The 144,179-nt window shown below is 43.2% G+C and overlaps 1 protein-coding gene across 1 annotated transcript; it reads left to right on the top strand.

Moving 5' to 3' along the window:
* Window positions 1-61,784: 61,784 nt before the first annotated feature.
* Window positions 61,785-122,097, top strand: STK38L (serine/threonine kinase 38 like). Its single transcript, XM_077826129.1, has 14 exons — window positions 61,785-61,916; window positions 96,403-96,547; window positions 98,616-98,667; window positions 101,002-101,124; window positions 101,571-101,654; window positions 108,016-108,139; window positions 108,713-108,867; window positions 109,825-109,927; window positions 110,782-110,843; window positions 112,746-112,863; window positions 113,323-113,446; window positions 116,640-116,735; window positions 117,681-117,772; window positions 119,348-122,097. Exons 2-14 carry the CDS (start codon window positions 96,414-96,416, stop codon window positions 119,473-119,475), a joined length of 1,395 nt encoding a protein of 464 aa, XP_077682255.1. The 5' UTR covers window positions 61,785-61,916; window positions 96,403-96,413; the 3' UTR covers window positions 119,476-122,097.
* Window positions 122,098-144,179: the final 22,082 nt, after the last annotated feature.

The following is a 144,179-nucleotide window of genomic DNA, read 5'->3' as shown; positions in this document are numbered from 1 at the left end:
CCTTTTACTTTTTACCTCCCATTTGTCCCCTCACAGGATATGAGTAAATCCCCCTGAAGTCAAGGAGAGTTACTCATATCCTGTGTAGGGAGACTCAGACCTCTGAAGTATAAACTTTGAGGAATAATACAAATGATCCAAATGTTAACGGATTTTTGGATGCATGTGTGAGATCAGGATGGAAATCTTGGAAGAACAGTCTTTCTTGTAAGATTTCTAGTATCGCTTGGTTTCAGTCAAGTTGGAAACACCAAGAATTGTCCTGTCTTGCACTATTTTTGTGTTTCTGATTCTGGATCTAGCCAAAATGACTGTAGGAAGAGCAGAGTTGTGCAAAAGTTAAAAAAAAGAGAGAGAGAGAGAGAGAGAGATTGTCAATAAGTAGTTTGGGTTTGGTTCAAGAGAAGGGTTTTGTCAGTTCTTATTTTACCTGAGTTAGTTTGCCCATCCCTAATGTTAAGCATTTTGTGCCTGACTAAACTTCAAGATAATTTGGTGACTCTTTAAGCTATGTCAAATGAAAATCTGTTTATAACATGTTGGGTATCGGATTTAGAGATGGGCCCAAACCAAAACCCATATCCAAATAATGCCAAAGTTTGGTGATGTTTGAAGCCAGATTTGAACCTCTTCAAACATAGACAGAGATCTACATTTCCTGTCTGATCCTGGTGTCTTGAATTGAGAGGAACCAAAACTCTAGATCTGAAGAACCTTGGACTTAAGGGGAAGTTAATTGTATTTTATGTATTATTCATACTTCTGTATTAACTTATGAGCCATTCTGATGCCTTTTCTATAATACTTGTATCTGAATAAACTACACTGAGTGTGAAGGGCAGTAATAATTGCTGCTTACTGCTAGTCTTGGAACTTCTGCTGGGTGTATCCCACTAAACTACATGTTAACAAAAGCTGATCTCAAACATGTGAACTGGAAATCTATAAGCCCGGTGAATTGATAATAATTTAATGGTAAGGGGAGGCAGTTCAAGAGAATTTTGTCTAATATCAATGCATGCTTGTGATAGGAATTCAACTGAAGCAAACAAGACTAGTGTTCAAAGAGACACGTCTTTTCTGTTATTAATAAGTGGACGCGTCACAACCAGAATTCTCATCTTGGTCTGGTTCAGTGGGTGATGTAATGTCAAATGCTAGTTGAGACTTGAGACTTAAATTTCCAAAGCTAAGACAGACTATAAAGAGAAGTCTCGCTGATTACAAAAACATACACCCTTGGTATTGGTTGATCATACACTGAACAGAAAGGCAGAAACAGACAGCTGTCAGCTGCATAGGACAACAAGGATTTTTCAGCCATGCTACATGTAATCTAGAGTGTAACTAAGTTTATTGCCAATCCAGAGATGCTTTCTGCAGTATTAGTCTCCGTATGTTTATTTTTATACCTGCCTCTTTTTTTCCTTTCTTTCTTCGTTTTTGTGCAATTGCCCAGGAAATATTCATTCATTATATATGAAAATTTGAATTTTCAGAACTTGGGCCCCCAAGAGAGAACTTGAACTCTGACCTCAGTACAGGCAGTGCCAGGATCACATAATACCTTTGGTAACAGGTCTTAGTTACAAAGAAGGATACAAACTCTTGCCCCAAACAGGGCATGAGAAAACTGATCAAGGTCTTCATTGGCACAGAGAGAGTGAAACCACATGAAAGTTACAACAGTTAGAGAAACATATAACTCTGACAAAATCATAATTAGGGTTGTGTTCCTTTAAAGAAATAAATATGATTATCCTTATTGTTGATGATGGTGCCTAGGCCCATCTGTCCCCCTTTTTTCGGCCTTTGTTTGATGATATTTAGTTTGAAAAGGCTTGAAATGAAAATAAAAAAAACCCAGAGCAAATGCCAAGTAAGATAATCAACAGGGCCTAAGAGGAGACATTATACAGTATCAGGATTCAAGTAATCCTGTGTTCTAATTCTGGGTCTGCCACAGATGAATTAACCTGATTACTTAAGAGGTGAAGTAAAGTTTTATTCAGGATGTTTAATACTCTTTGCTTTATCTTTAACTTTAACTTAAACTTTTGATAAACATGTGGAAGAAAATATGTCTTTGTTAAAGATTCAGTTTCCTGACTTCATCATTTAGGAGCTAGGAAAAGCCATGCCCATATCTGCACAGCACCAAAATGTCAGATTTAACATTCCTGTTATTTTTGAAGTAAAAGCAGACAGAAAATAATAGATTTTAAATATTTACCCCACCAGGCCTGCCTTCTTCAGAAAGATGTTAAAATATATTGTGCACAAATCCAATCTGTTTTTTCTTTTGCAGATCACCTTTAAGTACAAGGTGTGGTCATGGCATTGTGTTATATTTAAGAACAAAAACAACAACAAAAGAACAGGATAGTCTGTATTTTGTCAACACCTGTGACACTTTTATTGCAGATTTGTTATTCCTGGGTTGTGGGAAAGTCACTAGAGCGTACAGTATTATTCTGTGCATAGTCTTCATCTCACATGCTTCTTAACCGGTTGAAAGTATTCTTTTAAAGTAATTGTGAAAATGTCTGCATAAGTCTGGAATGACTTTGTTCCGAGTCCATGCTTTGTCACTGTCTATGACAGGGGTGGGCAAACTACGGCCTGTCAGCCGTTTTAATCTGGCCCTCGAGCTCCGCCTGGGGAGCGGGGTCTGGGACTTGCCCCGCTCTGGTGCTCCGGCACTCCAGCCAGGGAGCAGGGTTGGGGGCCACTCCACGCGGCTCCCAGAAGCAGCGGCACGGCCCCGCTCTGGCTCCTACATGTAAGGGCGGCCAGGAGGCTCCACTCTGCACGCTGCCTCCGCCCCAAGTGCCACCCCGCAGCTCCCATTGGCTGGGAACTGCAGCCAATGGGAGCTGCAGGGGGGTGCTTGTGGACGGGGCAATGTGCAGAGCCACCTGGCCGCGCCTCCGCGTAGGAGCCGGAGAAGGGATATGCCACTGCTTCTGGAGCTGCTTGAGGTAAGGGATGCCTGGAGCCTGCATCCCTGAGCCTCTCTCCACACCCCAACCCCCTGACCCAGCCCTGATCCCCCTCCCACCCTCCGAACCCCTCAGTCCCAGCTGGAGCACCCTTCTGCACCCCAAGCCCCTCATCCCCAGCCCCACCCAGAGCCCGCACCGTCAACTGGAGCCTGCACCCCTTCCCACACCCCAACCCCCTGCCCCAGCCCTGATCCCCCTCCTGCCCTCCAAACCCCTTGGTCCCAGCCCGAAGCACCCTTCTATACCCCAAACTCCTCATCCCCAGCCCCACCCCTGCTCCACCCTAGAGCCCCCTCCCGCACCCGGAACGCCTCATTTCTGGCCCTACCCAGGAGCCCACACCCCCAACCAGAGCCCTCACCCCTCTCCCATGCCTCAACTCCAATTTTGTGAGCATTCATGGCCCACCATACAATTTCTATTCCCAGATGTGGCCCTTGGGCCAAAAAGTTTGCCCACCCCGGTCTATGAGATAAAGTAGGATTGAGCTATTATTTGACCTCATGCTCTTCCTGTTTAGGAATCTTGTCTAAGCTCAGTGATAAAACTGATAAAACAGGATAAAACCCTCTTCATGTCTTTAAATACTTTCTCTACTTCTTAGAAGCTTTACAGTTCATTTCTGTTTTCTCTTTTAAAGTCAGAAAATAAAATACCAAGAGTTCTTGGCATTCGTTAAAGGAGAATTTCTAAATTAATCATCCCCAAGCTTCAAATACTAACAAAGCTTGTTCTACTCGTGGTTTGGATGTTCTGGGACTAGGAAGAATTATTATTAATTATTAAAGCACCTAAGAAATTGCCCAAAGTTATTACCTATTAGAAAAATTAGATATTTTTTATAAGTAATGCTTACATTGCCAAAAGCCATAAGAAGCTTTGTACTGGGGGTTCATTTCCATCCCCACAATCTCACCACAATTAGTTGCGAGTTCTTCTCTGATCTTGCCAGAGGGGACAGTCTTCCTGTATCCCTATGCCTGGCCACCTTTCCATCTTATTTCAATATTCAGCTGTGTGCATCTTGCCAGCCTACTTACTTTCCTTTCCTCTCCTCTCCTCTCCTTCTCTCTACTTTAAAGGACTGATGGAGAAGATAGTTTGGCTGTGGTTAAATAAGGGGAAGGAACTTCCTGAGCCAGGTGCTGTCTCTCTGTGTCCTAAGCCTGTCCTGATAAATAGTGATCTGCTGCAATCCTATTTGTTTTTCCTTTAATTAATTTTCTTTAGTTAAACATGTTTATCCAAAGGGCTAACCAACAAATCTTTCCCAGACAGTAAAATGGTTGGGATGGACCCTTCATAGTTCTGAGTGAAAATTATATGTTTCTAAAGAACTCTTCAATGTGATTAGGGATTTATTCAAAGCCCATTGACATTAATGACTGAGTCTTTCCTTAAATGCTCTTTGGATCAGGCCTTAGCTGTGGAACCCCTTAGCAAACAAAAGAACCTATGCGTATTTTCCATATCTTCTAAGAAGGTGCACACGTGTCTTTCCTATAGTCAGCAATGCTAGATCCCTATGGGTGAAGGATAGCAGAATGTTGGAGCTGACATTGCCCCATGTGGATTTCAGAACAGTAAAAACTTGGCTATTTTGTTGATAAAGCATATGTTTAACAAGTGATATCTGAGCTCTTGATTTACATTTATGTGTGCAGTTTAATCAGCGGGTTCTTTAGCAGTTTGTATGGGTACATTTCACCTTGTTGTCAGTCTAATCAAGTAGATATTGTATTGGACTTTACGGTTTTGCCCCACCCGGATTTGTAATTTTAGGCCTGATTCCTCAGCCATTGCTTAGGCAAAACTTCCATTGGGTTCCCTGGGAGTTTTGCCTCAGTAATGGTCATAGCAGATTTATATAGAATAGGGTTTCTGGGGTGGGAAAAATTGGGCACTTCTAAAACATGTAAAGAAAGATGGCTTCATGTGCAAAAGTTTCAAAACACAGTGCAGGGGCACCATTTTGGGGGGGTAATGCCCCCCCCCCAAGTTTTGTACAGGAGCTTTGCTGGCTACACATGTCCTAGCCCCAGACAGAGGTCAGAGGACAGGGGTTGCTCCCAGCTTGTGCCTCTGGAGCAGGGAGTCAGCGTTTTGTTTACAAACAGAGGCAGGGTGATTAAGATAAGAAAGGGCTGGTAATTGGATTTAAAAAAGAAAAGGAGTACTTGTGGCACCTTAGCGACTAACCAATTTATTTGAGCATAAGCTTTCGTGAGCTACAGCTCACTGCATCCGATGAAGCTTATGCTCAAATAAATTGGTTAGTCTCTAAGGTGCCTCAAGTACTCCTTTTCTTTTTGTGAATATAGACTAACACGGCTGTTACTCTGAAACCTGTAATTCGATTTAGGATCTGGAAGTTGTTAGATAAGCCTGTGAAACTGAAATCCCGCTGCAGGAGCCAGGGGGTTGAAAACAGAACGCAGGGGACTCAGAAGAAATACAGCCAAGCCCTCTGAGCCAAGGTTACATTCTGAAAAGAAGGAGATGTGAGGGGGATGGGTAAAAAGAAGGGGCCAAAATCAGGCAAAGGGATAGCAGTGGTTCAGAGAAGTTCCCCCTCTACCCGGGGTACTTGTGCGGCCCCATCACCATAGTATCTGAGCGCCTCACACTGTCTAACCTATGTCTCCACACAGCCCCTCGGTGAGATAGAGTAGTGCTGTTATCCCCATTGCATAGATGGGGCACTGAGGCACAGAGAGACTAAAGGCCAGATTTTCAAAGGTATTTAGGCACCTAGTGGGATTTTCAAAAGCGCCTAAAAGGTTAGGTGTTTTGTAAACCCCACTAGATGCCTAACTGCATCTTTGGGTGCCTAAAAACCTTTGAAACTCTGTCCGTAAGGCACTGGCCTGAGGTCATACAGGAAGTCCATGGGGGAAGCAGAACCCAGGTGTCTCCGGGCTAGCTCCCTATCCACTGGACCAGCCTTTCTCTCTGCATGCTGCAGAAAAAAAGCTCTGATAGATGGGAGCAAAACCAAGAAGGCCAGTTCTCTGAGACTCCAGCAAATGGTTCCAGGCATTTGGGAAGGATGTCATGGTTAACAGCATGAAAAGCAGCCTAGGGATCAGGAAGGATGTAGAAAGAGAGAGAATGAGAGTCAGATGAGAGATCACTTAATCCCTAAGCAGTGGCAGGTTCTGCCCTATGCTGGGTTGTAGAGCAATGGCTGCTGTGACGCTCTGTACCTCAGGGGAACACCAAGCACCAGTGGTGAGCTGGAGCCGGTTCACACCGGTTCGCTAGAACCAGTTGTTAAATTTAGAAGCCCTTTTAGAACCGGTTGTTCCACGAGGGACAACCGGTTTTAAAAGGGCTTCTTAATTTAACCAGCCAAAAGTGGCGCCTTAGGTGCCGACTCCATGGGTGCTCCAGCCCTGGAGCACCCAAGGGAATAATTTGGTGGGTGCAGAGCCCTCACCAGCAGCTCCCCGCCCCACCCCACCCCCGGTCCCCACTCACCTCCACTCTGCCTCCACCTCCTCCCCCGAACGCGCCTCCCCGCCCTGCTTCTCCACCCCCCCAGGCTTCCCATGAATCAGCTGTTTGCGCGGGAAGCCGGGGCAGGCTGAGAAGCAGGCGGCGGCTTCGCACTCAGCCCCAGGGAGGTGGAGGTGAGCTCGGGCGGGGGGGCGCGAGGAGGGCCGCCCGCGCCGCAGCAGGTAACCTGGGGGGGGGTGGAGCGCCCAGGGGAACCGCTCCCCGCCCCAGCTCACCTCAGCCACCCTCGGCCTGAGTGTAAAGCCGCCACCTGCTTCTCAGCCCTCCCAGGCTTCCCGCCAAACAGCTGATTCACGGGAAGCTGGGGGGAGGGGGCGGAGAAGCAGAGTGGGGCGGCGTGTTCAGGGGAGGAGGTGGAGGTGGAGGTGGAGCAGAGGTGAGCTGGGGCTGGGCGCGGGGCGGGGAGCTGTCGCCCGGCCCCAGCTTACCTCCGCTCCACCTCCAAATTTTCCCCGTGGGTGCTTCAGCCCCAGAGCACCCAGGGAGTCGGCGCCTAAAGCGCCACTTTTGATGTGATCAGTGGGGGGACTGGCCGCTCCCCCTACTCCCCCCCCAAATACGCTACTCCCCCCCTAGGAGCCAGAGGGACCTGCCAGATGCTTCCTGGGAGCTGCCCCAGGTAAGCACCACCGGGACTCCCCACCTCACCCCCAGCAGGACCCTCTGGCTCTTAGGGGTGGGGTGGGACTACGGTGGCCCACGAGACCCTTCTGCCCGGTTCTGGGGGCAGTCGGGACAGGGGAGGGGGGTGGATGGGGCAGGGGTCCTGGTGGGGGGTGTCAAGGAACGCGGGGGGTTGGATGGGGCAGGAGTCCCAGGGGGTGGGGGTGGGCCACGACCCCCTCATGGGGTGAGGAGAGAACCAGTTGTTAAGATTTTGGCAGCTCATCACTGCCCAGCACCCCCTTGTTCATCCTTGTAAAATGAATTTGTGGTATCCAATGCAAAGTTTGTCATGTCGGGTGTCTTCGGAAGGCTCATGATGCACTGAGCATTGTTGTTACAGTAATGTTATTAAGCATCAGAGGGGTAGCCATGTTAGTCTGGATCTGTAAAAGCGGCAAAGAGTCCTGTGGCACCTTATAGACTAACAGACGTATTGGAGCATAAGCTTTCGTGGGTGCATCCCAAAGTGCATCCGACGAAGTGGGTATTCACCCACGAAAGCTCATGCTCCAATATGTCTGTTAGTCTATAAGGTGCCACAGGACTCTTTGCCAGTAATGTTATTGTAATTGTTACAGTAATGTTATAGGTTATAATTTCATGTATGTAGTTATGAGGCTGAAAATGTGTCCTCATGGCTTAAAATAAGCCCAGGCAAAAACTTTCCAAGAGCAGAGAGGCAGTTCACACCTTGTCAGGGCATGGATGGGACAAACCCAGCCCAGCCTCACAGGAGCAAAGGACGCTGGCCTAGGCAGCAACAAAAGGATCTGTTGGACTCTCAAGTGAGTCACACCCTCTCCTTTGGTCAGGTTGGGACTGCGATGAGGTAATGCTCACCTGACTTTGAAGGGGGTGGGGCAAAGCAAAGAGGGAAGAAAGGACATGATAAAAGGGAGGGATGTTTGCCATACTCTTCCTCTCTCTTCCACCTACATCTACTTTCACCTACATTCCACCTACACCACACCAAGCGACTGAAGCGCTGATCAAAGTGGGGAGCCTGGCTGAAGGGCAAATAGCCAGCCTGTGGTGAGAAGCATCTAAGTTTGTAAGGGCCCTGGAAGTGTTAAGATCTGCTTAGAATGCGTTTTGCTTTTATTTCATTTGACCAAATCTGACTTGTTATGCTTTGACTTAAAATCACTTAAAATTTATCTTTCTAGTTAATAAACCTGTTTGTTTATTCTATCTGAAGTAATGCGTTTGGTTTGAAGCGTGTCAGAGACTCCCCTTGGGATAACAAGCCTGGTACATATCAATTTCTTTGTTAAATTGACAAACTCATATAAGCTTGCAGTGTCCAGCAGGCATAACTGGACACTGCAAGATGGAGGTTCCTAGGGTTGTGTCTGGGACCGGAGATATTGGCTAGTGTCATTCAGTTGCAAGTAGCTGGGAGCAGCTTACATGCCAGAGGTTGTGTGTGAACAACCCAGGAGTGGGGGTTCTCACAGCAAGAGCAGGGTAAGGCTGGCTCCCAGAGTCAAGGATTGGAGTGACCTAGCAGATCACTGGTCCAGATAACACCAGAGGGGAATGTCACAGCTGCTGTGAAATTTTACATTTTAACTGAAGACCATTTTGTTTTGTCATTTTTTGTTCTGAGTTTGAGAAAGGGAAGGAATAAGAAAGTGTCATATGAGTATCAGATGTGTTTGTGCTTCATTCTTAGGGTTTCAGCTGTATTCAGGCCAATTCCAGAACAAAGAACAGAAATTGCATCCATAGAGTCCATAAAGTTGACAATTCTTGACAGCAGTTGACAAGAACGTCTGAGGAACAGTGGGGGGGGGGGGGGAGACATAAACATGGGGAAATAGTTTTACTTTGTGTAATGTGGCAATACTTCAACAAAAAAACTTCAAAAACAGACTCCAATGAGAGACTGCTGAATTGGAATTAATTTGCAAACTGGATACAATTAACTTAGGCTTGAACAGAGACTGGGAATGGATGGGTCATTACACAAAGTAAAACTATTTCCCCATGTTTATCCCCGCCCCCCAACTGTTCCTCAGATGTTCTTGTCAACTGCTGGAAATGGCCCACCTTGATTATCACTACAAAAGGTGTCGTGTCGTGTCGCCCTCCCCCCCCCCCCCGGCTCTCCTGTTGGTAATAGCTCACCTTAAGTGATCATTCTGGTTACAGTGTGTATGGTAACACCCATTGTTTCATGTTCTCTATGTATATAAATCTCCCCACTGTATTTTCCACTGAATGCATCTGATGAAGTGAGCTGTAGATCACGAAAGCTTATGCTCAAATAAATTGGTTAGTCTCTAAGGTGCCACAAGTACTCCTTTTCTTTTTGCGAATACAGACTAACATGGCTGCTACTCTGAAACCTGGATAAGATGGCTCAGATATTTAAGTATGAAGTGTATAATTATTGAGTACATGTTAATATCTATGAGTGGAGCATGAGATGGGGGGTACCAGCCCCGCACTGGTGCAGCAGGGGTTAATCCTTCTCTTTGGGCCAAGGAGGCCATGCCCCCTCAGCTCCGCTGGGCATGTTCCAGCTGTAACCAGGCTATAAAAGGAAACAGAGCAGCTCAGTCTGGGCTGACTGCTGGAAAGGAAAAGAGGTGTGCTGACGGCTCCTGCAGAAAGATCGCCCACACTCCAGGACGCGGAGGCCAACCAGACGGAGACTGCCCACAACCCCCAAACTTGGGACGCCACAGAGGGAGAAGAGACTGTGGGGACCCCGAGACAGCAAGCTGCAGAGAATTGGGTAGGAAGTGACCCAGGGAAACTTTGCAGGGAGTCGGTTGTAGGACCGGAGACTAGCTCAGTGTGTTTCATCAGGATCCCCGCTGAGCTGGTGGAGGGCAACCCTGCCACCAACAGGGGCCTGGGTTGGGACCCGGTGGAGAGGGAGAACCCATGTCCCCCTACCCTGGCCGCCAACCACCCTGGGATGGCATCCCAGCTCACCAACCCTACTGACTGGCTACTAGGCCACACAGCCCTGAGCGAAAGGGCAGTTCTATTGACTCAGGCCACTGGGCCACGCAGCCCTGACCAAAAGGGCAGTTTTATGGACTCTGGCTGCTAGGCCACCCAGCCCTGACCGAAGGCTAGTTCTATTGGCTCTGTCCTATTGATCCTTACCGCTAGGCCACCCAGTCCTAAATGAAAGGACAACCCTATTGACTCTGACCATTAGGCCACACTGTCCCGAGGCCAGGGGTGGACATCCAAACTCAGCCGTGGGGCCAAAACACCCCTCCACCAAAGAGGATGGGGTGTGCCAGCCCCAAAACAAGGCACTAACACCAACAGACGTTTTACCTGATTGAGGACTGGAAGATTTGACCGTCCAACTTTTTTTTCAAGAGGAAGAGCTGCCCAGAGCTCCTGTGCCTGTTTATTTCCCTTTCCTGCTTGCAGTGGCCCTGATATACCTTAGAAGACTCAATTTTTTCTCAACTTTAAAATGTCGACTTTTCTTGGTGTTTGGTTTTAAATATTTTCCTGTGAGAAATGCCGGTCAGTCACTGTATTATTGTTCTTAAGAGCCTTCCAGAAAGTAACAAGCCTTTAAACAGAAGTGAAACTTGTTGCTAACTCTCATGATTTTGTCATGAGTCTCATGATAATTATTGTTTTCCTTAAAGCCCCAGCTCCTGGAGTCAAGTGGCTAGGTGATGATTTTAGCCTTCATTCTTAAAGGGAAAGTATGTTTCTAGCCCTTGTGGCTGTGGAGAAAGCTTCTATATGTGACCCCAGTGCACCCTAAAGGCTCAAAAATCAGAAGGCCATTAAAAAGAACCCTAAATATGTTATTTTTACATAATCTCATGGTTTTTGGTGAGCCTGACTCATGATTTTTGAACATTTGGGGTTGGCAATACTGTGACAGTAACTTGAAAGGGTCAGTTTCGCTCCCGTTTAAAGTCCGTTTCTAGTCTATTATTTGTAGTATGGTAACACCCCTAGAGCAGTGTAGGTGCAGTGTAAACTCATGCCCTAATAGGATGTTTCCAAAAGTTAAATGATCTATTCTAAGCTTGACGAACTGCAAAAAGTAAGTAGCCTACATGATAGAAAGTAATCTAGATTTTTCCACAATTGTTTTAATTGTTGTATTCAAGAGTAAGACTATACTTTAAAATTTTAAACCTAACCAGTGGCCCTTAAGTGACATGACACAAGATGTCAGAGCATGTTAGTATTAGAGCTGAATGGGTCTAATCTTTATTTTATTTTCTTTCTTTATATAGGAATTAGATCCAGGCCTCCTGTGAGTTAGTGTCTAAGTTACTGTCTGCAAAAAAACCTAGAGTTTTCAGGTGCCTAAGTACCCCTGGAATCACAGTTAAAGTTGCCCCCCCTACCAAAATCTGAAATGGTGCCCCTGCAAAGAAGGGTCCTTAGCTTTGGAATTTGTTCCTTCTTACAGTTCATCAGTGCCTGAATTTTTAGGGGGAAAGGGTGAGATTTGTACACTCTGGCTTTCTGTTTTCTTAACATGGGCCTGCAGATGGGCATGTGTATGTGTGCTTGTGTCAATCATTGGAGGAAAGCAGTATAAAAAGAAGTGGGTTGGTTTGTGCCAGTTGTTGGCTACACATATTTGTAACAAACCCAGATACCATGATGATGAGCACAGTAGTCCTTCATAGCAGAGACATATCTTTTCCATTGTTCCATCTTCTGCCCCGTACACTTTTGTTTCATAATAATGTCATTCTGGCTGAGCTCACTGCTGAGATTCCAAAACTAAATTTGCCTAATTAATACATTGATTACTCTTTTTCCTGGGTGAGTTTTAGTTATACATTTTAGAAGGGTCAGTCCCTATTTTTCAGCAAAATATTGACCACTTACCCACTCTCTCTCTCTCAAAGAAATTTTCCCAGTCCAATGTATTTCAGTATTGTTAAAAGATGTGTCTCTACTTCTCTGCCAAATGTCCCTGTTCGTAGCTGCCAAACATTGGCAGGCATGTACAACTTGATGTATGCAGGTAAAACGACACCTGTATCACCTTACCTGCAACCTTCTGAGACACTCGATCAATAGCATTTTTCTGAATGCAATCTAGTTGTTTCTCTGCTTTAAAATAAAAGTTCCATTGTCTTCACCCTTTAACCTAAATTCCCCTCCAAAATGAACAATATGGAGAACTTTGTTTCCATAGGAAAATTACTAACTGAATACTCTGTTTTCTGTTGGAAGTTCTGATGTGCACACTCAGGTCACTGACAGCCCATTGGGGACAATTTATATACATGTAAAGTTTTGTCCACAAAAGACTTTACATGTTGTCACCCTGTGCTCAGTGATAGTAACATGTCTGGTGACTTGTGTACTCCCAATAAGTCACATGACACCTGTGCTGTGAGAAGTTTTGAGAATGTAGTCTGTACTCTTTATCATTCTGAGAGCTGTCCTTTGATTACATTAGTGCAGTGTTATCTTCTGTAAAGTGACTTTCCTATTTCAAAGCTCATGCCAAAACCCAATCAAAACTACAACTGCACTGTTTACAAAAGATAACAGTTTATTTTTTTAAACAGACTTGATGAGCACTGTGATAATGTAGGGGAAGCATCAATCACTGTTATACTCTATGAACTTATCACTAGTAACAGTTCTGGCTTCTGTTGTACAAAAGTGCATGCCAGCAAACCCACTGCCAGTATCGGAAGCATAGGGCACGAATTAGCCACACCTGATTCTGCCTCCCCCTTTAAATAATACGAATGTGCAATTTTTATAAGACTCTGCAAGAAGAGGATCCTAAGAGGCCATGGGGAAGGCTCAGAGGTCAGGGTCCTCATGTAATGCATGTAAGCTCCCTGACCCAGAAATGGTTGATATATGCAGATTATTCTTTCTCTTAATAGTAATAGATTGTGCAAGGAGCTGCTCACAGATTGGATACAGGCACATGTTGATATTGGTTATACAATGTTTATTCACACTTTTTGGGGGTTGTGGGAAAGCTATTTTCCCCACACTTAGTCCAGGATACACTGTCAGTAAGGTGAGCAGAGATTTTGCCATGTGTCTGCTACTAATATTTGGTGAAATACCGGGTCCATCTAGGCTTCCCAGATTTTGAGAGACATCACACTTACTGACACTCCCAGAGTTTCCTGCCCCAGCATGCATTAGGTTTCATGTTAAATCTCTGCTTAGTTGTTCCAAAGTCCCGATTATGAATTGGGAAAGGCTCTTTCCGGGATATTATTGATATATCTCTGCTGGTGTCAAACTTTCGTGCATAAGCTTTTCATTTTTCACTTCCTCACTAAGGTATAAAATTAGATTGTCTAGTTCCTTTTCTGAGGGGTAAATTTTTTTCTACCAACATTTGGAGGAAATATGCAGATGCCAAGTACTAAGTGTCTATCCTTAAGTCCTACATTTAGAAAATACTGCACATTTTACAAAGCTATGTTAGGTTTCTTGAAAATACCTTAAAGGAGCCAGGCACAATGAATACTGTGCCATACATAAAGCTGCAAAAGACTTTTCAAGTAGTGCAATTATTTCACTTGTTTTAAGAAGTCTGCAGATGATTGATGGTTAGAAAACTTCTAATTTCCAGCCTGAATTTGTTCATGGCCAGTTTATATCCATTTGTCCAGCCCATCCCGGTTCTGTCAGTGAATTCCAGCTCCTTGTTTCACAGTGTGCCCCACTAGTTCTTGGTCCCACTCTTCTTGTGCATTCAGTTCCAATCTCCCTCTCTGTCTCCTGCCAGGGGGAGAGGGACTGGTTGCAAGTGCTTTGGAAGATAAGATTAAAGTTCAAAATAATCTGGACAAACTGGAGAAATGGTCTCAAGTAAATGGGATGAAAGTCAATAAGGACTAATGCAAAGTATTCCACTTAGGAAGGAACAATCAGTTGCACACATACAAATGGGAAATAACTGCCTAGGAAGGAGTACTACGGAAAGAGATCTTGGGGTGATAGTGGATCACAAGCTAAATATGAGTGAACAATGTAACACTGCTGCAAAAAAAGCAAACGTCATTCTGGGATGTATTAGCAGGAATGTTGTAAGCAAGACATGAGAAGTAATTCTTCCGCTTTACTCCGTGCTGATTAGGCCTCAATTGGAGTATTGTGTCCAGTTCTGGGAGCCACATTTCAGGTAAGATGTGGACAAATTTGAGAAAGTCCAGAAAAGAGCAACAAAAATGATTAAAGGTCTAGAAAACACGACCTGTGAGGCCACCAGAAAATTTGTTGTGAGAACCCCTAAAATGCTGCCTTTGACAGGTGAGAAACCCAAGGGAGGAGTAGAAGATGGCTGTTAAGCATCAGAACAAGTCACAGAGATTTACCAACTGTACAAGTCTGGTGAACACAAAAACAACAGGAAACAATCTGAGAGGCTGCAAGACTGTTTTCACTTCCATATAATTGTACGTTGCAAGAGTCTCTCAGTCTAAAGGTCACAGTTGTATTTAAAACAGGAAAACCAGGAAAACCAGTTCCGAACAGAATACCGTTTTTTGTCAGTCATGCTTCATGCAGGTTTGAAAATTAACACATGACAGTTCAGGCAGAATCATTGTGCATGGTGGGGATCCAAGGTCTCAGATTGGCTCTCCTGAAATGGAAGTGGGAGAAGTGAGCCTCTTTAGAGACCTCCTTACACTATGCTCAGTTTATTCATATAGTTTGCCAGAAACTTCCTGAGGTCCAGAGCACTGTGCAATACTGGTGCAGTGATCTCTTGCATCTGGCAAAATCAAGTTATAAAATTTGGCAGAGAACTTCTGAACAGGAATCGGATGGGTTGTACAAATTCCATATTGGGCCAGGAGAGGAAGGGGCTAATAGTCTGTCCTGGAGACAGAGCATGAAAGGAAAGACATTCCAATGATTAGGTCACTAGTTTAGGGCTTAGGAGGCTGGGTTCAATCCTCTAATTCTCACAGCTGCAAGCCTTGCATCTTCCCATCTGTAAAATAGGAATAATAGCAGTGCCCCACCTACAGAGGTATTGTGAGAATAAATACATTAAAGATTGTGAGGGATACTATGGTGATGCCATATAAGTACACAAAATAGCTGGAAACAGGCTCCAACTCGCAACACCGTCTGGAAATGTCAGCCCTGGAGGAAGGCAGCTGCAGTTAATAATCCAGAGAGTGCAGGATATAAATGGGAGGCAGTAGGCCTCAGCGATAGCTAGTCTGATCTGTGGAATACATAATTCTAAACGGTAGTGGGGGTCCTGAGGCTAGGGAGGTAAGTGTTCTCTTGGGGAAATGGAAAACTGTTGGGTTTTTTCCCAGTTAGTTAAAGAAACTTTCCTTGTTTCCCTGATGAAAGGGCAGGCCTTGATTTGGACTAGACTGTTGTCCCTCTGGAATGGACCCCTACTCAGGCAAGGGAACTCCAATTGTTTTGACAATCCCATCTAGAGGTGTGTCCTATGTGACTCCGTCTGTGGCCAGCTAGCATCCTACTGGTGTGACACAGGCATTGGGGGTCGGGGAGATAGTCTTGTGGCTACATTACATGACTGAGGGTGTGTCCCCACTGCCCTGCAGTTCAAACCGTGGGGGTGTGAATAGCCTGGTGTACCAAAGTGCTACACTGTAACTCCCCTGGATGCTGCAGGTGCAAACGAATATGCTGCTACTTGGTATGAATGCAATCCTGTTTTAAGAGGACTACATTAATGCAAACTAGGAACCCTTTAGTTTGTGCCAACAGCATCCATACGGGGGAGTTACAGTGCAGCACTTTGGTCAGGTGTGCACGCTGCTATTCACACCCCCATAGTCCAAACTGTGGGGCAATGTAGATATGGCCTAAGAGTAAGGAAAAACTGGGTCTTGGTCATATTTCTGCTATGGTCTTTCTGTGTGAGCTTGGACAAACTGCTTAACTGCTCTGTATCAGTTTTCCCATCTCTAAAATAGAATATGTTATTTACCCCCCTTGCAAGGTGGCTGTGAGGCTGAATTCAACCAAAGTTGTAAAACGCTTTGAGAAGGAAAGATGACCTGGATAGAAAGCAATATAAAAGTGACAGACTATTATTGTAAACTATTCTCTTCTGCCTTGCTTTCAATGCAATGGAAGACTGCAGTCAGTCCTCAAAAGAGAAGATATGGCATAGAAGAAGTCAGACATATTGTTTTGCTCGGTTGAGCATTCCCTGAAGAATTAAAAGTGCCTGCTTGAGTCTGATGACTAAAGAAGAGCTTTTGTAAAATGTTAAGGTGCATAAGTCTCTGGTGCTGTGGTAACTCTTCTAGAAGACTCTCATGGGTTCAGAAAAGAGAGAAAATGCTTCTGATTGATGGTCTGATCTGACCCTACTAAAGATGTTACTTATACAAGTCCTTCAATTGTTTTTCTACTGACTAAGGTTCCTGGTAAGCTGCGTAGATTGTCCCTCCAGCATTGACCCACGGGGTCATCCTTTTGAAAAGCTGGCATTTCAGTGGTATGTCAGCACATCAAAGAGCAGCCCTGTACTCCACAGAACCACAGAGGCTTCAGAGAGCCAGCAGTGAAACGGTTAACCAAAAAAAAATAAGGCAAGAAAATGTTCCTCTAAAAATTACACCTCTTCCTGCCTAGCACTTTGCATGTCTGCAGTGGCTTTTATCTGAGAATATCAAGTTACTATACAAACATTGATTAATACACTGTGCCGCTCAACTGAGTGATCCTGTCTGAATTGCTGCCATTCTACTAACGTACAGAAAGTCTTTCTTCTTGGTCAGGTGCAGTGTAAAACCACAAGCGGCTTGCACAACATTACCAGGGACAAGATCTTCCCCCAGATAGGCGCCAACAGTTTCCATTAAAATCAGTGGGAATTGTTCGTAAATTTTTGAGCACAAAATCTGGCTCATGCTTGTCTTTTTTAGTCTGTTTGTACAGTACCTAGTGCAGCAGGTTCCTGGTCCATGACGGAGGCTTCCAGGAGCTATTGCAATAGACAATTACTAAAGTCCTAAAATATGCCTCTTTTAATCTATTACAACCCCTCTTCCACATTGCAATCCGTCTCCTGGTATGTACTAAGTAAGAACACAAGCAAACTAGCCACCTATCAGAGTGGCTATGTAACTAGCAACACATATTCTGATCTGTTAATACAAAGGGGAAAAAACAGCATTCAAATATAATTATCTGTCTTTTTATATTGTTTCTATCACTGTTGAATCTAAAACACTCTCTCCATGTTAACAATCTCACTAACTTTTCTCCTGTTTTAAAACCAGCCTGATTATTTTATACAGTTACAGAGGCATCTCCCAAAAGGGAGTGGAACAAACAGGGGGTGGTGTATGCCAGTCGTTTAGCGATATTAATACCAATTGATATTGCTATTGTTTAAGGAACAAAAGAAATAAGGAGGAGAAAGAAGAGAGTGGAGGAGAGGAGGAAGGATACGTCTTCCTTGTTCCATGAAATTCTCTGCTTTTTGGCAACCTGATACAATCTAATTCAGGGTCTCAGATTTCGTGGACTGTTCATGTTATCCTGGACTCTTCAAAGAATTTTTTCCTTCTCAAGCCTTGTTTATTTCATAGTCAGAACTCAGCAAAAGCAGAACCATCTCTTATACAATGCACAATAATATCATCACTGATTGATGACTGAACCTTTTGCTGACAGGCTCTAAATGCATAGGTGCCAGTGAGGAAGAAACATGAGAATGGCCTGCAGAAAAGAATTTCCTCCTCATCTCTCTTCCAAGCTATCTGTCTGCCCCAATATCGTTTGTTATCTTTACTTTAGGAGGTGAAGGTTGATGCATCTTGTTCTAGCACAGGGGTGGGCAAATTCCTGCCCGTGGGCCACATCCGGCCTGTGGGACCGTCCTGCCTGATCCTTGAGCTCCCAGCTGGGGAGGCTAGTCCCCGGCCCCTCCCCCACAGCCTCAGCTTGCCGTGCTGCCAGCGCTCTGGCCCGCCGCTCCTGCCGGGCAGTGCGGTGGCATGGCTGGCTCCGGCCAGGCGGCGTGGCTGTGAGCTTCTGCTGCTCTGAGCGACATGGTAAGAAGGCAGGGAGCGGGGTGGGTGGGGTGGATAAGGGGCAGGGGGTCAGTCAGGGGACAGGGAACAGGGGAAGGTTGGATGGGGTGGAGGTTCTGGGGGGGGCGCGGTCAGGGGAAGGGGAATGGGTGGGGTTTGGATAGGCGTGGGAGTCCCAGGGGGCCTGTCAGGGGGCAGGGGTGTGGATAGGGGTTGGGGCAGTCAGGGAACAGGGAGCAGGGGGGATTGGATAGGGCGTGGGATCCCGGGAGGGGGCAGTCAGGGGACAAGGAGCAGGGGGGTTGGATGGGTGGGAGGTTCTGAGGGGGGCAGTCAGGCAGCAGGAAGTGGGAGGGATGGAGAGGGGATTGGGGCCAGGCTGTTTGGGGAGGCACAGCCTTCCCTACCTGGCCCTCCATAATGTTTCACAACCCCAATGTGGCCCTCGGGCCAAAAAGTTTGCCCACCCCTGGTCTAGCAGAAGGGGATGAATATGATCCAAAGGCTATTTAGGTCAATGCAAAGGGTCTTCATTTAGTTCAATGGACTGGGGATCAGGCACACAGGAAATACTCATTTTGTTTCATGAAGCTCGTAGGTTGTGCAATAGAAAGCAAATCAATAGCAAAACAAAGTCTTTTCCAACCCAACAAATGATTTGCCAAGAAGCAAAAGGAAGCAGCCACTGTGACTCTGTGACTTCTTGATTAAGCTAAATTAAACAGACTATGAGATTTGTGATGAGGTCATAATGCTTATTTTGTATGGGTTTTAAAAGTGAGCATCCTGGCACTAGCATGTTACCTGGAATCTAATTAAATTGATTCAATCCTAACTCTATTCTTTCTCAGCTGGCTGCCTGTTTCGCACAGGGCCTCCCTTGCCAATGCATTAAACTGGTGCCATTATCAGTGTCCTGATGTCCTCATGACTTATTAAAGCAATACCACTGCATGAGTAAGTTGCAATGAGAAATCATTACTCAGAGGATAGCTTTCTAAGGAAAAGGGTCCAGCAGCTGATTCATTTATATTGATCTGTTCCAGAAGGGCAATTCCAATGGTCCACCTACCTGCTACCCTGTTTTGGATTGTGGCCAATGATGGATGCATAAAAAGAGAATGTAAAATGCCTTAAATGTGCCTAACTGTGCAATACCATGCACTGGGGAAAAGCTTCTTCACGTTACCTTGAGGTATGAGAAGATCCCAATGGTTTGGACACGAAAAGCAGGGCTGGTCTGTGTGTGTGTGTGTGTGTGTGTGTGTGTGTGTGTGTGTGCGCGTGTGTGTGTGTGTGTGTGAAAGGGCTTCGTTGGTTGGTTGGTGGGGCAGGGGGAAGGGTTGGATGGGAGACTGGCAGGAATTACCTCTGTGCTACAAGAAGTGGGGTGGGTGACTCAGCAGCTGGCATTCTTAACGTCTCAGTCTGGATAAAAAGAAAAGGAGGACTTGTGGCACCTTAGAGACTAACCAATTTATTTGAGCATAAGCTTTCGTGAGCTACAGCTCTCTTCATCGGATGCTCACGAAAGCTTATGCTCAAATAAATTGGTTAGTCTCTAAGGTGCCACAAGTCCTCCTTTTCTTTTTGCGAATACAGACTAACACGGCTGTTACTCTGAAACCTGTCAGTCTGGATAGACTCAATACCCCGGTATGGCGCTCTAGAGTTCTGTGCTACTGCAGGGCCCATCCTTTGGATGAGACTTTGAATGGGGGTACTGGCTGCTTGCAACCATTACAAATCCCCTGGTAATGTATATAAGGAAAAGGGTGTTCATTATGCTGTCTTGGCTAAATTCCAGATCAGGTCATTTTTTTTTTTTTTCATTGTCCATGCAAATCCCCACTCCCCAGTTTCAAATTAATAGAGTATTCTTCACTTCCTGTCCTAAATGCTTGTAAAGCACTGCTGTTCACTGTTAAACTTCGACTGTATTCCACACTGAACATTACTACATTTCAGTGGCCTGTGACAGAAATCTATAGATTTCCCACTTACTTCACCAAGGTGTTATTAAACTTAATCGTTAAACAGAGCATCCATTGCCTCTTCCATATGAGGATCTTGAAGTTCAGAGCCCTAGTCTGATTGATAGCCCTGAAGTTTTAATCCTAACTAGCATAGCAGCAAATAAATCCTTTGTTTCATACACTGATGCTTGGTATAGGCCAGATCCTAAACTGGACCACCTTTACATACAGCAGCCCAGAAATTCCCAGAGTGAAGCAGCGCTCCAGCTACATCCAGTCTTATCCCCTACAGCGGGGTTTAGGAAAGGGTGGCTGGATCTGTCCCACCCAGGGATTCCCCCAGTCGCTGCTTTTAAATATGTCTGGGATCACCAGCACAGTGCAAAGCAGCCCAAACCATAAAGGCTCCCTTCATACAGAGCTAAGCCCCACAGGAGTAGTATTCTTCTGACAAATGTTGGGTAGGGAAATTTTAAAAACTCCACAATACATGAAGTCAGTCAGCTCCATAGGATGAGCTGCCCTGCATTTATTATCCGGTTTTGATGTGTTAATGACTGTTGCTCTCATTCATTGTTCTCTAGATTTGTACACTTGTCTTCTTGCATTTAAGCAATGGAGCCTGCTGTGTATAAACAAGTTAATGGTCACTGATGGGTCAACTAGAGCACCAGGCACTGTTCCCTCTAAGCTGTGTGCGTGTGTGTGTGCAAAGAGATCCTAAACCCAGCGCACATGGCGAAACACCGCATGCACAAAAATTTGCACAGAAGCACAACAATTTGAACAGAAGAATTTTTTTGCGCACACAGCCTGTCAAAAATTAGAGGGAACATTGGCACCAGGTGTCATTTCCTGTTGTCTAGAAATAGATGCCTGGAAATAGATGACATCTTTCTAGCATTAGTAACATTATGGCAGTGCCAAGAGGCCCCAGCTTGGAACAGGGCCCCATTGTACTAGGCAATGTGAAAATCAATAGTAGTTCCTGTCCCAAAGAGCCTATCCAGAGACAAAGGGTGGGAGGGGAAGCAGGGGCACAGGGGGGAAGTCAGTTGCCCATATTGTTGCTAATAATGTTCTAGCCTGCACCTATGGTTAAGTCTGGAGACAGAGGTTTGCATAACTGCCTGGGAGAAGAATGCTAGCTTCTGAATGGTTTTGACCGGCTGTCATGATCTCTACCCCTCCCTGTGATAGTCACCTCGTGTGTGTTAAATAAACAGTGCCCATTTTGTGAAGAAAGAAAAGGAGTCCTTATGGCACCTTAGAGACTAACCAATTTATTTGAGCATGAGCTTTCGTGAGCTACAGCTCACTTCATCTGATGAAGTGAGCTGTAGCTCACGAAAGCTCATGCTCAAATAAATTGGTTAGTCTCTAAGGTGCCACAAGGACTCCTTTTCTTTTTGCGAATACAGACTAACACGGCTGTTACTCTGAAACCTGTCATTTTGTGAAGGAATCTGAGTATGATTCTTCATTGCACAATGGAACCAATAAAAGGTCAACCAAAGCAAAGTTGTGGAAAACAAGGCAAGCAGTTAAAGCAGAGCAACCCTACTCACAGCAGGCATGATTTTTAAAATCATAGACATTATTTTTAGATCAAAGGGCACGTGAAAAGTAATGTGTCATAAGATGCTTTGCTGACTATAAGAAGAATATTTGACTTCCTTTTAACACTGTGTGAACTCAGAGTTTTCATTTTTGTTCCTTTTCTTTATTGGGAATGAAAGGCTGAAGGTAGGAAGCTGAAAGCATTAGCCAGCCAGTTCCTGTGTTTTAGCGCAGGCAGGAGGCTCCCTCTAGGAGTTGGAAGAGAGAGGGTTAACAGTCTTCCTCTCTGAGTAGAACAAAGGCCACTCACTTCAGTGCAAGAAATCAGGAAACTTGTCCAGGTGGGATGTATGATTGCATCACCCCAGCTGAGGTGAATTAGATCATTTTACCAGACATAAAAATCAGTGACACTCCAGCAGGTGGATTAGCTAGGACCAGGCTCAATTTGTTCTTGTAGAAATGAGGACATATAAACTAGGGTGGGGGAAGAAAGCTTATTGCTCTCTGGACAGAGTCTTTGGATGTACGTATTTGTCCTCGTGGTTAATTTCATCTGGAAAACAGGCTGAGGGAAATAATCCTTTTGAAGTGGAGCCATGACCAACAATGGCAACACACAGGCAAAGCAGCATCAGCAACAGGAAATCCATCTCCTAGAGATGTTACAGGTGGGCCTAAATCTCAACAATGAAAAAGCTGTGGAGTGCAGGTTGATGTCGTATAGAGCCTTGTGTATGAACCAACCCAGGTAAAAGGACCTATAATGGGTTTGCAGAGACAGGGGGAAAGTGTAACAGGATTTTGGGTTTGGATTTGCGTGTGCACACAGGTAATAGTGTGGTGGTAACTCATTGTGATTGAGGTTGATTTCTATGAATAGAACTTCATTTTAAGAGCCTCTGGGAGAGAAGAGGAAGTGCTACCTTGCAGCTAATGCTGATCTCCTTCAAGAAGCATGGCTGATGGATACAAACCCATGGGATGTCCTGAGTGGCATGGCTATAAGTCTAAAAAACTATTGTAATGTATGGCCAAAGATGACTTACACAAAGAACATGGTGCATTTGGGGGCAAGAAGAGGAACACAGTGACTCAAGCTGGGTGCTTCAGTGGAGCCTAAGGCAGGTAGGTGCCCCGATACCATTGACTTTGTGCAGGTAATTTCCACCTAAGGTGCTCAGAGCTATTTGACCTACCTGCCTAAGGCTCCTTTGAAGATCCCAGCTCCACTCTCGAACTAGCTGTATCTGGATTGAAGCACACCATAGAAGTTGTAGGGAGCCAACTTTACAGTTAAAAGTGTAGAGACTGGACAGCGGATGGCCTCTCCTTTCAGTTAAAGTACATGGCTGTATCTACAATATTGCACGTTGCTTAACTGACAAGCTGGCCTACTGTAAATAGAGATCTACAGGTAAGCACTGATAAGAATACAAGAGCCAGGATGGGTGGCTCCAGACAATCGCACTTGGAGCAGGCCCTATGCAATACATCTGTCAAAGGCATATGCAGGAGCCTGTACTGCTATCATCCTGCGCCCTCTCTGTGGGGTCACGTGTTACATTACCACTCTTGTCCCTTCATGTGGACACATGCTATCACCTCAAACTGCCAAATATACAATTAAACACAATTGTTACAAGAGTGCCCTTTGTCCTGAAGCTATACATGCAGCGATAGTGTCAATATGATCACACCCTGCATGAGGCAAGCCCTATTTACTCATTCATAACAGATTATGGTAGCCATTTATTGAACATCACAGCTCCAAAGCCCAACCCCTATAAACACTCGCTACGCAAACCTACTGTGTAACAGTGTGTCAATCTGCATCACGTATGTCCTGGTAAAGCACCTAGAGGCTCATTGAAGGGGACGATGGTGCCCAAGGAAGAGTGGTATGTATTTAGAGGAGTAGATTATTCAGGATCTTAAATGTGTTCGCAAAAAGAAAAGGAGGACTTGTGGCACCTTAGAGACTAACCAATTTATTTGAGCATAAGCTTTCGTGAGCTACAGCTCACTTCATCGGATCCATACCGATGGGGACAATTTCCTGGTGCAAGTGCTAGAGGAGCCAACTGGGGAGGAGCTTTTCTTGACCTGCTGCTCACAAACTGGGAAGAATTAGCAGGGGAAGCAAAAGTGGATGGGAATCTGGGAGGCAGTGACCATGAGTTGGTTCAGTTCAGGATCCTGACACAGGGAAGAAAGGTAAGCAGCAGGATATGGACCCTGGACTTCAGGAAAGCAGACTTCGACTCCCTCAGGGAACGGATGGGTAGGATCCCCTGGGGGACTAACATGAAGGGGAAAGGAGTCCAGGAGAGCTGGCTGTATTTCAAGGAATCCCTGTTGAGGTTACAGGGACAAACCATCCCGATGTGTTGAAAGAATAGTAAATATGGCAGGCGACCAGCTTGGCTTAACGGTGAAATCCTAGCGGATCTTAAACATAAAAAAGAAGCTCACAAGAAGTGGAAGGTTGGACATATGACCAGGGAAGAGTATAAAAATATTGCTCGGGCATGTAGGAATGAAATCAGGAGGGCCAAATCGCACCTGGAGCTGCAGCTAGCGAGAGATGTCAAGAGTAACAAGAAGGGTTTCTTCAGGTATGTTGGCAACAAGAAGAAAGCCAAGGAAAGTGTGGGTCCCTTAATGAATGAGGGAGGCAACCTAGTGACAGAGGATGTGGAAAAAGCTAATGTAAGCAATGCTTTTTTTGCCTCTGTCTTCACTAACAAGGTCAGCTCCCAGACTGCTGCGCTGGGCATCACAACATGGGGAAGAGATGGCCAGCCCTCTGTGGAGAAAGAGGTGGTTAGGGACTATTTAGAAAAGTTGGACGTGCACAAGTCCATGGGGCCGGACGAGTTGCATCCGAGAGTGCTAAAGGAATTGGCAGCTGTGATTGCAGAGCCATTGGCCATTATCTTTGAAAACTTGTGGCGAATGGGGGAAGTCCCGGATGACTGGAAAAAGGCTAATGTAGTGCCAATCTTTAAAAAAGGGAAGAAGGAGGATCCTGGGAACTACAGGCCAGTCAGCCTCACCTCAGTCCCCGGAAAAATCATGGAGTAGGTCCTCAAAGAATCAATCCTGAAGCACTTACATGAGAGGAAAGTGATCAGGAACAGTCAGCATGGATTCACCAAGGGAAGGTCATGCCTGACTAATCTAATCACCTTCTATGATGAGATTACTGGTTCTGTGGATGAAGGGAAAGCAGTGGATGTATTGTTTCTTGACTTTAGCAAAGCTTTTGACATGGTCTCCCACAGTATTCTTGTCAGCAAGTTAAAGAAGTACGGGCTGGATGAATGCACTATAAGGTGGGTAGAAAGTTGGCTAGCTTGTCAGGCTCAACGGGTAGTGATCAATGGCTCCATGTCTAGTTGGCAGCCGGTGTCAAGTGGAGTGCCCCAGGGGTCGGTCCTGGGGCCAGTTTTGTTCAATATCTTCATAAATGATCTGGAGGATGGTGTGGATTGCACTCTCAGCAAATTTGTGGATGATACTAAACTGGGAGGAGTGGTAGATACGCTGGAGGGCAGGGATAGGATACAGAGGCACCTGGACAAATTGGAGGATTGGGCCAAAAGAAATCTGAGGTTCAATAAGGATAAGTGCAGGGTCCTGCACTTAGGATGGAAGAACCCAATGCACAGCTACAGACTAGGGATCGAATGGCTAGGCAGCAGTTCTGCGGAAAATAACTTAGGGGTGACAGTGGACGAGAAGCTGGATATGAGTCAACAGTGTGCCCTTGTTGCCAAGAAGGCCAATGGCATTTTGGGATGTATAAGTAGGGGCATAGAGAGCAGATTGAGGGACGTGATCGTCCCGCTCTATTTGACATTGGTGAGGCCTCATCTGGAGTACTGTGTCCAGTTTTGGGCCCCACACTACAAGAAGGATGTGGATAAATTGGAAAGAGTCCAGCGAAGGGCAACAAAAATGATTAGGGGTCTGGAACACATGACTTATGAGGAGAGGCTGAGGGAACTGGGATTGTTTAGTCTGCAGAAGAGAAGAATGAGGGGGGATTTGATAGTTGCTTTCAACTACCTGAGTGGTGGTTCCAGAGAGGATGGTTCTAGACTATTCTCAGTGGTAGAAGAGGACAGGACAAGGAGTAATGGTCTCAAGTTGCAGTGGGGGAGGTTTAGGTTGGATATGAGGAAAAACTTTTTCACTAGGAGGGTGGTGAAACACTGGAATGCATTACCTAGGGAGGTGGTAGAATCTCCTTCCTTAGAAGTTTTTAAGGTCAGGCTTGACAAAGCCCTGGCTGGGATGATTTAATTGGGGATTGGTCCTGCTTTGAGCAGGGGGTTGGACTAGATGACCTCCTGAGGTCCCTTCCAACCCTGATATTCTATGATTCTAAGTACTCCTTTTCTTTTTGCGAATACAGACTAACACGGCTGTTACTCTGAAACCTGTTAAATGTGTTCATGACCTTTCAGTACTACAGCTGATCAGCAGAGACCTCCACTACCGTTGCTTTGGGACAAAGGAACACTGTTCATTCGCCCTGGGGTCTGGCCTGGGAGCCACTGAGATGTATTGGGTGCAGTCTGATTTGTAATTGTTTTTAATTTCTCTCATATGCCCAAATGTCACAAGGGTGGATGCAGTAGAGAGAGAGAGAGCAAACAGTGGATGTCAGCTCTGTGTGCTATGTGGCTCTGTGCTAGTAGTGACCGTTGGTGACGTGTACTTCTAACAAATGATACATGGCACTTTCATATTGTCAAAGCACTGTGCAAACTGACCCAGGCAGGAGGAGTGGGGAAAATGAGGAAGTGCCTTCACCTCCATTTTGTACCTAGACACTAAATGTAGTTTTCACCAATGAGAGGAAGGACCCAGCAACTTAATTTCTGTTCCCAGCTTTGAGATGGACTAAGTAGGGAAACTATATAAGTGATGCCAAAATTGAGGCAAGCAGTAGCAACCCTACTCAAACATTAAAATACAACCACAACATGGTGATGGCACTGATATCTTCAAGGGGTGTACATCATAATAGATCCAGGATGAGAGAAGTGTCCTCAGTGGAGAGGACAGCAGGGGCAAGGATGCTGCTAAAACAGTGCGGCATTCATGGCTCCAAACTGTTTGTGTTGCAATATGACATAATCAGTGTTATGTGACAGGTAGTTCAATGAAGGGTGGCTGGAGGATCATGTTGCATAAATGTCATGGTATATACATGTGAGTGGATTTATCCTTACAGGAATAATCTCACACATGATTGATTTCTGTCTATCAGCCTACAGACTGACACAGAGCTCAGTAGTGTGTCCGCTGAGATTACGTCACACTGGTAGGTATAAATTGTCGGCTGTAGGCAGTTCAATTGTGACAGCATCTTAATTAAACCAAGTGGCATAGTCATGGCATGCAGTGACACAGATTCAGTCAGCCTCAGAACAGCTTGATCAGGGCAACAGAACAGCAAGTCACAAGCTGCTCTCAGCTGTGTCTTTGTAGACAACAGCTGTAGGTGGTGGGTATTGCCTGGCTGCTGGCCATCAGGCAGACAGCGTAGGCTGAGAACCGTTAATGTAGGCCCCACAATGAGCTGCTTTAAACGAAGCTAATAAGGTATATCTGCATGTCTTATATTTCGCTTTCCTTGTTTATATGAAATAGAATAAATCCTGCTGCTTCTGTATTTATGGTACCTTTAAGGTTCTGGCAAGGTGAGAGTTTGTGGGGAAATAACGTAATAATGCCATGGGCCTGACTGGACAAGTGTGATTCATCCATAGGGAAAATGCCTCCTTTGAGATGTCTGCAGCAATAAATCTTGAGTCAACAATTGCTATTCATATTTGTCCTAGACACCTATACCATACCTGGCTATTTCATGACAGCTGTCTTTTAGAGGTGGGCTGGGGACAGTGTGTTTGGATCCAGATTAGGTTTAGGCTGGGGATGTGCTCAGTTCAAAGATGAATCAAGGCTTAAGTTCAGGGCTGAGTTTGAATTCAACACCAAAAACTTCTGTGGTGCTCTTGTGAGATGTCAGCCCCGTTGTGGTTGAAAATTCATGTGATCAGTTGTGGTCACCAGATTGCTGCTGCCTTGGGCTAGATCCAGATGGTAGAACTTGATCCTCCTTGTTTTGGATCTGACCCTAAACAAAAATAACTGAGATAGGTCTGGCTGCAGAGTTCAAATTCAAAACACCGCCTGCTGAATCTTGAAATTTGAAGGAGTTTAGATTCAGATCCTGGCCTTCGACTCATATTGTAGTATTTATTATTTTATTAATAATAATACTGCATTATGCTATACCTAAAATATGAACCTTCCTTTTCCCTATTATCCACTCTAACAATGGGAAAATATAGAACAGTGCCTTAGCTTAAGCACATCTGGTAAAGAGATCCCTGGAAAAAACTAGCCTTGCAGCATTCTTTGAGACTAACAAAAGCCAGGGTCTGACAGACTTCCAGAAGGGACAAGTTCCACAGTTTCTCCCACAAGAACACACCAATTCTGTATTGGGGGGGAAATAGTGATGTAGCTACTGGATGTTGATGAAATTTCAGCTGTACTTTTCTGCCAGTTCCCTTTGATTAGAGCAACAGTGAATACCTACCTGACACACAAAACAGCATGTGGTTTCATAACAGGACCATTGTGCATGATGACAGAAGCAGACATCCAAGCTCATTAAGTATAATGTGATAAAATAAGCAATGAATCCTCTTCTTGGAAGGTTGTGTTAATCACCTGTATCGCATTACCGTGGATACGTTGATGCATCTGAAGTTTGTCTTCTGCTTTCACACATTTCTCAGGTAATCAGTGAGATCACTAATGTAAGCAACGTAAACTGATGTCAAGCTTCTTTTGATCTATTAAGGATGTTGCGCATCCTAGGATTATTACTTAATCGTAAGATTATTACTTACCATGTGGCTCTAGCTATGTCTCATAAATACTATGTAACACGCAGCACGTACCTAGTTCAGATGTATAGACCATAACCATACATCAGTATGCAACCTCGGCTCACATGCTCTCTGATGTGTCCTCTAAACATGCATATAACTGAAACAGAGGGCTCCTTTGACATATCAGTGGAATGCAACCACAGTATTGTCGTCTCACTTGCTATTGTCACATAGACTGGCAAGGATTGCATGTGCACAAGAGACAGATGGTTAATATACAGCCCTTGAGATGGCCCACTTTGCTTCTATGGGGCCTGAGCTGGAGAGGTGCTCAGTAGCTGTAACTCCAGTGTCCAATTGAAGTCTATGGGCCAAATTCTCAGCTGATTGATTTTGATAGCGCTATGTTGATTTGCAGCAGCTGAGAATCTGGCCCACAGTCTTAAAGAGGTCTCCTCAGGATCAAACTGCTAGTGGGGGCAAGGTGTCACCATTAAATATCTACTGATCTCATTGTGGCATCTTATCTGTGCCACTCTTGTTTTATCCTATTTATTCCTGCTGCCAAGCCAGATTTATCTAATGTCACTTATGTAGCATGAACTATATATTGGTCTGTGGCATCCACTAGGTGCTGCCTGCTACTGAGAAGCCCTATGTGGCATTTATCTGTTGATTACTTGTTACAGTCACTAACTATACCCTTCCCTGTGCTTCACTGTGACTTGATAGCACTGATTCTTTCAGCAACACAGACCAGCTATTCTAGCGAAGTCTGAAATTGCCTAGGTATTTCTTACTCACTATCTGTTGTGTCTGGAGTTGGTGTGTGCCTTCGTTTCTCACAGTCTCTGTGGTTTATCACCCATTCAGATTGCATTACATTACTGCAAAAGGCAGTCTCTTGTTCCTTGGTAGAACATGATCTTTATTTCATTGTCCACATTTATTTGTCAGCTTTGCAGAAATAGATTCTGATTTACTGTAGCAATAGATAGCTTTGTCTATAGCAGGCCAAAACCAACAATTAGTCTGGCCATTAATTGTCAAGAAAATAAACAAAATAGATCAATGTTAGCATTCTCAAATCTGAACTGCTGAACTCTTCCCACTAACTTCCACCTTCTATTGTCTGTGCAGCTGCTTGCTCCGTGATGTTAAACAGTTGATTAGAGATGTTACTGGCCACTATAACTGAAAACATTGGACATCTGTGAGCAACTACTGCTTTTGAACCTCAGTGACTTTCTGATCATCTGGCCCTCTCTTGTTCTCAGAACTGTTCCTTCTACACTAGCCTGTCTACCCACTTAGCTGGATCCACCATCTGGCTCTGCATTTGCTGCTTTTGATTTGTTAGATGGTCAGTGACTGGGTGGGTTTTACTTTTGTCAGCAGCATTCTCGATGTCCTCAAGAAACAATGAGCTGGTGTCCTCATCCTTTTGGTTTTATTTAGAAGTCTTCTGTTTCCCATGTAGACAACCTCTTCTCTTATCTCTGTGCTCAGGTCCTCACTCTGACCACAATTGGGGGGGGGGGGGAGAAGAGGAGAGAGAAATATACCTTGAAGCAGGACAGAATCTCTTTGCTTGGTAGAGGGTAGAAGAGAGAGCTAGTGTGTTAGCAAGACCTTAGAGGAGGCTGGTGGAGAAATGAGGCTCTGGAACCCAGCTCTACTGGCTCCAGAACAGTTGTTGTGTCCACATTATCACCTGACCACTCTGTCAAAGGAGGGAACAGCATCATATGAGCCCTATAGGTTCAAGAACCACTGGATTGCCTGCTTGCATTGGTCCTGATGGGCAGAGTCTACCATGTTTCCTGATTGGCCCAGGAACACTGTTTAAGACCTAGAGGGAACATTTGGAGGCTGTCTGCATCTAGGTGGATCTCAGCTTGGTGCTGCAAACAGATCTTGCTGTGTGCTCCTGGTTCATGGCCCTGCTCCTGATACCAGGCCTTGCTTGTGGTCCACTCCTGACTTCTCACCCTGCCTCTGTTCCACTGATCCTACTTCAGCTGATTCACTTGACTCTGACCTGATGTGGCTCATTGACCTCAACTCCAGCCTGATTCTGCTGTGTGACACTTTGTGTACAGACTGCTGCTCCTGGCTTTGGTTCTCTAGACTGAACTTGAACTGCATTGTTGAGACCCTTGAAACCCATACCACCACATCGACCCATGCCCCCAGAGCCCCGACAGAAATGTTCTAAGTAGGCAAGACATGCCCATTTCAGATGGGCAGGTCTGGACTAAATCTGTACAACCTGAGCTTCCATTTTAGGTTCTGTTAGTTCTTATGGCTGTGAATAAACAGGGCCAGATTTTCCACAGTGCCCAGGGACAGATATTCACGTGCTCAGCACCACAGCTGAGGCCAGATTTTCGAAAATACTCACCCTGCTGTTCCCATAGTGATGCTTATGACCATATCTTCAAAAGAGCTCAGCTCCCAATGCACACTCAACATGCTGAGCTCTTTTGAATACCTGGCCACAGTTACGGGTGCTGAGCCATTCTGAAAATTTTGGCCATCTAAGTATGCCCAGTGATTGTTGTCTTCAATAATGGCACATAGACCTCACTTTTGATCGATGCTGGCAGATACTTTGAGTCTGCAGTGTCATCATGGTGATCAAGGAGGTGGAATTCTTTGGAGCAGGCAGCATCTGCAAGTGAAAGTACTGATGAGACATCCTTGAATGTCCTACGGTAGAACCTCAGGATTATGAACACCTTGGGAATGGAGGTTGTTCATAACACTGAACAAAATGTTATGGTGGTTCTTTCAAAAATTTCCAACTGAATATTGATTTAATACAGCTTTGAAACGTTACTATGCGGAAGAAAAATTAAATTAAACAAGCACAGAAACGTTTCCTTACCTTGTAAAATCTTTTTAAACTTTCCCTTTTTTAGTAGTTTGTTTACACTGTACTGTATTTGCACAGTGTGGTGTGGTTTTTTTGGTCTCTGCTGCTGCCTGATTGTGTACTTCTGGTTACAAATGAGGTGTGTGGTTGACTGGTCAGTTAGTAACTTTGGTGTTCATAACTCTGAAGTTCTGCTGTACTTTGTCTCGAATGCAGCCATTTAGGCTCTTTTCTACTTGTATATTTGCTGGATTTTGTTATCATATGACATGTCACCCTGTATTACACTACAGTGATTTCAGGGGTGAAGGCTGACTCCTCTTTATCTCACCCTTTGTGCACACAGATGCTTGAACTACAGAGGATGAAAAGTGGAGAAAGGATGGGGGCCCCAGGACCATTAGTAATCCACAACTGTTGACAAACCATAAAGCAGAAAAAATGGTGGCTTTCAGCTGGCAGCCATGTCCCCTTGGAGAGAATGTTGGCTTGCAAAGGCTGCTGTAGCATGGTAACCCTGGCTGTTTCCTCTCACCCAGGGTAGCATTGCTGCCCCAAAAGCAGGCCATGAAAAATAGATTCCCTAGAGGCAATAGACATTCATATTTTTTTGTTTGTTTTTTGTTTTTAAGGCCAGAAGGGTCCAAAAGACTATCTAATCTGATTTCCTGTATTTCCCTTGGTGAGGAAATATTTGAGAACCAGCCATCAAATGGTGTGGAAGCTTAGTTCTTCAGCTGGCTGATCCTTTTCTCACTATCCATTAGCTGTGTATACCCTTCTTTTATGGCAGACAAGAGGCTAACAAATTCTGTTCACAGGCCTTCAAGTTGGAAAAGTGTAGGGTTCTAACTAACCTTATTTTCCTGTAACTGAGCCTCTTTGTTAAGCCACAGTGGTCTACCTGGCATCTGCTGACTGGCTAGAACCAGAGAGGGTATTAATGTCTATATATTAAACATTTCTCATCAAATGTTATTTGAACTATAAATGTACCTTGATTTGCAGCTTTCAGTTATTCAACTAGAGCGAAGCACCATCAATACAATACACATGGGCAAAGGCTACTCACTTAGTAATGGTTTGCAGAATCAATCCCTGACCCACCTTTATTTTCTTGTGTTGAACGGCACATTTGCTCCAAGGTATTTTGCAAGACAAAACTAACTTTGGCTTGTTCAGTCCTGTTACTGAAAGACAAAGACTAAATTCCAAACAGCCCAGAAGGTGCTAAAAGATGTATCAAAGGAAAGGAAAGCACATATTTAATTGCCAAAAATCTGTTATGCAAGAATTTGGACACAAACTTCTGACCCTTAGTATGCCTGTCTTCTCTCCTTCCAGCTGATGACTTCCCCACCACCAATGAGAGAGCCCAATCTCCTTCCTCCCCACCTTACTGGTGTGATCCATTTCATTCCTGAACTGCAATATAATCCATTCACCTGCCCTGCACACTCTGAACAGCCTTATTGGGTCAGGCAAGGAGGTGCTCCACAGATGGAGTATAGACAGGGAAACTGAGGTGGAATCTGGAAATAGGGCACCATTAGACTTTTCTCTAGCCAAAAGTGCTCCCTGCTGCCAGGTAAGGAATAGATCCACTTAAGGGCATTTTCCTTAGTTTCTACTGTGTTGAGCCAAACTCACTGTTGATGTAAAGGAGAACAACTCCATTGACTGCAATGAATTTGACCCATTTTCTAAAGGATGGGTTCATGACATGCATTTTTTTTCTGTTTAAAATGCTTGTAAAGACAAAGCATCTAGTAAACAAGCCCTCCAGTTGCTCCCTGTATAGTCTTTTAAAAAAATGTCTGAAGACACCATGCCCTGGAATACATTATGTTAACTCTGTCTCATATGTCTGACCTTCCAGGAGGGTCATTTGTACATGCCTCTCCCTGCTACACTTTCCCTGCCATGTTAATGAGATTGCAAGAGTGTGATAGATACACATCTATGGCCAAACTTTCAAATAGTCATTTAAGTTGCACCTGGAAACATCCACAAAAAATGGACACAAACATGCAAATATTTGTGTGTGCAAGTCCTTGTTTACGCAAGCCAAAGTTTTTTACTTGGTTTTGAGACTTTTTTCATTCTTTTCATGTGAAACCATAACTGGTGAAGGTTCACTTGAAAATGGACTCAGATTGGCTTGAAAGGTGAACATTTGGCACACCAAGTCTTCATACCAAATTTGGAAACTCTCAGGGCAACAGCCTAGATATCACAAACCTGGGACTCTTACTTCCCTAGGTGAGAAGAAGTAGCTGAGATGCAAAAACATATCCAGAAGAGCAGACTTCCTCTTCTCCCCCTCCCCCCTGCAACAATGCATTGCACCTCCTATAGCTCTATCCATCCAAGAATCTCTATGCACTTTACAGACTTTAGTTCTCACTCCTTGAAAATGGGAAAAGATCATTATCCCCATTTTGGAGATTGGAAAACTGAGGCCCAGAGATGTTGAGTGATTTGCCCGTGGTCATGCAGACCCAATATCGTAGCTAGGAATAGTATCCAGATCCCCTGATTCAGGGGGTGGAACACAGCACTAATTCATGTGTCCACATCTGAGAACCAATGTATAAAGTGCTATGGACTTTAACTATGGCCGTATCTATGTGAGCAAGTTACACCTATTTAGCTTAAGTCAATTTTCCAACTGACTTAAACGGGTACAAATGCCTTTGTAGACACTCTGCATTCAATTTAAGAGTGGCTTAATTCAGTTTAATTTAAACTGATTCATAATCTATTTAAAATTGAAAAAAACCTGGCTAAAAGTGAAATAAGTGTCCAGTCAGCGTATTGCACCAGTTTTAAACCAATGTAGTTAAAACTCATCTTTAGTTAAACCAGTGAAAGTTTTTCATGTAGACAAGCAATCGTTCAAAAGTTAAAACTTATGTTAAAGAAGAATTCTTAATTTCATCTTTTAGTATCTAAATTTACTAACTTGTGGAAAGAGATCAAGATCTTATAGGAGCTCGTGAAAGCATAAATAAGGATGCAGTGATATGAACTGAAAAAGTTTTAAAGCTTAATCTGTGTTTTTGTCAGTTCCCAAATACAATAACAAATAAAGTAGCTCCATTGTATCTATAATACTTACAATGTTCCCAGCACCACAACTTTTTATTTAGTTATTTTCACATCACCCCTGTGAGATAGGGGAGTACTATCATCCCATTTTACAGATGGGGGGCAGGGAATGGAGGCCCAGATCTTCAAAGTTACTTAGACACCCAAATCCCACTGAAGTCAATGAGAATTAGGTACCTAATAGCTTTGAAGATCTCTGCCTAAGCAAGTTGCCCAAGATGACACATGATGTGAGTTGTGGAACAGGAATTCAGCCCAGGTCTGCCCTGGCCCAGGCTTGTGCACTAACCACTGGACTATCCTTGCTCTCCAGCTATTCTCTGAACAGAGACTGGAACCCTGCCTGAACCCTCAATTAAAAGTCTGATGTTCAGTTAGTGTTTAATAAAAAAGCACAGGTTCTCAAAGACCACTGGGTGTGTTTGGGGCTTGGTTTTGTGTTGTGTTTTTGTTTGACATATGGAGCCTCTCCTTGCTTTTTCATTTCTAGCCTACAGCAGTAAAGAGCTGTTACCTTCCTCACCACCTGACTTCTGCAGAGTTTTTTATGAAGCTCAGACTGCCAGAGTTTCTGCTGATTAGGTTATGAGGTGGTGGAAAACACTGACTGAAACCTTGTTTGGGTTTTGCACAGAGCATTTTTGACTTGCAGATCAGCAATTGATAACTTACACCACTGGATGAACTGTCACTATATAAATGTTTAAGCTTTTAAAATTATAGTTCATTCTCTCTCTCTCTCTAGTCTGGAATGTGCATGATTTACTTATTCTTACTGTGTGATCCAATAAGAGAAGTGTTTTTTTTCTGAGTAGTAGAATTGCTGGGAAATTCTCTTTACCTAGAAAATAGCTTTCCCAAGCCAAGACCACATTAAATATATAGCTCCCACTATTGTTAATCTTCTACTTGTTATTCTGAAATTGGGATCTACTGCACTAAACTTATTTACTAAAATGTAAATAAGTTAAGCACTACCAGTCCTGAATCTCTGTACAAGAAACAGAAGAAGAAGACCTGGTCCCTGTCCCATGGAGTATACAATATAGATAATAAAACACTCTCTAAATCTAAAGTTCATGACTTCATCCTTTCTAATTCTGGGAAGGCTAAGGGAGACAGGCTGAGGATTTGTGACTATGAATAAGCAATGTAAATTCCTTCCGTATAATTACCTAGTCATGCACCTTCCACCCCTCAGCACTGATATGGCAGAAAACACAGTGGACTAACAGTTTATTATTATATGATCTCTGTATTGATACTGACTCTAAGATGTAACTACTATTGTTCTCTTGTCTGTCTTCCTCTGGAAATTCCCACTGGGTTGCATTAGAAACAGAGTATCTCACTTGAATATATTTAACTATATATAGATCTGTAGTTTGCAGCAGCCTAGATGATATTACTAAATACATAAATCTCACTTAGAGGTAACCTTCAAGGGGGGGGGGGGAAACTGGGTTTATTTCTCCCCTTTCCCTCCCCTACCCCTGCTTATGATGTAAAAAGTAGGCCAGAAATATCTTGATTGTACCTTAGGAATACCAATTTTTTTTTCCTGGGGATTTTCTTTGGAGTGGAATCTTTCTCAACCCTTTATTGAATGGGGGTGAGGGAGCAGTGAAGAATCTGTAACAAAGACCGCATTCCTGCAGCCACTGCTTTTAGAAGGGGACTTCCAGAGTTCCTGGAATGCAACTAAGGGGAATTTGACAACTGTCTTTGAGTATCGGAAGGGGCTAAACATTAGGAGGGAGCTGAATTGTTTACAGTAATCCCAGGGGAAATAAGCAGTTATGGACTAAATTAAGCAAAGGAAAATGTAGACTGAAAAGCAGGAAACCTTTTTAATAGGCAGTTGAGTTATATTAGACAGTAGATGCATTTCTAAAGGGAAGACAAAAGCCACATAGTGTGATATTTTATCCTAGACTGTATAAAGCAATAGAAAATAATCACTGACCAGGGAGTGCACAAGATGATCTAAGATGTATTTGCCATCTCTGACTTCTGTGCTATGGGTGGGTTACTATAACCTTGGAACAGTTACGGTGGTTTGGTGTTTATGCTGGTATGGTAGCCTTGACATATGTGGCCTGGGGTTCTTCACCAGGTGACTGCATTAGCTATAAAATATTTACACAATGTTGAGAAAGCAATAAAAGTATTTAAAATTAGTTTCAGTAAAGTTTGGTTACAGTAGAAAATTTGGCTGATCATGCAGGCAAATACCTAGAATCCATTTAGAAAAGAATAATACTTACTTAGTGCTTTTTATCTTCAAAATGCTTTACAAATATTAACTAATCCTCTCCACAGCCCCGGGAAGTGGCAGATAAATGTTATCGCTAATAGGCTTTTCCCATATCTAACATCTCTAATTCTTCTACAGGCCTTCTTTTGGAGCACCGTTCTGACTAGAAAATGGGCCTGATCCTTCTCTCGTTAAAGTCAATGACAAGGTGACATGAGAATTTATTGGTGTGCCTTCCTGCAGCACAAACTTTTGGCAGTCACCAATGCCTGTCCTGGGCTGATAAGAGAGACAAGGTGGGTGAGGTGATATATAAAAGCGATTACCTCACCCACCTTGTCTCTCTAATACTTTGGGACCAACAGGGCTACCACAACCCAGGCTGCTGATGTCATGTTTGGGGTTTTTGACAAACAGGATGTTTCCTCTAGTGTTAGCACAGGTCACACATTCCTATTAGGTGGGACTATAGGGATTATTTCCTGCTTACCAAGAGTCCACTTCAGAAAGATATTGTTTTCTCTTGTTTCACCTATGACTGTAACCATAGTTCTAGTCCTTTGGTTATAAAAATGTATGGGAAATTTCTCAACCTTTTCCTGACATGGATGTATGTTTAGGTACCTTTGTGATAAGTTCATGAAAGTGATTAGATGACAAGGTTGCCTCTGACAGAAAGAGATGGGATTTGATGTCCGAAGAGGTGCCTTCCAGTCCTATGACTAGTGCAAAAACTATCAAAAGGAGAGAGACTTCAATCGACAGCTCAGATCAACACAATCCACCCTAAAATTCTCTCCAGGAGATTTTGATGAGTTTCATTTTCACTAATAATGGAGGCATTTTCTGTTTTGGAGACATTTGTGATAGAGTATGATATATGTACGTTGGTATCCTATTTTGTTGTTTAATGCTCCTGAAGGAAGGTAATCTGGTGATTTTGCTAATGCGCTACATCTGCCAAGGAATTCACTGCCTTCTGACTGACAGGAAACATTTCCTGGAAAGGAGTGACCCTGTGAGGTATTATAAGGTTAAGATATTGTTACAGATACTTTTGGCCCTGTTGCATGCAATAAACAAAAATTCACAGAAACCCGAGACCTGTCTGACTTTTACTAAAAATAAGGGGAGGGGAATGGCTGACCACCAAGGGTGGGAAACATGACTGAAGCCCAAGCCCTGCAGGATGGGACAACTGACAGCTCCAGCTGCCCACCGCAGCGGCTGACAGCTCTAACCTCCACCACTGCAATGGGGGGCTAAAGCTGAAGAAGTCATGGAGGTTCTTTGAAGTCATGGAATCTGTGACCTCCATGACTAAAGCTTATCCTTAATTATGAGTATTATATGTACTCTCATGTAGGCATATTGAGGCAGAGATAGGGCTAAGCAACTTGCCCAAGGTCACATAATGAGTCAGGGATAGAATCAAATAGTCTTGACGTACAGTCCCCTGCAGTAACCACTTTACTGCGCTGCCTCTTCAAACGGTAATGATAGCCTTGCCATTTTTGAAGTCCTCTCCTTTTTTTCCCCCTCTGTCTTATTTAGAATGTACTAATCAGTTCTTACACCAACTTCTCTTCCCTGAGTCTCATTGCCTTCTCATTTCAAATGGAGATGAACTTGACCAAGAACAATGGGTCTGAACACATCTGAGCTTTAGGGATATTTAGATCCAAATCTGTAACTGCAGTTTGTGATTCAGGCCTGTTTTGAGAACAAGTAGCAGATAATCTATATTTCACACAGAGACAACAGCAGAGAGAGCTGAGTGATGCTGTTTTCATGTAAGTCCCTCACTGCAGAATGTCTGGGAAAACCCCTTACTGGGCAGGGTGCTACATTGCATCTCTTAGAGAAAATATCTGTAGTGGAGAATGCATATTTCATTTCAAACCATTTCACCTCCCATCTCCCCTCCCCCCATTTTCTAGAGAACATAATTGAGCAAATTACACAAATACACTGGCTAAATTAAGGCACCACAAAATATTCTGTCATGAATTGCTATGTGAAGTTTAGAGTTCAACCAAAAAATCTCTAGTCCCTGTGCAAAACAAACTTACAGGAGTCTTGCATTTCTTAGTTGCTGATGTATGCAACCGATAGGGTTAGCCAAAAATCCATAACCACTATATGTGTTTCCCAAAATATGCTCAGTACTGTTCCCACAGGGGATCAAGTCACTCGGAGCTTGACAGAACACACATGACGGCTTCTAAATTTTAGCAAAAAGCCCCTGAACAAGATCAAATATTTAACTCTGTATTCATTTGGAGTGTCGTGTAAGACGGGATCATGGTATGGAAAAGACTGAGCACCACTGATTGCGTGTAAATTAGTAGTCAGGACGTCTGGATTCTTTTCCCAGGCCTGCCCCTGCCGCAGTCAGCATGGGTACAGCTACACTGGAGCTGAGGACTGAGGAGACATACCTGCGCTAGCTCTGAATAAGCTAACATGCTAAAAATAACAGCCTGTAGTCATGATGGCATGATCAGCAAGAGGGGCTAGCCACCTCAAGTACACACCAAGGGTCTTGGATGGGACTGTGCCTGGGCAGCTAGCTCATCCTTCTGCTCACACCACCACCACTGCACCAAATTTTTAGTGAGCTAGCTCTGATCAAACTAGTACAAGTATGTCTACTTGAACTGGAAATCACACCTTTCAGCTCCAGTGTAGATGTAGCCTGCCTGACTGCTAGGTAAGTCACTTGTTAGGACCTGATCCTGAGATTTGCTAAGCCACTTTTCATTGACTGTGTAACTTTTCATCAACCTCAGTGGGAGGTTCTGGCTGCTCTGCACTTCTCAGCTCAGGCCCCAAACCTGTGGTTGTATCTTTATAAAATAATTCCCACCAACGAGGACAATGGTCAGTATGGTGTGGGGGAAAGGAGAATCCAATGTATACCGTGAAAGGGTAGCAGAGTGTCTTGTTCCAGCTTGAGGTGGCCAGAGCTCTGAGAAGAATCTGTATTGGTTATTCACAGCAGTGTGAGATGTCCCTGTGGATTAAAGCCACTACCTGGCCCAATGTCAGGAAATCCCATCTCCCCATCAGTAAGACCAAATGTGGGATGTGGTCTTTGTACCACCTGAATGTTTCAATAATAAACCTGCACTTAATGTTAGGGTAAATATCCTTTACTAGGTTCATCATTCAACTTGCATGAGTTCCCAGATTAAAGTGACCCCTTCCCTCAACTAACTTTTTTCAAGCCGTGAACAAATCTCCTTAATCAGTTTTTCTCCAAATGTGTCTAGTACCTTTGTGGCTTCCTGGGGCTTTTGTTACCTCCTGTACATTTTTAATCAGAAATCACCCTGGCTAGAATAACTATGAGAAGGTGAAATAATCTTCTTGCAATCCAGTCTGTTACTTGATTTTTGGAGCAGCATCTGGTGACATAGAACCAAATAAGAAGGCTTTAGAACTTTGGGAAATCCTGCCAATGAGGAAGTATGATTTATATAATTCCTATGCTAAGAGAAAGGAATCTCCTTCCATTAACATCCATCAAAGATACTGCTAGGCATTGTACCTTCTAAACGTTTGTGCATATTTCCCAGGCTCTAGTCACATGTCTTTCCACAGTTAAGTATGTTTTAAAGAGCCCCTTTTGCTGGGCTATGAATATGATTAGAGTTGACTTGCATATAAATTACATATAGTTGTTTTCCTTCCCCTAACTTGTCCTCTGAGTAAGGATCATCTATCCTAAATATTTGCAAAGTGTTCAATGAGTAATACAGTGCCATAAACAAAAAATAATTGAAACCAATGCATCTTTTGCATCCTCTTTAAATGTGGGGGACAAAAAGAGGGGAGTAGGTTATAATTATTGATTAGGGAGTCACGGTATTGACTCTGTAGTTACCATTGCAGGAGGCACTCCATTCTAAGCCTGGTTTTATTTCCTGCCCTCGCACTCCTCATTCACTTTGCTGTCACAAAAATTTGCATTGGGGCTGAAAATTCTCCTGTCTGTCCTCAGCCAAGAGATGAATGATGTAAGGGAAGTTTGAAGAAAATATTTTTTTTGAATTGATATATTCTTCTACAGTGGTCCCTTCTTTTCACACAGTAACTCTGCACTGATGATCCAGGCTGATGACCCCCACTGAAAAATAAAATAAAATCCATTGATTCAAGCCAAAGTATTCACACTGCCGTCTTTGATGCTGTATGTAGGGCATGGAGTTCTGAGAGGATGTTGTAAATTTGTTTCTTAGCCTTGGAGCCTGCTCTGTGTGCAATGTGACATTTTTTTATTTTTTTCATTTATTTATTTATTTGCTGTGAGCTGCGTAATTTGGCAAGAACAGCTGACTTAGTCTGTATGTCAAGAGTGGGTTCTGCACTCACAGCCTGGAGGCCTGTGCTAGGGAGAAAGTTCCATGAGCAAGGCTAATTAGGTCAGAGAGTATCTCATTTCTTCATTTAATTGTTCTCATTAACATTTTACGTAAAGTAACCAGGTTTTGTAAATGATTCAAACATCATTAATTTTTTGCTCCACATTTAGGACACAATACCGAAAAGAAATTTTGTTAACATTAAATAAATCTTGGCCCAAGGACAGGCACATGCTAGCATAACCAGCTTTGGTGTAAGTTTTAGTTATGCAATTTTAAGTTAAAAGAACACTGCCAGCTATTTCTATTTTTTTAAACTCTTGGCTGTTTGTAATACCCTATTAGAACAAAAGACATTTAGGTGGTTCTTTCTTCCAACTTTATCTTTTTGGCAAAAGTGCCAATTATCTTTTCCTTATAACATTCATTATGAATATTTTAAATTAAAAACATTGCCATTAAAACATAAACTGACCAACCAATATGACAGATGCCCAAAGAATCCTCTCTCTTTCCCCCCCGCCCCATGAATAGTAAGATAAAATTTCATGGAAGAGGCACAACATATTGTGGTGGGAAACCATATTTACTCAAAGGATATAGCCAAACTTGTCTTGTTTTAGTCTACAGTAAATGACACAGAATCTGACTTCAATATTACTTCCCTGCAGTTGTAAAACACACAATCAGAAAGCTTCACTGTCTAGTTGTCATACATTTCATTGCACAAAACAGAAACATAATGGTCTTAAGGGTCTGTCTGATCCTTTGTGAAGGAAATCAGTTAGAAAAAACTTCCACTGACTTCAGTAGTGTGGGATTGAGTCTGAGCTGCAAACGGACAAATGGGATAATCCTTGTTGAATTGCTTCATTCAGACAGAACCACTTCTCTTAACATATGTCCCAAAAATGTATTATTTTGGTAGTAATGCACTTCATCACCCAAGTCTCTTGATGCTTCCTTAACCACACCTTTACGGAAGGGTTTCCCTTTAGATTCCAGAAGCATTGGTGTTGGGGGGCAGGGGGTTGGTTTTTTTTTTATTTACCTTTTTATGGCTGGCTTGTTCAGATGGACTGTCTCTAGAACGTTAAAGAGGAATCTTATGAAATTGGATTTAGAGGATTTTGTGGCTTTGATTCTAAAAGAGCCTTAACTCTTGACAACTCCTGTAACCTAAAGGTGACTTGCTATTTAACTGCAACCTCTCCCAAGAGAAATCAGACTAGTTTAGAGATGTCTTTAAAATGACCTGTGTGGAAGAAACTTGCACAAGGAAATAGAGGCTGTAATCACGTGCAATTTGTAATATTTCTAATATGCCAACTTTTGTTGCTTTTATTTCTGTTTTGTGCCTTGGCCTCATTGACATCTGCACACACCTAGGAATATTTAATAGTGGTAATAATAAGTTAACTACTGTGTCAAGACATGGCATCCATGCTGCTAGCTAGTCCCCAGGCATATAGCTTATTTAAAGCTTGGGAGATGAACATGGCTGCTTTTAAAATATACAACTCTCAGGGTATATCTACACTACGAAATTAGGTCAAATTTATAGAAGTCATTTTTTTAGAAATCATTTTTATATAGACAATTTTGTGTGTCCCCACACAAAATGCTCTAAGTGCATTGTGCATTAAGTCGGCAGAGTGCTTCCACAGTACCGAGGCTAGCATCGACTTCCAGAGCGTTGCACTGTGGGTAGCTATCCCACAGTTCCCGCAGTCTCTGCCGCCCATTGGAATTCTGGGTTGAGATCCTAATGGGGCAAAAACATTGTCACGGGTGGTTCTGGGTACATGTCATCAGGCCCTCCCTCTGTGAAAGCAACGGCAGACAATCGTTTCTCGCCTTTTTTCCTGAGTTACCTGTGCAGACACCATACCACGGCCAGCATGGAGCTCGCTCAGCTCACTGTCACCGTACTCTCGTGGGTGCTGGCAGACGCAGTACTGCATTGCTACACAGCAGCAGCCCATTGCCTTGTGGCAGCAGATGGTGCAATAGGCCTGATAACCATCATCATCATGTCTGAGGTGCTCCTGGCTGCCTCAGTAAGGTCAGTCAGGAGCGCCTGGGCAGACATGGGTGCAGGAACTAAAATAGGAGTGATTCGACCAGGTCATTCTCCTTAGTCCTGCCGGCAGTCCTACTGTACAGTCTTCTGCCGAGCAGACAGGAGATGAGGATGGCTAGCAGGCCTATTGCACCGTCGGCTGCCAGCCAAAGATGTAAAAGATAGATGGAATGGATCAAAACAAGAAATACACCAGATTTGTTTTGTATTCATTTGCTCCCCCCTCCCTCCCTCCATGAAATCAACAGCTGACAATCGTTTCAGTGAGGTCTGTCAGGGGCACCTTGAAAAGTTTAATGGAGATTCAGTCCTGCCTGAAATACCAGGAGGAGAGACAGCTCAGTGGGTTGGGCATTGGCCTGCTAAACCTAGGGTTTTGAGTTCAATCCTTGAGGGGGCCATTCTGTGTGACAGTTCTTTTTGTTTCTCCTTGATAGATTTTAATTCCCTGTAAGCCAACCCTATAAGCCATGTCGTCAGTTGCCCCCTCCCTCTGTCAGAGCAACGGCAGACAATCGTTCCGCGCCTTTTTTCTGTGCAGACACCATACCACGGCAAGCATGGAGCCCGCTCAGATCACTTTGGCAATTAGGAGCACATTAAACACCACACGCATTATCCAGCAGTATATGCAGCACCAGAACCTGGCAAAGCAAAACCAGGCGAGTAGGCAACATCAGCACCGTGACGAGTGATGAGGACATGGACACAGACTTCTCTCAAAGCACAGGCCCTGGCAATATGGGCATCATGGTGCTCATGGTTCATGCGGTGGAACGCCTATTCTGGGCCCGAAAAACAAGCACAGACTGATGGGACCACATAGTGTTGCAGGTCTGAGACGATTCCCAATGGCTGCAAAACTTTTGCATGCATAAGGGCACTTGCATGGAACTTTGACTTGCTTTCCCCTGCCCTGAGGTGCAAGAATACCAAGATGAGAGCAGCCCTCACAGTTGAGAAGCGAGTGGTGATAGCCCTGTGGAAGCTTGCAACGCCAGCTACTGGTCAGTTGGGAATCAGTTTGGAGTGGGCAAATCTACAGTGCGGGCTGCTGTGATGCAAGTAGCCAATGCAATCAAAGATCTGCTGATATCAAGGGTAGTGACCCTGGGAAATGTGCAGGTCATAGTGGATGGCTTTGCTGCAATGGGATTCCCTAACTGTGGTGGGGCCATAGACGGAACCCATATCCCTATCTTGGCACCGGAGCACCAAGCCGGCGAGTACATAAACCACAAGGGGTACTTTTCAATAGTGCTGCAAGCACTGGTGGATCACAAGGGATGTTTCACCAACATCAACGTGGGATGGCCGGGAAAGGTACATGACACTCGCGTCTTCAGGAACTCTGGTCTGTTTCAAAAGCTGCAGGAAGGGACTTTATTCCCAGACCAGAAAATAACCGTTGGGGATGTTGAAATGCCTATAGTTATCCTTGTGGACCCAGCCTACTCCTTAATGCCATGGCTCATGAAGCCATACACAGGCACCCTGGACAGTAGTCAGGAGCTATTCAACTACAGGCTGAGCAAGTGCAGAATGGTGGTAGAATGTGCATTTGGATGTTTAAAAGCATGCTGGCGCAGTTTACTGACTCGGTTAGACCTCAGCAAAACCAATATTCCCACTGTTATTACTGCTTGCTGTGCGCTCCACAATATCTGTGAGAGTTAGGAGGAGACTTTACGGCAGGGTGGTAGGTTGAGGCAAATCGCCTGGCTGCTGGTTATGCACAGCCAGACACCAGGGTGGTTAGAGCACAGGAGGGCGCAGTGCACATCAGACAAGCTTTGAAAACCAGTTTCATGACTGGCCAGGCTATGGTGTGAAAGTTCTGTTTGTTTCTCATTGATGGAAACCCCACCCGCTTGGTTCACTCTACTTTCCTATAAGCTAACCACCCTCCCCTCCTCCCTTCGATCACCGCTTGCAGAGGCAATAAAGTCATTGTTGCTTCACATTCATACATTCTTTATTAATTCATCACACAAATAGGGGGATAACTGCCAAGGTAGCCCAGGAGGGGTGGTGGAGGAGGGAAGCACCGGGAGGGATGGTGGAGGAGGGAAGGACAAGGCCACACAGCACTTTAAAACTTCTTGAATGCCAGCCTTCTGTTGCTTGGGCAATCCTCTGGAGTGGAGTGGCTGGGTGGCCAGAGGCCCCACCACCGCATTCTTGGGCATCTGGGTGAGGAGACTATGGAACTTGGGGAGGAGGGTGGTTGGTTACACAGGGGCTGTAGTGGCAGTCTGTGTTCCTGCTGCCTTTCCTGCACTCAACCATATGCTGGAGCATATCAGTTTGATCCTCCAGCAGCCTCAGCATTGACTCCTGCCTCCTCTCAACATGCTGCTGTCACCTATCAGCTTCAGCCCTCTCTTCAGCCTGCCACCTCTCCTCTTGGTCATTTTGTGCTTTCCTGCACTCTGACATTGTCTGCCTCCACACATTCGTCTGTGCTCTGTCAGTGTGGGAGGACAGCATGAGCTCAGAGAACATTTCATCGCAAGTGCGTTTTTTTCGTCTTCTAATCTTAGCTAGCCTCTGGGAAGGAGATGATCCTGTGATCCTTGAAACACATGCAGCTGGTGGAGGAAAAAAAAAGGGACAGTGGTATTTAAAAAGACACATTTTATGGAACAATGGGTATACTCTCTTTCACAGTAAACCTTGCTGTTAACATTACATACATAGCACATGTACTTTCGTTACAAGGTCGCATTTTGCCTCCCCCTTCCTGTTGCTAACAGCGGGGAACATTTATGTTCAGCCACAGGAAAACAGCCCAGCAGGAATGGGCACCTCTGAATGTCCCCTTAAGAAAAGCACCCTATTTCAACCAGGTGACCATGAATGAGATCACTCTCCTGAGGATAACACAGAGAGATAAAGAACAGATGTTGTTTGAACGCCAGCAAACATCCACTACAATGCTTTGTTCTACAGTGATTCCCGAGTAAATGCTACTGGCCTGGAGTGGTAAAGTGTCCTACCATGGTGGACGGAATAAGGCTGTCCTCCCCAGAAACCTTTTGCAAAGGCTTTGGGAGTAGATCCAGGAGAGCTTTACGGAGATGTCCCTGGAGGATTTCTGCTCCAACTTCAGACAGGTTAACAGACTTTTCTAGTAGCTGTACTGGCCGCGAATGCCAGGGCAAATTAATCACTAAACACACTTGCTTTTAAACCATGTATACTATTTTAAAAGGTACACTCACCAGAGGTCCCTTCTCTGCCTGGAGGGTCCAGGAGGCAGCCTTGGGTGGGTTCGGGGGGTACTGGCTCCAGGTCCAGGGTGAGAAACAGTTCCTGGCTGTCAGGAAAACTGGTTTCTCCGCTTGATTGCTGTGAGCTATCTACAACCTCATCATCATCATCTTCCTCGTCCCCAAAACCTGCTTCCGTGTTGCCTCTATCTCCATTGAAGGAGTCAAACAACATGGTTGGGGTAGTGGTGGCTGAACCCCCTAAAATGGCATGCAGCTCATCATAGAAGCAGCATGTTTGGGGCTCTGACCCGGAGCGGCCATTTGCCTCTCTGGTTTTCTGGTAGACTTGCCTCAGCTCCTTAAGTTTCACGTGACACTGCTTCGGGTCCCTGTTATGGCCTCTGTCCTTCATGCCCTGGGAGATTTTGACAAATGTTTTGGCATTTCAAAAACTGGAACGGAGTTCTGATAGCACGGATTCTTCTCCCCATACAGCAATCAGATCCCATACCTCCCATTCGGGCCATGCTAGAGATCTTTTGCGATTCTGAGACTCCATCATGGTCACCTCTGCTGATGAGCTCTGCACTCACTTGCAGCTTGCCACGCTGGCCAAACAGGAAATGAGATTCAAAAGTTCACAGGCCTTATCCTGTATACCTGGCCAGTGCATCTGAGTTGAGAATGCTGTCCAAAGCAGACACAATGGAGCATTCTGGGCTAGCTCCTGGAGGCCAATACCGTCTAATTGTGTCCACAGTACCCCAAATTCAAGCTGGCAAGGCCGATTTCAGCACTAATCCCCTTGTTGGGGGTGGAGTAGAGAAATCGATTTTAAGAGCTCTTTAAGTAAAAAAAAAAAAAAGGGGGGGGGAAGGCTTCGTCATGTGGATGTGTGCAGGGTTAAATCGATTTTAACGCTGCTAAATTCGACCTCAACTCCTAGTGTAGACCAGGGCTCAGACTGCATTTGACGATTTCTAGCTCTGCAGGTGTCTATCTGGTTGGGTCAAAATAAGTTTATATGGGACTGAGCATAATGGGGGTGGGGGGAGGGAGATGGCAATTTAAAAACAAGACCACGAAGTCACAGTTACGTTACCCCCTAACAAATTTTATTAAGTCTGTTTCATGTACCCACTAGGTGGGTGGAAACCTCTAGAGCTGATGTGGTAGCTTGAAGCATGAAGTTGCTTCAGTAATGGTTACTATTCACCTATTATTTAATAAACTGATACATCCACTTGAACTGTAGAGACTGAATGACATAGCCTTATCCTCTTGGATTTATTAGTACCACATCATAGTACTTTTGGCTGTCCGGTTAATGGTATGTGATTTGCGTTGGCTCATCTACTTTTCTCCTATTCAGTTCTGTACTAATGGAAGATGGCTGTTTGAGGTAGCGTGAGCTTACCCTGTCAAAGAAAGAACTAAGTTCCTGTGACCAGTAGCCTGTGAATCTCATGGCTTAGAATTCAGTATAGGAAGTGGAGGCCAAGCAGGGAATACACTTATAAAGACTGTTTTTAAAAGAGAACAAAATTTAGTGTTCACTTTGACTCCGATGAACGATGTGTCCCAGCCAACTAGCCAGAGTGGTGACAGAACAGTAATCCTACTTGGCATTGATTCTTCTAGAGCAGTGGTTCTCAACCTGCGGCCCAATCAGCACATAGCTGCGGCCCATGTGACCTTCTCAGGTCCATACAGGTAGTATATCTATTGTGCGGCTGCAGCCCACATAACACAATGAGCTGCATGTGCGGCCCACAATGGTAAATAGATTGAGAACCATTGTTCTAGGGTGAGGAACTGGAGATGGCTAATGCTGGCTGGTATTCCTCAACAAGCCTTTGTGGAGAAGCTGGAGGCATTCTTCTCTCCTTTTTAAATATATTGTGGTAACACAGACAGGCAGAGAGAAGCTTTCAGAGAGTACCCAGGGGATTTCTCTGAGAGCATCGCTTTGACATCTATTTATTTTAAAATGTGCTCTATGTCCTTTGGTGAAGCTTCTAGGTGCCTAGCAGTAGTCAAATTTAAACAAATACGTTGATACTGAAGATACCAAAGCGACCGTCTTAGGCAGGCTAACAAACCATATACAGCAGCTCAATAGCTGCATCCAGCAGCAAGAAAACCCCGTATTACTGCCTTCTGATAGTTTGTAAAGGGCCTGGCTAAATCAGTGTACCTTACAACATACCCTGAAGAGCACCAGACTCCAGCTCTGGTGTATCTCAGAGGGAATAAGTTCCATTAGTGAGAGTCCCCAATGGAGAATGCCTTGCCACTAGTCCTAAAAAGATTTATTCTAGTCATCAACAGTAGATTGACTCAGCTGATCTCAGCTGTCATGACAGCTGTATGGGGAGAAGTGGTTTTTCAGGATGACAGGTTCAAGGCGTTAAAGGTTGCAGTCAACACCTTGCATAAGGGCAGGTAGGGAAGAAAGCCTCTCTTGCTGTAGATTATAGAAGAGAATCTTACTCTCCCATATCTAGATGATCAGATGCTGAAGCCATCTGTTGGTCATGAATGACCCAATTTGGGGGTTTTAAATGTTTTCTGTTGGTCAGTGGGTTACATAGGTGCTGGAACTAGGGATGCTGGGGGTGCTACCGTACTCCCTGGCTTGAAGTGGTTTCGATTATATACAGGGTTTACAGTTTGGGTCAATGATTCTCAGCAACCCTGCTATACAAATTGTTCCAGCGCCCCTGGTGGGTTATGAGCATGTGGCACTGGGAAATTAATAACAAACCTCCATAGTTGCTATTGCAGGTGCTGCTTCCCCACACAAACAATCAGAAATCCTTTGGATCATGGAACCACAAATACCTTTTATTTGGAAGTGAGGGGTGGGGAGAGAAAACATAACCAGATGCATAATTACATACACTGATTGGGTTTTGCTCCTTTTGTCATATCAGGAGTACAGCCCATAGTACAGTTCCAGTATATTAATTGTCTGGCTTGCTGAGGTCCAGAACTCTATCAAAAAGCAATCCCTACCCCCTTAAGCCACCACTCATGGATCCACTTAGGCTCAGTGGTAGTCAGTTGGGATGGCTCTCCTGCCTGTCTGCAGCAGTGCAAAGAGGTCCACACTGCCAGGAGCCACTTGGATGTGCAGGTACCTGACCTATTTCTGTACACGCAGCTCTGCATCACTGGTCAGGTCAGGACTCACTGTGAAATCAGCTCTGCACAAGCTCTGATCCTGTTGTTCAAAAATCATACCACACAGAGTACAGGATCTCTATCTGGGGAACCTAGATCAAAACCGTATCCTTAGACTGAGTCTCTGTGTGATGTTGCACTCTACATGATTTTATGAAAATGTGCTAATGAGTGTGAATATAATGTAACTGGAATATGCTTCATGCAAAAGGTCTCTTGTAAGGTAACATTACAAATCTTATAATCTGAGTGTGGTCATCCTATTTGTGTGTATGTATCATTCTTGTATTTGAAACTAGAAATAAGAAGTATAACTCTGAGGTCCTATTGTAATTATGCAATGTGGGGGCCATTAATGGTGGTTTTGAATCTTCATGGCTCCCATTAACCAGGACAATTGACTGTAGATGGCTCTGTTTACTTGTAAGTCTTCCAGTATATCTGTGTGCTGGCAAGTGGGTAATGAAGTCTTACAGTGACATGTGATCATGTCACCTGACTGGAATCCATCTTTAACCTGGTGCTTTTCCATTTAGCAGGAGGGGTGGGAACCCAGAGAGGGACAAAGGATTCCCACCTTGTGCAAAAGATGTATAAGGGGGTGTGTCATAAATATAAAGGGAAGGGTAAACCCCTTTGAAATCCCTCCTGGCCAGGGGAAAGCTCCTCTCACCTGTAAAGGGTTAAGAAGCTAAAGGTAACCTCGCTGGCACCTGACCAAAATGACCAATGAGGAGACAAGATACTTTCAAAAGCTGGGAGGAGGGAGAGAAACAAAGGGTCTGTGTCTGTCTATATGCTGGTCTTTACCGGGGATAGACCAGGAATGGAGTCTTAGAACTTTTAGTAAGTAATCTAGCTAGGTATGTGTTAGATTATGATTTCTTTAAATGGCTGAGAAAAGAATTGTGCTGAATAGAATAACTATTTCTGTCTGTGTATCTTTTTTGTAACTTAAGGTTTTGCCTAGAGGGGTTCTCTATGTTTTTGAATCTAATTACCCTGTAAGATATCTACCATCCTGATTTTACAGGGGGGATTTCTTTATTTCTATTTACTTCTATTTTTATTAAAAGTCTTCTTGTAAGAAAACTGAATGCTTTTTCATTGTTCTCAGATCCAAGGGTTTGGGTCTGTGGTCACCTATGCAAATTGGTGAGGCTTTTTATCCAACATTTCCCAGGAGAGGGGGGGTGCAAGTGTTGGGAGGATTGTTCATTGTTCTTAAGATCCAAGGGTCTGGGTCTGTAGTCACCTAGGCAAATTGGTGAGGCTTTTTACCAAACCTTGTCCAGGAAGTGGGGTGCAAGGTTTTGGGAAGTATTTTGGGGGGAAGGACGCGTCCAAACAGCTCTTCCCCAGTAACCAGTATTAGTTTGGTGGTGGTAGCGGCCAGTCCAAGGACAACGGGTGGAATATTTTGTACCTTGGGGAAGTTTTGACCTAAGTTGGTAAAGATAAGCTTAGGAGGTTTTTCATGCAGGTCCCCACATCTGTACCCTAAAGTTCAGAGTGGGGGAGGAACCTTGACATGGTGGCATAGTGGTGTGATTAACCTGAAATCATTTTGAGATCCAGTTGAGATTTTTTGAACTAGAAATACAGATTTTAAAAAGGAAATTTTTTTTTTCCTTTGGAAAGGAAGTCCAGAAAGCAGCTGAAACTGAAAGCTGAAACTGTGGCCAAGCAGAGACAAAAGGGGATTATCTTTGTGAATTGCAGGTTTTCTTTGCCTGGAGGCAGGGTACTTAACTCCTGCAGGGAAATTCACAGTCTTCCAACCCAGAGTTTTTTTTTCTTTTCTTCCTAAAAGTAAATAGGGGGTGTGTGTTCTACCCATTTGCTTTTTCTTTGAGCTGGGTAAGCAGGTTTCCAAGTAGTTGGAGGTTTTTTGCTTTAATTTGGGCCCAGAGCAGAGACAAGGGAATTGTCTTTTTCTGTAGGCTGACAATCACTATCAGAGAATAGGTATTCTATTCCAGCACAGCAAAATTTTACAGCCAAGTTTTGTTTGTTTATTTCTAAACCTCGGGTGTAAAGTTAGTTAAAAACAGAGAGGTTAGAATGGCAAAATCCGCAGCTCGACTACAGCTCGAATTAGCCAAATTTCAGGCTGAGGAAAGACAAAGGGAACATGAAAGACAGATAGAACTCATGCGGCTGAAGAAGGAACAAGAAAGGGAGGCAGCGAGAGAAGCAGAACAACACCAAGCGGCTGCTCACAGGAGAGCTATGGAAGCAAGGGACAAAGAACTGGAGGAGAAGGAAAAAGAGAGGAAGTATGTGGAGGAGATGGAGAGGATAAAGGCCCAGCAGAATATACCAACAAACCCTAGCAATCCTTCTCCAGGTACCACTTCCTTTTATTTTTTTTTTAAACCTGCTGCCTAAAACCCCTTGTCCCTGTGTTAAGGAAGTGTTGTTTACTACTTACTTTTCTTTACACCAGTCATGATTTTATAGACTTTAATCATATCTCCTCTTAGCCATCTCTTTTCCAAGCTGAAAAGTCTCAGTCTTATTAATCTCTCCTCATTCAGAAGCCGTTTCATACCCCTAATAATTTTTGTTGCCCTTTTCTGAACCTTTTCCAATTCCAATATATCTTTTTTGAGTTGGGGTGACCACATCTGCACACAGTATTCAAGATGTGGGCGTACCATGGATTTATATAGAGGCAACATTATATTTTCTGTCCTATTATCTATCCCTTTCTTAATTATTCCCAGCATTCTGTTAGCTTTTTTGACTGCTGATGCACATTGAATGGATGTTTTCAGAGAACTATTTACGACTCCAAGATCTTTCTTGAGAGGTAACAGCTAATTTAGACCCCATCATTTTATATGTACAGTTGGGATTCTGCTTTCCAATGTGCATTACTCTGCATTTCTCAACATTAAATTTCATCTACCATTTTATTGCCCCGTCACTCAGTTTTGAGAGATCCTTTTGTAGCTCTTCGCAGTTTGTCTGGGTCTTAACTATCTTTAGTAATTTTGTATCATCTGCAAATTTTGCCACCTCACTGTTTACCCCTTTTTCCCTGGACAAATTCCAGGGAAAGCAAGAAAACACCTGATGTGGAAATATCCATCTTGTACTGCTGCCCATCACCATAATAGCAGAGTGCCTTCTATATAAAATCAACAACAATGTGGGGAAGCAACATTATAATTTATGTAAATGAGGCTGGCCTGCAGTGGCTCCCCTTTTCCCTGATAGTGGGATCAGCGATTTCCATCCCTCTAAGTCTGCTGATATACGCCCTTTAAGTCTGGGGCTTACACATTAAAACAAAAATTTACATATCCTGTTTCAGGTCTGGTGACTGCTCCATGAAACCATGTGACCCAGAAACAAGGACTGTCACCCATCACACCTACTTTCAGCTCTGCTTTTACATGGAAGAAATTCTGGGAATTTGGGCACAGATTAGCAAGTGCCTCCAGCTAACCCTGCCTTGCCAAGAATCTTCTCTCTATCCCTGTTTGGGGATTGGGGGGAAAAGAAAACTTTGCAAAATTCCAAACATTTTTACATAGAAGCTTTCACTTCACTTCCTTAACCCATTCATTTATCAGCACTGTCAAGGTGCCAGCTAAACTAACCTTCTTCCAAACAATGTATTGAGCAGTAGCAAATAACGTGAAAAACCTCTGTCAATTGTTATGTTACCTTTTTTGGTTTTGTTCCAATTTTAAAGAGAAAAGCCATATGTCCAAATATCAACATGAAAGCCCAGACCCACAAAGGTATTTAGGCTCATTACTTACATTGATTTCAAATTGCAGTGTTGTAGCCATGTCAGTCCCAGGATATTGGTGAGGTAATATCTTTTATTGGACCACCTTCTGTTGGTGAAAGGGTCAAGCTTACACTCAATTTTTCTTCAGATACTGATTTCAATGGAAGTTAGGAGCCTAAATACCTTTCTGGATCAGGGCCAAACTGCCTCCAGTCTAGTACTTTCCTTTTAGCTCTTCTCCTTTTCAAAGGTTTGCTTGTATTGCCATGGCCTGAGCAGGGCTGCTGTTCTCTTTGCGCGCACGTGTGTGTGAGAGAGAGAGAGAGCACGGCCTATTAAGATTATCCAGCATTTCCCATTATAAGACCATATACTTTGCCATACTTTAACAGTTTGGTCTGAAATTTTAGATGCTTGGTGTTTGCCTTAGGCTGATTACTTCTGGAAAATTTCAGTCAAAACAATTCAGCCATTTCCAGGAATGAGGTTAGGGAAAAATACTTTATTTTACCTATGTTGAAAAATTCCGGTGACTTTTCTTTAAGAAGCTCGATTGTCCCTGTGATTTGGAACAGGGTCTTGAAATTTAGCGAAGGGGTGACTTTTGTGTCAGGATGTGCCTTTTGCTAGTTCTGTGAAAATCCACCCAGATTTGGCCAAGTTATAAGCCTTTGAAAAGTTACAGTTCGAGCTAAATTCCCTGAAGCTTCTGTCCTCTCACAGCTCCTACTACCAACCAGACTGCAAGTGCAGCTGCCCTTCTCAGGTCTTGTGAGTGACCAAACTGCACATGCACCATCCCCACAGAGCAAGTGAGCATGCTCCAGCCCAGGGATACAAGGACAAAGTCAGATTTTCACTATAATGGCTGCCCAGGGTGGGCACTGGAGCTGAGAGCAGGGGGCCTGTCTCTAATGTGTTCTCAGTGACTCTCCTGCTGCACCCAGGTGGCATGAAGGAGGAAGCCATCTGATTCTAATGCAGTGGGGACACAAGCCATCCAGAGGGAGGGAATTGGGACCCAGAGGAGATTGGGAAAAGGAGTCTTGTGGCACTGGAGTGCAGGGGAGAAACTGGGACTAGGTAGACAAGGAGACTGGGTCTAGGTGGCAGGAGGGAGGCTGGGACGGATTGGGCAAGGAGACGGGGATTGGGAGCAGTAAGAGAGAGAGTGGGCTGGGAAGCCAGGAAGCCTGTTGGCTTGGGGTGGGTTGGGGACGCCTGAGATCAGATGAGGAGCTGGCAGGATAGACTGGGACTAGCTGAACAAGGAGATTGAAACAAGCAACCAGTGTGGGGAGCAAAGGGGCAGGTGGGAGGAGAGACAGATCTCAGAGGAGCTGGGGTCTAGGTGGAAGAACTGGGACCAGCTGGACAAATAAACTAGGACAAAGCATCAGGCGGGGCCGTCCTTAGGCATACACAGCTGCCTAGGGCATTTCATGGTGCCCTAGGCAGCTACGTGCTGCATACGTGGCAGCACCAGCCCCGGCAACCAGCCCCATCCCCCGGCCGGCCCGCCGAGGGCTGAGCCCACTGCAAGGGGTAGGGTCGTCCCTAGAGGGGTGTGGGGCCCTGGACAACCCCCTCCGCCCCACCTCTTACCCTTCCCGCCGACTCTGCCCCGGCCTGCCTCCATTCCACCTCTTTCCCCCAGTGACCCCACACTCGCTGGCAGTGGCAGGAAGCGGAGCAACCTGGGCCCAGCCTGCTCTACTCCGCTTCCCGCTGCCGGTAAGTGCGGGGAGATTTGGGAAAGGATCACCCCCGCACTCACCGGCGGCGGGAAGGGGAGCGGCTCCGCTTCCCTTGCCCCAGCCCCCCCTGCCCCCGGATTCACCGGTGGTGGGAAGCGGAGCACTGTGGCTGGGAGCTGTCGAAGTAGAGAGGGTTAGGGCCAGGCTGCTCCACTTCCCGCCGCTGCTGGTGAGTGCAGGGTCGCTGGGGGAAGGGTAAGAGGTGCTATTTACAAGGTAATATGTAGGATATTTAGAGAAATTCTGTGATTCTCCCATCCCCACTTTATAAAGTCCCATTTATGCTTTAATTTTGAAATGTTTTATTTAAAAAGTCCTACAACAGTTTATGGGGTGTTCATGGAGACTAACCAACTTGCTAAGGACCCAGTTCCTCTAAGCCCTAAGAACAAGCTTTGTTAAATCAGGATTTATGATTTCTACAGCACCACAGAAATGCATGGAATTTTATGCATCTGATGAAGTGAGCTGTAGCTCACGAAAGCTCATGCTCAAATAAATTGGTTAGTCTCTAAGGTGCCACAAGTACTCCTTTTCTTTTTGCGAATACAGACTAACACGGCTGTTACTCTGAAACCTGGAATTTTATTGACATCCAAGACTAGGATCCTGCTTCCAAGAGCTTACAGTCTAAGGCCTGGTCTACGCTGGGGGAGATCGATCTAAATTATGCAACTTCAGCTACGTGAATAGCATAGCTGAAGTCGATGTACACCTCTACCCCAATATAACGCTGTCCTCGGGAGCCAAAAAATCTTACCCGGATATAGGTGAAACTGCATTATATCAAACTTGCTTTGATCTACTGGAGCGCGCAGCCCTGCCCTCCCTGGAGCACTGCTTTACCACGTTATATCCGAATTCGTGTTATATCCGGTCGTGTTCTATCGGGGTAGAGGTGTACTTAGGTCTACTTACAGTGTCTTCACTGCGGTGAGTCGACTGCTGACGCTCCCCCCCCCCCCGTCGACTCCGCCTGCACCTCTTGGTCCGGTGGAGTACCGGAGTTGACGGGAGAGCGCTTGGGGGTCTATTTATCGCATCTAGTCTAGACACAGTAAATGGACCCCCCACTGGATTGATTGCTGCCCACCGATCCAGCATATAGTATAGACATACCCTAAGATACTATCATGCACTGAAGTCAAAGGGACTGTGAGCTGGTTTAAGGCTCCATGTGGGTAGATTGCTTTGCAGGATTAGGACCTAAAAGTTTATAGGACTAATACCACTGGCATTAGTGTCAACACTTACAGCACTGTCTCAAGTGTCATGATTTCAGAGTGGTTTTGGGGGGGTCTTGCAAGAAAACACCAGCAGCTCAGGAATTTCCTGCCTGCAGTTTGCCCCTTCATACACATGACTAGAGGATGCTGTCGTTGTCGGTGGGCAGTATTGAAACTGGCACCCCTGGAGCTTAGTGCACAAGCTTTTACTGCATGAGCTAAAAGCCATATTGCTGTTAGCTAAGACTGTAGAGCAGACTCATTAATCTCTAAGTGGCCTCAGTGCCACTACAGGGGACAGAACACCGCACCCAGGAGGTTGTGGGTTACACAACCTATACTGCAGGTACTGGGGTTCCCCATGTGCTCTGTGTGGAACCAATCCTGAAGCAGCATGGTACAGCAGTGACTGTTTCCCTCCCCACTCCCATCACAGTGCAGTGAGGGGGTGTTAATGAAGGTAGGAGCCCAGGAGAAGCACCATCCACACAAGCTGGAGATAGGAGGGTAGATATCATGCTGGAGCCTATCAGGGTACTTGGAGCTGGTGGGAGCAAGATAGAAAGGAGGGCTCTGGGGAGCTGGGTGGAAGAAAGTGTGTGTGTGTGTGTGGTGGGAGAGGGGAGATTGTGGAGCAAGCGTACAGGAAAGCCAAGACCTGTTTGTTTGTGTATACATTTTGTCTGAATCTACGGTTGAATTTTCAACCTGTAATTGTCGCTCCCACATTATGGATGGGCAGCGGAAGTTTAAACTAAGTACGTTATTCACGTAGCTGACATTGCATAACTTACATCGATCCCCACTGACCAGAAACCATGATTTCTTTTTCTACTCTTTTTTTTTTTTTTTTTTTTAATGGGGATTCTGACTCATGGTGTTTGAACTCTTGGGGTTGGCACTGCTGCATTAGGATGAATCCCCCAGTGCAGGAAATAGCCACTGCGGTGATCCCTCCCCACCCCCACATAGTTGTGTTGTCTGTTTCATTATGGAAATGGGCATGGGCCTGCCCCTAGAACTGTCGGCTCCCTGGGATTCATGGCATGCTAGGGCTCTCTGCATGGATGACCCATCCATTGGCACTAATTCTAGTCTCCTCACACCAGCTCCCTTGCAGCGCAGCTCCATTGAAGCCATCCCAGCTGTCTCTGGGATATCCGTGTGTGTGGGGAAGTGGTAAGTCTCCTCAGTAAAGGTGTCACACCCTGAGGCTGTATTATCTTTTTTTGACTAATTTTCCATGCCCCAGGAGTGGGATAATGTATATTCTCTCCTTGGCCATGGATACTTGTCCCCACTGGCCAGCCTCATCTCCATTCCTCCTTCAAGTGGCTCATGGACCTTTGGGAGAGGCTTCTGTAGGTTTTGGAGTGGGAGATGTGGTGCTGTGGAGACCCCTTTCAAGCAACAACATAGGGGCCACTGTCTTCAGTGGGATAACTCATGTGAGTCAGGGTTTCAGGAACTAAAATAGACATATTAGAGGAGCAGGGAACAGGATATAACAGAAAGTTGCATCATTTGGTTTATTTACTCTTTGCATAGATCTTGTTCCCTTTTTAAAATTTATTTTATTTTGGGAGCATGAAGTCATGTAGATGGCTGCAGGTGGAAGGCAAGCTAAAAGCAGTGATTTTTTTTTTTTTTTTTAGTAAGGGAAAGAGTGAGGTTCCTTGCGGTTTATGGATGCTGTTCCATTTGCAGAGGGTGACGTGGAAAAAACATGGAGCTAATAAGATGTAGAGTGTGCTAAGGAAGGAGAAGTTGGCAGAGGTGAAGAAAGAGGCAACAAGTGCGGACATGTGAATAGGGGCAGTGCTGCATAGAGCCCTGAAAGAATAACGGTATTCATTACAAATAATATTTCTTATCTAAAGAATGTTGTTTTTTTTAATTAAAGAAATTCTTTCTGAATACAGATTTTCATCATTCCACCAATGTCTACTTGAGAGTCCAAATCAAGTCTCTCTTCCCCCAACTCCAGTATTTTAAGAGAGACATGCTGACTGTATTTCCTGAGGAACTGTGAGCTTCTTAAGATTACATTACAATAATGTAGTTGTTTTTGTAACATGTTCTGTACCATAATCCATATGTATCTTAGTGTAAGGACAAGATCATGCACTAAATAAATCATCAAAAAGGATCTTATCCAAAGAGAACTCAGGAAGAATAATATTCTAAGAGAAGATGTTTAAGTAAACTTCAGTATATAAAAGTTGTAATCACTTATAAAAAGAAACACATTTGTCACATCTTAAACTCCAGCATGAGGAATGTGATGTACCTGTGCCAGGAACAACAATGTCATGTTCCCTTGAATCCTATTGCAGAAGTGGAAGCCAAGTCAGCAATCATCTAATGAGGCATTTCCCTCCACTTACAAAGGAAAAATGTCATTTTTGGATTGCTTCTAAAACTGGCAAAACATTGATCTTATTTTATTATATTTTTTAGAAGGTTTGTTGTGAATTGCTAAGACATCCAGGACAGGATATGCGGTGACACTTTTAAAGGTGACTAAAGTAATTTCCTTGATATTTTGTTTAGATGAATGATTTAATTTTGTTCCCTAGGCTATGTGTATATGAACAAGAATGGTTTTCTTGTATCTATATTTAATTAATATAACAAAAAAAATTTTGTGCTCTCAGGAAAGTACAAACTGTGGGACATAAGAGGTCAGAACTGTGCATTTATAATACAATTTTTGTTGTGGGTTACTTGCTGATCTCAGTTGGACTGTCTTTCAAATGTCTGCTAAAGGCATCTAGAGAAATAGAATGATAACAAAAATATACAATATATTTTAAAGGTGATAATCTAAAGTTATACATTAAATAATATATTCAGGTTCAGATCAGAAGGTGGGACAAGAAGTACATCTTCCTAAAAGCTTGTGGTTTATTTGGCTAAATAAGGGGAGTGATCCTGCAAACAATTGCGTGAATAAATTTACTCACATGAGTAGTAATGTCAAAGTTATTGGGACTACTCATGTGAGTAAACTTACCCATTTTCTTAAGAGTTTGCAAGAACAGGCCCAAGATATGTATTAACATTCAATTGTGAGACACTGGGTATGAGGCATAACCACATATGCTCCTTTGTAAATTTGCCCACTGTCTATTTATGTGAGTAGGACCTACTGTCATTAAGATTTTGCAGGACAGACTCCTATATGGTTCATTGTGGTGCATTTGTGAGTTTTAACATACTTTTTCTTGCTTGCTGTATGGCTTGGATCCTGCAGATACCCACATGCTTAATTTTACTTGTGTTAGAAGTTAATTGGAGTTGAGTCAATCCCAGTGCAGGATCAGGTCCTAGGACTTCTAGGGGTGCACTTATGCAAATGTGAAATTCCAAAGTAAAAACAAAGCATGCCAGAGTTGCAATGGAAAATTGTGTAACATAACTGTTTTGAAAGGCTGGTAAAAGTAGGAAAATTGAAAAAAGTAATTTCTTTGTCTAAGTCAGGCTGATGTTGGATTCAGAAGTTTGTTTAAAATACATTTCTTTTTTAATGAGAACTAAAATTCATCAAAGCTTGTTCATTATGTATTTTAAGAAACAAATAGTGCATCACTTTTGCTTTTCTAAAATGAGAAAGGGACCACTTAGACGTTACTCACTTTTGTGAGTGTGGACATGTGATGCAAGGGACTAGCAGCTTTTTTAATTTTTTTTTCCCCTCCTCCTAATTAAAAAAGGCCTCACCACCCTCCTCCTAAAACTCAGTAATTTTCCACTGGTAAAACAACTGTTCAGTGTTTGCCATCTGCTGTGCTCGCAGGACCCAATGGAACAGCAGTAGCAGCAAGTCAGGAACTGTAACATCATGCTGTGAATATTCCTCCAACTTTCATTGTCTCAGCTGGTGCTCATCTTTTATGCTAACCCCAACTTTGTTTAGGTGATGACATTAAAGGGGTTTAGCAGCTAAAGAACAAGGGAGTGAAATCCAAACTTCCAGACAAGCAGAGGAAGTTGATCACAATAGATAGCCATATCCACTATTTTTTTTTCTAAAAGGGGTGTTTTCTAGTCTCTCCTGTTTCTTGTCATCATTTGTAGAGATGTAAAAAGACTTTTGCCCCCAGCGGACTGCTCTGGGAAAGTACTGCTACTCCAGATCTACTAGCCTTCTATTTTGTATTTGCTTATTTTTGAAGAGAGAGCATTTTTCTCCCTTGCTAATTCTGAAATTTTATATCTACTCATCTACCACAACTAGATAGAGTGGTGTCATTCTCTGCTGAAAATCAGAAAGCGCAGCTTCTCCATTTCCAGTCCTCTCCAGAAACATATCCAGATCAAAAAGCAATGATTTTTTTTTTTCAGGCTTTTATCATGTCAGATGGACCAAATACAACATTTCTGAATGTTGATTCACACAGATGGACCCTGTGTCTAGGCAGAGACCGCCTGATGATTGAATACATGGCTCTGTCCATGCACATCAGCTTGAACTGTAGAATCTATGGGGCAGGAAAAATACCTTGTAGTATGCCTAGCACATTGCTCTGGCTACATTAATAACAATGAGATAAAAATAAACGAACACAGTTGACACTTTCAGTGGGCCACTTAAATACATCCTCATCCATGAGCACTAATGTGTACAGGACCCCAATGAACTTAAAGGGCTTGTACGCCCCCACACAATTTGGTCCACTAAAAAAATGTACAATTGTGTAATGTGTGCATAATGTTAATTAAAGAACCCCACTATTGACACCTCCCTCCCAAGGTTGAGATCTCTCTACCTTTGCCAGCCCGTGATGCCCCCCTAATTGCCCCACGGAGAAGAGCGGCTACTACAAGGCTGGGGGGGGGTGAGTTTAAAAGGAGTGGGGGGTGGGGGACGCTGCTCAGCGCGTGTAAACCGGCGTGGCCCCGTGGAGGGCAAGGGAGCGCCAGGCTGAATGACCCCAGCGGAGGCGCTGGCTGGCGCACAGTGACTTTCAGCGGGGCTGCCGCGGGGCGCTACTTTGTCCGACCGGAGACCCGCGACCCGCCCCCGGGCACTGTCCTGCGGACGCTGCGTGGCCGAGCGCTGGGGGCGCTTTGTAGCCGGCCCCCGCTTCCAGGCGCGGGGCCGGGGCGGTGGCGGGGAGGAGCGCCGTGGAGGCGGGCAGCAGCTGGCCCCGCTGCCTGCGGAGGGGCGCTGGGGGCACACGGGGGCCTCCAGCCTGAAAGGAGCTGTCACAGCCCCCCCCCCCCCACACACACACACACGCCTCCCCCCCAGCCCATCGCTCCCCTCCCGGCTGGTGCCCTGAGCTCTCGCGAGAGCGGGCTAGTAAACAGCCCTCCGATTAGGTCCCTCCTGCCGCTGCCGCTGCCGCCCTCCCCCTGCTCGCACGAGCGGCCCAGGCGGGGGAAGGGATCGCGCAGAGCGAGGCTGCAGCCGGCAGTGGGGGGACGCAGGAGCCGGCAGCCCGGCGCAGGGAGGTGAGTGCTGCAGGCAGCCCCGGCTGCGGGCAGAGCTGTGCCCGTCCGCCGACTGCCTCTGCTGCTGCTGCTGCAGGTGGGAGGCGGGGAAGGAGCCTCTGTCTTTGGTGCAGAGAGAGAGAGAGATCCTGTCATTGGCAACTGGGGATCTCCCCCCCACACACACACACCTTCCCCACCACCGTGAGGCAGCAATCGCAGCCATAGCCCTTCAGGCTCAGGGAGGGTAGTATTAGCTGTGTGGGGCTGCTGGAGAGAGACGCTAAGGAAGGGCGAGAGTAATAGAGGAATCCGTACTTGTTCCGAGAGATAAGGACAATGGCCTGGCTCCGCTCCTTTCTCCCCCTTGGACACAGTGTGTGTGTGTGTGTGTGTGTGTATCAGGCTGTGTTGTGAGTGAGGGATAAATTGAATGAGCTGAGATTTCTAAAAAGGTGGCAAGGGAGATTTCAAATCTCTTACCAAATCTGCCACCTCAAAATTCATCACCACCAGGGGGAGAGTGAGAGATGGTTACAATTCCCAATAAGGGGTTCTCCCATGTCACGTTTTCAGTTTCTAACTTGGCAGGTTTATTCTTCACGTTCTCTTCCCCCCCCCCCCACCCCCCCCCGCAGCTTCAAAGCCTGGACTAGGTAGAGACCCCAGGGCTGCAACTGAGGTGCAGTTTTTAAATGAGTGCGACTCACATACACAGCAGAACCCCCTTTTTCATCGGTGTGAAAGGCTTTAAAAACCTGCCTTTCAAATTCATCCAGATGGTTGAGATATGCTCCCCAAAAGGCTGAGGGGTAGTGTGTGTCTTAGACTTTAGGAGACGGGGAAGATCTGTGTTTCATGGGTGCCTATCACTGGGCAGGCTCTTTGGAGTGAGCATAGTGAGAGATGAACACAGATCTGTACAGTAGTTTTGCAGGTATGACCTCTTTGGGATGGGAGATGAACACAGTCAGATCTGTGACTAGATAAAGTACTATAAACAGTAAAAGTCAATAAATAGGCTCAGGTGTGTCTGGCAGGTATGAGATCCTGTGGGGTGTGGAGGCAGTCGATTACACAGTCTGGTTTAGGAGTGTTCTGTCCTGTTTTAAATATGTGCCAGTTTAATCTCTACACGTATACACCGTTCGAAAAAAGAAAACCTGGCTCATATGGCCTGATCCAAAACCCACTGAAGTCAGTGGGAACATTTCTGTGGCCTTCAGTGGGTTTTGGATCAGGCCCGTAGCTTGCCAGCTCAGCCTTTTGCTTGGTTTATATTTTTAACTGAACTACAGTGGCAGTGATTGGGATAAAAGTGAAAATGCAGACAGGAGTAGGAGAGTCTTGTGTATGCTGTACATCTGATGTTTTAAAAAAACCCCAAAACAAATCAACCTTTGGGTTAGAACAGTATATTTCAGATACTCACCAAGAAGTCACTTTCCATTGGCATTACATGCCGATATCTCTGTGATAAAATCTCCAGTGGGAATAAATAAGTCTTTAAACAGGTTTAGCCTCTGGGTGTATTACTATTTAGGTCTGTCTGTCTGTCTGTCTTTCTTTCACCAGAGATACAATTTCTTCATTCTCAGATTGTTGGTGGGATGTACTGAGCTTTGATTATTTTCTTCCTTTGTTCCTTACTAATGAGTGGGTCATCTTGTTTGTAAAGTATTGATGTGGTTGGTTTGTTTGTTTGTCTTTTGTTTTAAATACCCTGTTTCAGTGTTGACTGCAGTTTTGCAAATTCCCAGGCTGTGGATAAATCTTGTTTGGGAGTGTATATAACACTAAAAACATCTCTATGTTTTGCTGTGCATACTCTATGATGTGTGCCTCAGAACAGGCAGAAATCTTAAACTATTTCATTCTCTCCACCCCAGAAGTACAATAGGTGAAACAGTATCCGTTTTGTTTTTATTTAGAGTAGTAACTGAAATACTTAAACATCTTACATTTCATTATCTTTCTTAGTGGTGAATGTTGGCCAAAATATTTAACCCTGGGAAACATGTTATTGTAGCATATATAATGGATATAGTTTTATCTTGTGTTTTGTGCTATATGTGGGTTCATTTTAAATATTATTACTTGTTAGATTTAAAAACAAAAATCACTAAAAGCAAACCTTCAATGACATTTTTATTTCAAGGAAAAGTAGTTAATGTGAATTTAGTTGATATGGGAAGCAAATATTTATGGCACATAGGTATTCTCATATTTCTCACTTTGAGGCCTGTTGCAAAGAAAACGGAGGTCAATGGGAAAACTCCTATTGACTTTGAATACTTTTGGATCATGCCCCTGTGTTTAAGTATACAATAGGGATAGCGTGATCTAAGCAGGGTATGCAGTCTGGACCTTGATAACATCATCCATCTTGGCCTTGTGCTACCCTTACACTGATGATCACTGAAGGTCTGATCCTGTGCCCACTGGAGTTAAGGGTGAACTGCAGGGGTGTGACTTCTCACACACATGAATTGGGTATGAACCGTCTAACCCAATGGGTTTTATCCAGCAAGGTGGATTGGGCCCATTTGATTGGTTGTTTGTTTTTTTTTTAAATTGTCCCTAACTTTTTATTCTGTCCATATTTATTTTGTTAATGACCATGCTTTATTCCCTCTCAAATTTAGGGAGATTATTTAAATGTGAAGCTGGTTGATAAACTTCTGAAATTGTATGATGACAGATGTCTGATAAGCCTGTTAAATACAGTATTCATCAACATAAAGAGTAAGCTGTAATGATATGGTAAATTGTTCGGTTTTATTCCCCCAGAAGAGGCTTTGTGTATCGTAGGGTAATGATAGTTGACATAATCAAACATACTATTATTGTACACAAAATCACTTAATCGTCTCTCATTCCTTACTCATTTAATGTACAGCTACATTTAGAAAAACCTGCCATCAAAAGTAATTGTGTTACAGTAGTATAAAATATGGAGTTGGTAAATAACAAATAACTGAAGTTTAATTCTTTAAGATGCACTGTGGCAGGATTTTTAAAAGGGCTGGATAACTGCATCATCATCAGTAACCATCTTAGCTATGCAACTTAAAATAACAGTGACCGTAATCAAATCTCATGGTTCAGGGCATCAGTTGAAGTTCTGGGAAGAATCAGTTCCTACTGCTGTATATAGCGCAGTACACTTGACAAGGTGTATATTTGAGGAGGGGGGTGTTTGTCTTCCATTGAAGCACTGAATTCTGGATATTGCTTAAGATTAGATGCTTTGATCTGATGTGACAAATATGATGTCTCTGTAGCTTGAAAGAGTAACTTTTGGCAGTCCCAGTGCTCCTGCATACTTCTCTCCAAAAGAACACTTTTCTCCAAGAATAACAGAAAAACAAAGGATAGAGAAGTAAACTGAGCTGTTAGTGTACCTCTTACAAATATTTTGATCAATTCAGGAAGCATTAAAATTAGTGACTGTGGTATTTAATGTTGTATTTTATGCATGAACTTGGATCGTTTCCTATCGTGCCATATCAAACCTTGTTTTAAAATATCTGAAACTGCCCATTAGAGAGATGTGGTCAGACAATAAAATGTTTGCTTGACAACTTTTTCTGAGCCTTTGCAGTGGAATGATGCTTAAGCTAATACAGGTACTGCTTAATTTGTGGGGAAATATATCCTTCTTGTAAATTCAAACCACAGAGTTTCAAATCTAATAAATAAGCTATTATAGAAAAAAATAGATTTTTTTTAAAAATGTTGAACTCCATGTTTCAAATGATTACAATGAAACTGCTTTAAGTGAGATTTCAAGGGACCAGCAAATATCAGTTGCTTAAAGAAGAAGGCCTGCTAACAAAGGTGGAGGAGAAGTGTACTTAAATGGGCCAGATTCACTCCCATAATTGCAAATTGCAGCACCTACCCACATCCCCTTTAGAGGCAGCTGCAACAGAGGGTGAGGGAGGACGTTTCACCCAATGGGATGCTCAGGCTTTAAATTCCATCTGGGATTCTGTAGTAACCCAGCAGATGGCAGCTGTCCAGGAGATGTGCTGAATCGCTGGTAGACACCCAGCCAATTCAGGAACTATGTGAGCTAATTCTGGGCCCCTACCAGAGGAGAAGAGGTTACAGATGGAAGCCTTTGCTGTTACATCTGAGTGGACTTTCTGTTGCCAGGAGTGCAAAGCTTGGGTTCTGCTGATGCAACTCATGGAGGTAATTGAGCCCAGTGATTTTGAAGGATTGCTTAATGAGGCTGATCTTTCCCGCAGGTTTCACTCTTTAGTTCGTGTTATCTGGCAGCTCTGCGTCTGAATTAACATCTGATTTTTAGAAAATTAATGGAGCTCAACTTAATGTTGTTGCTAAGGGTCTGAGTCAATCAGCAGGTAACACTACTATAATACTACTGCTACCTCGCACTTTCATCCTCGAAGCACGTTAGCATCACTAACTCACTCAGCCTTACCACACCACCCTGTGGTGGGCAAGTGCTTACACGGCTGTGAAAGGGCCCCCTTATTACCACAGTTACTTCTGCATATCTGAGCCTGCAGAAAGGTTACAGGAGGGATGGGCTTTCCACAGGCTGGCCACATACTGCTTACCTGGCCACACAGCTCCCCTATAATTTTCCCAGGGTGACTCTGGGACTCCACCTGCCCTGGTTGCCATGTATGGCATTTAGGCGCTTGGAGATGATGTCAGGGGAAGGCACAAGTGTGCCTATTGACTCCTAGCAAGTCTGGTTCTTGCCTGAGTCAACCAGGGACATTCCTTAAAGGGAATCGCGCAACCAGCACTGAACTTTCCCCCAAAGGAGAGAAGACAGGAGGAACCATCAGATTTAAGAATTCTACCCACTAGACTCTCTCGCCAAGGCAAGGCAGGAGGGTATTGGAAGGAGGAAATGCCCCAGCCACACTAGCCAGGTAGAAGTGGTGGATCCCAAGTCGAAACCTCCCTCTTGAGATTTATATGATTGGGGTGGGAGAAAGAGGCCCACCTCACAAAGTAATGTTTTCTTAAACATGAACAGTTGTGAAACCTAGTCCCAGCCTGTTCCGCTCACTGGAGCGTGATCAGGGCGTTACTGCAACCTGAGCCAAACATCAGTGTAATAGTGAAAGGATTGTCTGTTCCACCTAAAAATGTAATTAGTTTTAGCATGTAGTGTGGTAGTAACATAGACTGCTTTCATTCATAGCTCTTTGGATAAAATCAAACCAACGGTGCATTTGGAGGCGGTCGCCATTTCTTGAGGTTAAAGGCCAGCATGATGCACTGCTCGGCTCTACAACTTGTGCTTGGTGTTACTTAGAGCTTTGGCAAAGCAGGAGTGGAGAATAAGCGAACACAATCAGAAGGTGGTGATTTAGTATAACGTACGAACATTTTTACCAGCCATAGTTGCAGACGAGTCAGAACAAAGTCTGTGGGTGAGTGGTAGTTCTGTGCTGAAAATGTAATTTACGCAGCACAGGAAACTTTCACTGAAAAGTCAGGGATTTTTAAAAGATGACAATGAGCTTTTCTAGTGGATACCGAGCAATCGGACACCAATGAAAGAGTTTGCTGTTACTAAGACATGTAATGGCCAACTGTTAACCCAAGTTACTATTTAGTGCAGTTGTGACTCTTAGTTTGCAGATGTTTGTGTAGCAAATACACTCTGAATGAATTATTTCCTAGGGCTGGTGTTTTTTATCTCAGGACTTACAGCAGCTACATGTCCTAGAAAGCAGTGTGTGTTTAGCTGTGTTCACACTGTTAAGAGAAGTTAACAGGGGAAGGAAGAAGGAATTTTCATCACTAGCGTCACCCTTTTGCAACATCCTGCACATACACTTTTATCACTAGGTTTTCTTTGCACTGTCTTGGTTGCCCAGCTGTGGTGGTAAAACATTCTGATTGAACAGCTGGCACAGCGTTCCTCATGACTGACCTGTTGTATTTCACTTCTGTAAATCGAAAGTTTTCTTGTGTCTAAAGAAACTTGCTAAATTAAGCTTCGCCTTTGCTATTTAAAATAATTTGTTCCTTTCACCACTTGAAATTCTTCACAGTATGGCTCTTGGTTTCTACTACATCTTTATAAAAAAAGCCAGAGCAAGCCTGCTTTAAAATGTGTGCTGTGGGAAGGGGAGGGAATCTCTCATACATTCAGGTGTGTGTGTGTGTGTGTGTGTGTGTATATATATATATAAAAGGCAAACAGTTGTCGTTTAGAACTCGTTTTAAGTGTCATTTAAGGTAAAGTCTTGTGGTCTTTTATGTTCTAACCATTAGGCATGGTTGCCTCCCAGCAATGAAGAACCATTGTAAATTCCTTATTTGTACAATGATCAGTAAGTCTTAATAGTATGTGATCTCACTAAGACTTCTGCTCTCAAATCTTTCTTGAGCAATGGGATAGACTAATTTTCTATGCAAACTTGTTATAAAGTATTTGGCTTAATGAAGGTCTGCTGTATACCATTAATTTTGTGTGGTATTCTCCCTCTCCTGCCTCAGAAGATATTCAGGTGCTTCAGCTGATGGGAAAGGAGACTTCCTTTAGAATATAAGAATAGTAATATGAATTTCTGCAACACTTCCTATGTGAGCATGTCAACTCAACAGATATGGCTGTATAGAAAGTTTGGATGTTGTGAGACTGTTTCTCAGTTACAGGGTAATTTGGAAAACAACCCAACATGTGTCTTCCCCCATTACAAACAGTTCAAAACACCACCAGCAGTTTCTTCGTAGATTATTATATTCTGGATCATTAAGAATAGTAATTGGGCAAACTTGAAGTAAAATAGTGATACTAAGATTAATAAAATTTGTGATCTCCTTGGACGGAGACCATCCTGATGTGTCTGTACAGTTCCTAGTGGACACTACTGCAAATATATTTGAATTAATAATGAAAAGTTAGGGAGACCTTGTTAGGAAGAAGTAAAACATGAATTTACAGTAGTTCTGACATTAGAGTGGTCCCTGCTTAGAAGAAATGGACAGTATTGCAGTTAAATGTAACCCATTTCTTGTATTCTCCATCTGAACTGCAATATTACAACTATCATTAAGTTAATACTCCTGTGGGAATTCTGCGCCAAATAATTAAAAATTCTGTGGAAAAAAGAATTCTGCGCACAATATTTTAAAATTCTGCAAATTTTATTTGTCAATAAATGAAAGTGGGGGCTTAAACATGGCAGTGGGGAGCACAGGCCGCTGGCTGCACAGAGATGGGAGATCACCCTGGAGCCGCCCTCCTGCCCCCCCCCCCCAAACAGATTCGGCAATAGGGCTGCACCCAACCTTGGCACAGCACAATGGCCAGGCCTGCTCCAGAAGTACCCTGGGACTCTGCCCCCCCATGCCAGGTGCACCAAGTCAGTAAGCAAGAGAGGCGGAATCTCTTGTCCAATCCAGGTAGGGGACAAGTAGGCTCAGCCCGGCAAGATCCAAGTGTGGAGGGGCTTAGAGTGGGGGGGGATCCAGGTGTGGGATGAGAGGTCTCTGTGTAGGGCAGTCTGGGTCAGGGGGGATCTGGATGCACAGAGGCTATTTGGGGGTTTCTCGGTGCAGGGGAATCCAGGTGAAGGTGGCTAGGGCTCAGCAGAGGCAGGTCTGGGTGTAGGGAGTTCAGTGGGGGATGTCTGGGTGTTGGGGGAGTGGGGCTTGGTGAGGGAGGTACATATGCAGCTGATTAGAGTTCAGTGGGGTGGGGGTCTGTATTCGGGGGGCTCATCAGTGTGGTCCAGGTGTGTGGGGGGGTAGGATTTGTTGGGGGGGTGAGTGCAGGGGGTTCAGCAGGGGGTGGACTGGGCATAGGGTCTGGATGCAGTGGGGAGGGGCTCGGAGGGGGGTCTGGGTGCAGGAGGCTCCATATATAGGGGGTGTGGCTTGGTGGAGTGGGGTTTAAGGTGCAGAGGGCTCTGGATACGGGGCGCTCTGGATGCAGGGGAGTTGGGTGGCTTGGGGAGCATCTCCTCGTAAAGTGATCCCCTCCCTTGTGACTAAAGAGCAATGGGTGCAGGAAAGGGTGGGGGGTGCGGAGCTTCCTGCAGCCAGGGAGTTTTCTGAGGGTGGGTCTGACCTGGCCACAACGACTACTTGCAGGGGAAGAGGAAGTCCTGTTGTTCTCCTCCCCAGCTGGGACTAGCAGCTGAGCCCGGTGCAGGGTAAGAGCCACCAGCTGCAGCATCTCCAGCCCCTCCACACACACACACACACCCCCGTCTCTTTTTTCTTTATATAAACTTTAAACCTGGACGATATCTCTTCTACATTATGCTGGTAGGAGAGCAAGGATTTAAAAAGACAAAACATGTGCCTTAATAGAAATGTTTGATGCCAAAAAAAAGAAAAAAAGCATTGTAGTGGAAACATCTGATTTCTTTTTTGTTTAAAACTTTTTAAAATGACAACTGTTTTTAAAAATGAAACCTTTTGCAGTTTTTTGACTGGGGTGCAGAGAGGAACCTCCCCCACCTCACCCCACAAAATAGTCAGGATTTTTTAAAATTGTTTTCAGAGGTGCAGGAAATAGGATCTTGGCTTCTCCAGTTTTTCTCCCCGTTCCCCCCTTTTTCTTATTTCCCTTTTGTTACTGAAAAAAGACAGAGGAAAAGAATTGAACATTTTTGATTTTTCGGGAGGTCTTTTTTTATTGACAGATCAATGAAGTTGAAAAAATTTTCCACAAATTCTTTAAAAAAATTAAAGCTTTTTGTTGCACCTACTGACTACTTTACAGTCAGCTCTAATTACAGCTAATTATGCACAATAAGGGGCCTGATCGTGCATTCCTTGCACAGGAAGGAACACTCGGACATCATTTGGAGCTCCAGGTGTGCAAGGAATGCAGGACTGGGCAAAGATTTGAAGTGATGTGGCTTATTCAGTGATAAGTGCAAAGTAATGCACATTAGGGAATAAAAAAATCCGAACTATACATACAAAATGATAGTGTCTAAATTAGCTGTTACTGTTCAAGAGTGGGATCTTGGAATCATCATGGATCGCTTTCTGAAAATATTCATTTACCAAAAAAAAAAAAAAAGCTAACGGGATGTTAAGACCCATTAGGAAAGGGATAGATAATAAAACAGAAAATATCATCATGCTGCTATATAAATCCATGGTACACCCACACCTTGAATACGGCATGTAGTTCTGGTCACCCCATCTCAAAAAGTATAGATTAGAATTGGAAAAGGCACAGAGAAGGGCAACAAAAATGATGAGGGGTATGGAACAGCTTCCCTACGAGGAGAGATTAAAAAGACTGGGACTGTTCAGCTTATACAAATGATGATTAAGGAGGGATATGACAGAGGTCTCAAGACTGGTATGGAGAAGGTGAACAGGGAAGTGTCGCTTGTTCGTTTACATAACACAAGAACTAGGGGTCCCCCAAGGCACAGGTTTAAAACAAACATAAGGAAGTGCTTCTTCACACAACTCAGCCAACCTGCGGAGCTCATTGCCAGAGGAAGTTGTGAAGGCCAAAAGTATAAACTGCGTCAAAAAAAATTAGATAAATTCAGGGAGCATAGATCCATCAATGGCTGTTAGTGAGTTCGGTGAAGGATGCAGTACTATTCTTCAGGTGTCCGTAAACCTCCAACTGTGAGAAACTGGGACTGGATGATGGGGTAGATCACTCAAAACTGCCCCGTTCTCTTCGTTCCATCTGAAGGTTCTGGCATTGGCCGCTGTCAGAAGACCGAATATTGGGCTAGATTGGACATTGGTCTGACCCTCTATGGATGTTCTTATGTAATAACCACTGTATAGGAAAACAAAATTAATGGGATTAAAATTTTTACTTAAATTTTGCAAAAACTTGTGTGAATATATACAGAAGGATGGAGCTGTCCAATTTAGGATTATAATATCTTCATAGAATATTAGGATTGGAAGATACCTCAGGAGGTCATCTAGTCCAATCCCCTGCTCAAAGCAGGACCAGTACCGACTAAATCATCGCAGCCAAGGCTTTGTCAAGCCGGGCCTTAAAAACCTCTAAAAGAGGAGATTCCACCACCTCCCTAGGTAACCCATTCCAGTGCTTCACCACCCTCCTAGTGAAATAGTGTTTCCTAATATCCGACCTAGACCTCCCCCACTGCAACTTGAGACCATTGCTTCTTGTTCTGTCATCTGCCACCACTGAGAACATCTGAGCTCCATCATCTTTGGAACCCCGCTTCAGATAATTGAAGGCTGCTATCAACCCCCCCTCACTCTTCTCTTCTGCAGACTAAATAACCCGAGTTCCCTCAGCCTCTCCTCATAAGTCATGTGCCCCAGCTCCCTAATAATTTTTGTTGTCCTCCATTGGAATCTCTCCAATTTGTCCACATCCCTTCTGTAGTGGGGGACCCAAAACTGGACGCAATACTCCAGGTGTGGCCTCACCAGTGCCAAATAGAGGGGGAATAATCACTTCTCTCAATCTGCTGGCAACGCTTCTACTAATACAGCCCAATATGCCGTTGGCCTTCTTGGCAACAAGGGCACACTGCTGACTCGTATCCAGCTTCTCGTCCACTATAATCCCCAAGTCCTTTTTTGCAGAACTGCTGCTTAACCAGTCGATCCCCAGCCTGTAGCAGTGCATGGGATTCTTCCTTCCTAAGTGCAGAACTCTGCACTTGTCCTTGTTGAACCTCATTAGATTTCTTTTGGTCCAATCTTCCAATTTATCTAGGTCACTCTGGACCCTATCCCTACCCTCCATCATATCTACTTCTCCCCTCATCTTAGTGTCATCTGTGAACTTGCTGAGGGTGCAATTAATCCCATCATCCACAGGGCCGTCTTTACCCATACGCAAACTACGCAGCTGCATAGGGCACCAGGAAATGTGGGGCACCAAATTTCCTGGTGCCGTATGCAGCTGTGTGCTGCTCCAGTGGCCAGCCTGGTCCCCCGGCTGGCTGACCCAGCCAGGAAAGCTGCCCCCACCCCTGCTCCGCCTCTTCCTCAAAGCCCCTGCCCTTGCTCTGCCCTGCCGTGCCCTGCCTCTTCTCACCCCCGCTCCAGCCCCACGCCCTCTCCACACCTTCCCCAAAGCCCCTGCTCCTTTCCCGAGCTACATCCCAGGGGACTGCAGCAGGGATCAGGCGGCCTGAGCTCACTGGGTGGCAGGAAGTGGAGCGACCCGGCTCCAACCCACTCCGCACTGCCAGTGAGTGCTGGGGGGGTGGTTTCCCTCTGTCCCCACCTCTCCAGCCTGCTCCTGCCCCCTCACGGAGGCCTGGGGTCAGTCCCCCACACACACGGGGGGGGGAGGGGGCTGCGTAGGGCACCAAAATGTCTAGGGATGGCCCTGATCATCCAGATCATTAATAAAGATTTTGAACAAAACCGGCCCCAAGACCGACCCCTGGGGCACTCTGCTTGATACCAGCTGCCAACTAGACATTGAGCCCAACAATCTAGCCAGCTTTCTATCCACCTTATAGTCCATTCATCCAATCCATACTTTTTAAACTTGCTGGCAAGAATACCGTGGGAGTCTGTATCAAAAGCTTCAACTACTAATCAATTCGATCCTTTAAACCCTTTGCATATGAATCTCCCATAACTTCAGTGGGAGCGCTACACACGGGGTGAAATTCTAGACCTAATTAAGTTAATGGCAAAACTCCCACTAACTTCAGATAGGGGCAGGATTTCACCCAAGACCTGTTACTGCTCCTATTAAGATGCTCAGATATCACAGTGAGGAGTGTGGTATAAATACTATGCCTTGATTTATTATTTTATACTATGGGATCAAGCCCCATTGTGTTAGGTGCTGTTAAAACACATTCAGAGACACTGCCCCTACCCTGAGAGCTTACTGTCTAAGACCCCTGTCTTTCAAACACTCGTTTCACTTTAACCATGTGACTTAGTCTCATTGGGTATGAATAATATAAAATGGACTTGGCTTGTTTTATATAAATTTTTTTATTTTAATACATTTCCTCTTTACTTCAGGTTGACTTTCTATTACTTTTTAGTTTTGGTAAACATGGAGGAAAGTGATCAGGAACAGTCAGCATGGATTCACCAAGGGAAGGTCATGCCTGACTAATCTAATCGCCTTCGATGATGAGATTACTGGTTCTGTGGATGAAGGGAAAGCAGTGGATGTATTGTTTCTTGACTTTAGCAAAGCTTTTGACACGGTCTCCCACAGTATTCTTGTCAGCAAGTTAAAGAAGTATGGGCTGGATGAATGCACTATAAGGTGGGTAGAAAGTTGGCTAGATTGTCGGGCTCAACGGGTAGTGATCAATGGCTCCATGTCTAGTTGGCAGCCGGTGTCAAGTGGAGTGCCCCAAGGGTCGGTCCTGGGGCCGGTTTTGTTCAATATCTTCATAAATGATCTGGAGGATGGTGTGGATTGCACTCTCAGCAAATTTGCGGATGATACTAAACTGGGAGGAGTGGTAGATACGCTAGAGGGCAGGGATAGGATACAGAGGGACCTAGACAAATTGGAGGACTGGGCCAAAAGAAATCTGATGAGGTTCAATAAGGATAAGTGCAGGGTCCTGCACTTAAGACGGAAGAACCCAATGCACAGCTACAGACTAGGGACTGAATGGCTAGGCAGCAGTTCTGTGGAAAAGGACCTAGGGGTGACAGTGGACGAGAAGCTGGATATAAGTCAGCAGTGTGCCCTTGTTGCCAAGAAGGCCAATGGCATTTTGGGATGTATAAGTAAGGGCATAGCGAGCAGATCGAGGGACGTGATCGTCCCCCTCTATTCGACATTGGTGAGGCCTCATCTGGAGTACTGTGTCCAGTTTTGGGCCCCACACTACAAGAAGGATGTGGATAAATTGGAAAGAGTCCAGCGAAGGGCAACAAAAATGATTAGGGGTCTGGAACACATGACTTATGAGGAGAGGCTGAGGGAACTGGGATTGTTTAGTCTGCAGAAGAGAAGAACGAGGGGGGATTTGATAGCTGCTTTCAACTACCTGAGAGGTGGTTCCAGAGAGGATGGTTCTAGACTATTCTCAGTGGTAGAAGCGGACAGGACAAGGAGTAATGGTCTCAAGTTGTAGTGGGGGAGGTTTAGGTTGGATATTAGGAAAAACTTTTTCACTAGGAGGGTGGTGAAACACTGGAATGCGTTACCTAGGGAGGTGGTAGAATCTCCTTCCTTAGAAGTTTTTAAGGTCAGGCTTGACAAAGCCCTGGCTGGAATGATTTAATTGGGGATTGGTCCTGCTTTGAGCAGGGGGTTGGACTAGATGATCTCCTGAGGTCCCTTCCAACCCTAATATTCTATGATTCTATGACGTTTGTTCCAGTGGCCCTATTTAGATGGTTTAAAGTTAATGTGTATTTGCATAAGTCTTTGCAGAGTGTGGGCATCAAAAAAAGTATATCAGTGATTGCCAAGGAAGAGAGTGGGATACAATCAATTTTAAAAATAATGAAATGCCATTTAGCCTCAAATGACACTATAACCATTGTCCACTAGCTGGCTGAAAGGATTTTATAAATTTTGGAGAGTCAGAAATGGAAAAGGAAAAAAAAGTAGGGTGCATAATTAACCAGATACAATAATTTTATAATAATTTTTAAAAATGTTTTGAATTAAAAATTAAATTTATTTTTCATGATTTATACTGTTTACTTTTATCAGATCTGGCAATGAAAGTAAAATAGCCAGTTTCACTTTTGTTTACAATCCAGTTCTAGTCAGTTTCACTTTCTGTTTTTTAAGCATTGGAATAATGCTGCAGCTCTTGGGTAGCAGACATTGCAAGGAAAGAGCTTTTGCTTTTTAAAGGTTTCAGAATAACAGCCGTGTTAGTCTGTATTCGCAAAAAGAAAAGGAGTACTTGTGGCACCTTAGAGACTAACCAATTTATTTGAGCATGAGAGCTCACGAAGCTCATGCTCAAATAAATTGGTTAGTCTCTAAGGTGCCACAAGTACTCCTTTTCTTTTTGCTTTTTAAAAAAATTGTTGGAACTCGCTCTCTTTTTGAAGTTTCAGAGTAGCAGCCGTGTTAGTTTGTTTCAGCAAAAAGAACGAGGAGTACTTTTGGCACCTTATAGATAAATTTGTTAGTCTCTAAAGTGCCACAAGTACTCCTCGTTCTTTTTTCTCTTTTTCAAAAATTTCATTGAAGCTTTTCTATGAAATTTTGGGTCAAAGTTGATGGTGTCAGGGTCATGCTGGCCGCTGCTTCCCGCAGCTCCCAATGGCAGGGAACGGCAAACCGCAGCCACTGGGAGTTGCGGGCGGCCGTGCAAATGTAAACAAATTATATCGCAGCCAACCAGCAGATTACCTTGACAGGCCGCAGGTTGTCCACCGATGACTTCAAACATCTGGGAGTACTCAACAATAAATCATTCAGTGCAGGTGATCGTTATTTCCTTAATCGTTTCCACCTATTTGGGAGGGCTGCCGTCAGCCTTCACCCTTCTCAACCTGGTCCCAGCCAGCCTCACTGGCTTCCCCTAATACGAGAGAGAAAGCAGCTGGAAAAGGAGTAGGGTTTGGCTCCCATCTGTGCCAGACATTTGGAGTTCTGAACTCCCTCTTCCCCAGATTCCTTAAGGGATGCTTTCCTCTAAACCCTCTTCCAATTCATTTTACACAAAAAACATCTCTTTTCTGTAACAAGTCCCTACTCTGGATACCTGCCACATTTTTTTAGTTACTTAGTTGTGACACTTTAATCTAACCTCCCTGCCTACCCCACCTGGTTCCTAGAGTGAGGACATTCCTTTAGTCCAATGGTCCCCAAACTGTGGGCCATGCCCGCCCTAGATGGGTGTGGAGGAATGACCGGGGGGCACAGTGGGGTGCTAGCCAGTGCCCACTGGTGGCAGTGAGGCTGCGCCACCCAGCTCTGCTCTGGCCCCATTCCCCAGCTGCAGCTCCACTTCCAGCCCCTGCCCTGACCCTGCTCCTAGCCGTGGCTCGGCCAATGGCCCAGCCACAACTCTGCTCCCAGTGTGGGGGTGCAGGGACATGGATGCATTCCATTAAAGGTAATGGTGATGGGGAGGGGGCGCAAGAGGAAACGTTTGGGCACGAACTGCTTTAATCCAAAAAGCACAATGTTTTCTTGTCTCCATAATCTCAGTGCCATAGACTTCTAAAATGTCATCTTTAAAAGCTGCTGCTGGACAATGGATGATGAAAAAGTGTTGCACCCTTATGCAGAGTGGTTAGAATATACTAGAGGCGAGAGCTACACTGCATATATATCTGCCCTGTCTGCAGCTGAAGTGTGCCGGGTGAGATTCTGCAATGACTGAGGAAAATCTAAATGCTTTTCCCCCCTTGCCCTTTGCTTCCAAGGCAGCAGGGCTGGGTTTTACTGCAGAAAGATTGGTTAAGTAACACTTCTAATGGTAAAGTAAATGATTTCCAGATATTGCAAACTAATAAATCCCATTCAGTGCAGTACAGATTAAATTCCATATTTGTCTTGGATGGCAGGTCAGACTTCTGTCTGGAATGATTGAATTTGTACTTTGGGTGCAGCTTCCTTGTATTCAAGGGTGGTGATCATCTTGTCAACAAAGCATCTGATTTACAAGATGAAGTCACTTACAATAAGTAGACTTTCCATATACATATGGAGTGTTATTTTGCACATGGTCAATTGACTTCGGCACCTGCCTATGCTTTTTCTTGGGTTTTCTCCCCACGAAAAAAAAAAAGAATATAATATTCTGTGTGTTTGATGGGGGGTAGGGGAGAAGAGGCCAAGGGAATCTCCTTTTTTCTCAAACTCCTATTTAAATGACGCAAAATTTATCTAGCCAATATTATTTAAAGGGGAAACTGCATTGATTACATTCTAATACCTTTGGTGAAGATGCACTATGCTGACAGGAGAGCGCTCTCCCATTGGCATTACTCCACCTTAACAAGAGGCGGAAGCTGTGTCGGCAGGAGAGCGTCTCCCACCAACTTAGCACTGGTGGGACAGCGCTTAAGTCAGTGTCACGTTTGTCGCCCAGAGGGTGGCTTTTTCAAATCCCTGGGTGATGTAAGTTACATTGACTTAAGCAGTTGTGTAGACAAGCCCTAAATGAGTATTTACAAAGACCAGAAGAAAGTATTTTAAAAATACTTGGGGGTGGGGGGGGGAGAAAAAAACAACAACAGGTATTTCTAATACCTCCAAAAGTCCTGTGTGGCTCAGGTTAGTTGCTCAAAGAGCATTGCTCTTTCCCAGAAAAAAGTCTGCTCTGTTGATACAGGGCCCAGTTCTGCTCACATTAAAATCTGTGACAAAATTCTCATTGACTCTCACCGCATCCTGGGGCTGAGGGAGATGACCGCCGCCGCACCTTCCCCTTTGGCCCCCTGCTTCCCCCCTCGCGGGAGGTGCGGTACGGGGGCTGTGAGGGGGACAGGTCCTCCTGCTCCCAACATGACTGTCAACCAGGGCGGACTGTCCTCAGTGCGCCCCGACCGCGCCGCCAGGCAGGGAGGGCTGCGCCAGGGAACAAGAGCTTTTTGTCAAAGGAAATAATCTGCATTTTGACTGCATGTTACTTTTAAAAGGCGATATGCAAAGGATTCAAATGATCTTTTTTGTTTGTGTATGAAATATAAAGAGAGCCTTGAAAGGAACATTTTTTTAAAATTACTTTTTCTGCCTCCCCCCCCCCCCCGCTTTTTTTTACGTTCGAAACACAGTTCTTATTTGCCCTTTAAGATCCTCAGGCTGCCTTTTGCAGTAGCAAATTTCATAGCCATAATTAATTAATTCACCGAATTTAGGAGCAGTTCACTAAACATCCAAAATTCAAAATCACTGAAACCTTCCTCACAGGACACTCATACTCTCTGTTCTTCTCAGTATATCTCTATCTGCTTAACAAAGCCAACTGCATGAAGATTAATCATGCGAGTAAGCTTTTGTCATTTCAGCCAAAGAATGTCCATGTTAGAGTTTAATACCGATGATCAAGTTCCACCAACATTGATCTGAATCAGTAGTGGGCAACCTGCAGGCTGCACGCAGCCCATCAGGGTAATCCACTGGGGGGCCGCCATTTTGTTTACATTTGCACAATCACCTGCAGCTCCCAGTGGCTGTGGTTCGCCGTTCCTGGCCAATGGGAGCAGCGGCCAGCATGTCCCTGAGGCCCGCACCGCTTCCCGCAGCTCCCATTGGCCGGGAACAGCAAACTGCGGCCACTGAGAGATGCGGGCGGCTGTGCAAATCTAAACAAACTGCCTCGTGGTCTGCCAGTGGATTATCCTGATTGGCTGCAGGTTGCCCACCACTGATCTGAATTGTACTTGTAGTACTTGCAATTTAGTTGAATTTCTAACAAACTAAAATCAAAGGTCCATTTCAGTCAGTGGGGAAGGAAGAGAAATAGTCTGGTTTATTACATGACCTATGCACTCAGGTTCTGAATCTGTCGCCATCTGGTTCCTCTTAAAATTACCCAATATTCTAAAGTGAAGTACAAGTTAAAAATAGTCGTTTAACTGTTTGATGCGAGTTTGGATTAAAATTTTCCAGGAAAAAAGCCAGTGATGGCAAGGCCACTGTGAAATCCCAGCTGTGCTTTGCAGTGTACATGCACTGCTTTGCTCTTGCCCAAAAAATGATTTTGAACACTGTTTCTTTTTCCCTTGGTATTCAGTTGGTATAACCTTGATAAAATATCACTGCAATTGCAAACAAAATCTTGTTAATTCAGAGACTGTACGTGGTACATGATGTAGTTGGAATGTTCTTAACTGTGTTTGGAAGAGCATCAGAATCTGCTTCGTAATAGCAGCTGCTAAAACCTCTGAGCCTAAGAGACACCAGTGGTAGAAGCAGATGGGACTCCCTTGGAATTAATGCGCTTGTACTCGTGAAGAATCTGGCTCAGTCTTCATTTAAACAGTTGATTTTTTTGTTATTTGTTCAATCTTCTCTTATTTAAACTGCATAGAGCTTTTTTCTATCTCGCTTAGTTTTGAATGCTAAATCTTATGAGCACCGATAGATACTTAGTTTTGTTTCTTTTTCCTTAAGTGCACAATCTTCAGTTTTCAAACACATATTTCCTTATGAGAACATGTGGACGTCTTTCCAGAGAAATAGCTTGCCTCTCCCAAAGGCTCAAATATTGACCTTATTTCAATTCTTAGTTGTGAGCAGCTGGTTACATCTGGGATTACAGAGATTGTTTCTCAACTCTTCCTTTGCTGAGTATGTAGTTTTGATAAATTACATATTTTGCTTGCTTGATTTTTTTTTTTTTTTAAAAAAAGATATTCAAATAAAACATTTCCTTTCCTCTTACCAGGATTTAAAAGAGGCGCTCTGTCTTGTATGTATGTATAATGACTTGGACAAAGTATGGCCATGTGACTATGGCACTGTATACAAAATGTAAATACATGGAAAGAAAACTAGAGATTGGGTCTTGAACGCTAGGCTCACACAATGATTTTGGCTAATTCACTTAATTTTGCTGTATCTCAATTTCCCCAACTATTAAATGAGAATAGAGATCTTTATCCTCCAGTGTGAAATGCTTTGATCTCTACAGATGGTAAGCACTGTATATATGCCCAATATTGACTTTTTACTATGAAGACAGAGGATTGGGAATTGGGAGATCTGGGTTCTATTCCCAGCTCTGCTACAGCCGTCCCGTGTGATGGGGGTGTCTCTGGCCAAATCCTGCCCTAATTTATATATGTTTGAAATCCATAGAGTTCTGGTAACTACAGGATTTAGTCCTCTGCAGATCAGTTTCCTGAGTAGTGAAATGTGGATAATACTACTGACCCACCCATACAAGGGATCTGCTGTGTGGCTCTGTTAGTTAATATTTGCAATGTGCTTTGAGATCTTTGGATGGAAGATTCTAAAGAAATGAAACATCTGCTGCTGAGGAGGTAAAATAAACCCCCAAACTATAGTTCAGTTCAAGTACCTTTCTGACTTTATTAACACAAAGAATATTCAAAACAAGAACAAAGCAACTCAGAACACTCGGTAACAACCACCAGAGATCTTTGCAACTTTCAACAAGCTACGAAGGGAGAGGACACACCCTTCCCTCTAGGGAGCTGCCACTGCAGCAGCTTCCTCTCTGCTTTTATAGCCCCACTAAGAATCTTAAGCCTAAGCTACACTGGGGAGGGGGTTCGAACTAAGATATGCAACTTCAGCTACGCTATTTGCGTAGCTGAAGTTGAAGTATCTTAGTTCGACTTACCTGGCTGTCCTCATGGCGGTGAGTCGACTGCGGCGGCTCCCCCGTCGACTCCACTTACTCCTCCTGCCAAGGTGGAGTACAGGTGTCAATTCGGGGATTGATTTATCTCGTCTAGATAAGACATGATAAATCGATCCCTACCGATCCGGCAGGTAGTGAAGACGTAGCCCTACTTAGTCTGAGGACAGGGGGTGCTGGAACTAGGGACGCTAGGGGTGCGGCAGTACTCCCGGCTTGAAGTGGTTTCCATTATATAGGGGGTTTACAGTTTTGTTCAAAGGCTTTCAGCATGCCCACTATAAAAATTGTTCCAACACCACTGTCTGAGGATGCATGAGTTAGAATAAAATCCAGCTCCCTTTCCTATAGCTGTGTTGCTGTCTAAGGCAAAGATGGTTTCATATTAGTGAAAATGTATTTTTGCCACTAGACTAAGCAGATTGGACTCTGAATACAGATGGGGAGCTGATCTGTTGAATAAATAAGTGCTGCTTTCATGCAATCACTCTTCTGATCACAAGAGCCCTTTTAAAATAGTTTTTAGTAAAAGTTATAATTTTAGCACTCATTTTTTTTTATCTGCTAGGAATAATCATAACTATAAAGAACTCATACGGCTTGACCCTGATTTTGGAGCAGCTCCACACTATCGGCCTTAATGTTTTCTTTTTCTTTGGTAATGTGGCTTGTCGCTTCATAATGCATAAAGGGAAAATGGTGCTAGCTCTGTTCTGTGTTGTGAAATAAAAATGCTCTCTCTCTCTCTCTCCATTTTAAAACATATTTGCAGCAAACTATATTTCTGATATAGTTACACGTATGTCTTTACAAGGAAACTTGAAAAATAGCCAGTTGTCGTGCATTTGGCAATATTTTTAAAGAGAGCTGATTTAAAGTATCTAACACAGTTTGTTTGCATATGAGTAAAAGAATATGTAAATGTTGATTAGAGAGACATTCAGTTAAATATATTCTACTGAACTCCTAGTAGCAACATTTTGCTTTTAGTCAAGGGAAAATGTAACCACATTGGGAAATGTTATTGCCAAACCGAACTGGTCACTTGCATTAAATTGTTAATATTTGGAGTAGTTCTTTTCCTTTTGTCATCTTTTCTTTATTTCACTTTATGAAACCAAAATAAGTGCTCATCCTGTGCTCGGGGCACCTATGTAATTTACACTTTTCAGAGTAAAGTATCATACTTGCTTATCTCACTCTATCAAAAAAATACACGAATATGTATCAATATATACAATGATGACTCAGATGGAATAGGTATACTAATAATAGCTTCCAGTCACTGCAGTCAGATCTGTGGGTTTGTCCATTTGGGTCCCATTGTAGGATACATGCTAAAACATTTAACCCAGCCCCCGAAGAGAGAGAGATGAGTTTTGGTCAACCAATTTAAATACTATAAATTATTTTAAGAGAACTTCTAAAATGGATTAGTTAATAATGTTCCTGTAAAGTAGAGAAATGGTATCCCTATTTTACACATGGGGAACCTAAGGCACAGCGCAAGTGTTTTGCCTAAAGTCACACAGGAAGTCCTTGACAGAGGTGAAAACAGAACCCAAATCTTCTAAGTTACTTAATACAATTTCCTCTGTCTTAACCACAGAAGCATCCTTTCTCTTTGTACATGCATAATATGCATCTAAAACAGGGGTAACTTTTCAGTTGTTCATTTCTTAAATGCTAGTATCGGCAGCCAGACCCAAGCATGTGTCTTTGTTTTTGCAGTAAGGATTGTCTAACTTTATCACTAGTAGATGACATATTCAGCACTACCTTTGCAGGTAAATCTCCTATTAAAGACAATGGGAGATTTGCCAGGATTAGGAATGTGTAAGAAGAGCTGAAGAAGGCCCTTGGGGTTGGATGTTCCTGCTGTTGTCATAAGTCAAACATATATGTTCTTCCAGCCATCGCTTTCATTAGTGACAAGCTGGCTAGCAAACGCTAGGTTGTATGATCAGACTGCCCAGATCAAAACATAAGAAATGTCAACCCCGAATGCATAGAAGAGCCTTCTGCCCCATGTCAACAACACCACTGTTTGATCTGGCTTGTCCATGTGTGGACTCTGAACAGCATGCAGGAACAAAGCAACACATGGCAGAAAGCTTTTTTAGGCTTTGTAAATGTGGCCATAGTTATTTATCAATAATATGTAGCAGCTCATCAGTAATATGGAGAGGTACAATATATAAGACATCATCTAGGAGACGGTCTCTAATTTTTAATATGACTAACCTTCTATTAAATGAGATCAATCAAAAGAATGGTCTCCCTTGTTAATATAGTTTGAACTAGGGAGACATGGGAATGTATTAATCTTACTATGTTTTCAAAGCCTTTTAACGCTCTCCTCTTCACAGCGAGCAGGCAAAAGTTGGTTTAAACAGAATGTAACTAATGGTCACTGGGCAATGTGTTCATGTTGTTTGTACTTGACATTTTAATCGTATTTGTATTTAATTGTATTTATATGGAGCCTTGGTGCTTTTATGTAATCTAAACAAACAAGCAGCTACCCTCTGCTCCTTTTCCCTCATTTTTTTTATATGCTGAAATGGTGGCCAAGACTTTTGCCCACACCTTGGCATGCAGCAATCATTTAACGGGGAAACAGTTTAATTGAACTATTGAGTGGTAGAGATTAATTTAAAGGAAAATGCCATCCATTTGATTGAGCTGTCTCCAGGGCAAGCCCAAGACTGGAGTCAAGTCCCACAGAAACAAAGGCCCATCACAAACCTTAGCACCTTCCCCTCTAAGGCCAGGTGTACACTTAAAAATTAGATCAACCTAGCTATGTCGTTCAAGGCCGTGAAAAATTTCGTGCCTCAAGCTCTGTATTTAGGTCAACCTAACCCCTACTGTAGAGACAGCTAGGCTGATGGAAGAATTCTTCCGTCAACATAGCTACCTACTCTCAGAGAAGTCTATTAACCATGCTGATGGAAAAGCCCCTTCCATCGACATAGGAAGCATCTGTACTATAGTGGCATCGCTGCCGCTTTGCTGCTGTCACTCTTACAGTGTGGATATAGCTTTGCCTTTTTTGACCTGTCTGCACCAATATAAACATATAGTTATGTGTATGTCTGTGTGTGTATAGAAAAAGCCAAAAGAAAACACTCCACTGCACACACTTCTCTCCCTGGGGGAAAGATGAGAGAACAAATGTGTGGCAGATGTTAGCATGTTACTTAATGCACTCAGATACTACAGTCATGAGAGCAGTATAAGAAGCTATATAGAAGAGAATAAGATTTATCTCAGTCCAGGCATCAGAGAGCTCAGAGGTAAAACACACACCTTGCTGGGGATGCCCTTGGATTCTCTGAAACAGATCTGAAAATAAAGTTTGAGTCTGTTTACCTTTCTGAGCCTGTGACACCTTCTTGCTGAAGAGTGTCTTTTCTTGTGATGCTGAGTGTAGCTACAGAGCTACTGTCTGTCTGAGTGCAAAATTAGAATAGTATTGCACTTGATTTTATACTCTAGAGTTACCTGATACTAAAACAGGATGGAAATGTTTTCCTTTTGCAGCTGTCTTTATTGCTGTAGGGACCTCGCTGCTAGTCTCATGGTCCCTTCCTGAAATAATCTTTCTTCTTTCTTCTGCAGCATGGGTGGGCTGAACTTTGCTCTATGTGGGGGGGAGCTCTACCCACTACATCCATCTCCACAGCTCCAGGTCCAGGCACTTAGAAGGTACTTTCAATCATCTGTGTGTGTCCCACGTCTCATCTCTTCAGCAGGCTTCTGCTTTGCACAGCATCTGCTTTATCCACTGACTGGCTCCTGCTCCAAAAATCAAAATCAGAAAAGAATCTGTCAGCAGTGGCCATTGAACCAGCTCCCAGCAACACAGTTCTATCTGCATTCATAGATTTTAAAGCCAGAAATGACCATTAGATCATCTAATCTGACCACCTGCACAAAACAGGCCACAACAACTCATCCAGTTTCTCCTTTGCCTCTCCTTTAGAGCTCTTCTTCTTTGCTAGCATAGATTTACCATGTGTATTTATTGCATTTATTTTATTTTATATGATTTTAAAGTGCCTGTCCAAGACTTGGAAGACTTTGGATACATTAAAAATGCAACCATAGAAACAAGAATAAATTCAGTGTTGTTTTACCCTCCACACCAGAAATATTGAATCAAAAAATGAAAATCAAGCCTCAACAATACCCTTCTCAGACCACAAGAGTCTCCTTGTGCTCCTGCCTCCCCTGAACTCCTAGGAAAATAGATGGTCTTTGCAGCATGCCCTGAAGATCAACAGATTTGGGCTCTGTTGAATCATGGGTAGAATGGAATTCCACTGTCAAGGGACTTTTATGGAAAATGGCCTATCAGAAGCCACTTCTCTTACTATTTTTACTATTATTTTTATAGTCTTGCACATAGAAATCCCACACACTGTTAGATGATGTCTTTTCACCATGATGGTGTCACAGGCTCAGAAAGGTCATCTGTGGAAAAAATATACCTTTAGATACTTTTCCACTGTTTATTCATGGTGAGAAGTGTTACATTCTTTTTGAAGGAGGGTCTAAAAAGAAATGGGTATAGTTTTCCTTAGAACCAGAAACGCAATAAGTAATTAAGAAAGACAAAGAAAGTTTGTGAGAGGCCTCTGAACAGTTGATCTTGCTTTGTTCTTCATTATTTCATGGCCCAGATTTTGCAGCAAAATGTTTAAGCATGTGCTTAAGTCCTAGTGAATTCAGTGGGGCTTAAAACAAGTGTTTTGCTGAAGAGGGTTGGACATAAGCAACAGCCCAAGATTAAGCACTCGCTTAAGTGCTTTGGGCCAGAGAGCAATTCACTGTTTTCAAACCCTGCTAAGAGGAGTCCAAGATGAGTGCAAGATGAGTCCTATGACAAGGAAGAAAAAATACTGCAAGCTAAGGTGATGTGTGACATGTGCAGTTTCAGTGCACACAACCGTATTTATCTTTGAGAAAAAATGCTACATAATTTTCCTTGCTTGCCAAAAATAACAAAAATTCTAAACAAAATTAAAGTTGTTTCAAATCTTACAGTAACTTTTGAGAGAGGCACATTAACACAGTCCAGGACTGGAAGTCAGGATGCCATCCTGATTTTCCTAAGAATACACAGCTCCCATTATAGTCGGCTGAAATATGGGTGCTCAGCACCTCTTTTAAGTCAGGACCTTTTATTCTATTACCCTGTCATGGTGGCACTTCTTTATGACCCGTGGTGGTGGTACAGCATAGGTGCCACATTCCTAGGTTCCTTCTTTCTAGAATGGAGATAATGATCCTTACCTATTTCACAGCAATGTTCATTAATATTTGCAAAGTATTTTGAAATCTTAGTGCCCCCTGTCCAATCAAAGAGCAAATACTTTCTTTTGAAAATAGTTTGTCAAGAGAGAAGCTCTGAAGAGACTGAGCTTGGTAAGACTTGAGCAGAACAAATAAAGCTTTGACTGTATATATTGGGTACATGATGTCTCAAAATTGTACTGTTATCATAGGAATAGAGAGAACCACTATTGATAGTGGAATATAGAGGCCATAATTGCAGCATGTAGGTATTGTTAAATGTTTAGGTACTGAAGTGACCTTATTGGTAGATTAGTGGTTCTAAACTTTAGGTAACCACCATCTCTATTGCTAACCAAAACAAATACTGCGGTATTTTGAGTCAAATGTTTCTTTACTACTTGAGCTGGGTGAAAGATTAACCTTTTTTTGTACATAGCTTTTACCCGCCCAGTATGTTTTCCTGTTGGGGAAATGAATTTGCATTTGTCAGTCCCCCTGCTTGCTGCTCATTGAAAGTAGGATAGCAGTGAATCACAGCCTGTTGTTTTCAGGAGGTTACTTCTGCTGTACTTAGTTGAATAGCAGGAAATCCTTAAGTGCAACAGAACTCCAATATTCAGTTTATATTCCATATTTGGAAATATTTCCTTATCATTACTGGTAGTGTTTTGTAATGAAAAAGAAGATTAATTTCCTTGGGCCAAATTAAAAGGTAGTGAGTAAGGTGGTATTACTTACCCTCCCTGAGTTCAGACAAACTCCCTTAGAACTCATTTGTACTCTGTGACTGTTTTGACTAGAAAAAAGGTGTTTTTTAAAATAATGTAGCTAACAAAAGGGGTCTTTTGAATCAACACCTAGAATAGATACAGTTTTCTGCCACCACAACCCGTGTTAGCTGATTGTGGTTTAATGAAGGGTATGTCATGTAGATGAGGAAAAGCAGGTGAGAGTATGTAGAGTATTTACAGACCTCAGCTTTTTTTGATGTAGGCTAGATGTAGGATGGTAACACTTTTCACCTAGATTTAGTTGCTCATGGTTGAAACAATTTGCTGACATGACTGTGACAGTGTTAAACTGTGGCTGCTCTAGGGATTGAGATATGTTTTAAATCCTGGTATCTAACACAATGTTTTTAAAAAGCACTTTTTTTTCCTAGTCTCGATAAAACCCTCCGTTACACTTGGGTAGACAGAATATATGATTCTGTCTGAATGTAAGGGGATCTAAGTTACATTATCTTACAGATCCCCTCTGAATTTGGCCCATTGTTTCAGATGCTTACTAAAGTCTTCCTAAAATCTAAGGCCATGTCTACCCTCCCACTTATGTTGACAAAACTTATGTCACTCGGGGGTATGAAAAAAACCCACACTCCTGAGTGACAAAAATTTTGCCGGACTAAGGCACAGCACTATTGCTGCTTATGGAGATGGTTTTATTATGTTGATGGGAGAGCTCTCACCTGTTGACATAGAGCAGCCACATGACCGATCTTACAGTGGTGCAACTGCATCCATACAGCTGTGCGACTATAAGCTCACTAGTGTAGACATGGCCTTATTGACAGAACAATTACTTTTTCTATGCTGAACACAACAGATGGGCATTTGGATAAATTTAACTGATTAAATTCCTAGCTATTTTCTAGGCTCTCCTTCTCAGTATTCTGAGAATTCCGAATGTCTCCATTAACAGAGCTGCAATGTCTGATGGATTGAATGATCTAATAGGTCTTTTTCATCTCTCATTTCTACATGTGTATGAATACCTTCTGCAGATTTTTTTCACAATCTGAAAGTTCAAATGTTGGGCGTGTCTGCTGTTTTGATGCATTAGCTGTGCCAGACGAGTCATGGAGCTATATCTGGTTTTAACTGTAAGTGGTTATAATGGGTGACTTATTATGGACATTCCACAGGCAGGGCGAGAATTACTTAAAATGGCCAAAACATTTGAGTGCTTTTTGTTTTTAAATAGTAAAGCCTGTTCTGAGAGAACTAATTTTACTCCGTATTGCTTGGTGTTCACTCAGATAGAACAAACGTAATTCATTCTCTAGCTCAAGATAGTAAAACTCATGAACCTGGTTACAGATAGCTTAATACATATTGGAAAATAATGACAAACTAAAGGTTTGTAGATTCATAGATTCCAAGGGACCATTGTAATCATCTAGTCTGACCTCCTATGTAACGTAAGCATAGAACTTCTCCAAAATAATTCCTAGAGCAGATCTTTTAGAATAACATCCTATCTTGATTTAAAAATTGTCAGTGATGGAGAATCCACCACGACCCTTGGTATGTTGTTCCAGTAGTTAATTACCCTCACTGTCAAAAATTTATGCCTTATTTTCCCGTCTGTATTTGTCTAGCTTCAACTTCCAGCCATTGGATTGTGTTATACATTTATCTACTAGATTGACAAACATATTACTCAATATTTGTTCCCCACCTAGATACTTGTAGAGTATCTGGGTAATGGGGGAAATAAGTAAAGTAAATGAACATGTAAGGGTAAAGGAAGTGGGAGTGAACTAATCCTTTCATTACTCTGTACTGAAGTTTTGGGATTCATTTTCGCTTTTCTTAAGTTTAGATGGTAGTAAAAGCACATTCCAAAGATATCAATAAGGACCTTTATGGAAATATTATCAAGGAAGGAAAAGTGTATGTGTTAAGCATCTGATTTGTTATACTTGACTGTAAAAGTTGCTATTTAAAAGTAGAAGGGGAAACAAAATTAGAGGCTTTGAAGGATGGTGCTATCGTGAAACATGAATTATGTGGGGATATAATTTTTTTTGTACTGCTCAGTGTCCCACAAGGGAGTGTTTGAAAAGTTATACTGATCTGCTAACTAACTTGTGGGTAACAATACTTTAGCAGTTAATATTTCCCAGGTCACCAGAATAAGATTAATTCTTAATGGGTCTGATCCAAAGCTCGCTGAAGTCAGTGGGAGTCTTTCCGTTGACTTCAGTGGACTTTGGTTCAGGTACTATATCTTTCATTTCTCTCAAAAATGCGAAATCATATTTTTCAATAGTATAGAGCAGTGGCAGGTAACCTGCAGCCCGTCAGGGTAATCTGCTGGTGGGCCGCCAGACAGTGTTTACATTGACCGTCCGCAGGCACGGCTGCCTGCAGCTCCTGATGGCCGCGATTGGCCGGGAACGGCGAATCGCGGCCACTGGGAGCTGCGGGAAGCCGTGCCTGCGGACAGTCAATGTGAACACTGTCTTGCAGCCCACCAGCAGATTACCTTGACGGGCTGCAGGTTGCCCACCATTGGTATAGTCTTATTATCTACCCCAGGCAGTTTGCAAAATGTTGCGCCATACTTGACATGGCAACGTTAGTTCACCAAGGTGGGATTTTTCTTGTCTGCATATTGCTCTGAGACTTAATTCAACAAAGATTTTGGATCAATGTGGGTTTTTTCCAGTTTCTGGATTGTAATGCAGCTATGATAATGCATTTTTAAGCCTTAGTAGAAAGATACATTGATTTGGTGAAGATCAAGTTTTATTAAATTTGATGTACATGAAGATTTGAAGTCTGTGCAAGAAAAGAGTAGATGCAAAAGAATGTGCAGAGTGAAAAGGTGAGCAACACAAATACCAAATTCTGCACAAGTAGCAAATGACAGTGCAGAGAGACACCTTTCTTCAGGGTGGATAATGCAAGCTGACTTCTTTCGCCCTCAGTTTCATCTTTAGGATATTCATTGACAGGCATTACTAAAGCTAAGACAGAAGTGGTAACCTTTTAGTGTGGGGGCTGATTTTATATTTTGGAAGCTGCCTCCGGTGTCCGGGTTACTGCTTCTCCTCCCCCGTGTCTCACTAGCATGTCACATCACCTCATGCTGCTGACTCTTTCATTGCCTCATCCATTGTAGCTGACCCTGCCCACTGCCTTTTGGTGTGAATCATGCAGTTATTTGTGGCTTTTGTGGGTTTGGTTCTTTTTTAGTCTCCTGCCTCTGTCTCTCTTAAAGAGGATTTGAACAATTTAGAGAGGACAGAGCTGGTTTTCATATTCTGAGGCTCTTAATTTGCCCTCTCCTTGCTACTTGCATAGATAGCACTTTGCATTTTTTTAAAACATAGCACTAGGCAGCATTGTTTTGGTGCTCAATTTTGCTCTGCTGTTATGTTTGTCATTGGTCAAGCAACTGTACAACAGTAAAGGTAATGTGGTTTCTTCGTCGGAAGAGCTGACACTGCATTGTTGTATATAGTGGTGATAACTGGGTTTCTGAAGATAATTGTTTTACTGGACTGTGTGCTTTTTCATTTGAATGACTCCCTCAGCATAACTCTGTTTTACTCCTCTTTGCCTTTTCCCTTCTATCCCCCCCGTCTACTTTGAAACTCCAGTTGGCATATCTGATTTCAGGAGAAAGTTGGGATCAAGTGACAAAACTTACTACACTGAGAGCACTGTGGAAGCTATGATTTGAAGCAAGAAACTATTTCTCAGTATTGTCCTTACACACAGGTGTGTAATGTAAGTGATATGGCTCCATGATTTGAATGCAGTCTTGACTGCTTACACCAGCAGAGAACTAGGCCCGTGATCTCTAGGAATCAGGAGCGCCAATGCGTATTGGCTTGCATTAATGAGTTTTTATTGACCATTTAATAAAGGGCCATAGTTGTCACAGGGACAGGCATTCCCTATCCTCAGGTCTACATACATAAGCATTGCATTTTAAACCCAAAAGAGCAGAAAGAGGTTTCAAAAGTTTTCCCCACTAACATGTGAGAGACCCAGTAGTCTGAATAACTCATTTTATTGTGTAGGACTGTAGGTATATGTTTGTTAAAGTTGTGGAAGAAAATCGGAAGTTTTGTGTTCAATACAAGAGGCTCCAATTTGTCAATTGTTTACTCTTAGCAACAATGTCCATCTTGTACATACTCCCCCTGGCTTTCAGAGCAGTTAAAAACTAACTTTTAAAATTTCATAAATACAGTTTGCAAAAATGGTGGTGGCTGGGAAGAATATTTGCACTGTCTGGTTCAAATGCCATTTAATTTGATGAGTGGTAGCAAATAGTACCATCTAATGAAGTTGTGCAGAGGGTTTATCTTTAATGAGACTGGTAACCTCATTCCAGTTCTTGCTGGAGAGCTATCCACAACAAGAAAACTACCACTGCAATTCTCACTAATTTGCCCTGTTGCTGGCAGCCTCTGCAAGAGATGTCAAGGATTGAATGGGCTTGGAGACTATAGTGTCCCCTGAATATAAGAAACATATTTGAGAAAGATCTCATTCCTCTGCTCATGCTGTGCCTGTTGAGTGAATAGATGTCTTCAGTTTTCAGTGTTTATAACACCTTTTCATAAGCATGAATTCCCATTAAAAGATTGAAATAAAAAAAATATTCAAAACAAAATACAAGGAGCTGGAAAGGTTTGATAGAAGGATCTGTCATCATGGTTATTCTCTCTAGCCATGTACTTATAATGGCCCGATCAATGTAGTTTCTGAACGTTTCACAATATTAATGGATTTTATCCTTACAACACCTCTGTGAGATAGGGAAGTATTACCCCCATTTTATAGATGGGGAACTGAGGCACAAGGTAGATTAAGTGACTTTCCCAAGGTCCCACAGGAAGTCTGTGCCTGAGCCAGGATTTAACCTACATTTCCTGAGTCTAAGTCCAAGGCCAGTGTCCTGTCCACTAAATCATCTTTCCCACTTCCCTCTGCCACCCACACCTTTAGTGTAAATAGCTATTTTGTGTAAGTAGCAATGGGGCTCTAATTATCATGCAATGACTCAGGACTCAACATCTCCATGCTTGCTGTCAGTTGGCAGCTACCCACAAGATCTAATGCTACCTCACCCTTAAGTTCTTCTGGCCTTTCTGAATTCGATCTCATCAGAATCTCTGAAGTCTGGAGATGACGCAGTGCTCTGAATATGAGAGAGACAGGTTTTGTGTGCTCATTTCTCTCTTACTAGGAAATGCTCCCAACTTTCCTGAGGGTCAGTTTCATTAGAGGGCAGTCGTTCTCAAGTTGCTTTATCGTTCCATCTTTCCTCTTCTGGCTTCCTATAGCAAGTGGTTCCATCTCACAGACACTATGATGCTCCACTATGCTTTGGTTTAATCAAAATTTCAGTGTCCATGGCAACACTCTGAAGAAGAATAATAGATTTTGAGCAGGGGGCTTTGCATGGCCATTTGTGTAGGAGAAACTGTGCTATGTTGAGGTTTTCGCCAGTTGAGCAGTGATTTCAGGAACATTTGGCAGGGGCCTGACATAGATTTAAATCCAGCCATACAACTGATTTGAGAGTAGACTGAAGAGGCAGTAATTGGTGCTTTAGTTTTCCTTTCACAGTCCAATTAGAAAAGATTTTAGATTTAAAAGGGTGGAGGGTATGGTCTAAGCAATTTTTACTAGTAGTAAATGTAAAGGTTCATGTTGATCAGATTGTGGTGATGTCTCTAAGTCATAATCTTTTATATCAATTTTCCCAGAGTAATAGACATGTTGAAAAGGGCTTAGGGCTTTGGGTTTCTCAGCCAGAAGGCTTTAAGCGAAATAGACTGGTTGGTTTAAATGCTGTTCTTTATAGTTCCATAAACCTAATGCAACTCTGATGGTACTTCAGGAATAGAATGATTCCATTATGTAAATGGCATGATCTTGGGTGGATTAATGGCTCTTTTATGGGTATCTCCAAGAAATGTGGGTGGCACCTTTTCAAAACATTTTGATTGATATAGTGAGATCAGTGAATGCAGTGTTCAGCCAAAATTCTGAGTAGGGCTTCCTTTGATTTTTCTACCCCACCCTCTGCCCGCATCAGTTGTTTATAAAGGCCAGATTTAAATATTTTGCTTGCCTCTTCCCAGCTGAGTGTGGGGTGGGTGTGTGTGTGTGTGTGTACGCATGTGGAAATTTAGGGCACAACTCTGAAAGGTGCTGTGCACTTCCTGTAAGACCTCTGTGCTCCTTCATCTCTCACTCATGGGAATCAAAGGAGTTTATTAGGATTAGGCCCTTAGTTGAGAGGATGGTTTGGGGATGATTTTGTTTACAGTGCTGGAACTGTTAGCTACTTGAATGTGACTATCACAATGTAAGCAAAATGTGTTCTAAACTTTAGTCTGAAGGAAGCATTAATTGCAACATAGAGAAATGGCTGACATGAGTGGGGGGAAGGCAAATGGGATTTTGGAAATGGACACTTGCAACAGTAATTCTCTCCCTTTCTTGGTGGTTTTATGCTATATTATGACAGTAATGGCAAGCTTCTTATCTGTTAAATAGCTTTCTCTGAGATCCCTAATTTACTAATCAGGAACTCTTGTATTTTCTTATTTTAGAACTACTCTCAATTAGAATCAACCATTCTATTTATAGTCTAGTGCTTTAGTGCCAAAAAAATCAGGCTTAATGAAATCAAGTGACTGAGACTCCCTGTTTGGTAGTGTCTACATTTGTGTGTATAGGAGCATGGAGAAAACAAATGAACAGGAAACAAAAATATATTGTTATTTTAGCCAACTGGGAGTACTAGACTTGCAAATGATGAATACCTGGCTGGTACAACCAAAAAGTCTTTATACCTTAATTAAAGTTTAATCTATTTTGAGCTTGGGTTAACAATACATTCAGTGCCAAAATTCCTAAAGGATCAAAAGGCTGTTTTTGCCATATTGGATCATTCCTGTAATTATTTTGATCGCTGATATCACTCTGTGTTCAGCTCTGGAAAGGTAATTGGAATTGTTCAGTTTGGATGTGTGCATATACTGAACTTCAATAGTAAAATCACCTGGTCTATGTTTCCCTTTCACTGTCTTTGTCAATAGAGAACTGTAGTGAAACTGTTGCAACGTGTATGGACACGATAGGAATACAGTATACTTATATTTAATCAAGACTTCCACTTATCGGCGGACTGACTTGAAACGGTATATAATTAATAGAAATGGCTAGAGATTTTGTAGATCAGTTTTCTGGCTTTTGGAAAACTTGCTACCATGAGAGAGAGAGAAAATATGCGCACCTGGTGGTATTGGTGTAAGAGAGGATAACCTCTTGTATTTTTGTTTGTCTGGTATTTATCTGTAGTTAATAAAGATGATAATAGGTTAACTGAACAGATAACAGGTCTCACTGGGAGAAAATCAAAGGAGATAAAATGTTGATTAAAAAAATTCAGAAGTAGCTACAGGATTGTAAAATCTGCTGTATTGCAGTGCATCAGTATCCCCGTTGTGTAGGTATAAATATTCACCTTATTCTCATAAGTGGCATATGGGCATAGTCCAAAATGCACAGTTAAAATAATACTATCCGCATAGTGTTGTAAAACCCCACTACTTGCTGCACAGCAAGTACGTTTCTAGCAAAGAGACAATGTCTTACTGCCACATAAAATTCAATTAAAAGTCAACAAGACCAAATGCCATCTTCGCAAACTGCCTCATTGTGTGTGTGACAGGTCAGACCGAAAAAAAAAAGGCATGTCCCTAGATTTTATAAACTAAAAGCCTACCTCTGTCTGGGACTTCTTAGCAGTTCACCAAAAAAAAAAAAAAAGGGCATTACAATATATATCCAAAGATCAGACATTGATTCAGGTATTTGTCAGAGGAGGCTGACTCAAAATCCCTTTATGAAGCAAAAGGATTATACAAACAAAGAAGCTTTTTAGGAAGGAGCCATCAGCACAGAATGTTTTCGCCCAGGTGTCTCTCTCTTTTGAGGAATGGCAGAGCTTATACACTGCTTTATTTCCCAGCATGCTTTTACCCAGGGCTAGAACATGACTGTTAGGAGAAAAGAACGCTTCCTAACAGCCCTGCTCCCCTGGATCTGAGAGAGCTGAGCTGGCTTTGCTCACCTCCACTGTGGGGAGTTCCAGCCCACCCAGCTCATGAGACTCCAGCCCTAAAACCAGTCGGCAGAATGAGGTGGGGTTTTTGGTCTTTTTAACCAGCCCCCAGACTGTTTCCGAGCAGCCACGTCCTGCCACTTAGTGACCACATCCCCTGTCCTGCAGGTAGTTAAGGCATAAACCTGGAATGGCTGTGTGCTAGTGTAGGAGGATTCACTCACAGCCTGAAAAGGCCTAAACACTTCCTTGCAGTGATTTCCACATGTGAGGAACGTCTCTTGAAAACACCTTTCTGAATGTCCTAAACAGTTCTTCTTTACCAACTTGTCAATATGGCGTGTAAATGGGCCTGAAGGAAATTACCTGGAAAGGTATTTGCCTTGTGATTGAAAACTCCCTCAGAGTCTGATCATTTGGAGTAAGAGGAGTTTCATGATCCATTTTTTATTATGTTTATAGTAAGAAAAATCTCTCCATAAACTAAGGAAGTTGCCTTTTCGAGGGGATGATTTCTAGATACTGTATTATCCAAGTGTCAGTATTCAATTCTATTAAATGGGTTTTAAATGTAAGATAGTTTACAATCAAATTTTTATGCCTGGCTTAGCTTATCTTTCTAGGTGTTCGCTCGTTTGTCATTTTCACCATTTCTTTTTGCTAAGGATTTGCATTTCTTCAATTTCTTCAATTTCTTGTGCCATCTATACATATTACATTTAGAGAGCTACATGGATGGCTTCTCTTCTCTTGCCCCAGACTTATTTTATTTTTATATATTTGTTTTGGGCAGGACTCTAGTCAGCCAGTGGTAAATCTCTTAATGCATGGACAAGTACATGAGGGTTCGTTGCCTGTAGCCAGCATGATTCTCTGCTATGATTCACTCCTTGTTTTGCCAGTAGAAAGGTTTCTGTTATTTTTTGGTGAGTAGGTAGCATATCCTCCCCTACTAAGTCTCTCTAACTTTACAATATGAAGTTTATGGATTTGTTTATGTACAAGGGAGGTGCGTTCCCCATGAATTTCACATTGCCTCTGATTTTCTGGGGGGGAACAAAACATTTCTTTTGAGTAACTTTTTATGTGCTCTGTTTCAGTACATGTTACTATGGCAATGACTGGAGGGACTACAACATCCTTTCCCATGAGCAACCACACCCGGGAGAGAGTGACTGTGGCCAAACTTACACTGGAGAACTTCTACAGCAACCTAATTTTACAGCATGAGGAGAGAGAAACCAGGTACTGTGTCTGGGTTCTTTCACACTTTTTAGCTTTTTATTTATACTGGCCTTGTGTGGTAGTTCTACAGACCAAGTCTGTGCTTTAAAGTCATTTTAGTCCCTGCACAAAGTTTTTCTCAGAAAGTTCTATTGATTTCTAACCAAATTATTAACCATTTGAGGGTACATTCTTTTGAGGGTACATGTATCTTAGCACTAAGGCCTTGTTTGGGCTTGCATATTTGTTAAAATCTCTCACTGTTGCACTAGTGTGGTGGTAATAATTCCAGAAGCACTAGTATAGACCCAACCAACTTCATTTTAACCTCCGTTATCATCCATCCCTAGTTTCCAGCTACATCGCAATGTAAAGCTACTGATCGAAGTGTCAAAATACCAAGTCTTTACAATAATGAATACTTGTTTCTGTGGTAACAGAAATTTTTTTATTGAGGTTATACAACCAAAGAACGGGTTTTAATATCTTTTGAGCCGCTTCTTATTTAGTTGGTATGCTATTAATTGGGCCTCTCACTCCCAGTTGGGAGGATAGATTGTCCACTGGGGAGTCCTACTTAGGAGATTCTGCTGTATTTCTCAAAATGGGGAAAAGTCTTGATTTTTGAGTAGAGAAGGGCTCAAAATGAAACGCTAGAACTTAACATCCTAGCACTCGTTCAAAATCTTTACTCACATGTATTGTCCCATTCACTTCAAAAGGCTCATACTTTCTCCCTCATCGCTTTATTCCCTTGTATCTAGGATTTGGACTACTACACTACACACATATATAAACTTACCCATGTGACCCATTGACTTCAACAGGTCTGGTCACATGTGAGTAAAGGCACGAGTGAGTATGTTCATAAGTGTTTGCAGGACTGGGGCCTTAGACGGCTCTTTGGGGCAAAGACCTTGTCATCTTTTATGTGAAATTCTATGCAGACATCTGGTGCTGTCAAAATATAATAGCTAACATATGCTGACTGGGGCATATCGTCGTGTATGCCTTTTTGTGAAACTCCCACTGTAGTCAATGGGAGCTCTGTGACTAGAGGGTTGACAGACATAGGTACATGGTGTTCTCTTTTAAATGATATCCTTGCAACAAAGCCTGTTGCCAGCTGTGTCCACATATCTATTCAGGGGACACCATCATAGGGCCTAATCACGTCAGCCACATTATCAGAGGCTCATTCACCTGCACATCTACCAATGTGATATATGCCATCATGTGCCAGCAATGCCCCTCTGCCATGTACGTTGGTCAAACTGGACAGTCTCTACGTAAAAGAATAAATGGACACAAATCAGACATCAAAAATTATAACATTCAAAAACCAGTCGGAGAACACTTCAATCTCTTTGGTCACTCACTTACAGACCTAAAAGTTGCAATTTTTCAACAAAAAAACTTCAGAAACAGACTCCAACGAGAGACTGCTGAATTGGAATTAATTTGCAAAGTGGATACGATTAACTTAGGCTTGAATAGAGACTGGGAGTGGATGGGTCATTACACAAAGTAAAATTATTTCCCCTTGTTTATTCCGCCCACCCACCCCACACTGTTCCTCAGACGTTCTTGTCAGCTGCTGGAAATGGCCCACCTTGATTATCACTACAAAAGGTTTTTTCCCCCCCACTCTCCTGCTGGTAATAGCTCACCTTAAGTGATCACTCTCATTACAGTGTGTTTGGTAACACCCATTGTTTCATGTTCTCTATGTATCTAAATCTCCCCACTGTATTTTCCACTGAATGCATCCAATGAAGAGAGCTGTAGCTCAGGAAAGCTCATGCTCAAATAAATTGGTTAGTCTCTAAGGTGCCACAAGTTCTCCTTTTCTTTTTGCGGATACAGACTAACACGGCTGCTACTCTGAAACTTGTTTTTATACAGGATCTCTTTTCCAAGAAATGGGTTCGCTGAGCACTCTAAAATTACAACTTTTTAATATTACACTTCCATTCTCCAGTTTGTGTCAAGGATAAAGAGGGGAGATCTGTGAAGTGAAGGCATTTTTGTACTGTCTGATTTTTTTTGTTTTTGTTTTAAATGTGTACTTGTATGTCTACCTGTGCAGGCAGAAAAAGCTAGAAGTGGCCATGGAAGAAGAAGGCCTGGCAGATGAAGAGGTAATACCAATTGAAATACATTTGAAGGGCTTTATCTTTCATGGTTACTGTTCAAAGCTAGTGTTCGATGTGTATATGGTTGACTCTTAACAGTCTTATTATCCAATATGATACTGAGATTTTTTTTATTATATAAGTTTTGCTGTTATAAAGAAACAGCATATTTTAGTGTTTATAATAGAAGCCATTAATAAGCTTTTAAATTTTTTAATAAAAAAAAAGTTGCTTACACCCCTGTTCAGTACTTATCATCCGATAGGATAGAGGCACCCAAGAAGAATGTAACATAACACTTGTTTTTTGGGGTACAAATCTGTTTGAAATTCAGTTAGGAGTTGGGAAGGAAAGAAAAAAGGGCCAGAAACACTTGGCTGAAAGAGGCAGAAGACAAAATACACAGGAGAGAGGATCTAGGTTATAGGTCCTCATTCAGTAAGGTGTTTATGTACCCAACTTCAGGCATGTGACCAGTTCCATTGAAGTCAATGGGATTTGCGCATACGCACCTGAGGGCTGAATTCGCCACAGTGGCTTTATATTTTCACTGAACCAAATCCTAAGGTTTTTTAAAACACTGGGCCTAGCTTTTCCTTCCCTTGCACCAGCTTTATAGCAGTAGAGGAGTTAGCCCTGCTTCACAGCAATGTAAGTGAGAAGAGAATCACACTCACTGGATCTTTCAACATTTCCTCCATTAAATTGCCTTGATGTGGTCATTCACATCATTGTTTCTTGTATTGCACTTTACGTGATGCAATAAGAATACAATAAAATCTACCTCAAACAGTTCTTGTATTGGTGCATTTAACATACCTCTTTGGAGAGAGAAAGTAGAGAGCAAGTGGGTATATAATGCCATCTTGTGGCTTTAAATGATAATAAAAATATAGTATAAAAATGTATGACTTCATTGCCTCACCCTGATGGGTCTCAGCGCCTTTAAAATTCCTGTTAACATCACTGGAAGGTGAGGTGCTCAGCATCTCTCAGGATGAAGCCCTTTGACACTTTTATATACTAAAATGTATTGGGACTTTAATGACCATCCAGTTGCCTGGCTAATAAAAGTAGATTTTGGTGTAGATAGTAAATATTGATCTCTGCTGCCCAGCAGGCTACCCATGGCTGCCTTTTGCCTTTTCTCCCCCTGTCCAAGTCATGGAACCTGTGCTTTTGCTTTTCTTGACCTTTCCCACCTGTCCAGCCCCCAAAGTAGAACTGTCTTCTGGGCCAGTGGATTTTACCCAGTGGCATATGTAGCGGTTTTCAACCTCTTGTGTATGAATGGTCAAGTTTTGAAGACTCACTGGAAACAATACTTTGAAATGCCATCAGTTAGTATCTGTCCTCCCACTCACACTCCACCTCAAGAGTTGTAACTGGGTTTATTTAGGTCACTGTATAGTGGTATGTACTTTAAACAAAGTGTCTTCCCTCTCTCTCATCTATAGCGGAAACCAGTAACTAAACTTCCCCCAGACTTGTCTGCGTGATTTGTTTTTTTTTTGTTTGTTTTTGTTTTTGTTTTTTTTCTACTGTCTCCCTTTACGCAAGTAGCACAAAAAACACACAACTGGGACTGGAGTACAGGTGCAGTAAGAGCTGAAAGAATCTGTTTTCATGTCCTGTGGAAGATTTTTGAAAACATTTTCTGTCCTGAATCGGGACAAAAACTGAAAATCAAAAAAAAAAATTGGTTTTGGGTCATTTGAAATATGTTTCATTTATTTCAAAATGTTTTGTTCAATTTCAACCATTTAATTTTTTTAGTATAACTAGTTTGAATTGCAAATCAGAAAAAATCATTTTGAACAGGAAAACCAGAATTTTCCATTTTTAAGATGAAACTAAAATTTTTCAAGTAAAAAAACAAAAAAAGCCCCATTTTAACAGACCTTTTCCTGCAAAAAGTATTGGTCTTGATGAATCAATATTTTCTGGCCAAAAAAAATTTCATTGAAAAATTCCCCACCCTCTCTATAATTGTTTAAAAATACTAATGTCATTATTTTAAACATGGAGAACTGAAGTTTTTTGTTTTTTTTCTTTTTGGAAGCCAATCTCTAATTACTAGGATGAGTTCTTCCTTGCGGGACAGAATATTCACACCTGCTTTTTGTGCGGTTTCTTGCACCTTCTTCTGAAGCATCTGGTGCAAGTCATGTGAGAGACAGAATATTGGACTAGATAGACCAGAGATCTGATGGAGAATTACATTTCCTATGGTCTAAAACTTTTTTTCTAAAATATGGTTTTATATATTCAAAATATTTTCAATTATGTATGTTACTTAACTTACAATAAACTTTGTAATTATGTGATATGTTTCCATAGAAAAAACTACGTCGGTCACAGCATGCACGCAAAGAAACAGAATTCCTGCGACTGAAGAGGACTAGGCTTGGCTTAGATGATTTTGAATCTCTGAAAGTTATAGGAAGAGGAGCATTTGGGGAAGTATGTGTCCTCTTTGCTTGGAAGTGGGTTAAGCTAAATCAGACAAAGTTATATTTATTCTGGAATAAGAGTGTCCACATAGGGAGTTATTCCAGATTAGCTATTTCAGAAAATTTGCAAGTGTAGACAAGCCCTAATAAGATTTTACTGTAAAAATTAGCTTCCTTGATCTAAAGGTGATATTTGATTTGACTATGAATTTGTCAAAATATTGATCATCCCAAAGAGAGAGTTAAAATCTATTCATCAGTAAAGTTCAAAAGACAACTTGCGATTTGGTGTAAAAGTGTATACATGGATTATGTCATGTTTCTTTCGTTCTTGTGCCTTCCTGATTTTAAAATCAAATGCATCTTTTAAGTGCCAACAATTTTCAGTCCTCCAAAATACTACAATTAACAATTTTGTGAGGTATATTAGAATGATGGTTTTCGATTTAATTTTAGGTACGCCTCGTCCAGAAGAAAGATACGGGTCATATTTATGCAATGAAGATATTGAGAAAAGCTGATATGCTGGAAAAAGAGCAGGTTTGTGGAATGGAATGCTCCTAGGTTTATAGTAAATACCTTTTGTGTTTCTGTTGCTTATGCTAGGAAATTACTGAGATTGTAAATTCTTTGGGGCAGGGACCATCAGTTTTTCCTGTGTTTGGTCAGCACCTAGCACAGTGGGCTCCTAATCCATGACTAGCACTCCTAGGCACTATGGTAATACAAATAATAATAAAGGCTAGAAAATAAGATGATATAGTGGCATTTTGAAAAGTGTTGTATTTATAAGCTCCTGGAAGCAGGGACAATGCCCTTTTCCTTCAGATTTTATAGTACAGATAGGGCCCTTCGTTTTCAGTTTTTATTTTATTTAATTTTTCCTGGGAATTTATCAGTGTTTATTACCCCAACAACAAAAACAGGTGAAAATCAGTGCCAAAAAGTATTAATAATTTTTCTGGTGAAATATCAGGGTTTATTTTGGTGGACGGAAAGACAGGAGAAAAAAGTATTCGGGAGATTAATGCTTTGAATTCTGTACATCAAAGTGGTTTGGTACAGAACTAAAACAGAACTCAAAACACAATGTCACCTCTGAGTTTAAGAAAACAATATATCTCTAATCCCCAAATAAAATTGTTTATTTGAATAAACAGTTTACTGTTGTAGACTTAGAACTATTAGCCTATAAATATTTACATTTTAATAATTGGGCCACACCATTTGCAATACATATACTCAACTTCATCCTTTTCTCCTGCTTATTTAAAACTTTGAATACTTCCTTGTCTTCTGAAACATATTCTGATACAGGTTTTTGTTTTCTTCCCATTTTAGTGTGTCAAATCTTTAAACCATTATCTGCTAAAAACTTGAAAAGTGTACATGGTAGGCATGAGATTCATAAGTATGTTCAGATGCGCACACACTTCAGAGCTTACGTGCTTGCCTGTTTGGTTGTTGTGTGTATCTTCTAGACCAATACATAGCCTTACTTCAATGGGCAGCTTTGCATGTACACAGAGACTAATGTATTATTGTAATACATTAATCTCATGCAAAATATTGTATTTTCCTAATAAAACAAGTTATTTTTTATATATTTGAATGATACAAAAGTGGGGTGAAAATCGGAAAAAACTGATTAATACTTTTTTGCAAAACCCGAGCATTTTTTGGTAAAAAATCGGTTTAAATGAGGACTGTCGATTAATTGCAGTTAACTCACTCAATTAACTAAAAAAAATTAATCGCAATTAAACAATAGAATACCAATTGAAATTTATTAAATATTTTTGGATGTTTTTCTACATTTTCAAATATACTGATTTCAATTACAACAGAATACAAAGTGTACAGTGCTCACTTTATTTTACTTTTGATTACAAATATTTGCACTGCAAAATGACAAACAAAAGAAATAGTATTTTTCAGTTCACTCATACAAGTGAAAGTGCAACTTACAAATGTAGATTTTTTTGGTTTTGTTACATAACTGCATTCTGCAAACTGCAAACTTATAGAGCCTACAAGTCCACTCAGTCCTACATCTCTCATAGATTCGTAGATACTAAGGTCAGAAGGGACCATTATGATCATCTAGTCCGACCTCCTGCACAACGCAGGCCACAGAATCTCACCCACCCACTCCTGCGAAAAATCTCCCACCTATGCCTGAGCTACTGAAGTCCTCAAATCATGGTTTAAAGACTTCAAGGAGCAGGGAATCCTCCAGCAAGTGACTCGTGCCCCATGCTACAGAGGAAGGCGAAAAACCTCCAGGGCCTCTTCCAATCTGCCCTGGAGGAAAAATCCTTCCTGACCCCAAATATGGCGATCAGCTAAACCCTGAGCATATGGGCAAGATTCACCAGCAGCTCCTCAATGGCAGATCCAATTGCTAAGAGAAACAAATTTGTTTACATTTACGGGAGATAATGCTGCCCTGCTTCTTATTTACAATGTTCCCTGAAAGTAAGAACAGGCATTCGCATGGCACTTTTGTAGCCAGCATTGCAAGGTATTCACATGCCAGATATGCTAAACATTCATATGCCTCTTCATGCTTCAACCACCATTCCAGAGGACATGCTTCCATGTTGATGATGCTTGTTAAAAAAAATGTGTTAATTAAATTTGTGACTGAGCTCCTTGGAGAAGAATTATATGTCTCCTGCTCCATGGTTTTACCTGCATTCGGACATCTATTTGGTGTTGTGGTAGTCTCTGACGATGACCCAGCATATGTTGGCTACAAATGGATATAAACCGGCCATCAGGAAGTTTAGACTTGAAATTAGACGAAGATTTCTAACCTTCAGGGGAGTTAAGTTCTGGAACAGCCTTCCAAGGGAAGCAGTGGAGGCAAAAGAAATATCTGGCTTCAAGACTAAGCTTGATAAGTTTATGGAGGGGATGGTATGATGGGACAGCCTAATTTTGGCAATTTAATCGATCTTTGACTGTTAGCGGTAAATATGCCCAATGGCCTATGATGGGATGTTAGATGGGGTGGGATCTGAGTTACTCCAGAGAATTCTTTCCTGGGTGTCTGGCTGGTGAGTCTTGCCCACATGCTCAGGGTTTAGCTGGTTGCCATATTTGGGGTCAGGAAGGAGTTTTCCTCCGGGGCAGATTGGAAGAGGTCCTGGGGGATTTTCCCCTTCCTCTGCAGTGTGGGGCACGGGTCACTTGCTGGAGGATTCTCTGCACCTTGAAGGCTTTAAACCATGACATGAGGACTTCAGTAGCTCAGACATAGGTTAGGGGTTTATTACAGGAGTGGGTGGGTGAGATTCTGTGGCCTGCATTGTGCAGGCGGTCAGACTAGACGATCATAATGGTCCCTTCTGCCCTTAAAGTCTATGAGTCTATTTAAGAACATTTTCACTGCAGATTTGACAAAACATAGAACAGGTTCCAATATAAGATTTCTAAAGGTAGCGACAGCACTCAACCCAAAGTTTAAGAATCTTAAGTGCCTTCCTAAATCTGAGAGGGACGAGGTGTGGAGCATGCTTTCAGAAGTCTTAAAAGAGCAACACTCTGATGCAGAAGCTACAGAACGTGAACCATCAAAAAAGAAAATCAACCTTCAATTGCTGGCATGTGACTCAGATGATGAAAATGAACATGCATCAGTCCACACAGCTTTGGATCGTTATCAAGCAGAATCCGTCGTCAGCATGGATGCATGTCCTCTGGGATGGTGGTTGAAGCATGAAGGGACATAAGAATCTTTAGCACATCTAGCATGTAAATATCTTGCAGCGCCGGCTATAACAATGCCATGTAAAGGCCTGTTCTCACTTTCAGGGGACATTATAAACAAGAATAGGGCAGCGTTATCGCCTGCAAATGTAAAAAAACTTGTTTGTCTGAGTGATTGGCTGAACAAGAAGTAGGACTGAGTGGACTTGTAGACGCTAAAGTTTTACATTGTTTTATTTTTTGAATGCATTTATATTTTGTACATAATGCTACATTTGTAAGTTGAACTTTCAAGATAAAGAGATTGCACTGCAGTGCTTGTATTAGGTGAACTGAAGTGCTGTTTTGTTTTTTACAGTACTAATATTTGTAATAAATAATATAAAGTGAGCACCGTACACTTTGCATTCTGTGTTGTAATTGAAATCAATATATTTGAAAATGTAGAAGACATCCAAAAATATTTAAATAATTCTATTATTGTTTAACAGCACGATTAATCATACAATTAATTGCAATTAATTTTTGTAATCACTTGACAGCCCTAGTTTAAACTGAAAAAAGAAGGAACTTAAGTACAGAGCATTCTGACAGTACTCTATATGCAAGAGGCTTCTTGAAAAAATTTTCTTGGCCCAAATTGAAAATTGAGATATGGTTGTTAAGCCTTCTGCTGGTCAAATATGTTTTGCCCATCCCATTGTTTTAAATAGATGTTCCATTGAATAGGTACATGACTGAAACATAACCTGTGGCATTTAAACATAATTGTTATGTCTACACTGCAGCAAGAGGTGTAACTTCTGGCTCAGGTAGATATACCCACACTAGCTCTGGCTGAGCTAATGTGCTAAAAATAACTATGGGCAACACGGGTGGTGGCAGAGACTAGTAGCCAAAGTACAGCCCCACCCTCTCTCCTGGGTTATACACTCAGGCAGCTAGCCTGTGACACTGCCTGTGTAGCTGCAACAACACTGCAATTTTTAATTCTATCAAAGCAGGTGCAGGTACATCTGTCTGAGCCAGAAATTACACCCACGGCTGCAGTATAGACATACCTACAGGGAGTAGGGAGCCTACATTTGCTCAGTGTTCCGCTGCCTAATGTGTTCTATAGGAACAACACATTGAAGATAAATGCAATAAAATCTACACAATTTCAACTATGTTGACATTGGGAGAGATCATCATAATTTGTTTTTAAACTAAGTTTAATTGTATGCAATATCCTTATTCTGCAAAGGAGGGAGTGAGGAAAGAAATCATTTTCAAGGTAGTAATATGGGATCACTTAATTAGGGGTAGGCAAATAACTTCAAGTGAGTAGGCTGCTGCGGGTAGGTGACAGAATGAGGAATGTGAAGTCTACTGTCATCGCATAAATATTTCTGGCCAGTAGAGTTGGGAGGTAGGGGGGGTAAAAAAAATTGCATTAAAGTTCAGATCTCTCTATTGCTTGGTGAAAATAGCTCTGAAAGCTGGAAACATGTAAGATGATTTCCTTCTATTTAATAATTTCTTGTATCCGACACATGAAAAACCTTCAGCTGTCAGGGATTACTGTTCAACTCTTCATATATCAATTTCTTTAAGAATTAGGGAACGCTCAGTGCACAATGGGATACAGTGCTTAGCTGCATTATCCCTAAGTTCCAGCGAACCTCACTGAGTTACATCATACCATGTAGTCTTTCTGCACAAGCCTCTTCTCCACTAAAATGCTCCCCCTTTACAGCACCACAGTTCTCCCAACTGCCAGTGCTGCAGACAAAAATAGCACGTCACGGTGCTTTTCCACCTGTACTACTCTGTAAACGGTTTTCAGATAAGTGTCCCAAAGCCTAAGATATTTCTCATTGCATTTTGTGAAGAGTTGATTAATATTTTTCAAAAGTTTTGCTCGTAAATTGTATTCAACCAACAGAATATCACTTGGGATATTTTGCTGCAGCTCAGGCACTTGTATTTTACCTGTATTGATGATGGAACCAGTCTTCTGCCAGACAAACAGGCTGTGAAGTAAAAACTGCTGAAGTTGGCAGTACCAATGTATCTCTCATTTCTACAGATGTGGTTAATTTAGCAACCAGCCCATTGTTATTAGAGAAGATTCATAGTCAATTGTGCTATAAGGAACGTATTATACAAAACAGTTATCAGCTCACTTACTGTGGTTACATAAATGAGAGGTCTGATAATTATTGTCAATAATAATACTCCACCTGTCATTTTACCTCTGTTTCTGCATGATTTAAGACAAGATCCTACACTTTACCCAATACTTGTACCAGGCTTTCACATTGCCTTTCAAATTACATTCCAGCCATTTGCAGGTATCTATGAATTCACAATCGGGAAAGTTACATTACAGACCAGACCTTGACATGGGTTTGTACTTTAATATGTAAAAAAATGCCTTTCTTGAAATAAAAAAATCCAATAGCCAGTTTCAATAAAACATCCAAAGAAATTCCATTTTCCACAAGCTCTGTTCAACTACTGAATATTATGCATAAAATAGAAACACCCTTTACAAACAGCATCCTGCCTTTGGGAATGCTTTGAGATAGTCTCTTGAATCAGGAGTTTGCCTCCAAAAAATCATGACTGCCATATAGTTATTCTCTCACAGTTGGCTTCACAGAGATTCTGTGCGGAGATGTGTACCAGGGCGGCTTGTTCCTGCCTCTCTGTTAAAGCCCACAAACTGCTCAGAGACCTTTTATTGGTAAAAACACTCCATGCAGTTTATTTACCACAGTGTTTCCACCACTCTTTTATATGCTGTACAGCCTTATGCCTACTGTCCTAGGGAGCCCTCAGCTCCGGAGGCAGGGGAGATCTCTCTCTCTCTCTCTTTTTCTGCTTCCCCTCCCTTCCTTCCTTCCTTTCTGTGCCTTTTGTATCATCTGCCTGATGGGCTAATTAGCCTCTTCGTTCTCCTCAGCCATCAGTTAGGCACAGCTCTTCGTAATGAGGTCTACTCTAGAGTAATTAATTAGTTACAGTGACCAGAGTGCTGGCTCAGCTGCTGTTGCCCAGCACCCTGACACAGGATTATAAACAGTTTCTTCATCAGAGATCATGAACAATGTAGTGATTGTTACAGTAACTAGATATACAATTTAATATTAAAGTAATAATTGTCCTTGATATTAATGACAATTTGTTTATCTGCATGTAGGTGGCCCATATCAGAGCAGAAAGAGACATATTGGTTGAAGCGGATGGTGCTTGGGTGGTGAAAATGTTTTATAGTTTTCAGGATAAAAGGAATCTTTACCTGATCATGGAGTTCCTACCTGGAGGTAAAAAGCAAACCAATGAGTTCAGTGGCTCAGTGCTTAAAGTATTTATTCCTTTTTTTATGTAGTTGATGACAAAAGCAATCTTAATGGGATTTTTATGCTATGTTAAATTTCAGTGTCAGTGATATCACCATTCCTGCATTTTTTTTTTCATTTTTTTAAGCCCTTAAAACATCTGTAATCATAGTTGTGGTTTTGGATGAAATAATTCCTGTAATCAGCTGTTCTGCTGTTCTCTACAGATGCCAATAACTGTGAAAGTGGCTATTGCTGAAAACAATTACTGTGTGGTATATGTTAGGAGATACGTAATTAAACTGACTCCACCTCACTGAGTACCCTACTTAAAAATCCAGTTAATAATTTTCAGCTGGTTCCTGCTAGGTCCAATTTGCCAAACAGGCTCTGAAGCAGAGTAACAATGGGTCTATTGGGCTAGCAATTCCGTGCAGCTGAAACCTGCAGAAACCTGCAATTGTAGGATTCTAATGGAATCTACTGACATTTCCAGTAGGGCTATCCTGGGTAATTAAAATGCACTGGTCTTTCTAATGTGTTTTTCTCTGTGGGTAGGTGATATGATGACCTTACTTATGAAGAAAGACACTTTAACAGAAGAGGAAACACAATTTTACATTTCTGAAACTGTGCTGGCCATCGATGCCATTCATCAGCTGGGATTCATCCATAGAGATATTAAACCAGATAACCTCTTGCTGGATGCCAAGGCATGTAACTTGTTTGTAAACTATTTAAATTTAAACTTCTACTGTCTGATGCCAATCTCCCTTACATGTGTGTTAATCAGAAATAACTCCATTGTATCCGTTAGCATTACACTAGTGTTTAAACTGGTGGGAGTGAAATCAGAATCTGCCTCCCATATTTTATCTTGTAGAACATCTATACAATTAGCATAGCAAAAGTAGCACTAAATTGTTTCACTTTACTGAAAGTGTTTACAATGGGGATCTTCTTAGATGCTAGAAAAGACCCATCCACAATGTCCATATACTTGCAGACTGTAGTGTCGAGCTAAAACTACGTTCACATACATTAATTGTTGTTGCAATCTGTTACTTTAAGAAAAGCATAAAGTACAAAATATACGATAATGCTACATAAATGTTCAGTTTTTCTTTTAAATGATCATTGTCATTTTTGATGCCATTATCTCATTTGGCTTTTTATCTGTTAACTGATCAGAAGGGAGATTTACTGGTAAGAGCCAAGAATCTAAACTAGTCTGTTACCTTATGTGAGTCTGATGACCACCTTTGTATCTTTCTAAATCTAGCTATAAAACTGGATTAAAACACGATATTAAATTTTTTAAAGTATATTTCATCCTAGTTGAGACTTCCTAAGTAAACAGTATTGTACTTTTCCATTTTTTCCCTCTAACCCCAAGCATCAGATAAACAAACAAAACTCCAAAATTCTTTGGAATAATTAAGCATAGTTCATTCATTACAAAGAAGAGGCAATGATTCCCCTGCTAAGAAAAAATCATTCTTTCTTGCTGTATAAAGATTCAGTCATTATAATGCCCTCTAGATAAATAATACTGCACAAATCTGCAGTTCACGCATTTCTGAAGTGAGCAGGTAATGTTATTAAGATGCGTTGCTCCCTCTAACACTCAACTTTTCCAATAATGTTTTTATCTTCTCTTGATTCTGTAGGGTCATGTGAAGCTATCTGATTTTGGACTATGCACTGGTTTAAAGAAAGCTCATCGAACTGAATTCTACAGGAACCTCACACACAATCCACCAAGTGACTTTTGTAAGTATAAAGGTGTTCTAGTTAAAGTGTTAAACGGCTTTAGACTGCAGCCATTCCACACTGTAATTTTAAGCCTGTTAGGTTTCACAGAATAAGCAAGACTGGGTTGGGTTGAGTTGTTTTTTGAATGGGAGAAGACTCCACAGAATAGCTAGGCATTAGAGGAAGGAGATGGTGTTGGTGATTCTGTAGGTGGCACTTTTCTCCGAGTCTGAATTGAACCCATCCCCCATAATGTTAGCGGACCCTGTACTTCTGGAAACTTTCTTTCAGCTAGAATGTCCTCATCAGTTTGAATCAGTAATGATCTGATGAAACTTTTCATAATGGTAAGGGTGTCATCCTGTTTGCCATGGTCACATTTCAATGGTAGGTAACTAATTACATGCTTCTGATCTAAATTCCCCTTGTGGTTGAATTCGGATTCCTTGTTCTTAACTTCCAGCTTTGCTGTGCAATGGCTGCCATGGTCAGAGGTGCCTGTATTTTATTGGTGGAAGGAGTAATCTGTGTATATACATTACCAGGCCCAACATAAAGGTGTTGCGCTTCAGTTAGTTAATGTTGTAAAACATTAAGAAATCCTTGGATCATTGTATCAAATATCATTATTGTTACTATTGCACTTTAAACATTCCCTGTCCAGGCAGCTTAGAATTGTTTGACATAATCTCCCTTTTCCCTCCTTCCATTCTACCAAAAAAATAAAAATCTGTAATTGGGCATTTTAAAGGTACAAAAAGATTATTTTGTAAAAACGACATGTTATCAATCGGGCTGATTTTTTTTTTTCTTTCTTTCTTGTACTCTTTCACAAATCTTTTAATGTCTAATAACTCTGTTTTGTAACTAAGCATTTCAGAATATGAACTCAAAGAGAAAAGCAGAAACGTGGAAGAAGAACAGACGACAGTTGGTGAGTCACTTTGCAGTGGAACCTATTTACGTTTTGTAGAAATAAAGTTGTCTGCACATACCTCTTTGTACAGACAAACTTTAAAAGTCTGCGTTAATGTTCAAGTTGCTGCCTTAAAATCTCAAAGGCCCAGATCATGCAAACATGAACATGCTTAACTTCGTGTGAGTAGTTCCACTGTAGTCAAGAGGCAGTGTGGTTTAGTAGTTAAGGCACCAAATTCAGTCACAAGACCTGAGGGCAGATCTTCAGTTGGTATAAATGTTCATAGCATGGAGCCATGGAAACTTTTTTACAGATCTGCCACTTGGAGCACTTATTCCTGGCTCTGCCACTGGACCTGCTGTCAAGTCAATTCACTTCTCTGTGCTTTTGTTTCCCTTCCCACGTTTCGTTTGTCTTGTCATTTAGACTGGAAACTCTTCAGAGCAGGGATTGCTTCTTACATACGTTTGTATATTACCTAGCACAGTGGGGCCCCCCTCTCAGTTGGGTCCTCTAAGTGCTATCATCATACATTGAATTAATGCTAACAACAAGTGTTTGCATGATTAGTGCCTAAGTAAGGATATTCAAAAACAGTCCACCAGTAAAGGTAACTCAACTACATTGTACAACTGAGTTCATATAATTGATTGTATGCTTTGTAAATCACAAACTGTAACATATTAAACTCATAAAATAACAACAAAAGTATGTCTTTGCTGTATTTGAAAAGATTAATAAATATTTGTAAATAGAAAAAATAATAAACATTGCATGTGTGCAGTACAGCCAAGAAAACATTGCTCTCTGACCCTTAACTTTGGCATTTCTTGACTCGATAAAATTTACATTGGTGGTTGAGCTGGTTTAAAATATCTGACACATTTGTTTTTCAAAACACCTATTTGCTTGTGTGTTTTGTAATTTTATAGGTTGTGTCTTCACTGCACTGTTAACTTGGGTGATTTGGCAGTTGGGCGAGAGCCCCTGGATGGGTCCAGTTTGGGTGTGAGCAGCCAAACCATAAAGCCATGTCCACTAGCCTGAGTCAACACTAGCACTGTACTTGCTTGTGTGAGACACTAGGACTTCTGAGGTCTCATCCCATGGTTCTTTGCACTGCAGTAAAATGAGATGCTCTGTGATTGTTTCCTAGTGAATTATAGGAGAAGGTCTCTGTCTTTCTGGGCATGGAGTGGGATCTGTGGGAAGGCATTGGAAAACTATCAGCAGTTGAGTGATTGAGCCCGCGTCCTCACTGCAAAGTAGGCAGGTTACCACCCTGAGTGTAATTAGCATTTTGGCTTTAAGTAGAGATGAGTGACATTCAAAATTTCCATCCGTTGGGAAATTCCTGACCAGCTCTAGCTTTAACCTGTACCCCAGGATAGGCCAGCGAGCTCAGGTACAAAGCACACCTCACTTTTTTGTGTGTGAATGGGAGCCATGTTAGGGGAAACACCTGCATAAGAGCCTGAGTTAATTCTGCAATGCAGATGCGCTCATATACAGAACAGTTTGTTAGTGTTTCAGGAGCATCAGATGTTGAATGTACACTTTTTCTGACTTCTTTTGTAATTTACTAGTAATACGGTAGGCTAAAATGTAGATAAAGAACTGTGATCTAAGAAATCGTTGATATTTCCGTCTGTATGTACTATGGTCTCGTCACACTTCAGGGGGCAGGGGGGGCAGTCTAACTTCAAAGTTATTTTTGGTTCTGTGCTTGTGTATCTAAATGAATGGTCTCTTTTGAGTTTTATGTATTGTGACTTATCAAATGACTTACCCTTTTTCCACTAAATATTAGTACTCTATATATTCATTCCAATACGTTTTTTTTTCACAGAACTTTAAAATGGTGAGTGTATAACCCATATAAAGAGCCCACCCAACCCCTACTTTTTTTTCCCCCAGGCATACTCTACTGTTGGGACCCCAGATTATATTGCTCCGGAAGTATTCATGCAGACTGGGTACAACAAGTTGTGTGACTGGTGGTCTTTGGGAGTGATTATGTATGAAATGCTAATAGGTATGTTGTTACCAACCCCGGGATAGATTTTAGGGTCAGAAGGGACCATTAGATGATTGAGTCTGACCTGCTATATAACACAGGGCATAGAATTTCATCTAGTAACTTTTTTTTATTGAGCCCAACAATTCATGTTCAACTAAGTAGATCTTCCAGAAGGGCATTCACTCTTAATCTGAAGACATTAAGAGATGGAGAATGCACACTTCCCTTAGTTTGGTCCAGTGATTAATCAGCCTCACTGTTAAAAATTGTTACAAATTCAGTCCCCTTAACCTTTAATTTTACAATTCCAAAGGTATTTGGTAGTTTTCAAGGAGAGAATTTTTTTAGTTGACATTGCCATGCAGAACTTTTTGAGGGAGAGGTAGCAAAATGGCTTTGTTTTATGTCAGACTGGGCCTAAGTATGTTTTTCTCATGCTGGAAAAGCTCATTAAGCTTTTTTCCATGTATATAGGGTATCCACCTTTCTGCTCAGAAACGCCACAAGAAACTTATAGGAAAGTTATGAACTGGAAAGAAACATTGGTATTTCCTCCAGAGGTGCCCATTTCAGAGAAAGCAAAGGACTTAATTCTAAGGTGAGTAACTAAAACACTTGCGGCCATTCAGACCCATAGACATGATCATCTTCCATTATGTTCATTTTCCAGTGTGTAGAGAAACTCATTTCTGCAGTGTGGAAAGGTGCTGAACTCCTCTCCTTCTCCCCATACAACCATTTCCTGAGGCAAAGCTTTACAGGGATGGAAGTTCAGCTCACTGGGCCAGATTCTGCTACCACTGAAGTTGATGGGAGCAAGAGTAGGCCCTAAGGAGGGAAGTCCTGAATTACACTAATTTATATGTTTCAGAGTAGCAGCCGTGTTAGTCTGTATTCGCAAAAGGAAAAGGAGTACTTATGGCACCTTAGACTAACAAATTTATTTGAGCATAAGCTTTCGTGAGCTACAGCTCACTTCATCAGAGGCTGACAGAACCCCCATTCAATGGAAGTTTTGTCTGTATTAGGACTGCATGAGTGGGCCCTGAAAGAATATAAGAAATGGGGAGAGAGGAGGAATAAAGGGAGGATCATGAGGATGCAGGAAAAGACCAGTGATAATAGATTTTAGTGTGTAGTACTTGGTCTTGTAAAGCATGAGATGCGTGGGCTGCATAGGCTGCATTAGTCTTTATTACAGCTACCTTTCAAAAGATATAACTTTAGAAGCAGTCTTTTGTGACAAGCACTATAAAAATTATTAATAATGGTCCACAGTTATCTGGGATAAATTATTCAATCAAGTGGAAGATTAAAGCATCTTTTAATTTTAGACACAGAGAAGGTTTTAGGTTGAAAGAGAAGTTGAAGGACCCCATCCAGGTACCTCTCCCACTTCACTCTTTCCGCTATCCACTTCATCTGTTCTTGGTAAATACTTCAATTTTTCAGTTTTTCAATTACACCTCACAAAAATTTGTTCCAAATTCTCATCTGAATGCTTTGCATGAGGGAACAGGAATAATGCAACTGCAAATCTCTTGGAGTGTCTGTCTCCAGCAACAGAGGCAGAACAGATCTGAAAAAAAAGAATGTTTTTGAAAATTTGATTTTTGTTATCCATCGGGGAACTGGAATAACTGAACAGCATCCAGCACGTAAAGCACATCAATTCAGAGCCAAACAAAACAACACAGCAGATATAATGGAGTTTGACTTAATCAGCATTTCTCAAATGCAGCCACTGTGGTTGCATGTGGCCACCGTGAACTTTTCTTGTAGTCATAGCATCCTGTGCTGTGATGGGGGGTAAGAGGAGCAAAGCAGTGCCTCCTTCCCTCCACTCCCCATTGCTCCTGGATGCACTGCCTTAGTGTTGGTTGCTGGGGCCTCCAGCAAGGGTTGGACCCTGCCCCCCTCTGGAGACACCTGGGGCACAACGGTGGAGGAGCAGTCACTTGGTGAGTTCCTCACCTTCTGGCCATGGGGCTTCAGGCTCCAGCCCCGAGCTCTGAATGCGTGGTGGTGGGCCCCAGGCTCTGTCCGCGCAGCTTTGGGCTGTCCCCAAGCCCCCTCCCCTCAGCTTCAGGCTCTGGCCCCCTGCTGCCTCATCCAGCCACCCATCCCCATGGTCCCCGCTCCCCCTGACCCTCCCAGCCAGGGCTTAATTTGCCCCCACGTTTTCTGGGGCTGAGTAAATGATACTTGTATGTTTGTTAATATCACTTTTCACAACTGACTTACTAGCTAGCAATGAATAAATTACAATAATTTGGATGTATATATGTGCATATTTATTTGTTTTTCCTAAAGTTAATTAAGTATTTTAGGAAAAAGCGTGAGAGTGGCCACCAGCAAGAGTTGGTGGCTGCACTCCAAGGCCACCAAGTAATTTGTCCTGAGAACCCCAATATAGAGTTGTTGGGCTGTCTGGATAAAATCACATTTCCAAAAGCCATTTCTTGGTGGTGGTGGTGGTGGTGGTGTTTATTCCTTACTTAATATTGATTGACCTGTAGGGATTTGGTTTCAAGGATCAGATTAGAAATAATTTTTCGTTGGCTTTTTTATTTTTTGGCAGAAGGGTACTTTGATATATTCAAAGGTTGAGGTGTGAAATTATTTCCTACAAGTGCCATTCAGATGTAAGCCAAGAATATTACTCTTGTGGGAGTATGGCTTAGTCAATTTATAACCTGACTGACTTGTTACATTACTGAAATGCCTGTCAGAACTTGCTTTGTGCTGGCAAGAAAGAGTTTTGTTTCTGTGAAGGTTTGGCAGGTAACATCTTTTATGAATCTGGATGTTGTGATCATTTAGGTATAGCCAGTTACCCAGATTGATTCTTATAAATGAATTGCTCTGAGTGTGTTAGCAACTGCCGAACACACACTCTTGTAATTCTGTTGCCTGAAATAATGGAGAGAATCTTCGATCTGCTGGACAACAATTGCTGCTGAGCACAAATTGTCTACCGCTTTCCGTGCGGAACAGATGACTACGTGAGAGCAGAAGTGGAATGTAGTTAAACAACTCAACTTTCAGAAGCAACATCAGTTTATACAAAAGCAGCATGTCCATCAGCAAATGGGTTTATGGGAGGGCAGCACAGTGTCATGCAGCACGCTGAAGGCCCAATCTGCAAGTAGCTGAGTGGATTCAACTCCCCTGAGATCAATGGGTGGCTTAGAACCTAGAGGGACTGGGCTCTTTGTTTGAAAGGGCCTTGTTGTTTTCTCCATTATGGATGCTTGACAAGGCACTTGCTTCTCAAATTGTCTGGTGGCTAAGCTACCAGTTCCAGGAGGCTGAATCACAGCGCAGCACTGACTGCTTGTCTGGTGGAACGTGCCGCTGTGTAATGCAGGCGGATAAGGAGGTTTTGGAGGTTGGTTAAAAAGAGCACGTACTTAGCAGAAATGGATGCTTTAAAATCAAGGTATCTCTCTTGGGCCAGACCATATAGAGAAACTGGAAATTCCAAGAAACTAAATGTCTTCCTGTTACTGCTTTGGAATAATAACCAGCCCTGGCAGCAACTTGGTCACAGAAGCCTGGGACTGGAGGGGAAATATGAGATATTACCATTGTAGCATTGTGCCTTTTATAATATGACGGACAACATTTTATTTCTGTGATTTTTCTAGGTGTAATGGGATGTTGAACAATCCAAAGATAAAACAATTTTAAAGGATTTTACAAAATTTCTGCTACAGGATTGTACAATGATTTATTTTGTAGGCTCCTTTCTGCATTGATTGTAACATTCTTCCTTTTCTCCCCGTCAGATTTTGTATTGATTCAGAAAATAGAATTGGTAGTAATGGAGTAGAGGAAATAAAAGATCATCCATTTTTTGAAGAAGTTGACTGGGGACATATCAGGTATATAGATGTGCTTTGTATATTGGATCTAAATCTTGGTAGCAATAATTTCATATGCTGTAAAGGCAGGAATAACTTGTCTTAATTAGCTTTTTATTTTAAAGTGTACCTCTTGGGAAAAACAAGCAATTCCAGCCTTGTTCTCAGAGGAGGGAAACTGACATTCATAGAGCTGATCAGTCTTTTAACATTCCCTAAACTAGAGAGAATCCCGACTAGTTTGCAGTGATGCAGGACAGAAAGCAGTGGTGGCAGGGAAAGCAGAGTGATTCCTGATTTGCACTCACCTACCTCCAGCATGTTTGCTCCCATGGCTGCAGTGGGCCAGACCTTAGAAGCCTCCCACCTCTCCCCCTGCTCCCACAGCTACCCGTACTGTAACAGGCTGCCAGTATAGCTCATGGCTTTGAAAATACATGTGGCCAGTTCCCCGAGAGCAGCCAGTGGTCACCCACAGGTAGCATGTAGCCTTCTGACCAGGTCATTTGAGGAGGGGAAAAAAAAGAAAATTAAAAAACCCCAGCAAATAAAAATAGCAAACAAAAAAATCATACACAGAAATCACATGGAGAAAGAGAATGAAAAGGAGAAAAGGCTGCAACTATGAATGAAACACAGGGGCATCTCTTTTAAAACTGACTTCAGTGGCACTCAAAATATGGCCAGTAGGGACTGCTGCTGCTACCATCCTTTCAGGATGCAAGGTAAACCTGTGTCTTATAAATATCGTACCTTCATATGTAAAAGCCCATATTTCTCCTTAATGGTCACCCCACCCAATCCCACAGCTCACTTAGCTCAGTTGAAGTCAGTGGAGGTATAACATTGTACACCAGCTGAGGATCTTGACCTTCGTGTTTACAAGGGGGATATTGTCATCCTGTAGCAAAATTAAAAGGTAATGAAGCCTTTCTTACTGTTCGGTTCTCTTTTATTTGTGTGTAGGGAGAGGCCAGCTGCAATTCCTATAGAAATCAAAAGTATTGACGACACTTCCAATTTCGATGAATTTCCTGAATCTGATATTTTACAGCCAGGTGAGACCTTGTAAATTGCAGTCGTATCTAACACATTCCAAAATATAACCATACATTTTATCTCCATTATATTCATTTTTCCAGTATCTTGATCCAGCTACTTCAGACCTGCACTGTGTTTGGATTATCTGGGAACTTTGTTAGTGAATTGCATTTAAATAAAAAAAAAATGTAAATCTGTGAACTTACCCCTTCCTTAATCCTCTTTCTCGGGCAGCGTGAAAAGACAGCTTTTAATATTGAGTTAATCTAGGGGGAAAAGGGGTGTAGGGGTGTGTGTGTGAAGGTGGGTGGGTGGGTGTGTGTGAGAGAGAAGGTGTGTTGCCTTAACGGTAAGCAGCTACAGGATTTCACCATATAGACAATATCACCACATTTCTGGTAAAGTGTATTGCACTAATTGGTTTCAGATGTTTGGTAACACTGAAATTTAAGCCAGAAGCAAATGTTATATTCTTTGTGGGCAAAATTTCAAAAGCATCTAAACGATAGACAAGCAGCAGTACTAAGGACTGTTAGATCCTTGGCAACCTAATTCTCATTGTAAGTCATATAGGCACTTTTGAAAAAGTTAGGTCCGCATATAGCAGGAGATTCTTAAATGTATGAGACCTGAATCTGCAAGGTGATGGGTTCCCTCAGCTCCCACTGGCTTCAGTTATACTATTTGTGTGTGTTGAGATGCATGCTTAAGTATGTTGGCGTCAAACAGTCTTTACTATTTTTCTAGCTCCTCCCACTTACCCAAAATCTTAATTTTTTTTCTGTAACTCTGAAATGGCTCCTATATAATGGCAAGTTGGTTTTCCTCTTCCTTTAATGCCAGAATTTTCAAACCTGGATGCCTAAAGTTAGGTACCTAAGTCTATATTTAGGCAGCTAATTAAATTACATGGATTTATTTTCATAAGTTTTGAGGATCTATTACTCCCATTGACTTTAATAGGCATTCGTGATACACAGTATCACAGAAAATGTTGCTTATTCTTTTGATGCCTAAATATGAACTTGAGAACCTAACTTTCAGCACCACGTCTGAAAATGTTGGCCTAGAACTATAGGAACATTTATTCTGAGTAATTATTTTACAAGAACAATTCTATGTTCAGCACTGGAATAATATTAGATGTTCATAAAGTAAAATGTTAGCTCTCCTAAATGTTCTACAAACATCACAAAAGCACTAAGTAGTGAAGAAGAGTGTAAATATAGAGTGATATAGTCCTGTTGGGAAAGGTCTGATTTGTTGCTGCTGTTTCTGGTGGGATACCGTGTGCGTGTGAACTCCTAAAAGTTGTTGGTTTTTTAATTGTGGTCACAGTTGTGGATCAGTATCTTACTGTGGCAGGCAATATAAAGGGCATTCCTTCCTCAAAGATGCCGGGTGATATCCTGGCCCTCCTGAAGTTAATGGCAAAACTTCCATTGACTTTACTAGGACCAGGATTTCACCTGTAGTCTTTATGATGCTAGAGAGAACCAACTTCAGGATTGTTTGCCTGACATTGTGTGGCAACTTCTCTTACCAGCAATACTAATGTTTTTAATTCTTTCCTTTTGATTTCTACATTCCAGTGCCAAATACCACAGAACCTGACTACAAATCCAAAGACTGGGTTTTCCTCAATTATACCTACAAGAGGTTTGAAGGGCTTACACAGCGTGGCTCTATCCCTTCCTACATGAAAGCTGGGAAGTTGTGAAACAAAACAAAACCCCACAAAATTAAAAACAAAACAAACAAAAAAAACCTCAGGTAGCTGCATCACCAGGCCTGCTTGGCGTAGATATCAATACAGTGACTCTGGTGCGCATCGACTTCACAAAGAAATTCTACGGGATTAGGATTTCTAAGACTACTACAGGAATTAGTTGGCAGTGCCAGCTGGCTTTTTTTTTTTTTTTTTTTTTTTTAATATTTGAATATTTTTGTTAACTTTATTATACAAAGGTACTGGAATAAAAGGATCATACATCCCTTTGTAAGTGCACTGCCTATGGGTGTATAAAGGTTAATTATGCCTCTGTGTACTGTGGCTTTGTTTGTACTGTAAGCCATCTAATCCACCCAGGAGAAAAACATATCATTTTAAAAAGCAACATGGGCTAATGTTGTAGCACCATTATTTTACTGCTGACCTGGTGGGTCTTAGATATAAATATACAGTATAAAAACCATCAACCATATTTGTAAAAGTCTGAGTGATTGTCCACATGCATTCCTCTCCTGGTGTACATGCACCCATGCACAGAGTAATTTAACAGTCATCAAACAACCAGAGACAACATTGCTCTTTTCCTCAAAGAAGCCTCTCACCTTGGTACAGAGCTCCCGAGAACACCTAAAAGGGTAGCTCCACCTGTGGAAGAAAGATACTCCTCCTCTTGCTCAACAGTGAGCGCATACCAACATAGGACAGGTTCCACCCTTATACTTATTAATCAACTTCCGTAGCTCCACTTCTGAAGATCAGGGCCCATTCCATCATGCCTCTGCAACTTCTCTAAGTAGCATTCCCTTTTTTTGAGCTATGTAGGGCAGCTACCTGGACTCAGTCCACATTTTCATTCAGTACTATTCCTTAGTAGAGAGTTTCAGATCTGATGTCCACTTTGGCAGAGCTGTCCTGCAACTGTTGTTTAAACAGAGTGCAAGTAGATCTCTTGACAGTGAGGTCACGGCTTGTGAGGCACCAGAAGTGACACACATGTGGACAATCACATGAACAAGGTTACTTGTCTTACAGTAACTGTGGTTCTTCGAGATGTGTTCACAGCCTGACCACCTTCCCTGAGGGATGGTTGGGCCCTCTCTGGCCCTTATGCCCTCAGAACATCCAGGACGCAGATGCGGCCTCAACAGATGCTGCTCTTCAAAATAATCTAATCTCACACTTGTTAGGTGCATGTACCCCAGAAGTGGAATCCATGTGGGCCACACATCTTGAAGAACCACAGTTAATACAGAGTAAGTAGCCATTCTTTATAAAGATTAAAAAAAATGTGCCCTATGTGATTGAACTTTCCAAGATACCTGAAGGTAATTTTATTAAGGAGATTTCATGAAAATAGCAAACACTCAGAAAAACTGGTTATTTGTGTGTGGGGGGAGAGGAGAAGTATATACATTGAACTTAAAGCTATCTACTACACTGACTTGTCTGTACATATTAATTGGTTTATCACCAGGGAAAAAGCTACACCCTCCTAGTCATAACACTAAAGATAATTTGCATATAAAACTGCTGATGGCTAATCAAATGAATGCTCACATAGGAGTTACACTGTTAGGGAGACTTACTGCAGTATATTTAGCATAATAATCTCCCTTATCATGATAGTCGAATTTATTTTCTGAAAAAATGGCATTATTTTAATCTAATCAGCAAGTCAAATTAAAGAAAATACTAGTATACTGCTTTTAGAAGGGTAGTGGGAATTCTTTTTAAAGGCAAAACAATGACACTGTAATGATCTAAAGGCAACAGAAGGTTTATCTACACTGGCTTTCCAAAAACAAGGAAGTGCAACATATCTTTTTGCTTGTTAATTTTATCTTTTTTTCTTTTGCCAGTGTTTGTCATTGTGCCATTTTCTTTCTTATTCTCAGCGTACCAAAGATCCTGAAATGGCTTGATGATTGCAACCTTGTGAAGTTTTGATTTCCATGCCTATGTTTTATTAATTTCTGTTAAATGTGGAATGGGGTATACAATTCATAAAAGGTTTTTTTCTGGGAAGTTAACCTATTCCAGCAGGAGAAACTGTTAAATCATCAGTTGCATAGAGGTGAGCCTGAACCAAAATCCTGTATCTGACTACCCCCAAACTGAGGAGGAAGTTTGGATTGAAATAAAGCTGAATTTTTGGACTTGGGTCCCTCTTGAATCAGCATGGGTTAATTAACTGAGGTACAGGCAGTAAATGATGGTCAGGGGGATTATTTTGTTGTGTGAGAAGGGGTTAAAAGTACAAAGTAATGTTGCCAGCATTCAGAATTGAATATTGTTGAGACTGCATTTGCACTGTTAATTTGCCTTGCTGACGAGTTAGGTAAATTTTATTTTTATAGGTCAATTATTAAAAACCTAAGTCATTGCATACAGTGTGGGGTAATTTCAAGCATTGTAACATGCTGTACCTTGTCCTTTTAATGTTGTTCATATTACAAAAGCTCATTCTCTGAGTCTAAATGACAACTGCTATTTTTTTTCCCCTGGACTGTTGCATTGGTTGTGGTGGGGAAAGTTACATAGAAGCATTATAAAAGATTTATATGAGGCTTTTTACAGCATTTGAAAATAAACGTAGCATTCTTTTGTAAAGTTGCACTGTTTTTTAACCCAGTTCATAATGTCATTTTGTTTCCCTTTCCAAATGCGTGGATGACAGAGGACTTCTGAGACAGTTGAAGGCTTTCAGTGTTGGATATGCCCATATTGAATTCCATCATACACCAGTCACTGCTACGGTTGCCTTCGGTCAAAACAATTAGCCATGCTGCTGTTGCTATCATTACATAGACTGCAACCATATGTTTAAAAATAGTTATTACTATTTATTGTAGCTTCCCAAACTTTTTCCTGTGTGGACCACATTTTAGTAAATTGAGTCTGTCGTGGAAAACTTGTCCCACCCATTTGTTATGGGAAGAACCACCTCCCTTCTCCGGCGCGTATCATCTCTGTGGCAACTATTGCAAATGATTACATGTAATATATTTTACTGGGATGCTTTTGGGGGTGGAAGGGACAAGTTTCTGAGCTCAGAGCTCTTCAGGTCATGAAGCTCGATAGCTTGTCCCTTCCACTAACGGAAGATGGTCCAGTTAAAAAGCTCCCCTATCTTGTCCTAGGATCTGAGAGAACCCAACACGGCTACAACAACACTGCAAACGTACTTTTTTATTGCAAGTCAATTCACAATAGAGCTACTGCAACACTTCAGACAACAAAATATCATTTTAATAACTCCCTATTGCCAGGTTTTGGAAAGCAGAAGACCAAGGGTGATGGTGATTGTTTAACATTTATATTGCTGTAGCACCCAAAAGCTTCAGCTAGGTTGTGCCCCATTGTGGTAGGCCCAATACAAAAATATAATAAATGACAAAGAGCTTACAAGTGAAAAGACAGGATATAATATGTGGTTGAGATAAAGAACTGAGTTGGGGTGAAGTTGGGGAGAAACGGTAATAATATAATAGTATGTGTGCAATCATCCTTTCTTTTTTTAAAAAAAAAAAGTCCTATTACTGGGAGATTTAGTTCCTGAAAAGAATAATCATGCATTTAAAAGCATTTTTAGAGTATTCAGACTATTCTAAACTAGCATCTTGCTTTAACTATCATTTATTCCTTTCCCCCTTTTTTAAGGGGTTCTTTTTATTTCCAAAGATTCTCTTAATGTTTTTAGAAAGTTATTCGCTGAGACTACTTAAGACCTGTACCAAACATTCCCCAACTAGATATCCTATACTCAGTCTTTTGTGCACTGGGGGCCCAATTCTGCAAAGTGCTGAGAACCCTCAGCTCAAATTGACTTCAGTCAGTTGAAAGTGCTCAGACTCTCAAGGTTGCCCTATATTTTGAATTAATCAGGGTTTGATGCTTCAAGGTCCTGAGCAATTCCTTGAGATGTAGAGCATCCTTAACAGTTGCTCAGCACTTGGCAGGATCAGGTCATATGAGCTTCGGTCTGAAGTCCTTCCTGAGTCAAAAGTTACTGTGCATTTACAGTATCGTAACAGATAAGAATCTGGCCCTTGGATTTCAAGAGGAGTTTTGACTGAGTAAAGACTTGGTGATTGAGCGCTGTAATGTTGAGGCGAGATTTGAGAGGGATACTGCTGGAGAAATCCTGGCCCTATTAAAGTCTCTTGGACCTGGATGCACAAAAGGAGTTAGGCATTGTGACGCTGAGCATCATGGCACCTAACTTTTAGGTGCCTAGAAATTCACAGGAATACACTGCAGTTCACAAAGCTTCAGTCCAGTACCTGAGTTCCCTAGAGCAGGGATTCTCAACCTTTTACTTTCTGAGGTGCTCCCAACAAGCTATAAGAATGCCACAGCCTACCTGTGCCATAACAACTGGTTTTCCACACAACAGGGGGCCCTGTGAAGCTAAGTTGCTCAGGTTTCGGCTCCAGCCCCAGGTGGCAAGGTTCTGGGTCCCAGGCTCCAGCCCTATGAGGTGGAGCGTCAGCTTTCTGCCCCGGGCTCCAGCGAGTCTAACACTGGCCCTGGTGGACCCCCTGAAACCTTCTCATGGCCCTGCAGGGGGCCCCGGGAGCCTGGTTGAGAACCACTCCGCTAGACAATGAACATGGAGAGAGATTCACATAAGGGTACGTCTACACTGGAAAAAATAAAGCCCCGTGGCAGCAAGTCTCAGAGCTGGGCTCACACTGCGGCACCAAAAATTGTAGTGTAGGCATTCCTGCTTGGGCTGGAGCCCAGGCTCTGATACCAGGTGAGGGAGGTGGGTCTCAGAGCCCAGGCTTAAGCCCGAGCAGGAATAACTACACTGCTATTTTTAATGTCACAAGGTGAGCTGGGCTCTGAGACTTGGTTTTGTGGGGTTTTTTTTCTTTTCTTTCTTTTTTTGGCTGCAGGATAGACAAAGTGTTAAAAAGCGATTCACAAAAGTCAGCATGCGAGGTGGTGATCTGCCCAAACTAGCCACTGGGAGATGCTGACCTAAGGGGTGTGTGCTAAGTCCCACCCCCCTCACAGAGATCAGCAACTAAGTTCAGACTGCAGGGAGGTGCTGTGATGGGATCCCCAAGATGCAAACTGGATCATGGAACCGCTGAGCCCTCTGCCCCACCAACCTGGGGTATCCCTCTCACGCTGTGATGCTGTGTCAAGTCACAAACCTCTGGCAGGTACTGCACTTACACAGACATCCACAAGCAGGGACACACCCAACTGAGTTACATGAATGATCTCCCAGGTACTTGTGAACCATCAATAGGGAGGCTCCAGCCAATTCCCCCCAGCTCTCCAGCCTTGCACTCCAGAACTGTACTGTCTTGCACTGGTCAGAAGCCTGGCCAGTGTAAGTTCATTACCCAGTCTGCCCCTGCCTCGATGTGAAGAGGACACACATTAGCCTTTGTAAACTGAGCTGAGATTTCCCAAGCACTTCAACCAAAACAGACTGTTTTAGGTAAAATATAAAACAGATTTATTAACCTCAGAAAGATAGATTTTAAGTGATTATAAATAGCAAGTGTAGAGACCAAAGTTGGTTACCTAAGAAATAAAAAATAAATTCGCAGTCTGAATTCTACAAACTATATAGGATTTAAATCAAGCAGTGTCTCACCCTGACAGATGGTACAAACAGGTCACAGATCTTCAATACACAAGCTGGAACTCTTTCCTGGCATGAGACCACCTCCCCCAGTTCAAAGTCTTTTTCCTCCAAGTCCAGACTTGTTTCCTGGTGTTTAATTGGGAGTGGGGAGAGGCCAAGTGATGATGTCACTTCCCCTCTTTTATAGCTTCTTCCAGCTTGCTCGAAAGATCTTTTGACATGGGTATCAGGCAGTCCCCACTGGTCAAGCAGTCACTATTGTCTACGTGTTCTCTCTAAAAAGTCTTTTGAGATGGCCGTTGGAAGAGTGGATTCCCTTTAATGGGCTGTCAGCGTGTCTGGCTACTCCACTGTCATACCTTTAAAGGCTTATTGTGGGTGTTCCCAACCTCACAATATATTTCAGTAACACACAGATAGCAAAACTTCAGAACTTCACATACAATGATAGCACATACAATCCAACAGGATATCAATGTTCAACAGATCAAGACGTTTAAAATGATTCCTCACAAAGCCTACTTTGTACAAAACATAATTATATGACAGTGGTAAATAGGGGGTTTCCAGTGTGCTGTTTTGAGGTACAGAGTGTCACACAGGCCTAGCTTTGCTTGTAATTCTCAACCAGGAGCTTCTCTTTGGAGTTAGGCACCTCTGCAAGAAGCTGGTGGGTGGGACCTCCCTCTAAACTTTTAGCCCAGTGGTTAGGGTACTCACCTGGGATATGAGAGACCCCCTGATTTGAGTCCCCCTGCACCTGAGGGGGAGAAGGGTTTTGAACAGGGATCTGCCACCTCTCAGATGAGTGCCCTCACTGGGCTATGGGATAGTCTGATGTGTGGCTCCCCTCAGTCTCCTATTGAAGCTGTTGCAAATAGACTAGAGCCATTGGAGCAGAGGGACTGGATCCTGGGTCTCCTACATGATGTGCAAGTGCTCTAACCACAAGGCTACAGAGCCATTCACATGCCTCTCTTCTCTCTCTCTCCAATGACTCTCCCTCAAGTGGCAAAGGGACTAGGATTGGGGGGTCTCCCACATCCAGGTGAATACGCTAACCAGTGGGCTAAAAGTAATGAGGGAACACCTCCTCATTACCTGCCCTCCGGCTGTTTTCTGCAGTTTTGAAAATATTAGCCATGTTATTCATGTGTACAAAAAACAGTATTTCAGTACACTGGCTACAAGACTTTGGGAAAGGGTGGAGTTGGGGCAGAGCCGGAGGATGGGGGGGCACGAAAAAAAGCGGGGACGGCCAAAATCTTTTTTGCTTGGGGCGGCAAAAATCCTAGCACCGGCCCTGCCCCTGATTACAGGTGAGTAGGCACTATTAGTCCTACGCTTGCTGTATACTAAATTTTCACATTAAAATGAGATCTAAGAGCTGTGAGGTTTATTTAGTTCCACCAGCTGAAAAGCAGTAGCAAGTGGGCATTTTCTGGGGTTCATTTTTGCTTGATCTATGAAAGATGAGACAGTTACACAGTACTTTAATACCAAGAGAAAATTTTATTTACTTAAAAAAAACCCCGCATTGGATACATTACAAAATATCCTATTATTATTTAAATTGAACTAATTAGAAGCCTGCTGCTAGTTTTTCCCTGTTACTAGCTCAGGGATTCAGGGCTTGATATAAAATAATTTTGCTCAAACAGTGTTGAACCTAATCTTATATTAATGTGGAGTCTGAACTAATCTGCTGGCATTAAAAGAAGGAAACAGTGAAGTCACTTGTGACTCAGACTAACCAGTAGGTATTTCAGTAAGACCTGTAATTTCAAAACTTCCTGTGCAATGAATACTGAACAAACTGGGACAGTCCCTCAGCTGGTGTATATAGGCATAGAGCCCTTAATGGAGCTATTCCATTCTAACGCTAGCTGAGGATCTGGCCCATTGTGCACAAGTTAAACAATTTTTTTTAAAATGACAATGGATTTATTGTATGCAGGGTTGTAGCCATGTCAGTCTCAGGATATTACAGAGACACTGAAAATCAAGGACTGAATAGAGACAATGGATTTAAACCATAAATTACTATTACAATGATCTATAACCCACTAACAACCACCTCCCCCAGCTGCCTTTCCCCTCTCCCAGGGACGGGAGGGGAGTTACAGGGCCACTTCACCATGAATGGTCCCTTGAAATATGTGTTAACTATTTATGCTAAACAATCTATTCCACTTTGTAGTTAGCTGTGCCACTGGGTGTACATTTCCCAGACCTGAAGAAGAGCTCTGTGTAAGTTCAAAAGCTTGTCTCTCACCAGCAAAATTTGGGCCGATAAAAGAAATTACCTCCCTCCTCTTGTCTCTCAAATAGATTTATTGGCAGCTGTCTGAGCTGCCTTGAATTTTTATGCCTCTACTTCATGCCTGTCCAACATGTTAAAATGGGGGTACTAACACTGAAAAGTCCTGGAGACTCTACCATAGGTAACAATTCTTCTTCGAGTGCTTGCTCATGTCGATTCCGTTCTAGGCGTGCACACTCCCACACGCGCAGTTGTTGGAATTTTTTGCCTTAGGGGTATCCGTAGGGCTGGCTGTGGCGCCCTCTGGAGTGCTGCACTCATGTGCCAGTATATGAGGCGCCGCCAGCCTTATGCCCTCTCAGTTCCTTCTTATCACCCGTGACGGCTGGTCAGAGCGCCTTCCTCTCGCTTCACAAGTGGATAGCGGTATCTTCTAACAGCCCATTGGCTGTCTCTTTGTATATAATTGTTAGTACTTAGTTAGTGATTAAGTGTTAAAGTGTTTGTTACTAAGTTAGAGTCCCAACTGGGACTTTGCCCTAGGACAGGGCATGCCCCATTCCCCGGGGTTCAAACCCTGCTCACCTGCAGCAGGCCTTTGCCTGTTAGCGACCTCCAGAACAGCTCCTTAAAGCGCTTGGGAGCAGATGACTGGTGGCTCCCCATACTGGTGGGGGGGCACCAGCTAAAGGGGAAGGCAAGTGATTCCTTCCCGCCCCCAGTGCAGGGCCCCGCGCTCTCCCCGTCCCCTCCCCACCACATGTTACCTGGGGTGGGGGGGCTGTGTCCTCCCACTGCATCGCCACCACACCCCAGCATGTTCGGGACGGCGGCTGAGCGAGTAGAAGTAGACCCCCCCCACCCCGCCCTCTTCCCAGCATGCTCAGAGTCGGCTCCTGTCCCCAGAAGCGGAGCCTGGGCAGGGAGCAGTGGCGGCTTGCTCCCTGCTCAGACTCAACTTCCGGGAACAGGAGACGACTCTGAGCATGGCCGGGGGGGAGTGCTCTGGTTCACTCAGCCGTTGTCCCCAGAAGCGGAGCCTGGGCAGGGGGTAGCCCTCTGCTGATACAGCCAGGCACTCTCCCAGGCAGCTTGGACGCTATGCTGCACCAGGCAGCATCCCAGGCCGCGTGGCTGGAAGAGACTCCGGCCTGGCCTCTTCCCCTCCAGCTCTGGCCCCGCCCCTTCCTCTCCCTGCCAGGGCTGCCTGCTGGGGGGCAGTTGACCCAGAGGAGGGTCATTTTGCCCTCCGTGCACCTACCACGAGTCTCCTCTGCTTGGGAGAGTCGCACATAAAGGAGAAGTGCAGAATCTGTAAAAACTTTTGGCCCAGGACTCAGAAAGAGTGGGACATCCGCCTAAAGGCCCTCCTCATGGAGGCTGCACTTTGCCTGGCACAGGAGCCTTCCTGCTCTTACTTTGCGCCTAATACCTCGGCACTGGTGCGGCGCGCTCTGCCAGCAGCGGGGTCCTCCCGACACCGTTCCACCTTGCTGGTGCCCAAGAAACGACAGAAGAAGCAACACGGCACCCTGGCACCGAACAAGGAGGGGAAGGGTGTGTTGAGCAAAGGATCCAGTTCAGGCCATACGCCTGTCCTGAAGCTACAAAGGGGTACCGCTCCGGCCAGCCCCCTAGCCCACCCAGAGATCCAAGTCCTGGGAGCGGTAGGGGACCCCAGCACCTACTAGTGCCTTCGATGCCCGAGGCCTTCCAGGCAGCTAGGGACCTAATGGGGCTTCCGGTACCACCTATGCTGTGCCTGGCAGCAGATGTGACTATGGCCCCTCAATCCAAGGGCAAGCCAGCCATGGGGCTACCTCAAAGGACAGTGGAGCGCTGCTGGTCCCCAGAGCAGAGGCGTAGTTCCCTGTCTCCGCAGCCACAAACCCCGACCCCACAGCCTCTGTCACCTACCAGATGGCCCAGATCCCCAGCACCGCATTTGTGGTCTCCACTAATGTGGCACGGATCGCCCGATTCAAGGCACCAGCCTCCATATTTCAGCACCAGCATGCCTCCCACCAGCGAATGCCCCAGCACAGGTCCCCATCCCCCAAACAGCCCTCAACGCATCAGTCTCCGCCGGTGCGGCACTGCTCATCGCCATGGCAGCAGTCCCCGTCGCAGTTCCTTGGAAGGGTGTTGGTTGCCGCGTTCCAGGCACCAGTCCCCCACACCGAAAGTGAGCCACCACACACAAGCCTCCACAGCCCCACCCTGGTCCCCAGAAGGTGATTGGTCTGAGTCGAAGCGGAAGTTTAGACCGTCACCGAGAAAGCACTGATCTCCTTCACCTCCAGAGACCAGCACAGCACCTGCGGCCTTATTGGAACCCATGGGGGTGTGTCTATGATGCCGGTGCCTTATTTGCACCACTCCTCCCTAGCTGCTTCAGACAAGCGACCCCCCTGCATCGCCAGTACCACACTCAGAACATGATGCGGACTCTGACATGGGGTTGGAAGAGCAGGTGCCAATGCCGGGGGAGCCATCCCCAGAGGGGGAAAGTGCTCTGTCTCCTCCCCTGTGGTGCCATTGTTATCTTTGTTGCCAGAGTAGGTGGTGGCGGACTCCTCCCACTCCAGTCTTCCAGGTGACTTTAAGAAGCCCCAAGCCCTGCTCAAGAAGGTGTCTTCCAACCTGAGACTGGAGGCTGAGGAACTGGCAGAGCAGTCAGACATCCTCTTTGACGTGCTATCGGCTGCAACCCCAGAACGGGTCATGCTGCCAGTCCATGAGCGGGTTCTCAAGATTGCTAAGGTGCTATGGCAAACCCCCTCATCTATGCTGCCAATCTCCAAATGGGCAGAAAAGAAATATTATGTCCCTACTAAGGGGTTTGAATACCTTTATACACACTGCCCCCTCGGTCACTGGTTGTATCTGCAGCCAATGAAAGGGACAGGCAGGGTCAGGCAAGTGCCACACATAAGGATAAGGATGCCAAGAGACTGGCCCTTTTTGGAAGGAAAATTTATTCGATGACCAGTCTCCAGTTCCGGGTTTCCAACCACCAGCCCTGGCTGGGGAAATATAACTTTAATCTGTGGGACTCCCACAACAAGTTTAAGGAGGCTTTGCCACAGGACCTCGGCCAGGAGTTTGCCACAATACTAGAGGAGGGCAAGTCAGTGGCAAGAGGCTACCTCCAGATGGCCTGGGACTCTGCCAATTCATCTGCCAGAGTCGTTGCCTTGGCTGTGGTAATGAGGTGCAGCTCTTGGCTAAAATCCTTGGGCCTGTCCCAGGAAATGTTGTCCTTCATCCAGGACCTTCTGTTTGAGAAGCTGATGGGAGCTTCTCAGAGCTGATGGGAGTCTTTGAGGAATGGCCTCAAAGACTCCAGAGCCACTCTGCGCTCTCTGGGCCTCCACATGCCACAGATTGCAAGTAAACAATTCCAGCCCCCTCCACCACCTAGGTCCTGGGGGCCTCCTCGACAAAGTGCCTACAGGAGGAAAGAAAGAGACAGAGGGTTTAAACTCTGTCAGCCTTCTTCCTCTCATTCACCTGCACAGTCCAGCCCTGCAAGACAACAAGGGGGCCAGATGCAGGCGTTTTGATGGTGCGCTCAAGGTAGGCACCCCAGTCAGATCCCAGGATCCACCTTCCTATTCTTTCTTCAACTGCCTGGGCCCCTTCCGGTCAGCATCGTCACGAGTAACCTTGGACTGTTGGGTTCTCAGTATAATATCCTTGGGCTACACCCCTCTCAGCCACCCCACCCCCACCCCTCTTCCCCTTCCCTCTTCAGGGACCCCACCCCCTCCCTCATTCAGGAAGTGGAGAACCTCCTACAGCTGGGGGCAGTAGAGGAGGTCCCTCAAGGAATGAGGGGGAAAGGGTTCAACTCCTGCTATTTCCTAATCCCGAAAGCGAGCCTAAGACCCATTTTGGACCTGCGATGCCTCAACAAATATCTCAAGAAGTTGAAGTTTCACATGGTCTCCCTAGCCTCCGTCATCCCCTCCCTGGATCCAGGAGACTGGTACATCGCCCTTGACTTGAAGGATGCATACTGTCATATCTCCATCTGCCAAGGACACAGACAGTTCCTCCATTTTGTGGTGGGCCAATGCCATTTCCAATTCACGCCATTACACTTCGGACTCTCATCGGCCCCGAGAGTATTTACAAAGTGTATGGCGCCAGTAGACACTTACCTGAGACATTAAGGGGTTCAGGTCTAGCTGTACCTCGATAACTGGCTCATCAAGGGACGATATTGGGACCAGGTGCAAAGGAGCCTCGATCTGCTACATTCCACCTGTCACAATCTGGGTCTGTTGATAAACAAAAAGAAATTGACACTGACACCGTTGCAACGGATAGAGTTCATTGGAATGGTACTCGACTCCATGCAGGCCAGAGCCTCTTTCCGAGCTATGTTCCACCTGATCTCGCATGTGAGGGCCCACCCTCTCACCACCACTCACACATGCCTGAGATTGTTGGGCCACATGGCAGCCTGTACTGTTGTGGTGTGGCATGTGCGGCTCCACCTCAGACCCCTGTAGGCATGGCTGACGTCGGTCTATATCCCCAACAAGCACGACCTGGACTGCGTAGTCAGATGGCCGGATCATATATGGTCATACCTGGAATGGTTGCTGAACCCCGAATCGGTGTTTAAGGGAGTCCCCTTCACAGCCACATCCCTGTCTGTGACCTTGGTCTTCAATGCCTCAGATTTGGGTTGGGGAGGCTACCCGGGTGATTTCAGCATGCAAGGTTGTTTGTCACAAGACCATTGCTCATTCCACATAAATGTCAGAGAGCTCAGAATGGTTCACTTGGCCTGCCAGGCTTTCCTGCCTCATCTGAAGGGCAAGGTGGTCCAGATCCTGACGGACAATACCTCTGCAATGTTTTATATCAACAAGCAAGGCAGAGCCTGGTCATCAGCCCTCTGCCAAGTATCTCTCTGGCTGTGGAACTTCTGCATGTGGGACTTCAGCGTACCTTCCAAAGGCCAGGAACATGTTGGCAGATCACCTCAGCAGGACCTTCTCATCTCGCCACGAGTGGTCACTCTACCCAGAGGTGGTCAGCGTGAACTTCCGGGGGGGGGAAACTCCCCAGGTGGACTTGTTCGCATCCACGCAGAACAGGAAGTGGCACATATTCTGCTCGAGTCACGGGGTCAACAGGGGCTTCTTGTCCAACACCTTTTTGCTCCCGTGGTCGGGGGCTGTACTGTACGCCTTCCCACCAGTGCCATTAAACCACAGAGTCCTTATGAAGATCCAGCAGGACAAGGTGAGAGTAATCCTGATAGCTCCGGTGCAGCCTCGCCAACACTGGTTCGGCACACTGCTGGACCTCTCGGTGGTGGCTCTGCTGCAGCTATCTCTCTGGCCGGACCTGCTTTCACAGAACCACAGCAGGCTTCTGCACCTGAACCTAGCTGCGCTGCACATAACAGCTTGGCTGCTGCTTGAACTGGTTCAATGCAGTTCAACAGATACAGAGATGTTAGGTTCTTTTGTTTGGCGACAGGCATTCAGAAAACTGCCATTTCTGCCCAGAATGAGAAGCTATTCCATAATACTAAAGTGTAACATTTACTTTGTTTTTAAATCAAAATGGCACCAGAAAATTGAGGGGCTTTAGGGTTTCAAAAGCACCTACGTGATTTAGGAGTACCGAGTCAATTGTGCTCCTATGTCACTGAAAATTTGACACTCGGTGATTGTTTTGTTAGAAAATAACAAATCGAGCAGCTGACCTAATAGCATCCAAAATTTAGATGACAGGGAGGGAATGGGGGTGGAAAACTCCTTTTCCAGGCTCATCTTCTTTCAGCCTGCAAGGAATTTATCAGAGATTCATAGATTTCCAAGCCAGAAGGTGTCATTATGATGATCTAGTCTGAGTTCATGCACAAAACGTCAAGGTCCCGGCAGCAGAACTCTCCTTGCTGTAAAAGCTGGCATGCTGGTGTGGTGGACTATTTTTGTTTTATTTTGTTTTGTTTTCAGTATACATATATACCCTAGGAATTTTTAATCAGGGATAAGAGTTTTTAACAGGTTTATTTTTGCTATATGCATCTTACACAGAGAACTTGCCCCTGACCTTAAGGTGTTTTTTTAATGTTTTTTTCTACAGAAGATCAGAGCTGACGGCCTATATTTTAATAAATCTCATGTAGCTGTCTAAACTAATCACAGGATCAGGGGAGCACAAAGGTGGTATACAGCCATCTTTGGGTATGCCTACCCTCAGAGCCATCCCTAGCTATTCTGGGGCCCTACGCAACCCCTCCCTCCCCCCCATAAGGTGTGTGTGTGGGGCCCCAGGCCTCTGCAGGGGGGGCGGGGCTGACTTGGGGAAGAAGGGGGAACCGCCCCCCAGCACTCACCGGCGGCGCAGCTGTGGCCGGGTCGCTGCACTTCCCGCCACCGGTGAGTGCAGGTCCAGCCCTGCTGCAGTCCTCAGGGCAGTGGGGGCAGGGCGGGAGCAGAGCAGGGGTGGGGGCTTTGGGGAAAGGGTAGAGTGGGGGCGGGGCTGGGGCAGAGCAGGGGTGGGAAAGAGGCAGGGGCCATGGGGAAGAGGCAGGGCAGGGGCTGGAGCAGCATGCAGCTGTACAGGGCACCAGGAAATGTGGTGCCTCAAATTTCCTAGTGCCCTACGCAGCTGCGTATTTTGCGTATGGGTCGGGACCGCCAGTGATGAGCTGCCAAAATCTGAAGAACCGGTTCCTTCAGTCACTCCGGGTCTTCAGTGGCACTTAAGTGGTACGTCCTTCACTCGCTCCGGGTCTTCGGCGGCACTGAGGGACCTGCCGCCGAAGTGCCGCTGAAGACCCGGAGCGCAGACGGATGAGTAAAAAGGGCTTCTCAAGGGGAGCCTCCTTCCGCAGGCTGGAGTTTGCGTGACCCTTTAACAACCGGTTCTAAACCGGCTTCTAAATTTAACAACTGGTTTGCGCGAACCGGTGTGAACCTGCTCCAGCTCACCACTGGGGACAGCCCTGCCTACTCTTTGAGCTGGAGGTGCAAATTCCAGCTCAAGGAGATATAGTCACAATAGCTCTAATTGAGCTAGCATGATAAAGATAGAGGCATAGCCTCAGCAATGGGAATGGTTAGAGGGGCCTGTCGCCCGAATACGATCCCATCTGAGACTGGAGGTATGTACTCAGGTGGCTAACACCTCCTGCTTGGGACACCATGGCTCCATCTCTGTTTTTAGCATGGTAGCTCAGTCAGAGGTAGGGTGGGTATGTCTCCTCAAGCTAGAATGTACACTCTCCTGGGGTTGTGTGCTAGGCAGAACTCAACAGGACCCTCTTCTTGCCCTAAGAGCTAACATATATTGTTGTTCAAACACTGTGAGACCTACATAAATAACTAGTAATATGGATACTTTTATGCTCAGTGGCACACTGCGACTTAACAGCTCTAGGTTTTGGGCTTTTTTTTTTTTTAACAACAAGAGAAGCTTGTGTAAGCCATTTGAAAAACAGAAGTTGCTTGTTGCTTATATAAGGTGTCACCTCCTGTATTGTACTTGTAAGCTGTATTCAAGATGCCCTAGTGCTTAAGCAGAGAAATGTGCTCAGCTAAAAAGACAGAGCACGCAAGATCCAGCGCATCTAAATAAAAATGACTGTCTCTTTATATAAACTGGTCTCCTGCTGCACCACTGGACCAGGCTCACTCTCCTATATTCAGAACTAGCCACTGTTGGCCAGCCAGAAAACCAACCCCCACTTATGAACACATTTAAATGGGGAAACAAGTGGCATAAAAAGTATTGGGATGATGATTTTCCTTATTTACCATGCAGTGCTTTCTGTTTCTATGCATAGACTCTGAATGCTGAGACACACGGTGTCATAAATATAAAGGGAAGGGTAAACACATTTAAAATCCCTCCTGGCCACAGGAAAAACCCTTTCACCTGTAAAGGGTTAAGAAGCTAGGATAACCTCCCTGGCACCTGACCAAAATGACCAATGAGGAGACAAGATACTTTCAAAAGCTGGGGGGAGGGAGAAACAAAGCCTCTATCTCTGGCTGTGTGATGCTTTTGCTGGGGACAGAACAGGAATGGAGTCTTAGAGCTTAGTAAGTAATCTAGCTAGATATGCATTCGATTCTGATTCCTTTAAATGGCTGAGAAAATAAGCTGTGCTGAATGGAATGTAGATTCTTGTTTTTGTGTCTTTTTGTAACTTAAGGTTTTGCCTAGAGGGATTCTCTATGTTTTGAATCTGATTACCCTGTAAGGTATTTACTGGCCTGATTTTACAGAGGTGATTCTTTTTACTTCTATTAAAATTATTCTTTTAAGAATCTGAATGCTTTTTCATTGTTCTTAAGATCCAAGGGTTTGGGTCTGCGTTCACCTATGCAAATTGGTGAGGATTTTTATCAAACCTTCCCCAGGAAAGGGGGTGTAATGTTTGGGAGGATTTTGGGGGGAAAGACGTTTCCAAATGGGCTCTTTCCCAATTATATACTGGTTAGATGTTTGGTGGTGGCAGCGATAAAGTCCAAGGGCAAAAGGTAAAATAGTTTGTACCTTGGGGAAATTTTAACCTAAACTAGTAAAAGTAAGCTTAGGAGGTTTTCATGTAGGTCCCCACGTCTGTACCCTAGAGTTCAGAGTGGGGAAGGAACCTTGACATGGTGGCAGAGTGGTGGGATTAACTTGAAATCATTTTGAGATCAATTTGAGATTTTTTGAACCAGAAGCACAGATTTGAAAAGGAAATATTTTTTTTCCTTTGAGCTGCTGGAAAGCAGGTTTTAAGCTGAAAGCAGTTAGAGGGTTTTTTTCTTTGCTTGGGGGCTAGAGCAGAGACAAAAGGGAATTGCCTTTTGTGAGCTGGAGTTTTCCCTACCTAAAGGCAGGGTAGTTAATCTCCTGCAGGGAAATTCACAAGTCTTCACAGACCTGAAGTTCTTTTACCTAAGAGCAACTAGACAGGTTTTCTGTCTATTTGCCTGGAGACAAAGGTGTGTGTTTGGTTTTTTTAAAGAAGTTTGATCTTTTGAACAATGAAAAAGCATTCAGATTCAGATTTAAACGTGTTTACTCTTCCCTTTATATTTATGACACATGGCATCAAGCAAGGGAGAGGTTTACACAATAGAAGGTTAAAATAGTAATAAAAAGTGAGTGTGACACACAAGAGTATTGGTAAGAGACTGATTTTATTCTTTGACCTAAGTCACACGACAAGTAAGAGTTACAAAAAAGTATATACCTATTGCATGCCAATGGTTAGTATACACTCCGGTGGCTGCTGTTGCACCATTAAAAAAACAAAAACAAATGCAGATAATATACATTAAACGTTTTGTCTAATGAATCAGTCTTTGGCTTGTATTCAAAACTGAAAATACTCTTACATTTTGAAGTACAGACTTGACCCCACTGACTGTTCTTGTGGAAGTAGTGCTTGTATTTGATGCCCTTGTTCAGATCTTTTGGGTTTATTACAGATACTTGTTGGGTTTTATTACAATGACCACACTGATGGTTGGTGTCTGTATTCTCCCAATATCATCTAATTTTACCGTCTGATAATAATTAGCTTTTACTTTATTTTTCAGTGCTAATGAGACTTTGTGGTGCCTGTATTTTAGAGGCATACTGGCTTCTAGATCAATGTGACATATTATATCCTTGATACATCCTAGTCCATTAAACACCTTAAATTCCTTAATAACTTTATGCATCCTGTTCTACAGCCAAATTACACTCATTTGATCAATTGATTGGCAGACTGCTGCTCAACCCAGACACCTCTGGGACTTGTTCCAATATTCCAAACTCTACTGATTTAGTATCTGTCATTTATACATATATACCAATGTAGCTTTGTCACATGGATTCATTTTGGTTCCAATTTATGAAAACACTTAAGTACATGCTTACGTCCACCCATTTTCAGAACAGTACATAAATATGTGCTGAATGTCAAGCATGTGCTTCAGTCTTATTCATACTTTCTTGAATCAGGACCTTTGTGCCCATTATCTGAAACAAACAATTTTGAATGTGACCATCAGACACTCACTAATATTTTTGTATGGCTTTGTATGCACTGGCTTTAGTACATGTCATTAAGCATCAATATCTATCCTAAAATTAACATTCATAAAAAAAATTCCAGAATCACAAACCAACACATTGTTTGTGTTAATTTCAATGGAATAAATGAGCCGAGATAATTAATGATTTTAATAGAACCCTATCACTGTACCACACAAAACAAGGTTTTGGCTTTTGGAATACAGAAACCTCGGTCTGCTAAGTTCCATGCAAGCACACCATTAAAAGTCTTTTAAACCTTTTATTAAAGATACAGAAAAGAAGGAAAAATAGTTAAAGCATTTGAAATGTAAAGTATTAAGTAGGCTTTCATTTTAACAATATCCCTTTTCCCCTCCATAATAAACGCCTCTCCCCCTCTAATTCTCCCTGGTCCTCTATCAGACAATCTCTTGGATGGTATTAATGATGCTAATTACTTTTATTTTTATTGGGGGGAAAAAGAAAGCTAGTTGAAATCAGCTGGAGATGCTTCACACTCCTTCAGTTATATCAATAGATGTCTTTGTTTGAACTAATTCAGTCTTTGTCTCCCATTCATTGTTACAGCTTATGTAGCATTTTGTGAACCTTTACCCACATTTCAACGATTGAGCTCACAGAAAAAGCAGAATGTAGAGAATTGCCAAGTTAGCCATTCACAGCAGAAATAATATTTCATTTTAATTTACAGAAAATTTACTCTGAAAATTGGGACAACCATGCTTTCTTGTAGGACAACCAAACTGAAATGACAAATGATTAGAAGATTTTTCCCAGCCTATTGTGCGATATGAATAATAATAATAATTAATAATAAACGTTAATTGTAAAGAATTCCTAGAAGACAGCAGCTTTTTATTACTATTTGCTGGCCACTCCTACAGCTTTTTGGTTACATTTAGGATCAGAGTGGCTCACAACTATGATCTGCATCCTAAGCTTCTTTGCCCAAACTGCTGGATGACAAATGGCGGTCAAAATTATACACCAGTAAGATGGTGGGAATCAAATTTATTGTAACTTAAACTTTGAGTGCATAAGTAAGAAGGGTGTGGTTGCAAACAACAAGAGCATGTTAGGACTGGGCTAAACAGGTTTTTGTACCAAGGTAATTTATTGGTTTAGAAACTGATATGATTAAATTGTTGTGACTCCCTAGTGTGACACAGATATACCAGTATAAAAGTGCTTATATTGGTCTAGCGTATTTGGATACATTTAAGTGAATAAGCTTTACCGCTCTAAGGTACCTTTATACCCGTATCACGGCATCCACATGAAGAGGTGCACAGCTTTAAATATATTGGTTTCTAAACTGATATAATTAAATCAATACAAAACCTGTGTGTAGACAAGACAAAATAGAGATGCAGTCTTTCACCTTCCCAGCGTTTGCTTTTGTTGCTGCAGTTGTGCCTTTACACCCTTCCCTTGATATGTAAATTACAATAACTTACACTCAGTTACACCAGTATAAAATGATTACCAAAAATTTGGACCACTATTTACCTCTCCTCTGATTTTTGTGCTGCCTAGCTTAGCAAAAACTGGCAATTTGAAAGGAAAAACAAGACATTCAGAAGAGCTTTCAATGCTCTTGTGTCACAGAATCACAGAATATCAGGGTTGGAAGGGACCCCTGAAGGTCATCTAGTCCAACCCCCTGCTCGAAGCAGGACCAATTCCCAGTTAAATCATCCCAGCTAGGGCTTTGTCAAGCCTGACCTTAAAAACCGCTAAGGAAGGAGATTCTACCACCTCCCTAGGTAATGCATTCCAGTGTTTCACCACCCTCTTAGTGAAAAAGTTTTCCTAATATCCAATCTAAACCTCCCCCACTGCAACTTGAGACCATTACTCCTCGTTCTGTCATCTGCTACCATTGAGAACAGTCTAGAGCCATCCTCTAATAGTCAGAAGGGCTATTATTGCTTCCCCCCCCCCATTTTAGGATAGGGACAGATTTAAGGTACAGGATTTTCTTTGGGCCTTGTAATCCTCAAAGATTAGAGGGAGTCCTGTCTAGTGCTTAGAGCACAGGTCTTGGAGTGAAGGCTCCTTGGTTCTTTTCTAACTCTGCTACTGGCTTAGGCTTGGTCTACACTACAAAGTTAGGTTGACCTAAGTCAACTTGTTTCAACCTAGTTGTGCATGTGTCTACCTAAATTTGCCTCCCACCAATGTAAGCACCCCATTACCTTGACACAATAACACCACCTCCTTGAACGATGCAGAGGCACAGTCAATCTATTTACATCAATGCAGTGTGAGGAGACACTGCATTGCCTGTGTCAACCCTAACTGTCCTCCAGCAGCTGTCTCACAATGCCACTGCCCCTGCAACAGTGGTCGCGCCGGTAATAATTTTGAACTCTACTGCCCAGGGTTCACAGACTCCATAAACCTGCCCCTACCCGCTTTAGAATCTCCAGTATATTTTTGAAATGTCTTTTCCTGATTGCCCACCTTGGCAAGCACAACTACTAGCCCACCTTTTGTGAGCATCTGACCAGGCTGGCTTCACATACACAGAGAGTTACTGCATGTGCTGCCTGGAGTAGTCTTGATCCAAGTAGTCTTGGATCTCCTCAGCCTGTGGGAAGAAGAAACTGTGCAAGCACAGGTAAGGAACAGCCAAAAAAATACAGAGATCTCCATGTAGATTGAACAGGGGATGCTGAAACTGGGGTATGAGAGGGACGAAAAGCAGTGCTGCATGAAAGGCACTTTGGCAAGCCTATCAGAAGGCGAGAGATGGCAACAACAGATCTAGGGTCACCTCACAGAGCTTCTACAACAAACTGGATGCCATACTTGGCAGTGACCCCCCAGTGGTGAGCCAGAGCCAGTTCACAGCGGTTCGTGTGAACTGGTGGTTAAATTTTGAAGCCGGTTTAGAACTGGTTGTTAAAGGGGTGGGCAAACTCCAGCCCGCAGGCCACATCCAGCCCGTGGGATTGTCCTGTCCGGCCCACCTGAGCTCTTGGCTGGGGAGGCTCCCCTGAGAATCCCTTTTAAATTTGTACTCACCCAGCAGCGCTCCGGGTCTTCAGCAGCACTTCGGTGGCGGGAACTTCACTCGCTCCGGGTCTTCGGCGGCACTTCGGCGGTGGGTCCTTCAGTGCCGCCAAAGACCCGGAGTGACTGAAGGAACCGGTTCTTCAGCTTTTGCCAGCTCATCACTGGTGACCCCACCAGCACCCTGCCTACGACTGTGGACACTTCACAGGAGCCTGACGTGGAGGTATACAGCAACGGTATGGGGAGACCCGGAAGGAGATACAAACCATATAATAAACCAGGAACTGCTTGAAATGCCACTGGAGTCAAGCCAGGTGTGTGCTGATAAGCCCACTGATGAAGGGGAAGGGAGCGCAAGTAAGTTCGTACATGTATCATTCATTATGAGCATGTTTTGCATTTTCATTGCCTGAAACCTCATCTCTCTCTGTCCCTCACCGTTTAAAAATGGTGTCTATCCCATCTGCGCATTTAGAGAACCAAAGCACTGGTTTCTGATTGCTCACATTATATTTGTAAAATGTTAGAAAATAAATTCCAAGAGTCCGATTTCACAATCCACATCGGATCAGTGTACTGCGCTTGGATAAAAGGGAGAAGAAAGAGATAGAGGTGGCATCCACTTTTCATTTCTTTGGCTTGTTGGGCTAGGCAGTGGGGGCCATATGGAGTACTCTTTATCTGAATAGGGATGTCCCTTTTCTCCTCTTGAGCAATCTCAATTAAAATTTTATGGAGTTACTCTGCAATTTTCTCCCGAACATTTCTAGGGATGGTGGCCTTGTTTCTTCCCCTGGAAGAGGAAACCCTCCCACACCATTCAGTGAGAGTTCAGTGGGCACTATTGCAGTAAACTGACTAGCAGCAGATCAGCCTGGGGGCTTCTGGACATCAGTAGCAGGGGGTTCTCTGTGCCTTTGTCACCCTCAAGAGTCAGATGTCCGTCAAAATCTCCACTGCCTATGAAAATATTGGCAATATGCACTTCACTTTCCCTATACTCAAACCCAGAGGCATCCAGTGTCTAAACCTTCCATGCAACAGACACCACCCCTCTGCCTCTGCAAGGCCATATTCACCATGACTTTTGCTGCAGAGTGATGCTGTAACAAGGTGCTCCAAAGCAAAAGTGACACTTAGCATTTCTTATTAAAGTTATTTATGGGAATAATGTAAGGGAGTTTCAAGACTTATCTTTCCCTTTCCATTGGAACTGTAAATCTAATCCTGTATTATTCTGTTTTAATTAGCAACCTCTGCTGTGGTGGCCTTTCGAGGTACCTCCTCCACACCTGCCAAACATATGATCCTCATCAGGAAAAGAAAGAAGAAGACTGGGGAGGATATGTCGGAGAAGATATTTCAGTCCTCCACAGCTGCTGACCATGAACACAGGTGTTGGAGAGGTCACATGAGGAAGGGCCAACAATGGAGAGAGTGGTTGCAGCAGGAGAGGCAAAGAGACCAAGAGGTGCATTGGGAAGTGCATCAGGATATCATGGGCTTGCTCAGGCAACGTACGCAGATGTTAGAGCATTATCAAGCTATATGCTGAGAAATCCCACTCACAGCAGCCTTTCTGATCCATGGAAAACTCCACGGCTGCTGCTCCCTATATCCCCTAACATAAGTGGCAGAATGGTATGAATCCTTACCCCTATCACTCCATGCCAGGGCAAAACTAGGAGAACCATAGGTACACCTGTGACAGATATTGCAATCCATGCAATATCTTACGAGAACAGACTCTATTAAATTTATAACTGGTTTATGTAACACGTGGGCCAGACGTTGCATGCAACTCTGGGCGGGGAAGGTACCTCAACTCCTCCAGGAACCAAAAACAATGGGCAGTGATTAAGGTGAATCACTTAGATACTAATCCTGTATGTACTGTTTGTATGTTCTGATTCAAACTGGGTTTTCCAGAGACCAAGAGAGAAAGGGCTTTTGCTATAAAAAGTCTGGATTTAAACTGACTCGGGGCCTTGGACAGGACCTTCTGTCCAAGAGGGGCCCCTAACCTTGCAGACACGTATGGGTGCCAGGTTTGTATAATTTTTGGTGGTGCCCAGAACGGGTCCAAGCAGAGACCCCGTGCTTCAGGGAGATGTGGGGTCCAGGGTGGCCTGGGGGGCAAGCAGGGGGCCTGGCACCGGCAGCAGCAAGCAACCCGGCTCCAGGCCACCCTGGACCCCACATCCCCCTGAAGCACGGGACAGAATAGGAATATGCCATCTATTGTCCCACTGCAGTTCAGAAAGTCCATTGCTGCAGATCCACCCATTATTCCCTACAGATTACTGAGTGTCACAGTTCTGTGCAGCAGGATATGCTTAATGCCCTTGCACACTTGGAAGACAATGGCTCCCACTGTGGATTTTCCAACTCCAAACTGACTGACAGAACTCTGGCATTGCAAACTTCCAGAACGTGATCGCCACTGGATTCTCCACTCTCAGTGCACACCTTATTCTGGTGTCACTGATCTGGAGGGGTGGGGTGAGCTTTGCACACAGATCCAGGGAAATCATTCATTCTCCACCTAATTGTATTCATTTTATAGATGGCTTAATTAATACTTACTTACTTACACAATTATTTCATTAATGCTGGCAAAGTATTTTGATAGCCAGCGATGAAAGATACGATGAAAGAGCAAATTATTGTAGCAGTGAAGATGAACAAACAAGCAATAGTCTGGCAGCCCAAGATTCTAAAGTAAAACTTAGGAAGTGGCATTTCACACCAAACTTTCAAAACTGTTTTCTTAAAAGGGGTTGTTAAAAAGGATGATATGGAAGCAGGGAGAGAGGGCAAGAATTCTGTTTCAGAGTGTGGACTTCCCAGCGTACCAAAAGGCCACCCTTAGTTACAAATACAGACATTGCTGTTTTCTCTCTTCTACATGTGACACTGCCTTCCAGCATCAGCTGCAAAGCTACAATGAGAGCCCTTTGTAGGGTTGTGTAATTTTCTTTAATTTAGAAAGTTGCCTTTTAAGAGAGCCAGGTGTAGTCTCTTGATTGTGACTGCACAAATAGAAAGGAAAGACTTAATCACCAGAACAGCCACCAGCTGTGAGGTGCTTATAAAATGACAGAGACAGCCATAACCCCACCAGTCATCTATTGCTTAAGACTATCCTTTGAAGCAAATGGCCTTTTCTGAGAAATCTCTTTGCTCATATATTCCTTCAATAGCAAGTTTAAGTACCGCTTTTGTTTAAACCCTTGTCATGCTTTCATTTTCCAGTGTACCAGACAAACTACTAGCATGCATGCACACCTGAGTGTGTGCCCTCAGCTTCTTGAGGGTTAAAAGTTAATTGAGAGAGTACTTATATAAGTAATGTATACTGCTTTAGTGGGAAGTAAATACACCTTTTCTGTTTTTCACATTTCCCTTTTCACTTTGTGATTCTAGGCAGTGGAATATTTCCTCCTGTATTTTAAATGTAATGTTGTTTTTCCTTTATGTCTCCAGATCCTAACAAACCAATCATGCTCTGTTTAAATACCGTGGCTTTATATCTGGACAACAGCAAGAAAAATTAAATAATAATTGTAGCAATGGGTCCTTATTTATAAACAACATCCAGCCCCACTTCATTTTGGATCTTGTTTCCAGCCTGCTCCAGGTACAACTGATTGCCCACTCTCTGAAACTCTGCCGGCTTGGAATATTCCAGACCTTGAAGGTGCACTAATCACACAGTTATTTCAGTTCCAAAAGCTCCATATA

The sequence above is a fragment of the Eretmochelys imbricata genome, chromosome 1 (assembly GCF_965152235.1).
Source record: "Eretmochelys imbricata isolate rEreImb1 chromosome 1, rEreImb1.hap1, whole genome shotgun sequence".
Taxonomy (NCBI): Eukaryota; Metazoa; Chordata; order Testudines; family Cheloniidae; genus Eretmochelys; species Eretmochelys imbricata.
The sequence above is the reverse complement of the archived record's forward strand: the minus strand, read 5'-3'. Positions and strand labels throughout refer to the sequence as shown.

Coding starts and splice junctions, on each gene's coding strand:
- STK38L (XM_077826129.1), top strand. CDS start 96,414: ATGGCAATGACTGGAGGGACTACAACATCCTTTCCCATGAGCAACCAC. Junction 110,844..112,745: donor AGAAGAACAGACGACAGTTG/GTGAGTCACTTT, acceptor TTTTTCCCCCAG/GCATACTCTACTGTTGGGAC. Junction 117,773..119,347: donor ATCTGATATTTTACAGCCAG/GTGAGACCTTGT, acceptor TCTACATTCCAG/TGCCAAATACCACAGAACCT.